The sequence below is a fragment of the Pezoporus occidentalis genome, unplaced genomic scaffold, assembly GCF_034315485.1.
Source record: "Pezoporus occidentalis ecotype Australia unplaced genomic scaffold, CSIRO_AGI_Poc_V1 ctg8, whole genome shotgun sequence".
In the NCBI taxonomy this organism is placed as follows: Eukaryota; Metazoa; Chordata; class Aves; order Psittaciformes; family Psittacidae; genus Pezoporus; species Pezoporus occidentalis.
The window spans coordinates 12,862,428-13,006,606 of record NW_026916158.1 but is presented as its reverse complement, the minus strand read 5'-3'; the positions used below and the strand labels follow the sequence as shown (position 1 = coordinate 13,006,606).

The window sequence follows — 144,179 nt, the reverse complement described above, 5'->3', positions numbered from 1 at the left end:
ACTTGTACCTGTGCTGAGTGGGTATAAAATGGTTCCAAATCAGAACAACACAGTTTTATGTACTGGCACCACTGTAAACAAATAGCAACCCAAGACATAAGGCAATAGAGAATCAGGCACCAAACACTCCCATGAGAAAGAGTCTCCAGAACATAGATGCTGCTAAAAGTTCCCTTTTTAACCAGGAAGAGTCTTCCCATACATCTCTGAGAGTGCTGAATGAGGCCAATGACAAGTATTTTTACATGGGATATGCAAGGGCAAAGAGTCCTAAAAGGTCTTGGTGAACAGTTGTTCAAAAGCACTGGTACAAACTGAGCCTTAGAATCACTTTGGTTGCAAGCCCAAGTGATTAAGATAAAGAATTTGCAAAAAAAATGTCTCTGCATTGCTTAGCAGACTCCCATAGGCCCTGCTGCCAGCATCTTCTCCCAGCCCTGTGCCACCTCTCTGCTGGGATGCCACAGCAGCAAACCAAATCAGTGGTGGATCTCCAATTAAAATATTTCTTACTCTATTTTTTATCAGAATTATTTTTAATCAGGCAAGATTTGTATTGAAATGTGCTGCCTTCTCCCCCAAAACACGCTCTAGTAAACTGACATGCTAATGTAATAGAGGGGTGAGCCTGTATCAGCAATAGATGTCCAAAAGTTTTGTGAGCATTGCTCCTGCAAAAAAGGGTATGTACACAAATACCTTTAATTACACAGAAGCTCTCACAGTGGGTGGAACCCAAAGTCCAGCTAACCTCATGTCTTGTCTAGAAGTTATGCTGATATTTTTTTTAAATATACACCTTATGCAATGCCAGCCACATTCTCTGATGCTTAAATTAGCATTCTACAATTATTTTCAGAGAAAATGCAACTTCTAAAGCCCAGTATTTGCTTCTGCGTACATCTGGGCTAATAAAATCCATCTACAAAGGTGCTTACAGGGACTGAAAACATAGTGGAAGACAAACAGATTTGGAAAACTGACTTGGAAATCCCACCCTGGGTCTACAAATCCAGTTTCCTGGTAGTATCACAAAATATATAAACAGGTCAAAATTAACGTTAAAATATGTATTAGCACACTTTCCCCATGGGGGAAAGTTGTTCTGATCATCAGAGAATTCTCATGTGAAACCTAACCAGTTATAGCCAATTCCTTATCATTCCTTATGTCAGTACTATTTCAGAACATCTCCATTTTGCTTATCTTTCAGATAAGACAGAAAATATTCCTTCTCAGGAGAGAAAAAAATTAATTAAAACAGAAGTTATAAAAGATTAGAGATTATTTTGGACCAGTACTAGGATTTTTATCAAACTATGCTAATAGAAAATATTTTGGAAACCAATATAGACTCCTATGCCAAGGATTTAATTCCATCTCATGCATATTTCCATCAGTTTTTGCGTGTGCATGGAAATAAAGAACTGGACTTAACTCTCCCATAGATTTTATTTGCTCTCCCCAGAGAAATAAGGGTCTGAAGGGTCCCTTTGTATCCCTAGTTAAAAGGAACGAAGCCAAGAGTTCTCAAACTGAAATACCATGGAAGAAATCTCTCTTAACAGGCAGTTCTATACATCATCTCAAAGCTAGCATTCCTAAGTTAAGATTTTTTTATATTAGGCAAAGAAAAGAAAAATCTCAGCTACCAGTGATGACTTCTTTTCATCACTACACTCATCAGTAACCATCTATCACTGACTGTTTCTACCTTTCAGTATATGAAGGCTTAAGTATATGAACTGAAGCTGTAAACTAGCCTCTACCTGTAACTAATCTGTTTATAAATCTTCCCTTGCTTCTTGCATCCTACTGACATGACAAATTTTCTTCTCGCTCTCACATGGATAAGCACAAATAAGTATTAAAAAAAAAGCAAAACATCATCAGTGCACATTCTCTTTTCTTGTCAGAATAGAATCAACAAAGGAATAATTCCTTGTTGAGAGTTTTCTCTTTTTCACTCACTTTTTTCCCCTGCTTAAAAGACTATGAACATCTGCTTCCCTTGTTTTCCTAAACAAGTCTTTAGAAAACACCAATTCATCCTGCAGGCTTTAGGAAGTTTACTGATCCTATCAGCTTAATAGCATACTGCTACACTCAAAAGAAGGCACTAGTGCTCTTGACTATTATGTCCTTTTTTAAAGCATGGCAAAGACATCAGGCGCTCTAGCACATCCTTAGTAGTGTATGACAAATTAAATAACAAGATAGTCAGGAATTACTGGGACAGCTAGTATTATTTTCACCCCCATGTTACATTTTTCTTGTTTACATCATTAGAAGAAAATTATTCTACAGCATCCAGCTGGGCCTTCAGTTGTGCTTTTCAAAGGGAAATCCTTTCAAATGGCAATACAGAGATCAAGGGTTAAGGTCCCAGTTCTGCTCCACTTGCAGATGCTGGAAATTGCTTATTTCAGGAGATTTGGTCCCTTAAAGAATAAGTGTATCATAACAATATCTATTGGTCTCCTAGGAACTGAAAGGCCTAGGACCTGCATTTTGGATTCACTATGAATAACGGAATTTGGGTTTCTCCCACAAAATGCTTTGTCTGTGCTTATTGAAGGAGGGAACAAAATTGCTAATACCAAAAGTACAATATTTGTGTCCCTCTTTCTCTCCAGAATTTTGGGGTGAATACTACTGGCTTTGCATCATGCCTTCGAGCCTAAATCCTCCCATACCATTAAGATGGGTTCTTACTGTGTGAGGCTACATGGGAGCTGCAGGAAGATAGGTACTGTATTTCAACCCTTCATATTTGCTATTGTGTATATGAAAATTGAAAAGATAATTGTTTCCAGTAAGAGTGGTTCAACAGGTTTGTCTCCTTTTACACTGAGCCTAATGTGTTCATTATCCATAAGTTCACAGCAAGACTCTAAGAAGCAGTTTTTTCAAACAAGACAAAATTCTTCACCTGCATCAGTGAGAGATGCTACTGGTTAGTCTAAAGGAGAAGATCCTGATTTTTTTATTTATCTCACAATCTTAAACAGATGGTGGTGTGAAATAACATCATCCAGCTGATTGATTAAACAGCCAACAGCTGATGGTAACTATCCCCCAACAAATATTCAGTCCAGATGGGCCAAATTCTGATTTCATCTGTATTGGAAGGCTCCAGTAAATTCAGTATTCTTATTGAGTTTATATAGCTATTGTTGTAAACGGACTCAGAGTCAGATCATACAGATGTAATAATGAAATGTCTAACATCAGTTTCTTACACATTTGAATGGATAGGTGTCCCTCAGCTTCTCAGGTTGGTTTTGATTTCAAGCTGTAGATTTTGATTCTGCTCTAGAATTAGGGAAAGTAAGAAACTTGGCTACCAATTTTATGTAGCAAAGTACAGAATATTTTACTAGAGGCCAACCACTTCGGTAGATCCTACTAGAGGATGATGGCTCCATCAAGTCCATACTAGTAAGCATGGAAAGAAGGACAAGTCTGAATAACTTCCTGAGTTAGGACTTATGTAGCTAACTAATAATTACATATGCTGTCCCTCAGAACAGTTTAAAATACCTGTTTAATTTTAAGTCTACAGCTGAGTAGAATTGACAGCCTGTGAAGAGACACTGATTCAATGGAACGCTGAGGTATGCTACAGAGACGTTCTCCTCAAATGGGACTGTAACACTAACAATTATCTTTATTTTGTATCAATGGGTATGATATTTGTTGTATGCATTGTTTTGGGGTGTGTATTACTTAGTGCTATTTCAATAAATGATTGATTAGCTGACAAAGTGAATGGGTGGGAAAGAGAAGAAACAAATGCTTCAAATTAAAATGTCCCCATTTTCCCAAAAAACCACAGCTATTTTACATCAAATTTAGTTCAATGTTAAAGAAAATGTCTCATGACATCAAATACAAAATTCAAAACTAAGACAAAACCCATTCAAACTGTTTAAATATAATATTGTGAAAATATTTTCAACCAAATTTTATTATTTTTTTCAATGCAAAGAGATGGGAAAATTCGATATAAGTCTGTAAATAATTTCAGTTAAATTAAATCAACTGGTATTAGCAAATACAACACATTTCATTCCACTCTTGAGTTTGTATATTTATGCATATTTTGAGATTTTCACAAAAGAATGCAGTTAGTAAGAGATCTTGAAAAGAGTTTGGAGTTTGTTTTTTTCTCCCAATCTCAGACACTGGTTGTAAGAGGCTTTTGCTGCCAGACATTACAGTATGTTTTCCCTGTACAATTACAGGTGATTGGATATACAAAGAGCATTAATACGGCCCTCTGATAGCAAAATCCAACGAGTCTATCTATCTCATTGCATAATCAGACACAATTATGACTGGCTGGATTTAGCCAAGTTATTTTGTTTGAAAGTGGTTGTTCACACTGCAGTCCATGGCATATTTGGGTCAGAATGCACTGTCTTTTGGGGGAATGGGGAAGATCAACTTTGCTTTTCATAGATGAGTATTATTATGAACCAAAAATCCACCAATTCATGCAAGTAAGGTCTCAGAATAGTTAAGTGCTTTCTAAATTGAAAGCCTTTACCAGTTGCCCCCAACACAGGTTGTATTTCTGAATAGCACTGTGGTATTGAAATAATATAAACAAACATCTTTAGAAAAGCATTTTAAAAACACATATATAGCATAGCACTGTGTACAATCCTTTTCATGACCTCTCTTTACACAATTTCAGTGATTTGAAAATTAAGTTTCTTGATGAGTCAAACTGAAGTGGATGCCAAAACTATTCAATATCAGAGAAATGCAGTTTAGAGTCAACATGATTGGCCATCTAATGCCGATTAAGTACGCTATAAACTTAAATCTTTGAACTACTTGTTGAGATTTATTCAGGCAGACAAACAAAGGTAACAAAAGTCTTTTGTGTGTTTGTCACTCATTTCCGTTGCTCTGTTGTTGCAGTGTCAAATAATGTCAGTTATTTAAGCACAATTAATGTAATTTTAAATTCTCAACAAATTAAATTATAAAGACAAGCAGTCCAAGGAGGACCCTACCCATTTTTATTGAACATTTTATTTTTTTCTCCTAGTTTTGTGGCAAATTTTAAATAATGAAAGGTTAGTTTCAACTTTGATTTTTAGAGATAGAGCCCATTTTGATACAAAATTAACTTTCATTAAGTTATTTCTCCCTGTTTTTGACAAGAACTACATCTTGAAGTAAAATTCAGGAAGATTTAATTATTTTCGAAAAATTCTGAAGAGCCAAATGGGAAAAGGCCATATATTCCCAATAACTCTCACTTATGCCAGAATTATTTGTTGTCATTTATGATTGTATGTGTTCTTTCAGTGAAGGGGTACCTACCTTCTTAAATCCTCTACTTGCACGGTTACTACTTTCATTTTAGCAGAATTGGAAGAAGCCTTTTTAAAACAATGACACAATATAAATGACCACTGAAGGAAAAACAGAGGCTTGATAAGAAAATATACAGTTGTTTTTCATCTATTTAATAAAAGGATGTTAAGTCCTTCATTTAGAAATCTTGAACATTAATTGAAGACAAAAAGATTGCCTATTTCTAGTATTGCTTAATTTGAATGGGATCAGGAAAGTTATTCTATGAAAGGAACTTAAAGCTGGTCATCTCAAAGAAGCAAAATTAGCACTCATTGCGCTTAAATCATGTTGACTATGTTGGATGTTATATAATTTAGGAGGAAGGGGGTGAAATATTTTACATTTTGTGAGATCATACCTCAAGATTTAGTACAGCATCTAGAATTTCTTTGCAAGTATAAAGACAATGATCCATTGTGTACTTCTATTACTAATTATTCTGTAAAGATTGTCTGTTCCAAAAGATAATTAGAAAGGGTGAAATTTAATTCCATTAAACAGAACTCATCTAGGACATAATGAAATTTTGTTGTGAAGTAGTAGACTCACTTTGAAGCCAAATAAAAAGCTTTTACGTCGACAGAATGAATAAGATTGTAAAAGCTCATAACTTTTTTCCTTTTTTTTCCCTGCACAGACAGCATTTAAAAATAATTAGACTAAGACTCAATTATACTTGCAACAAGTTTCAGTTCTCAGACATTTCATGAAAAAGGGGTGTCGTCTTCTGCTTTTTAGTATTTGTTTTGCAGAAGTCAACACATCAGGCATAGAATAGAAGAAAAAGTGATCTATACTTATATAGCACCGTAATTCCCTGATTCCAACTTGGCCTTCCAGCTGTTACAGGGAAAAAAAAAATAAACAAATAACCCCAGTGCTGTCTGAAGAAGCCCCATACAAGGCTCATCCCAAACCAGTTCTGGGTTTCAGGGGGGCATCAAGACGTCTTCAGGTCTTGATCAGTTTTCCAAAGTGTTTAACAATAAGATGCTTGTCCAAGTGATGATTTGGCTGTGTGGACCACTGTCACCCAAAACCAGTCCAAGATACTGTGTAGAGCTGGAGAACTTGGTTGCATTGCCCAGGGCCCCAGAGTAGCCAGCACAGCTGCATGAAAAGTTTGCTTGAACTAATGGGCAGTACCTGGGTTCAGGTCTTTATTGTCTCATTTAAAGGCCATAGGAACCTATTTAATGGCATAGGGTTTACTGTAATGGAAAGAATGATATGAATACAATACACAATACAGCAGTAGATAATACGCTTTGGAAAACTCTTTGAGAAAAAATGAAGCTGCTCGAAACCAGCTCACTTCAGTTCACTGGACCAAGTCCAAACATTACAGGCTTGACTTTGGGTGCTCAGAACTTAAAGCTGCTCCTGCAGTAGGATGAAAACTTTTCACACCTCAGTTGTCATGCTCTGTGACAGTCCTTTACAAGAGCCTGAGCCCTACACACCGATCCTGGGAAGAAGAGAGGCTGGGAAAGAAAAATAAATGAAGAACTGCCTGTCCAAGAGGAGCATAAAGATCACATATAGAGAGAATAAGTGACCTGCCCAAAGTCCCATCATTAAGACTATGCCTTTCTTGACTCCAGCTAAGTGTCCTGAGGAGAGGATATCTTTCCTCTCAAGGATTATACCTTCTCATGAGACAAATGCTAGTTTTGGAAAAAAACCTAGGCAGCTCTTTTCCTCCTGGTATGCTGAATGGATGTGAATTATTTTTTAAGACCAATTCCTACTTTAACAGAAAGTGCTATCGCTAAATTCTGAAACTGAAAAGATTTTCAACATACTGTGACCTAATGACAGTGGATGTTAAGAACACATGTGGCTTTTTTAAGCTTTGTAGAATATTCCCATGAAGAGATACTTAGCAAATGCAGCTTTGTGTACATTTCACAGAACTCTGCCAGCATTACTGACTTTTACCCAGGCCTGAGCCTTACTCAAGACTGAAGTCACAAAAGAGGGGATTAGTAGGGCTACACTGAGGCTGTCTGTCACATAAATAGTTAATTAACTCCCGATTGGATGCTGCTAAATCCCCATTTCCTTTGCATTTTATCAACCCTCCCTAGAAAAAAAAAAAAAAAATTCTTATATAGCAGAGAAATAAAAACCGAAAATAGTAATGAAATAAGCCTTTTTTGAATAAAAGTTGTTATACCATAAGAGATAACAACATGTTCATATGTTGCATCCTCTTGAAATCAGGTTAATCAGCATGCTGAAATCATCACTTCTAAATATGTCCCGAAAAAGTAAAATTACAACAACAGAAACCCAAGCTGGTCTTCAATACAGTCTTTCACTGAATTCTTTATAAAGTAAATTTGAAATCTATATGTTACCTGTTACCTCAGTTCAGCAGCGTCAGTGTAAATCTACAGCAAGCTGCAGCAGGACATTAGGTACAAACAGACTGGAGGTATGACAGAGAAAGAAATGGGTTTATTCAAATTTGAAATCATGTGTTTTGCATAAAACATATGTTTTCTACAAGATTCAAGGCAATCAGAACTAGCTTTTCCTTTCACAGAAGCAAATTTACACCTAAGATTCCTCTCCACAGGTAAAGCACCAATACAATAACCTTCCTTGGAGATGGTTCCAATAGCTGCCTTGTCTCAAGGCATGTAAACACTTGATACATGTCCTGAATTTAGCTCTTTTCCATTTCTGAAACATCAGCTTATTGATGTATTTGAAAAATTAATAGACTACATTTTCAAAATTAAAAAAAAATAGAAATTTTCATCCTTCCACATTTTTTGGAAATATCATTTTCTTGAAGTTCAAAATAGAAGAAAATTAAAGTTCGTGGCTATAAAAAATGAGAAGGAAAAATGTTTACTTTAACTGTCTATGCTGCTAAGCATTTTAATCAGAACTAGTAATTTTTTCTTTTAGAAATACTAAGCTATAAATTCATTTCCCAGCTGCAATGAGAAATTGCTGATACATGTGTCTGATTTTCCGAAGTACTGTGCAGCTACCTTGAGGTGCTGCACATCCTTCACCTCCTTTGTACATAAGACCAAGCCCTCTTCTATATGAACACACATCAAATGTTTACATCACCCACGTGAAAGAGGATTTAAGAAGTGAGAGTAAGAAGGTAACAGTTTTAAGGACACATCTCAAGTAGCAGTGTTAATCACTAATAAAAGCAAACTGCTGTTAGATAAAAGATTCTCCACAGAAGAGAATGTATCTCAAGGTCTAAATCAGAGCAGACTGTTTTCACCACATAGAGTCAAACTTTCTACAGAGCGTTTGGTTCTCCAGCCTGTTACTGAGCTTGGATAATATGTTACAGGAGGAAAGAGGTAGGCATTAAATATGAACATTAAGAACCATATTATAGAGAAACTCAAACTGAATGCCAAGGATGGAAACTAACCAAGTGTGAATTTCACTCCACTTTTTTTTTTTCATTATTTAGTTCCTCTCCTCTCTGCTAGATATCACAAATGGTCCTCAAAGTCAGAATTACAAAATTCATTCTTTACTACATGAGGAATATTTCTGTGTTAGTTGTGAAGTACATATGAAAGGTGCTTGCAAATGATGGCTCACGTGGCCTAGCCTGTTACCCTAAAGCTGGCAAGCATGCTAGTGGTGCCAGAGACACACCAAAAACTACACAACACCTTGGTAAGACAATTTCTGAACTGCCCCATATTAGATTTCCATTAATGCTGAATTCAAGTATGAGTGCCTGATATGCAGGTGGAGGAGGGAGAGAAGAGAGAGCAGTGAGGAAAGATCAGCTGCCTTCAGAAATTAGGGATTACATGAAATAAAAGAGCTCAAGACAGAAGGTCAGGTATCCTCTGTTATTAAGAACAAGCAGATTTAGTCATGGTTCCAAGCCACCCATTAAAGTGAAATACAATAGCCATTATTTTATTACCGACTCTAACCTTCCAATGGATACACAATCCAACCACCGTCAGCTTGTTGGAAGCAGTCAGAAGATGCCCACTGCAATCTGCAGAGACATAAAAGATGTCCTAGAGGGGAACACAAGAGCAGATTGCATTTTCTTTGAGTTTGTATATCTGTTATTTAACAATGGTGTTCAAAGAGTGAACAAGTAAAGCAAAACATTAGCGTTTAAATAACAAATATGTTCCAGTCAGTAAGACATCAAACATCTGTAAGTGCTGCATGTCTCAGGATTGTGCATAATGTTTATTTCCAAGGATCTTGGGAATTTTGGGGGTTTTTCTACAACCTTTTTCTTGTCACTTTTTTCCCCAGCTTCACTCCACCAGCACTACCTGTGTTGGAGGGAAACCTGAGGAACAGGTTGAAAGAAGCCAAGTTCCCTGTGTCCTGGGTTCAGCAGTAGCAGTCATTTTTCTCCTCCTTGGTAGCTGGTGCAGTGCAGTGTTTTGACTTTCAGCTTGGGAACAGAGCTGATAGTGATGTTTAGGTTTGGCCAAGGACTTTGTGAGCCTCATGCTCTGCCAGGGAGGAGGGGAAGCCAGGAGGAAGCTGACCCACACTGACCAAAGGGTATTCCATACCACAGCACGTCATGCCCAGGGTGACTGGGAGTTAGCCGGAAGGGCTGGGGGACTGCAGGGTTGGAAGGTATCGGTTGGAGGTCGGGCTGAAGATGATGTATTCTCTTCCCTTGTTATTTCCTTTATCATTATTATCATTGGTGGTAGCAGTAGTGATTTGTGTTATACCTTAGTTACTAAACTGTTCTTATCTCACATTCACGAGTTACCTGACTGGGTTTAAACCACGACACCCTGTTATTACTCATCCTCCTTCAGAAGCAGCAAAGGTGAAATTCTGGCTTTGTCGCAATAAATGGAACGCATGCCAAAATCTTGAAGGGCAGAATTTCACCCTGTCAGGCTGTTCTCGTACTGGTAATGCAGCTTCCCTATATACACACCTATCAGAGGACAGGGGTTTGCAGGTGAATGCACAAAAATGTAAAATGCAGGAAGGGAAAAGTTCTTCCAGTCATCTGTCCACAGGGAACAGGATTCCCTTCTACAGAGACCCCCTTCAACTCCAATTTCTCCTACTTTGTCCTAAAATTCCTTTCCTTACCTAAGGAGACGATCCTGCACAGTGAGAACCTCACAGACTTTTAGGATTTGTTTTGGGCTTCTAAGGTTTTTACCAGCCTCTCACGGCTGATGTTTCCAAAGAAAAGTACAAATTGACCCTAAAGAACAAACTGTAACGAGATGTGCATTTCTCTTAAGCTTTGAGCATGTTCTATAGTGTTCTAGTATACCCTAAAGAACAGAAAACCTACCTCTTGTAATGAGGGAAGGGAATCACTGCTAAAGTGGAAATTATAGCTGTTAGGCAACAGGAACTAAATCATTTTTTGGTGGCTGCTTTGTTGGTTTTTGTTTTGGTTGTTTTGGGGTTTGTTTTGGTTGGTTTTTTTTCATTCTCCATTATTTTTAAAGAGCCTTTCCTTATGCAAACAAGAGCACTCACTGATCATCACCAGTATCTCTTTGCTTGTGGTGTACATTAAGAAAATTAAATGGAATATTCTTAGAAAGACATCTGTGCCTGGGGTGACTCACATTTGATCAATCCCTATGAACTGTTCTTTTCAGAGGATGTGCAATTATTTGCTCAGTTAGGCTTAAACTTTTTATTTATCTAATCACCCTCCTGTAAAGCTTTGATCTGAGCTTCCAAAACCTATTTTTCTAACCTCTTTAGCTACATATTTTAAGTCTTTTTGTCTAATCAACTTCAGCCTATAAAACATGCAATGTCTTACTTAATGCATCTTATTAGGAAATAAAGCTGCCGCATGGATTTTTAGATCTCTCATTTTGCAACCCCGTGAGCCATTTGGAAGCATCATTAACGTCATTATTCCAGGGGAGAAAGAGAGAACTGGCAGCAGAGTGAGCCCTCTACATGGCTGTCAGCTTTACCCTGCTAACATTTGCAGAGTGACTCAGAGGTGAATCACAGGTTTCTGCAGGTGTACACCAGGGAGAGCTGGATGATTTCCATGTCACAGTGGTTGCAAATGTTTACTTCATTAGTTCATGGGGTTACTCAGCAGTTGTAGCCAACTCAATTTCTCAATCTTACTGTATGGCAGTTAAAATAAAAAAAAAAAAAAGGGAGAATCTAGCAGCTTTGAAATTAAAAACACAAAACCAACCTTCAATTTGTAATTAGAAAGTCTGAGCAATATTGGAAAGTGTATGGATACATGTCTGACTGGCATTAAATACACATTATGAAATATTTCAAAGTGTATCTAGTGTTAGGTCTATTATAAGTGTTAGGTCTATTATACTCTTTACCATAAGAGTAAAGGGTATGCTCACTATACCCTCTTCCACAGCAGTACACCATGCAGAAGGAAAGATCTCTGAACCTTGCATGTACGATTATCTCTACACACTGAAAATGCATCTGCCATAAGTAAACTTACAGTGACGTGCCTAGTTAGAAACAATTTCAACAGTTCCTTTGAAGTGTCCAGATATTTTACATTAAGACTTTGCATGTATAAGAATAGTCACTTGGGATTTACTAACAGCATCTCACACCCACTGCTGCTGTTATAGCTGTGAGAATTAAATTCCTTTAGTCATATCTTCTGTTTACATTTCAAATTTGCAGGTGCTGCCATAGGTAAAAGGAAATTCCTGTATGTAGGACACCAGGTAGCTGTGTGAGCCCTTCTACCTTAAATTTCTCTCAACTAGATTTCATAAGCTACTTAACCTATCCATTTTCCTAGTCTATTTATTTTGGATTTTACCATCTTTCGACCTCATGTTAACTTGCTCCCCACAAGATTATGTCATCAGCAAATTTATCACTTTACTACATGTTCCACCTAACTTATAAGGTGGAACAAAACCAGGCCTCCCAGGTTGATCCTTGACTTCTGCCATATTATAAATCACTTCCAGCCAGCATTAACTCCCAAATGTTCCCACTTACATGAGCTGTTTGTCTTACATGTAGAAACCTGTTTTTCCCAAGGCCAAGAGAAAGCCTCTCCTCACCTTTTTATCATTTTATCTTGTGGATTGTTTTGCATAGTTACCCTACCGAAAAGATACTGGATTTTCTCCCTGATACAAAACCAGTAATAGGTTACAAGCAAGTCAACTCACTTCTCTATTTAAAATTGATCAAGCTCTCTGATACTCAGTGGAAATAAAGACACTAAGACCTAATTTCAGACAAACAAGCCTGACCAGCTCTGGTGGAGTAAATTGCTGGCTAAAGACTGAAAGGCTATGAAGAGAAGATGGAGTTAAGAGACCCACAGAAGTTGAAAGCTCTGTTTATCCTAGATTTTCTCCACATTTTATGCAAAGAGCTGACGTCTTCTAAAGATCTCATTAGAAGCTACCCAAGCAGAGAATGGAGTACCATGCCAGATATGCACTCAGTGCATTATTATATCAATTACTTGCCTCCTTAAGGATACTCTTCTAACCTCTGAAGCACTTTTCTACCTAAACTATGAACTTTTGAAAATAATGGAAGATAAGAATGGAAGTTAGTGAGAAAACAGAGCCACTAAAAACATGTTTTAGGAGCATCCAAGTGACTCAATATGCCATTCTCCATGCTTACGTTGAAACAGCAAATGAAATCCAGGGAACCTGTAATCTCTGGGGAGTCAGAGTATTTCAAGACAAAAATGGCCATGTAGCATTTATTAATAAAACTAGCTGGGTTATAATGGCCAACAATCCTACCAGGTGCCATCTACACATGAAACAAACTCCACAGACACTTGCAGTTACACGAGAGCCGTCTTGGTAACCCTGACAGTCCTTTCCAATCCTGCACTCCCAAGAGAACAAGCTGTGCCCTAAAGCACTGAGTAACAAGCAAAAAACAGAGATGACAGTTGGCACAGACAGATAGAGGCTACCTGGTGGTAGCCTCCTCACAGCAGGAGGCTCAGCACCCCTCACCAGGCACCACCAGGCTCTGCAGCACCAGCCAGATTGTGCTCAGCATAGCGCAAAGTTTCCTCAACTAAAATAAGAGAGCAGTATTCAAGTTACCAAGGGAAAACACAGGGAAGGAAAGCTTCCCACTTTTCTGCTCATTAGAAAACAGCATTGTTACAGCTAATTCAAGTGTCTGTGAGCTCCTCTGCCCCAGCAGCAAGGAAAGCACAAGGATAGAGTGGCTCAAGGGATTCTGAATTACAGGTGCAGAGCGGTGTGAGGGCATCATGCAACACTGAAACCATACAGCTACGTTGTCTTTCTTTTTATGTATTATTTTAGCCACTGATGTTCAAGTCTGGACCCCATTAAAAAAAAAATTACAGTCAGGTGAGGCAGGTACTAAAAATTATGCAGGCTCATAGTCACGTTTATTTATTAACAGCTCTCCTTAAATATATCTTGGTTTTGACTTAGCAGATAAAACAGCATCTCACCAAGGCAATGACTGCATAAATACCCATTTTTCACTTAGCAGCAACTATCTCAAAGCACATTTGAACACATATTTTTAAATCCCACTAGAAAAGAATAGTCACTTAATCAAGTTATCATCCTAAAGCTGGTACCAAATTCTTCCCAGGTCTTAAATACAGATGACAATGGCAAGAGAGGAAAGAAACACATTTGAAAGCAGTCAAAGCATGAAGCTGAAATGTTGAGAACACTACACTGAGCTGCAAATCACTGGAACTGCAAACCGATCGTTTAGATGTGCTTTATTTAAAAACTATTCACGTTATGCTATACTTACTCAAGTAAACTATAAAAACTTTGTAGAAATGAGCATTAGCTATTATGAATCCATTTTTGCAATGAGCACACTGCCTCCAGGGTAAATGAGCACTAAAGCTTACTAGAGCTATAAATATCCTGGTTTTCACATGGTCAGATTAAAAACGATGTAGGTGTGCTTGGCATTTAACTTGGGGAAGTCATGTCAGCTCCCCTCCCTTCCTCCTCCCCATGGTAACAATGCTGTTTGGCAGCTTTTTCATTTTATCTCACCACAGATCTTTGCCAAAACTTGAATTTGTTCCTGACAGATTAACTGCCACCATAAAAGAAACTGGATGTTTTTGCTGGGTCTTTTTTCCCCTGCATATTCTGATTGAAAGGATAAGCTTGAATGACAATCTTCTCAAATGGCCTGGTCTTCTCACAGGCCTGGGGTTGGGAAATGAGGACCCATACACTTGGAGAGGGTTTAGTTAGTCAGTAACCACACTTTAAATTCAATTATTTGAACAGTACAACAGACTGTGAGACCAGATTCACAGCTGTTTTGTAACTTATGTTGTCACTTGCACCTGTGCAAAGTGGCTACAAAATACTTCTAATTTGGCAGTTGGGAATCAGACCCCATATTTACATTTGCTTCCTGATTCCTGACTTTATTCATTAGCCAGCATGTGGTACACAAGATGATGAATTATTGTTTAGCTTGTTTTGAAAACACATCACTTGCAAACATACTTAAAAAAGATCTGCAATAATTAGCTGCATTTTATTTTCTATGCTAGCTGCACCTTTTTGAGCCTTTTTATGTACACGTGCATACATGAGTACATTTATGTCAAGTTAAATTTAATCCCTTATGATTAATTTAGGGTCAAAATCAGGCCTGACTGAACACAACTGTAAAGGCAGAGATTTCAATAGAATTCAATATACTTATACCAGGCCTGAATTCTTCCTTTTTGCCTCAAGGCATATTTCAGAGTTCCAGCGTATACAGGACATACAAAATATTATTTTGCATTCTCAAAATACAAGCAAGATTGCAGCTAATTATTTTTGTGTCTTGACCAAGCAATGTTAAATTGTCTTGCATTTTCTACAGATCAAAGGGGATGCATACAGACAGTTATGTTGACATACAGGGACCTGACTGGGTACCTGAACCCTTAGCAGTATCCAATATTGAAGATCCAGCACAATAATGAGGGTCCTATCCCTACCTACACCTACACCAGGCATTGTGTCTCTGTCATAGAATATAAGGAAAATGATTCTTTATATATGGTATTTCAGTATTCACAGCAAAAGCCTAATTTTCTCTTAGTTTCTGAATAGAGAAAAATTATCTTTCCAGTAGTTATTTAGCTTGCTGCTTTAGTCTCTGTGCAGTTCATCACTCTCGTCCAGCATATTCCTACCCCCTTCCCACCCTCCCCAGCCCTCATTAAAAGAATTTCTATATGTTACCTCCAGGGGGTGGTGGAATGTTGCTGGCTGTCTCTGGGATGTGGCAGCAGTTTCTAGGGGATGTTTTTTGTCCCATTAGCTTCAGTGGAAGACTACTGAAAGTTGAAGTGTTTCCAAATGGCATGTCAGGGTGCTTGAGCCAGCCACAATTCCATCACCTTTGTGTGTCACTCTGCAACTTCCACTCTCCTGGGAGACCATCTCAGCAGCAGGACTGGTGCATGGCAGCCCACTCCAGCACCTGCCAGGACACACAGCACACCTTTACACTCTCCCAAAGGAGGGATCGACTGAGCTGACGCTACTTCTCACCCTTAAAAATTTCCTGTGTGCAGAGGAGTTCCCACTTAATATTCAGGCCAACACTCAGCTTAATGAACAAGGTGGAGGATCTGCCTCAAAATGAGCTTTATATAACCAGGTGTATCTCGGTGCTTTACCCACAGTCATGCTCATCTTTCCATAAACATCACCCCTCTCCTCACTTCAGGCTTTTGTCTGATACTGCTCCCACCCTCCATCAGCACCAACAGAGAGGCCCCTGAAGTTCAGGGAACTGTATTTTCTGTTAAGCCTCACAAACAGCAATAGAACTGTATAAATAATAAATAACAGCAACAATGATTCTATAGCAAGTAGGCATCAGTTTTAATAACTCATACCATAAGTGGTGTTGAGAGTCCACTGCAGAATCTTATCAACTCTTTTGATGCAGACAATAAAACTAACTTCAGGCTGGGGAAAGATTGATCAGAATCATTCATCGGGTTAATATCTGTAAAATGTGGGCAGATCATCATTGAAATATCAGTCACATCACCTGGCATACTGGTGCCAGAAATATACAAAACGGTAATGACACACAGGAAGTAAGAAATGTGTAAGGCTGCTTATATCCAAACCTCTTCTCTTGAAGTGATCTTCCACACGGGAATTGCTTAAGTGTTACACTAACATATAGAAAGCATTGTCTTACCTTAATTTACAAAACAACTAGCACTGAAATTTTAATTAGAATTTAATTAGGGAATTAAAGTAGCAAGTCTGAAATATTATAAGTGGGATGAGAACCTACAAGAACTCGTTTATCTTATAGCAATGACTTTTGGTATACAGTTAGTAAATTGTAAGCATCAAGACTGTGGTTCTCTATAGCAAGAGACAAGCCTTTTAGAGGTACACAAATGCGCTGTTCAACTAATACAGCGGTATAGCTCCTGTGCAATAAATATGAGTTATACCTATATAATGTTGCTCATATAATGTACTTTATTTCTGGTGGAAATAGGTTCCACCTTCACATGGGACTTGAAGGTCCCATGCCATATGGTATATACTGGTCCCAGAGATGCGCCAGTGGCGCTGCTTGTTGAGTGTTCCTAAGGTTGTCTCAGTATGACATGGGAACCAAGGCACTATCATTTGCTAGTTTTCTAACCTGACTGGGTGGACTGGGGGGAGATTATATTAGCATCTTAGGAGATGAGAGGCAACAGATACCCATATATCTGGGGAGAGATGGCTACCACATCAGAATTATGGGCAAAGATTTGCACTCGATTGTATAAATACTTGTTACATTGTTAAAGGTATTTATGTATATAAATGTATAGATATACACACACAGAGTTCAATGAAAATTTTATGCTGTCTCAGTCATATAGTGCCAAAATCTAGGGGGGGGGGGGAATAAAATCTTTTACCATCTTCCAAAATTTTAGCCATTCTTCAGGGAAAAAAAATCACTCCTGACATCATATAAACAGTGACATTATTGCAAAGCTAAGGACTACAGATGACACTTTTAAAAATACTTGAAGGAATTTTCTTGAAATACTTTCAAGCGCACTCTGGTTTTTGTTGGGTTGTTTGTTTTTTGTTTTTTGGTTGGTTGGTTGGTTGTTTTGATTTGTTTCTTTTTTGGTTTCGGTTTTGGGATTTTTTTAAGTTGGTATGGACAATTGACTATTGTGCAAATGTAGATTGCATCCACAACATGATATTTGTAAAACAATTTAAAGGTCACTTTAACAATTCCAGTAATAGTGACTGTTAGTGATTTTGCAAAGAAAGCAGACATTGCAAGATAAACCAAAGTGCTCCCAAAGTAACTGCTATTTTTTCTTCTCTGCGTTGCTGAACTACCCCTATCCTCATCATATCTGATCACCTTGCAGTAGCATAGTAAGAACATGACTAGCATGCATTGCATCTAAAACACTTGTTTCTTTATTTTCTCTCAAACTGCTATTATGTTATGATCTCACCCTGTCTAGAGTCAACAAAATCAAGCAGTTTCATGCAATTTAATATTCACTGCAGAAGGCTACCAATACAGGAAACCCCGAAACTACTTCAGATATTTAGTAGATGTTTTAAAAATGTGCCTGAATGAGTTAGACATTCTTGAAGAGCAGAGATTTTTGTGATTTATGGTGCAGGGTTTTTTTCCTTCAAACTGAAAAAAGCCTTGCTGTAGTTCTGTGAAAAGACATTGGAATGATATTATAGCCTTTGCTTTAATCCTACATAATAAAACAAATGTAACAAAGAATTGCTTACAGTCATCCTCTTAAATGCAGTTGGTACTTCTGACAATGATACCTAGACCGAAAGTTTCTGCAAGTATAGTTGCATAAACATATTTCTAATTACTCAGATATTTATCTTACATCTGGTTTCTAGCAAGAATTAGAAATGTGACATATGATCAGGACTGCAAGTATTTTTTCAGTTGGACTAATTAACATTATCTCAAAACCAGAAAGAACAAAGCTACCAGGTATGTGGAACATTAATCACATCACAAGTAATTAGTGCTAGAATACAGAAAGAGAAAGACAAAATGAGGTCATAAGAAATAAGTCTAATCCAACTACAATTTACCAGAAATACTGCTAAGAAATAGGTTTGAAACTAAACAATTACTTTTTTTAAGTAGATAGAAGGATGGGTAGGGCTGTCTGAGCTAGCTTAAGAAAGAGAACAATGACAGATGGCAAAACTGCATATGTGCGATTCAAAAATGTTATAACACCAATGCATAGGTGCATAAAGCGACAATATACATCCATGAAATATGTGGTAAATTTTAATCTAACTAATGCAGTCCATAGGTTATATGCCTTAGTAATAACAAGATCAATAAAAGAGCAAAGCACTGAACAGGCTCACAGGGAGTCAGGACAGGTATCAGTGAGATGGATGTCAAGCAATCAGTTTTGTGCTCAGAAGCTAAAGTCTGATCACCTGCAGATCATTTTGGAGGACCTCCCTCAGGTGCAAAGGTATTGCCTACTCCACTGATACTAAGCTATCTCACCAGCTCAGCATATAAGCAATGAATATGCTGCAGAATTTCTGTTCATGGCAAAGCCCAACTACATCACAGCAGGAAAATGCCAAGAAGACGACCACAGACTGTATGAAAACACATTTATGACTGCAACTATCCAACATGACACAAGAAATAAACAACACAAAGACTGCAAAGTAAGCATGGTGCACCAAACCATGACAGGTCTATCTTCTTTCTCCTGATGCTTTCTCCCACCTTTCTTAAACATGTTGCTGCACCTTGTCTCTTCTTCATTCTTTTAAGGTGACTGGTATTGCTGCTGACAAGTGGCAGAGGTGAGCATCCTAAAGAAACCTGAACTCTGAAAGATCTACAAGCAAATAATTTTATCCTGAAGAATTAGCTTATGCATTCTCATCCATTCTGATTTCTCACACCACTGCTTATTTTGATACATGCACTTTCCTGCCTGGTCAGGAGGTTCCCACTTTGAATTGCATATGGCAAGGTGATAATTAAGGCAGTGTTCAAAGCCAGGTTGGACAGAACCTTGGGTGACTTGATCTAGCATGAGGCATCTCTGCCCGTGGCAGAGGGGTTGGAACTAGATGATCTTCAGGGCCTTTTTAACCCTAACTATTCTATGATTCTATATGATTCTATGATAATTAGGGACCATGACAACAGAAGCAAGAATTCACTGCAACAGGTGAGTCCTTTTTGAATTTCTCATGAGACCATATACATCCTGAGTATTCCTGCACAATGCTCTTAACTTCAGCAAGTCTAATGATACTCAAATATGTGAACTGCGAACAGATTTTTCAAAGTACAAGAGAACCTTTCAGGATCTCTGCAAATGTATTCCTATGAATGACTTTTATCTGAATGCACATAAATAGGTTTCAACTTAAAGAGAGATTGTAAAGCTGTTTGCTATGCATTATTTGTCGTACTCCATTAGTCACCTAAGCCTTACACATCTGAGCATAGTTTACAGCTGCTACTGCCTCATACTATTTCCCGGAAAGCAGCAAGCATTCTCAACTGTATGCAGCAAGCAGACAGAGCTTAGGATGAGTAACTCACCGAGGTTACTCTCTGTAGGTCAGTGATATCGAAAGAGAAATAAAGCCAATTTCTTTTGCTAGTATGAGACCTCCCTGGAATGCAGAGTTTTAATTTCCAATGGGAGTCTGTCTTTTCATCGTTTAGACTCTGATTCAAAAAAGGCCCAAAGTTTACTGAGCAGCAGTGCAATGATATGCTTAAACATTTGAATCAGGGACTGCGTGATTATATTTTAACACAGTATTTTATCAGAGAACCTAGAAAAATATCCCTGCAAGTAAGAAAGATCTTTTCTTCATCTATGGCTTACTGGTTTTCAGTAGATAACCGCTTGGGTCCAATAATAATTTAAAAGAAAAAAGGCTAAGATACAATCAGTGTAAAGGCAATTAGACAAATTATTTAATGGTTTAATATAAATTACATTGTTTAATTATAAGATCAAATGAAATAATACTAGTTTCAATTAAAGCAATTCAAATCAGTGGTGAAGCAAGGAAACTGATTTTTTGAATGCTGCCTTCCAATTCTCTCAAAAAAGGTTACATTAACTACATGAAGACATTAAAATCCACGGTAATGACAAATCAATGTATGGATACTCTTGAATATAATTTTTCAGCTACTTAGCAATTTAGATTTTACTACAAAAACATGTAAAAATAACAAAGTGTAGAGAGAGAGACAGAGAAAGGTGTAATCACAGATCAGAATCAGATATTTTCTAGTTCCTACAAAAGACAAACCTCTTCATGTCTATGTTTATGTCAGCTTTAAAACTCTAGATTACTGTTGGATTTTTAACTAACCCACCTCACCAACCTTTTCTCCTGTGTTTTTTTCCCCATGCTGGTCTTCCTCTTGGTCCTTTTACAGAGCGTAACGGTGCTCATTTTCAATATCGTCCACAAAGTCTGATACCTCAATCTCTAACTCCTTGTCTTATCCATCCTTGTGGTTATTCTTCTCCAGTTTCTCTAGCAATTAATCTCAGCTCCTCACTGATCTGCTGTCATCTGCATTTATCTTTATTATTTAGTGTGGCTTTTTTGCATGAAAAATGTTACCAAGTAACATTTTGTATCAAGGCTATTCTTCATGAAAGAGAAACATCAAATTTCCTGCCCAGGAAACTAGCCCTGTCCAGCAAGAAGCCGCATGCCCCCTGGCTCACGTGCCCCACTGGCACACTAGTGCACCACTTCAGCAAGTAACATGGAAAACAGCAGGCTGTCACAATACCACCCCAGTATAACCAGTGTGAGGTCTCCCTCCAAATGCAGTGCTGGCTGTATTCACATGCCCTTCCCTGCTGCTGGTCTGTGCATTAGAACTCCTGCCTGAATATTACCATCACCAGCCACACACAAGCTGTATGCCACTCCAGCTTCTCTCCCAGACCACCCAGCATAGCTGCAGTGATAAGGAACAAGGCAGACAGCATGGGTTTGGAGCTCTCACCCCCACTCCCTTTTGCTGTTATTCTCACCAAAGACTGTCTCTGCCCTCTAAAAGTACTGTTAGAGCCATCTAGACCTGAGCTACAAGAAACCTCGTGATGAGCATGACTCTGCCTGCACCCCAGAACAAGGGATTCTGCACTTAGGCTGTGCAGAAAGAAGCACCTGACTGATTAATATTTTGTTTTCTGCTTTGAAGTACTCTGGAGAGCCCAGGTCCTTGGCCCAGCACAGCTTGCTTCCTACCCTTTCAACATTACCACACTGGTTGTTCCATTGCAACCTGTCCTCCCACCTATTAACTAGGGACGCAAAAGAAATCCCAGTGCAACCTAGACTAAAAACGAACGCAGTCATCATACGAAGCAGCTTAAATCACTACTTGCCTAATGCATTTGTAGAAAGGAACAGTTACAGGACCTGAGAAATAAATAGCATGTATAATGAACAGCATGACCTTCATTGTGGTCCTGCTTGCTGAAATTAAGGATACAGTCCCAGAAATCTCATGACACCTTCTGCCCCAACAAACTTCCAAAACAAGACACAAAATAAAACATGAGTAAGAAAGAAGCAGAGCAAAAAGCTGCTGTGGCCAAGCTGATGGAAGCCACAAGAGCTGGGTCCAGGACTCTGACAGCCAGCTTCCAACTGCTTGACATTGACATTGCAAAGCATACAGGTTTAAGAAATTGGATTTTCCTCTACAGATAACAAGCACCCAGATCAGAAAAAACCTGAACACTCTATCGAGGATTTTAATTCACCAAGGTGTATCAAAATGCTAAACAGCACATTTTCCTCCTGCTTTGCAATACATTTCAAGAACTATCATCCTGTAAAGCTACCATCTGTGTTAGAGGAGCTGATTGACTGCAGTGCCATTTTGCCAAGGGCTGGCACTGCAGCTCAGGTGACCACTGGATTCACTCCTCATTTTAAACACATTGACAATTTTTTAATGGGTCTCAGGCATTATCAGGGATAGTTCATCAGAATTTGCATTGTACAGGAAAGTTCTAGGCTTGTTCATGGGATAGATGTGAAATGAATTCAAAAGGTGCTTAAAATGCAAACGTATCATTTGATTACAAGAGTCAGTGGAGATATTTTTCCAGTTGGTTTGTGGCTTGAAAACTCCATATTAAGCTTGTTAAGAGTATCTAAAATGTAATCAGTTAAATACATGTAAAACAAACAACCTTCAAATCTAAATATTCATTTCCTCTTTATCCAGCACTGTCTCACTCATTATTTGGGCTTCTCTTTCACAGGTGGGATGGGAGAGGGGAAACCAAAAACAGAGCAAGTAGAACATCTCCAGCCTTTCTAAACCAACTGGAATTATGCTAACTTGCCCCTGCAAATCTGTAAGTTGCGTTGATTTTGTTCTACTGTTTGTATCCAAACCACCTAATAATGTTGCTTTACAGAAATCCCTGCACAGCTAGTGCCAGGAGAGTGTTGCTGGTTTCAGATGTTGAGCTCTGCACGTGGAAAAAATATCTCAAGCTTGAGCTCACTGCAGCTCTAATTAAAGTACAGATGACTCATTGCACTGCTTACTGTTAATGGTTAAGCTGCTGGAGGAAGCCCTACCAGAACTCCTCCTGACCGAAAAAAACTCATATGCTAGGTCTAGCAGAGAGTGCATTTTGTTGAGAGCAGGTGTACTGGTCACAGGTTAACAAGGACCATTTAGGGACCTAGAGGCAGGAAAAAAAATATTTGCAATATATTAATATTTTCCTTCCCCTCTACACTGGGGGAGGGAAGGGAGATATAAATATACACATACAGTGTAATTACAGACATTTTTTCTTGTATGGGAGGGTATTTTCATCCACTGATTCCAAGCCAAAGGTGAAGCGCCGTTTCTACTGCGAGGAAAATGAAAGCAACAGCAGTAGGGTTGCGCAGATGTCTGTTTTTCTGCTGTGTTCCATTAAAAAAAGAGCAGGACTTACTGCATCTGATATTCACTTTCACCATAACACTTTTATCTCTGCTGTTAAACTGGGAGGAAATTATCTTTGATGCAGGTCTATGTTCCGGATATTGTACCAGTATATCACTGTGGATCCTGCTTTTGCTGGTACTCCTTATTTCAGCTTCCTATCAAAAAGCTGAAAATTTTATGCCATTATCAAAACTATAAAAGCATTGGTTTCTATTATATCTACAGTGTAGAGTTATCTGAGCCAACAATGACTTAGCTCATGTATCAGAAACAAGACAACAGCATTAGTACAGACCTCCATGTATGCTAACCTACCTTTAAATTTACACTCTCCAGTAACTCAGGAATAGCCAGGAAAGGCAACTCAACAGGCAGCAGTTAAGCCTGCTCATTTACTCCTAGCCTTATCCTCCCTATGCCACACTACACTACCTGTAATACAGACCTTTATCATCACACACAAATACAACCTCATCTCATGTCTAGAATGAGCATAACTAAACTAGTGAAAAATGGGGTGCTCATTTTAAGGTCTCTTTCTGTCATAATGACATTGCTAAATGAGTTTACTCTGGTTTCTTCAGGCATTCATACCACTAGAATGACTTGGGCATTACACATCAAGCTTTCAGTCTTTATTTTAAAAAATCCAAAACCAATAATCCAGTACCTGACAGTTCATCACTGCCATACTTCAATGTTATGATCTACTACTAGAGAAAGCATATTATATTTTACATTCTATTTTTCTTAAGGGTTTCAGAGATAGTCTGGTAACACTGTCCCTTCATAGATGGTATTGGTTGAGAGAGAAAACATTTACAACATGATCAAGAGTTACAGAGCAGGCTAACTATAGCAGAACCTATTGTATTAACAAGACAAAATTTATTTTAAGTTCAATTGAGAAAAGATGTCTTTGAATTTGAAAAGTTAAAGGGTGTTGTATTACCTAGGCATAATAGGATATGTTAATGATGAAGTTTCAGTTTAACTTGGAAACTGCTGGTGTTTGCAGGCTTCAGACTGTGACTAATAGGTATATTTTAACAAGATACATGAGGATTTAGGGGAACTGCTACCATTATTGTTAATGGAATTCATACAGCTAAATCCCTCAGAAATGTTTCTTCTAATGTGCCTTTAATATAGCCTCTGTGTGCACACATACATGCATACGTGTGTACATGTTTAGTTAAAGGTTAAATGTACATTTAACCATTACATTACACTTCCAAGTGTTACTGTTTCATTCCATGATATACAACTAAAATGGAAGCAAAGTATGGGTCCCCTGAGTGACTTTTTTGACATCACTAGCTAAATCTGCTCTGAAGGTTTGGGAGGAATGGGGACATCACATCACACACCTGTGGACTCACAGGTGTGAGGTTTGCATCCCTTATGCTCTTTGCTGTGTCCTAAGGCAGGATGACATTTGTAGTCACTGCTCTACTTCCAACAGAATCCCTGGCAAAGGAGTGCTATTGAAAATCTGATCAACGGTACCTGGGAGCAATGCATATTGAACTGATGAGAAGACCTCCTAAATGGCTGCATGCCCTGCTGGTCTGGTGCTGAGCAGCTGTGGACTCCCTGGGTAGCAATCTGTGTGGAACTTGGATTGCTACTGGCCAGTACACTGGGGAGCTAGTATACATGCACACAGCTAGTACAGCAGCAGTAAATTAATTACAACAGCTCTGTAAAGAGTTTTCGGAATAAACAAGAGAGATTAATTTTAGAAACATGAAGTATTCTCATATTATTACCCACCAGGTGGTAGACGATACATGCAGGAAGCAGCTGACCTAAAAGAGACACCACAAGAAAAGAAGCATAATTATCTGAAGGGCCAAGCAGCACCTTGAAACAGAGCACAACAGACTGCATCAAAAGGAGTTACCAGGATTTTCAGAAGTTCTGGATTTTCAGAAGTAAAGCAGAGGGCATAGCAGAACTGAGACTTGAATCAGTACAGAGAGATGAACATTGAGGGATGAAAGAGAAAACAGAAAGTTAGAATCTCTTTTTGCCCTTACCATTTAATCAGTAAAGAAAAAATTAGGAGCAAGTCAAACTGAGGTGTCAAAAATAACATCTAAAACACTGGAAGATCAGATAGAGCTATTTGGTGAGAAGCACCAGCCCAAACAGAATAAGACTATGCAGAGGGGATGTGGCTTACCCATGAAAAAAGAGCACAAATTTTACACTCGGAGCTGAAAGCAGCGGGGTGCACATGCAATCATGCAGACCTATATGATGTCCTATATAGTGAGTGGTTGTGCTGGGTTTGGCTCAGGCAGAGTTAATTTTCTTCACAGTAGCTAGTATGGGGCTAATTTTTGGATTTGTGCTGGAAACAGGGTGAACAATTTCAGGATGTTTTAGTTACTGCTGAGCAGTGCTCACACAGAGTCAAGGCCTTTTCTGTTTCTTACCCCATCCCACCAGAAAGTAGAATGGGGGGCACAAGAAACTGGGAGGGGGGACAGCCAGGACAGCTGACCCTGACTGACCCAAGGGATATTCCACGCCATGTGATGTCATGCTGAGCATATAAAGCTGGGGTAAAAAAGAAGGAAGAGGGGTAATGGTTGGACTTGATGATCTTAAAGGCCTTTTCCAACCTAGCTGATTCTATGGTTCTATGTTTAGAGTTATGGCATTTGTCTTCCCAAGTAATCATTCCACGTGATGGAGCCCTGGTTTCCTGGACACGACTAAACACCTGCCTTTCCATGGGAAGTGTAAATTCATTCCTTGGTTTGCTCTGCTTGTGTGCATGGCTTTTGCTTTACCTATTAAACTGTCTATCTTAACCCATGAGTTTCCTCATTTTCACACTTCCCATTCTCTTTACCATCCCACTGGCGGTGAGTGAGCTAGCAACTGTGCGGAGCTTAGTAGTCAGCTGGGGTTAAACTAAACTGTCAGTGGTTTATGAGCAGCATATGTCTTCAGAGCTTACAAGAAAGACTTACAGAGGAAAGAAGTATTACCCTAGAGAAACATGCCTCCAGATGACAAGGACAGCTGAACAGGCCCCAGAAAAATGCAAAGCAGTAACAAGTACTAAAGTATAAGGAGGATGTAGTTTGTAGCAGAGATAAGGACCAAGAACTAGAGGGACCATGATGTAAGACAGAATATGGAAAGCAAAAGAAAGACAATGTCTGTCTATTGTGAATGTGGAAAACAGAACTCTGTCCCAGTGACAAAGGCACCCTAGGGAGAAAAAGTGTACACACACTGATTATAGTTACAGAGACATACAGTGAGAATTATGAGACCTACTGAGGTCTGTATCACATTTTTAAAAAATACTAGGGTTTTGATCTCAAGAAAAGGCTACTGGCCATGCTGCTGCCCTGTTTGGGACTATTACATAACCGGTGATTAACTTGCTTTCATCTATGTGAAGCCAGTGGTAATTTCAATCCTGAAGCACTGATAAGCTTCAGTCTTAAGACTAAACAATGGTGTCAACAGAAAAATATTCACCTGCATAGAGAAAGGCCAAAATAAAAAATTGTATCTCTGTTTTAGAGGGAATTCTGTCCCGTTTGTGAACATGGTTATATGAAACGATGCCCAGGTTAAAAACCATGAAAGATGTTTGGTTGTTTACAGATAAATCCATTTCTTTTAGGCCCTCTGCATGCCTCTCTGAAGCAGGTACCCTCTTCTACATCCACAGAATTTAAAATGTAAATTGAACTAGACTGACAGTTTTTATCACTATTCGTGCAACAACTAGTAGTGTCCCGAGAGATGCCTCTGTTGGTTGGTGTGATACAAATAAGCCAAGAATGAAATAATGTTTTAAAATAAAACAGGTACCTACTGCCCAAAAAGTCTGCCATTATCCCTCTAATCTCTCTGACTTCTAATGCTGAATGTGAGGAAAGAAAAGGCCATTCTTTGTGGCTCTAAACCAAGGAGAGATGAACTCAAGCCTAGGCCTGCCATAGCACCCAGGTAGGTGACCCACCTACTGGGGTATAATATTCTCCACACTCCACCGGTGCTGTACTATTCTGCATAATTTATTAAATACGAACTGAGTAAGGAAAGAATTTACTCCACAGCCCGAGATTTAGGGCACTGACACAAAAAGAGAAATGCACGTTAAATTCCTGACTTGAAACACAGCAATTTAACCTACAGCCCCCCACATGCTGGCTGGGTGTGCTAGCCACAAGCCTGTCCTGTGGGAGCAGGAGTTGCTATAGCACCTTGTTAACGTTACCTGCAATGATTTTAGCAATAATTACTGTGGTAGCAAGTGTTCTCCAGAAGCCTAAATTTACTGGGCAAATTCAGGCTCTTAGTACAAAGATTTACAAATTGAATTCAGACCTGTCTAAAACAATCACCAAAGTGAAGGTATTTTGATTACTCAAAGTAAAAAATATTCTCTGTTTTATTGGTTCCTTCTGCAAATTTCAATTTTTGAGTGCCATATTCTTTTTGATAACAGATCACTCGTCTTCTTTTATATCCTGCTGCCAAATGGGACTCACCTGTTACCTCTGATCGTAGGCAATTCAAACTTAAAGCAAGCCTGTCTATCAACTACTGTTTTAACAGCTGATTAATTAGGGCTACAGGGATCCTGTGGAAGGCTTTATCTGAAGAGCGGCTCAACCACTAGTAGAAGAAACTTCCTTGTACACTCCTAGCTCAGATAACAAAGTAAGATAATAGCTCACAATCCTCCTCCAGCTAATACAAATAGAGGCACTCCCTCTTATCCTAACACAAGTCAAACAAATCCCCATGATACAGTACCACAGTGCTGAATTTTCCAATGTTTCTGAAAATGTGTATCTGAAAATTGACACCTAAATGACACATTGTTAACCAAAAGTGTAGCTATAAATAATAAAATGCCTGCCCCTATTTTACCTTCTTTTTCTTCTCTCTTAAAAAGCAAGTAAAAAAATAAAAAAAAAAATAATCAAAAACTAAAAAGCCCTAACATTCAAAGTAGCCAGTCCCCAAAGAAAGATGAGAATGAACACTGTGGTCCTGTACCCATCCTGGGCTACCATGGCCAAATAATGAATTCAGGTTTTGCCTTGCAAATACTTTAAATCATTCCTTAATTTTTTTTTTAGATGGTGATTGGTGATCCTGACCGTGAGAAACTCACCATTATTTCAGTGTTTATTCATCTTGAACTAATCCCATCCACATTTCTGCATGTGGCCTGTGAACTGCCCTTACCTTTTCATATGATTTTGGAACCCATACAGACCTCTGTGAAGCAGGCTGTTATGTAAAATGCATCAATATGCAGGACTCAGCTGTGCAAGGCAGTGCTACAGTATGCTCTTGAAGCCAAAACATAAGTTGACTCCAACAGTGATTAAACAAATTAATGTGAAGAAAGGCCTATCAAGTATTAATGATGTGCTGGATCAGTAGCAACCTGCATCTCAGGAATTCTTTAAAGTCTTGGCTTCCAGCATGTGGCTTCCCTAAGAATCACACTATTGGCCATACTCACAGAAGGCAATACCAGAAAAAAATGGTCCTTTCCTCCAGATTTTGGGCTGGTTTTATATCAAGGGCCTGATCCAAAGTCCACTGACATTAACAGGAACTCTACTATTGATACTAAAAGGCTTGCAAACAGATTCATAGAGAGCACTAAGTACCCTGCTGCTCCCTATCCTGCTTTACTTCTAGACAAAAAACAAAACCAAAACAAAACAACAAAACCAACCCCCACCTCCTCCCTCCCACACCCCCGCCCCCCCCCCCAAAAAAAAAACAAAAAAAAACAGCCAAAATCTAAAAAGCAAAAACCTAAAAGGCTGTGAATTTACAGAAGTGGTGATTTTTTCTTCTAATAGAGAGCATGCATGAAGAACTCAGCATTTGCCCATTTCTGAAACTGCTGCCCATCAGAAACAAAAATAGCATTTCCAGCAAGCTCAACATAAAATTTCATTGGCTATGGCCACAAACTCATCTCTTTTTATCTCATTATCTGTTAAGATTTCAAGGTTTTCTATGTTACTTTTCAAAGTTCCATCTGGATTGGCTGGGTTTCGACTGGCTGAAACGACGTGATGTTTCTTTGGGAGGCATCCCTGCTCAGCTGAATCTACCTGATGCATTTGCAGATGTTACTCATTCTCTAGCTAGGTAAGTAGGTGTTTCAGTGGCATCTGGAGGTGAGAGAAGCTGCCAAAAGTTTTGAAAGGCACTTTCACCCAAAATCTTGAATACAGATTAACATATCATAGATCCTTATCAACAGAAAGTTACTGCTATACGTATTTCCTGCAGAAGTTAATTTTGTAGCAGAGAACTGAACAGAAAAGAAATAAATTCATATCGTCAATATGATATCTGCTTTTTTTTTTTTTTTTTTTTAAGTTCTAGGTACTGACTGCCGGGGTGTTTAATCTATTTCATGCATACTTCACCAATTAAATAAATTTTAAATCAACTTTATAATATCAGGTGTTTGAATGATTTCTCAAGAAGATCAGAGACTTTAACGCTTGCTTTACTTACATTACTGAAGGCTTTACCCTGGCAAGTTGGAGCAAGTGTAGAAATGCCAGCAAGGTTAAAGGAAGGCAGACCCCAGTCTCAGATGCCCAGTACACCACCACTGTGATTCACTTGTTACTTTCACAAGCACAGCTCTTTTCCCCCACATAGAACAATGATGAATGAAGCTCCAGCAGAGCCGCAGATCCAGAGAGCTTAATTTCTAAGATTCTGTACAGGTGTTTCCCACATCTAGACGTCCCTGGACTAGAGGTACTCAGTAGGGAATATTACACATGTAAGATAATGAATAGCATTTGTGTTACTTGCTTACACAGATCACATAGGGCCAAGTCCTGTCCTCTCCGGTCAACAGGAACTTAAGCTGGATCATTCTCCGAAAAGTGCATTGTGATTGAAATTATATTTTAAGTGATCTGTAACCATTATATACTTTAGTAAAAGATTAAGGTTCAGCTGGACGAAAATGTATTTCCTTTGTCTTTTTCAAGGGAAAGGCCTTGCATATATTACAGCACTTTGGAGAACTCCTTTTCCCAGAATCTGTGCCAGGAACTAATGACATATGGTATCTCTCCCAGATCTGCAAGTTGAAAAGAGAAGGAGAAGACCCCTTTCATTACAGCATAATAGCATGCTTGCAATAGTTCAATAGCTGTAACGAAACATGTCAGATCGGCTTCCAGTGATGTCTCTAGCTAATGTCTGAATCGCACACTTTTGAACATCTCAAATCACAATTAAATGCAAAATTCCTATACCTTTTGGGGGAGAGGGGTGCAGAACAATCTTAATTTTCATATTTTGCAGTGATCAGCCATTTTCAAATCACCAGTTTACAAAATTGTTGTAAATTGTTACTAGTTTTAAAAGAAATGTATTTTTTTCCTTATTGTCCTGGGATGCTTAAAAACATTTCACTGAGCCCTGGCCCGGTAATCAGTGCTGTGATCATTATATTTAAACAAAAAGCAAAACATACAGTAATAAATGAAGGGGGGGGGGGGGGGGGGGCAGAATAAAAAGATAAGAAAGAGCACTGTGCATTCATCTCCTATCCAACTTATTAGGAATTCTGAGTTCAGACCTGGCTGCTGAAGCCTGTGTGCTTCTTAGACATGTAAAATGCAAATATATATGGTACACTGCAGTTTAAAAGTATGTACATACATCAGTATGTACATGTATCAGATACAGAAATGCAAATCTAGATCTTGTTCTCAACAATTTAGATCCTATTCACCCACTGCCACAGGTACATGGATGTACAACACTCTATACCAAGGCTCTAGGTTACCAGTTTGTTTTGTACAGAACCAGTTGCCTTGATATTGAAATATCATGACCTAGGCTGATCAAAAGTTACAAAGTCTACAAAACTTTCTTACTACTCAAGATCTACAAAACAAGTAGTCCTGTGGCATGACTGATTCATTAAAAGTTAATGTCCACTTGGAAACTACAAAGGTGAAAAATTTACTACTTTCATTAACTATCATGTTAATGCATGACTCCAGAAGTTATGACTTGAAGAAAAACAATAAATTTTTCTATAAACACAGAGAGAAAAATACCCACAGCTGAATATATTGACTGTGCACCCACTGCAGGCTCCACACAGGTAAAAATCTGACTCAAGTCTCATGCAGATATAAGAGAGAAGTCCTGCAGAAACAGAGCAGCGTTGTATCTGATAAAAGATAAAGCAAACTCTTTCAGCTTAAAACACTGGGCTGATGCCCAGACTTTGATGCTTTTTGGTTAAGAAATGAAAATACTAAAAAACAAACAAACAAACAAAATCCCTATAGATTAGCAGGACTGCTGTGGGTTAACGCATTTCAAATTACTCACAGCAAGGTTCTTCCAAGTTCCAAGCAGTCTGTACGCACACAGGGGACGGTGTCCAAATTCAACTACTTGCCAGCCTTCATCTTCTCTGTTAACTTTATGGAAACAAAGGCCTCATCTAGTGTTTCTCAAAAGTTGATTTTTCTTTAAGCAAAATTCTCTTTGCCCTCATTTTTTCCTCTCTCCACTAAAACACTGAAACCTTCTTAATACTCCTGTGGCGGCACTAATAGGATTCCATTATCTGACACATAGTGAGTCATCACAAAGGAACAGAAAACCTTGCTTTCCTATGCAGGAGTCAAGTATCTGTTCCTTTGAAACGTCTCAGCAAAAACGTCTCTCTTCAATTTAATTCCTCTCTTTGCTGTCATGTTATAAAAATAGGGGTGCTTGAAAATAAGTAAATTAATCAAGGTTGCACAAAAAGTCCAGAAAATTCACATAAACAGAAAATATATACCTGGCTGCATTTTGCATTGCAAAGGAAACACCAGTTGGTCAAGGGTCCAAGGACTGTAGTACTTTTTTCAATCATATTAGCACATACTTTGATATTGTCCTAGGCCTGGATCTCTGATTTGAGTATAAAATGGAGAGTGGCTTGGGCAATTTTGGTTTGCACTTATACTTTAAATTGTATTTAAAGGTGAACATAAACAGTGAAATTAGACAAGAACTACTCAATTCAGGAATAACTTGCACAAAACTAATGAAATGCAAGCTCTGGAAAATACAACAAAATACATATAGTTTTAACCATTATTTTACTAATAGGATCTAATTCTAATTTCAGTGACCTGGGTCCATCTGCTTTGATCTCGCCAAGGTTTGCACACACCTACCTAAGTATGGTCTCAGTAATTATATGTTAGCTGTGAGCAAAATTATTCACAATAAAAACAAACACCTGTCCTGTTCTCAGTTGATGGCTCACACATTCAAATTTATTTTTCATCTTTTAGTTTTGATTCTAACCTTCCTGCAAATTTGGAGTGATACTGCTGAAGACAATGAGGATTTCTATTGTTGTAATGAAGGACAGAGCCTGTCTATAGAGATTTTTTTTTTTTAATAAAATCTTCAAACAATCATTTTAAGTGAATTTCACAATGTCTTTACTCAAAAATGAGCTGTTCACTAACTGAAAGTAACAACCAAAAAGAAAAGTTAAGGGATTTAAAAAAAAAAAAAAAAAAAGAAAGGTTAAAACTGTAGGCACTGGGATATTTAATCATTGATAACACTGACTGAATTGTAAAGAGGCTCAAAAGAAGGTGTATGTGAATGGAGATGTCAGATTAGCTTTCCTACTGGTTGGGATTTCAATAACCCACAGTAGATAAGATACAATTAGTATTCATATATTGAGGCCAGGGATTTGGAAGCAGTTTTCAAAGTATTGTCTAGCCTTGAAAAAGTTTGAGCTGCTTTATTAAATTTTTACAAAATATGATTTTAATAAAACACACTCTATTTCACAAGAAAAATGTTGGATGATTGTCCTGGTTCAACTACCAGAAAATCAGCTGAGAAGCAAATGATGCTTGAGAGTCCTGGAAACTGCATGATTGATCTATCAAGTCTTCCACTGTACTTGAAAGGTCCATGGGTCACAACTGCAGGAAGTTGCATTTTGAGACTTAGCTATGAAGCTACTCGAATGGCCTGAAGATATATCCCACATCAAATGGTTGACCCCCTGCACTTGCATACTGCAGGTCAGCTTACATTTTTTAGTCAAAGGGCCTTGGATTCCCTTTGGTAATACCCTGCAACAAAGAAACACACTCTCAGCTTCCTGGGAAGTCTTCCTGGGTTACCTAGAACTCAGCTTGGCAAGAACAGAGTGTAGCAGCTCTCTTACAAACAAGACCATCTCATTCAAATGAAGGCAATAGCACAGGGCATGCAAATGCTAACTTTTTCCCACCAAAGGTTTTAGAGCCTACTGAAAGCAATTTCTCCAAAGGGAGCTGCTGACCACCTTTAATAACTTCTATCCCAAACACTGTATTATAAAAGCACTTCAGACTATTTGGCTTTGTAGAGGTAAAATGATGACTTGCATAAAAATTTTCTAAAAAGTTACCAGGTCACCCTTAGGCCTCTGCTGTTAAAATGGACTTACCAGCAGAACCAGCAGTAACACAGCCTGTTTTCTGCAGATAAACAATCCAGTATGTAAAAATGATGATAAAACAAACAACTCTGTCACCATATGTTATACACCGCACACAGTTAATCAGTTAGTCATAATTATCTTTATTCAAATGTTAGAGCTTCATTTACTTTATATATTTCCTTGGTATCTCCAGAAATGTTCATTGCAGGGAAAACATTACTGAAAGTTTATGCAACACACAAAAACTATGGAGCCAATAACTGTCTCTTCCACTTGTGGAATATAGCACTGCTGTATGGCTTTAGCCAGCTCCATTGACATATGGGACTACATTCCCCAATCTTACACCAACATAATACTGAATACTTGCAGAACACTGGATTCTACAAAATGCAAAGTGGTTTAAAATATTCACTAATACTATTATTCAGTTACATTATTCATTAGAGGTTTCCTGGACTAATTTCAGTTTATGTTAAACAAAAGTAGAATAAATACTTTTTTTTTCCTTTTTTTTTTGGCACAAGGTGGTGTAATCTGTTACTAATGTATTAAACTGTGCAGCTCAGGATTCACATTTTAGGGCTGTCTCACCTCCTGCCTAAGTCAGGTTTAAAAAAAAACGTGAACAGTAAAAGTCAGAAATTTATCTACAGAGGCACTATCAACAAGGTCCACCACAGCACCTGTAAATGCTAAATCAGCATTCAGAAAAAGAATGTTTTACTGGGCATTAAAATATTGCCCCAGAAATACAAACAAAACCAATACATAAGAAACCATGGTTTTAATTTTCATGTCATCTAGTCCATATGAAAATTAGGTAAATTCCTGCAGAATCACAAAGAAACTACAGCATGAAGAAAACTTGGCTTTCCTCCATTTCATACAAATGAATGGATTTAAAGAGAAATTGCATTGTCTGTGAGTTCATTACATTTATTTTTCTCTTACACAGGACACATTTGTATCAAGCAGTTATGAACTGACTGTATCTCTCTCCTCTGGCTCTTAGTTAGGATAAATACAGAAAAAAACACCATTCCTGAAGCACACTGGTATACATAACGGGATTCTCAGTTATGAGAAGAATTCAACAGAAAGTTTTTTGCATTTTATACCACTGGAAACCAAAGTTTTAAGTTCACTTTTCAACCATATTTTTTTCAATTTGGGATTCGTGCTTTGTTTTCTCTTTGTCCAGATAAAGGTCAAAAAAGTCCCTCAAGTTCACTTTAGCAGACCTGGTGATCCAGCTCTCCTGGGCTGCTTCTGGCTTCAGGGACCCCAAAGCACCTTCAGAAAGGATATGTTACCTGACTTAAGAGACAACTTCATCCACCTCTGAAGCTCATTGTCTCAACAGTGTGAAAAAGCAACAACTTCTCTAAGAGCAAAATAAAGCACACCACAGAATCCTCAGAATCACAATAAGGAAACATACTTGTCAAATGGAGAGAAGTAGAAGTTAGAGAAACCCTGCAAGCTGAGTCCAAGGATTGCAAAATTTTTCCAATTCAAGTAGTTGATCCATTGCTATCATTTGCTTGGAAAGTGTTTAATTCCAAAAGTTGCTTGAAAATATTAGGGTTTCACCACCTAAGGCTGAAATCATAGCCAGAGGGGGAGGAAATACTTGAGGGAAAAAATCATAGAATCATAGAATAGTTAGGGTTGGAAAGGCCCTTAAGAACAAGTTCCAATCACACTGCCATGGGCAGGGACACCACACACTAAACCATGTCACCCAAGGCCTCGTCCAACCTGGTCTTGAACACTGCCAGGGATGGAGCATTCACAATTTTCTTGGGCAACCCATTCCAGTGCCTCAGCACCCTCTCAGTAAAGAACTTCCTCCTTATATCCAGTCTAAACTTCCCCTGTTTAAGTATACCCGGGGGAGGGACTCTTCATTAGGGACTGTAGTGACAGGACAAGGAGTAACGGATTAAAACTTAAACAGGGGAAGTTTAGACTGGATATAAGGAAGAAGTTCTTTACCGTGAGGGTGGTGAGGCACTGGAATGGGTTGCCCAAGGAAGCTGTGAATGCTCCATCCCTGGCAGTGTTCCAAGGTCAGGCTGGGCAGAGCCTTGGGTGACATGGTTTATTGTGAGGTGCTCCTGCCCATGGCAGGGGGGTTGGAACTGGATGATCTTAAGGTCCTTTCCAACCCTAACTATTCTATGATTCTATGATTCTAAGTATTAACCTGTTACCCCTTGTCCTGTCACTACAGTCCCTAATGAAGAGTCCCTCCCCAGCATCCCTATAGGATCCCTTCAGATACTGGAAGGCTGCTATGAGGTCTCCATGCAGCTTTCTCTTCTCCAGGCTGAACAGCCCCAACTTTCTCAGCTTGTCTTCATATGGGAGGTGCTCCAGTCCCCTGATCATCCTTGTGGCCCTCCTCTAAACGTGTTCCAACAGTTCCATGGTTTTTTTTACGCTGAGGACACCAGAACTGCACACAATACTCCAGATGAGGTCTCACAAGAGCAGAGTAGAGGGGCAGGATCACCTCCTTCAACCTGCTGGTGACGCTCCTTTTGATGCAGCCCAGGACACGGTTGGCTTTCTGAGCTGTGAGTGCGCACTGTCACCTCATGTTCAGTTTCTCACTGACCAGCACCCCCAAGTCCTTCTCAGCAGGGCTGCTCTGAATCTCTTCTCTGCCCAACCTGTAGCTGTGCCTGGGATTGCTCTGACCCAGGTGTAGGATCTTGCATTTGTCATGGTTAAACTTCATGAGATTGGCATCTGCCCACCACACAAGCTTGTCAAGGTCCCTCTGGATGGCATTCCTTCCCTCCAGCATATCAACTGAACCCCACAGCTTGGTGCCATTGGCAAACTTGCTGAGGGCACACTCAATCCCACTGTTCATGTCAGCGACTGGTCCCAATACCAATCCCTGAGGGACACCACTCGTTACTGGTCTTCAACTGGACATTGAGCCATTGACCACAACTCTTTGCATGCGGCCATCCAGCCAGTTCTTTATCCACCGAGTGGTTCATCCATCAAATTGATGTCTCTCCAATTTAGAGACAAGGATGTCGTGTGGGACAGTGTTGAACGCTTTGCACAAGTCCAGGTAGATGACATCAACTGCTCTACCCCTGGCCATCAGTTCCGTAGCCCCATCATAGAAGGCCACCAAATTGGTCAGGCAGGATTTCCCCTTAGTGAAGCCATGCTGGCTGTCACCAAGCACCTTGTTGTTTTTCATGTGCCTTAGCATGCCTTCCAGGAGAATCTGCTGCAAGATTTTGCCAGGCACAGAGGTGAGACTGACTGGTCTGTAATTCCCCGGGTTATCCATTTTCCCCTTCTTGAAAATGGGGTTATTTTTCCCCTTTTCCAGTCGTCGGGAACTTCACCTGACTGAACGTTTTTACAAATATGATGGACGGCGGCTTAGAATCTTCATTTGCCAGCTCCTTCAGGACCCATGGATGGATTTCATCAGGTCCCATGGTCTTATGCACATTCAGGTTCTTAAGATGGTCTCAGACTAGATCCTCTCCTACAGTGGGCCTAGGGTCTTCATTCTCACAGTCCCTGCACCTGTCTTCCAAGACTTGGTTGGTGTGGTCGGAGCATTTGCCAGTGAAGACTGAGGCAAAGATGTCATTAAGAACCTCAGCCTTCTCCAAATCCAGGGTAGCCAGTTCTGATAGCTTCCAGAGAGGGCCCACTTTGTTTCCAGCCTGTCTTTTATTCTCAATGTACCTACAGAATCCCTTCCTGTCATCTTTCACATCCCTAGCCCATTTTAATTCTAACTGGGCCTTAGCTTTCCTAACCTGGTCCCTAGCTTCCTGGAAAACATCCCGGCCAAATTCTACAAACGTGCAGGATTTGTGAAGATGATGTTGGTGGCACTACGTTGCTGCTCTTAACACCTTGTCTCTGACAAAAGACTGTACCAGTCAGCCCTGGCTGCTTGGCCCACAGTTTCACTCTGAGTGAAAGACATGCACTTCCTACTGCAGGGAGATCCCTGCAGCAAGCAACCAAGGAACCACACCACTGGATACTGCTTGCATGTATCAAAAATCTTGTTCTGGTTATTTCAAACTGGAGAGAAAAAAAAGAAATTATCAGCCTACATATACTCACACCTAGGAAAAATAAGAATTGAAAAGAAATCTCTGTATGCCTGTACACACATGTGTTAGCTATTAAAAATACAGGTGTGCTCTAGGCATTGAATAACCCACTTCCATTTGGAGTACTTTTTTAAATACAATTCCCAAAGCTTAGTCCACATCATTAATGCCATGCCGTGAAAAGCGAGGCTACTGTGCGGCTTCAAAACATAATCTTTTTGCAGAAGAGTAGACATCTGCCACACTCATTTTACAGCAGAGGGTTTTATAGAAAGAAATTAAACCAGAGAGAGGCATGTGGGGGTATGAGAGGGTTGGTTTGTTGGTTTTTTTTTTATAATGTACAGGAAGGAGTTCTACCCTCATGTTAATACTGCATCAATTAGTAAAAGAGCACTGGAATAAGCAAGCTGGGCTTTGCTCTGCACTTCAGTGGGTCAGATTACGTTATTCAGAGTGGTTGTGGTGCTGTGGCCAGCCTGCAGCCCTAGGAACCAGCACTCTGCTCCCCTCTCACAGTTCCTCTGTGCCTGACTTTGGTGAAAGATTCTGGTTTAGCGAAAGCTACTAACTAAAACATTTTTATTAACTAGTTTCATGCAGGCAGAAGTGGAACTGGAAGCAATCACACACACAGGGAGGCTGGTGATCTGAGCAGGAAACTACTCGGGCAGCTAAGGGGTTGCAAAGAGCAGTAACTTTTGTCTGCTTCTTCAATAATCAGGACATGGCACACTACTTGGTTCAGCATCACTCTTACCTTTATACTGTAGTCTGTCCTGTCCTCCTTAGGGTCTAAGTCCTTCACAGCAGGTTGTTCACCACACTGTGCTTGCACAGGGCCTGGAGAGTGCTCAACCAGAATGGCCCATTGTAGCTACAATACAGCAGCCCCACGATTATAACTGCAGTGCTAGGGCCCCATCCCTCTACTCCGCTGCCATTGAAATCACCTCCCGTTGATTTTAATGCTAAGGATTTTAATGCTAAGGATGTAGCTGTTACTTAGCCAAGGCAAAAATCTGCTTATCAAAATATCTGAGCTACTGTGCTTAGAGCCACTGACAGACTTCTATTGTTTTGCTGCTTACAAGCCAAAAAGCAGGAGGGAAGACACTGCAGTTGCCCATGCATAAAAGGTGATTTTCTCTACACCAACAGGACATTCTTCCTTTGCTTTTCCCCACATATCATTTGTCACTCTGTTCGATGATGCAACTCTGCAGTAGTAGCTGTGGTTTCCAAAAATAACATTCCACGAGACTGCATCACCCTGAACAAGAAAGCAAAACTGAGTGTATGGCTTTCCTTAGCCCTGAAATTCAATGCATGAACACAAGAAGGTGATGATTATTGATACCAGACTCCTAATATAATCAGAGATCTGGAAAACATGTGGGAAGGTAGAATTGTGGTTGCCTTTCAAGAGAGAACACAGATACAGAAGATGGCCTTCAAATGCATTTGAAGCTGCTGCAGACAAAAAGGACAGTCTGTTCTCTCTGCCAGGGCAGAAAGATTAGTCAGTAATTGCAGCAGCAGTAAAAAAAGAAACATGTTAAACCTTAGGGAACAAACCCTGCTGCTGAGACCAGGTAAGTATGGACCCAGATGACCTGAGTATTGTGGAGCCACCACTACCAAGGGCTTCAAGAAGAGTATGGATAAACTGTTGGAACTACTGCTAGGAATGATGTAAACACAGTTGCCTCCTTTGAGACCAATGGACAGACCATATGTCTTCATCATACTAATGCTACTAGACAAAACCATCACACCTTAGATTCACTTCCTTTTTTGCTTTCCACTCATTCACTTCTTTTGCTTATGCCAAGTGCATCTACTAACAAGTACCATACCCAAAACTCCCCAGGCTCACAAAGAAACCTGGGGAAATTTAACCTATTGCAACCACTTGGGCAACAGGAAAAGTAAGGTACAAAACTTTTAATTGCTTTGAGTGTTTTTATGCTAGCACAATACTTTTTAAAATAATTCATTCCAGGAGAAAGATATTTGCCAGTATGGTGTGACTGATTTCTATACAACAACCAATCCCTAGGATTACTTTACGCCCTTGAGAACAATTGCAGCTCAATCATTTACCAGACAATAGATGATGCAAATTTTATTTAATCAACAAGATGGTGAGATTCAGAGTCAGCTTCAATCTGATTGAAAGTGTTTTAGAGGTACAAATACTCCAAGTTCAGAAAGTTGAGGTAGAGACCAGTGAATGAATGAATGAATAAAAAATAAAATTCAAGCTGCACAAGAAGTTACTCCTTTACTCCTCTTAACAACACAACCACTGTTCCAGCCCTCATAAAGCAAAATGATGACCTCAAGTATACATGTATCAGGAAACTATTACCCCAAAGTTAAGAATATTTCTTGAATTAACCAATAGTGCCCTGAAAAAAAATACAGTATATAAAAAAAATATAGTATATATTTTTATACACATAAATATTGAATTTCTTTACCATCCTGCTGCTACAGTAAGGCTCAGGTTACCAGATCCTTTACTGTGACTCTTATAGACAGATTTTCAAAACAGCTGTGTGCTAGTTAAGTAGGATGAGGGATATTGAAAAGCTGATGCTTATTATGTGATATTTAAGTGACAAACTTGTGAATCAGAAAAAGGGGGTGTGCTCTTATATTAGAGCTCTCTCAGACAGATACAAGGGAGCATTAACATCCATTGCTCTGCTTCACTATCACTTTCTATATTAAAGTCTTTAGTGCCTGCTCTAGAATAAGATGCATCCCACATTTTTAGTCTTCAAGCATCATCACTCTAATTTTCATTTTAATCTTTTTCAGCAAAACAAAAACTGCATCTTATTGTAAGTAATATAATTTATTTATACTTGATATAATTTGAAAAAGTGATGACACACCAACAGCTCAAGCATGAAGCATTTTTAATTCTTCAAAGTGACAGATGATTATCAAATAACATTTACTTGATATTTAAATATAAAAAACCCTGTTCCTTTTAAAATTCATAAGTAAGAAAAAAATATTCACTCTCTCTCTTTTCTGTGGTCTTTCTGGGTTTGGATGATACCTGGGGTGACAGGTCACATAGTCATAGAAACTTGAGCAACCAGTCCATCCCACTGTGTGAAACATTTTCTGCAATGTATTGCTTGTTTCTTGCCAAGCCTCTTACCAGTCACTGTTTTCATCACTTGCCTTCTGTTTATCCATCTCTTAACTCATTACTCTCCCCAACAAGCCCTTTCTTGCCCAATAATTTGCCTTTTTCCCCACCTGGTACCATCTACAAGTGATAACAATTTTCTAAACGTCCAATAAGTTGGGCTTTAATTACTCAATCTGCTTTTTAAACATCTGCAGTTTGCTCAGGTGTGCTGACATTAAAAAAAAAAAAAAATCAAACATCTAGTACAGTAATTATGAGATTAGGCATCACAACTCAAATGGGACCACAGAACTTACAAATGAGGTCACCCACAGGATGAAAATGTAATTGGAAAAGAAAGAATTAAAAATTAGGGTAAAAGTGTAAAATGGCATCAAAAGAAGGAAAGTCTGAAAACTGCCTGTGAACCATAATCCTCATTGTCAAACATAATCAACATGGCCAAAACACCCATATCCTCATTTTCAAGTTGTGTGTTGTGTTGGGTTTTTTTAATCCTAGAGTCTGACATAAGTCTGAGAAAATGAAACATTTTTACCAGGAAAGTCCTAATTTCATGATGGTAGAATCCAAACAGTTCATTCAAACCATTCATAGAATCACAGAATGGTTAGGGTTGGAAAGGACTTTAAGGTCCTCTAGTTCCAGATCTCTCATGTGTCCACAGATTTTTTAATTTCACTTGTTAGATACTGAATTTAGCAATCATGCTGCTTCTCCAGTAGCATCACAGAAGGAACAGATTGAGGGGGGGTTGTTTTTGCAGAGAAGGACTGGGTGGGAAATAGATTTTTGTTAAGAGAAGGTTTTGGCTGGGAGCCTTTTGTTTTGGCTTTTCTTTTTTTTTTTTCAGCAGAAAAATGACATTTGGCATTTGAGAATAGAGTTTCTCTTTACCAATTTGGCTCCTCCCATAAGTAACTATAAACCATAATTGTTTTACTTCCAAGTAAGTTCCAAGGAATTTTTCTTTTCCACCAATGAGCTGGAGATGACAGAATGTGTGTCCAATTTGTAGTTGAATATTGAGTTAATATGTGGGTACTAAAATAATTTTTATGCAAATATCCATCATCTGAGAAAAAGGATATACTTAATACACTTTTTATGTGGTAGAATTGATGAGATTTTGGCTACAGAACAATTCAACTTCTGAAGTGCCAGAGATTCCAGAAATGTCTATCTTGGTAATGTCAAAGACACAGGACAGTGCAACCTTACCTTTACATCAGTCCATGTAGCTAGAATAATTCACAGGACAACAGAATTCTAATAAATATTTATTTTAATACCTTCTATTATTAAAATCACTCCCTTTTAAAATAAAAATACAACTTAATTTCCAATTTAAGTAGACACTTGTTTTGATCTCCACACATACAGTGTCTGTTGTCTGGTCTGAAAGACAATATTATCTAAGTACAAGAGTAATACTTTTAACTTGCCTTTTGTAATATAAAACATAGTTGGATGGGACTTTTTTCTTCAGTGCAGTAAAAATCCACTGAATAAGTGTCATTGTTTTCCTGTAACCCTTTACAGATATAGTGATCTATAAAAAGCCTGGAAACCTATGAAACAAACTCAAAAGTAATTCTCCCCTCTCACCCAAAATCCATGAAAAAAATTGGGGTAAAAAAAAAAATAAAAATAAAAATTAAACACTTTAGTGAAAGATTTTCTCTCAGAATGAATAGGGAAAAAAATACCAATATCTGAAGAGAGCCTACAATGCTGCTGGAGAGGGACACCTTTTCAGGGACTGTAATGATAGGACAAAGGGAATGGATTCAAACTTAAAAAGGGAAGATTTAGGTAGATACAAAGAAGAAAATCTTTACTGTGAGAGTGGTGAGGTATTTTTAACAAACTGCTCAAGAAAATGGTAAATGCTCCATCCCTGGCAGTGTTCAAGGCCAGGCTGGATGGGTCTTTGAGCAATATTGTCAAAAGTGGGAGGTGTCCCTGACCATGGCAGGGGGACTGGAACTAGATGATCTTATTGTCCTTTCCAAGCCAAACCATTCTATGATTCTATGAATGCTTAGAGAAATATTCAAAATTATATTACTTCTTCTACACTTCACCTTTAAAATGCTCTCTGTGACTAAGTTCTTTTGACAGAAATGCTTATTTCAACACTTAGTGTATAAGACAAGAGAAATTCCTACAGATGGTGAAACCATCCTTTATAACAAATTTTGTAGTGGACCTTTAATACTGTGGCACTACTAAAAACATAGTGAATGAGCATTAAAAGGTCACATTCATTTTCTAAGCTTTCCCTGTAGAAAACATGCATTTCTACTGTATCTGCACTGTAAATTTAGAGCTGCGGACACTACAATTTTCTGAGCTGTGTGGAGATAATCTTCCTTTTTGTTTACTTGTCAACAGTATTAATGCTTTCTATTTAGGGCACTTTACTTTCTTCCAACTCTGAAGATATGTCAACATGCAAAAAAAGTACACTTGGTACTTTAATATGTAATACAGCTTCATCTTTAACTCCAGACATACCTGTCATAATTCAGAGGTTAAGAATTTATACTTCTTTCAAAAATATACCATCAGTGTTTTCTGTATGCTAACTAAGTTATCCAGGTCCATTTCTCACTTTGAAGTAGAAAATTAAATTTTGCATCAATAAGTGTATGGGAATTACAAATATTTTCCAGCTATTTGATTCATTCCCCATATTTTTTCCATGCCTTAAAGGACCCCAACTTTTGGTACTGTTATACCAGGTAATCCCAGAAATGCTGAAAGACAACTCTGACGAAGAATAGCTATTGTAGGGTATAAAGAATACTGAAGTCCATTAATGGGATACTTAATTGTATCATGCTCTCTATAAGCCTGAAAATATTTCGCACAAGTTAAAAGTTTTCATTAATCACTGTCAGCAACAGAGGCCAATTATCATAACACACCATTAATTTATATGATGTGCCCTACTTTGTTCAGGAATGTGGCATTTCATTACCTTAGACAGAAAAAAATGATTAATTCAAGCTCTGAGATTTTTGCTGTACTCCTTTACAATGTCACTATTTCACCACTGGCAATAATGCAGAAATGCCAACAGTCTTTTGTTTGGCAAGGTCCTCATCTTTACTAGACCTTTATAGAACAGTATTACAACAAACTGAACTCCTGGAAACATCTTTTGGAACTCTTGGGAATTCTGGCACTTCCCAATCAAAGGGTCCAGATAACTGACATACCATAATGCTTCAGGGCTATTTCTTGAACTGTGATACCTCACAGAACATGATACTGGCATCTGGTCACAATGTCTTTTTTGATATTTATGATTGACACTTGCTGCAATTACCCTTTCCACAAGATTCTGCTCTAGAGATGCGCAGCCTCTCAAATTACTGACAGCCCTGCCACAAACCTGACTTTGTTCTCTTAACCAACTACTCCCCATGGCATTTCATTAAAGGGATATTTTGACTGAAAGCAGTCCTGCCAAATACCTTTCGATTCATAAATTGGTTTGTCATTCCAATTCTGGCTTTGCTGAATGACATGCAGATTTGGACGTAATCCAATTAACAAGTGGAGCAATTAATATAACAAGCTATCTTCATGCTAACTTGCTGAAACAAAGGGTTAAACATTTCCCAGTGACATGAGATCTAAGCAGCATATTTATAATTCTCACATTCATGCAACATTTTCCACCACCAGCTCTTTTCCAACATCTTAAAAGCTGTCAGCTGTAGCCAGTCACTATTTCACATGGAATCCCTCTGGGAACAAAACAGGATTTTTTTACATCTATATTCAGGTCAAAATATATTTGTATGGAAGACAGAGGCACTATCCTCATCTGCCTTAGGATGTAGCACCAGTATAACAACCAGTTTAAGTCAATGAAACTGATTTTTTTGTTGTTCTTTCTGTCGGCATGGTCAGTTCTGAAATACCAGTTTGCGTAAACTTCTGTTGCTGTTCAAAATATTACTACTTCATCTTTTGAGAAGAGCTGAGTGTATCATGCAGACATCTTGCATGAGTTTGTTGTCAGTCCAGGGTGTTTAATTCTTCTAGATTCTGAGAGAATGGTCCAAACTACAAAGTTCCCTCCCACTGACTTTTCTGGAAGCTAAAGTCAAGCAAAATATTATTTGTGATAATTTTACAAAAGAAAGGGTTTTGATTATTGAAATGTCTTCCCATGGCAATTTTGTGCTTGTCTTGCTGCTATGATAAGCATCAGGGGAGAAAAAAATCAGTTCCTTACAGAGGAGAAACTGTGTCATACCCACCCTTTAAAAGTGAGTCTTCTAGGATGAAAGGAGAACCCAGTAAAAGCTTTAGAAACACTGTTCTGTTTTACATCAGGGCTGAATTTAGCTCCAGATCTTTGGCTGAGACTTTCAAAGGTAGCAAAAGAGACTGAAAAACAAGGACAACACAAGGTCACTATGATGGAATGAAAATAACTTGTAAAGGCTTGCTTTTTTGTTTTTCCCCCCAGGATGTTCCAAAGTTTTTGTTTAATTAGTCAAAACATTAATTTTAAATATATGGAAAGAAGCAAGTATAATAAGACAGTGGCTCAACAGAGCTGTGCGTTTGAGCAGATACTGAAGCCAAACTCTCAAGAAAATCAGCAACAAACAAAAAGGAATCAAAACAGTTGACAGTCCTAACTGTGGCACTTCTGGTTGGGTTATTTTCCTAATTTGTTGCAGCTGACATTCAACATCTGTGGATGGTAATTTTTTGGCATATATATGAAAGATGCTTTGGGGGACTGCTTATTTCTATCACAAATTACAACCTAGATAGTATCAGCACCACACAAAAAAATTATTACATTTCAGGATATGGACTTATGCTTGACCGCTTGGTGCCAGTCAACACACTTGTTAAAAGTACCCAGTACGTATCCAATGACCTACTGTATGTCCTGAAAGGCATTCCTGCTGACAATCATAGAATAGTTAGGGTTGGAAAGGCCCTTAAGATCATCAAGTTCCAATCCCCCTGCCATGGGTAGGAACACCTCACACTAAACCATGTCACCCAAGGCTCTGTCCAACCCAGCTTTGAACACTGACAGGGATGGAGCATCCGCAACTTCCTTGGGCAACCCATTCCAGTGCCTCACCACCCTCTCAGTAAAGAACTTCTTCCTTATATCCAATCTAAACTTCCCCTGTTTAAGTTTTAACCCGTTACCCCTTGTCCTATCACTACAGTCCCTAATGAAGAGTCCCCCTCCCAGCATCCCTATAGCTCCCCTTCAGATACTGGAAGGCTGCTATGGGGTCTCCACGCAGCCTTCTCTTCTCCACGCTGATCAGCCCCAACTTTCTCAGCCTGTCTTCATACAGGAGGTGCTCCAGTCCCCTGACCTTCCTCGTGGCCCTTCTCTGGACTTGTTCCAACAGTTCCATGTCTTTTTATGTTGAGGACACCAGAACTGCACACAATACTCCAGGTGAGGTCTCGCAAGAGCAGATTAGAGGGGCAGGATCACCTCCTTCGACCTGCTGGTCACGCTCCTTTTGATGCAGCCCAGGATACGGTTGGGTTTCTGGGCTGCAAGCGCACACTGCCGGCTCATGTTCAGTTTCTCATTGACCAACATCCCCAAGTCCTTTTCTATAGGGCCTCTCTGAATAATCAGTCTGCATTTCATCCCATTGTCAAAAGGGATGGGCAAAATATGGTTTATTTACTGTTGAGATGTTCACTCCCTTTCATATGTTACTAGAAGAAATAGAACATCTCTACTTCTTAACATTAAATATTTGGACTTTACTAGTTCCTTTCATTCCACTTGAATTTCCATACAGGTGTGGAAATGACAAATCCCAGCTTGGTCTCTTGGACAGTTGTGAGTAACACTGCTTGCAATCTCACAAAGGGAAAGAAAGGGGAAAAAAAGGGAAAATTCTGGGATTCACATTCAAAAATTTCATACCAAAGAAACTTGGAAAAGCTCCAAATCAGCTGAGAAAAATACCACAACTCCCCATCAAAACCTAATGACACATCCCTCTTACTGAAAGTCCTGCTTATAGAGCTGAAAAGAAGCCTTGAGCTGGTTGTGGACATTTCCTTGCACTATCTTTCCTCTGCAAAAACCTCAAGCTTTCTTATAAGCTTTTGAACACTGACAAGAACATTATGAAAAACAAAGATGGGGAAGAACTGTTGTCCTTGGAGATATATATATATACTAGTCATTCTGCAACTGTTCCCTACAACATGCTATATATAGTCAAGATTACATTCATCTGTCCAGACTATTCTTATAGGTCCCTGCTAATGCCATATAGCTCATTTTGAGATGTGGTTGAAGTGAAAGAGTTATACTCATCCTAAAACATCTAGAAGTCCCTAATCTTTTTTAAGCTATCATATTCCTTCTACTGGAAAATGAGGTCTAAAAGGCATATAGTATTCTTCTTCAGCCACAGATTCTATAAACTGCAAAAGTACTTGAAAGCTGTTTCCAAGACTCTTGTGTGTCTTCATCACACCTGTAGTGCCTTCACCATTGCAAAGCGTTATAGGTCTCCTGTAACATGGCAAGTGGGGATACCAGGGTCTAGGTAGAGGCATTTATCTGCCTTTGGCCATATCACAACTTTCCTTTATATTTAAAGAAAAAGTCTCTGTGTGTTCTAGATCTAACTGCATATGGCTGTTTGCCTACTGAATTGACTTTGTGGCAATACATTTTATGTGTTATGCCTCCTGTGTAAAGTCAAAATCAAAATGTAGAACACTCCTAATCTGAAGCAACAGTACAGAAATCAGACAAATACACCTTGAGCTGCAGAACACACAGTACCAATATATGTAATAGAAAAATGAACTCCAGTTCACTTGCAGACAAATCCTACTGCCTTGGCACAGTTAGTCTGACAGTTAGAGCAGTACTGTGACAGAGCATAAATCAGATCTTAATCATTTCATCCCCTTTTTTCGGAGGAGCACGGCTGGTAGGATCAGAGCACACCAACTGGGACCCACCATTTGATCACTTGTATTTCCTAAAGCTTGAGGTTTAAAGGGAACCTTAGACCATTGGCTATGTCAGAGTTAGTAAATTCTTTAACACTGAGGCCAACTGAGAAAAAGCAGCCCACATCTTACCCTCTGAAACAGGAGGGCCATGTCCAAACTGCTTAATCAAAAGTTTGCCAGCCTGGGCAACTTCCAGACCTGCTGGATGAGCACTATTTGGCATGAGCCAGAGGCACTTTATTTTAACACAATATAGAAGATCACATACCAGTACTCAAATAATTACATGGGAATAGCCACTAAGAATAGCTTCCCAATTACCACATGCTGTTACATTTCATACAGTTACCACAGAACTGGACATGTCAACCAGAAATAAAACAGAATTATTTTTTAAAATCTAATTTCTTTTCCTTTTATTTTACTGATTGAGGTCTTTAAGGTAGTCACAGAACAGCATTTTATTTAGCCCTAAATACCATGGATTCTTTATCTAATTTTCAATATCTCTTGGGGATGCAGAATCCTGAACTGTAAGTACCAGTCTATCATTAACCCAACCAATATTCAATACCTACAGCAAAATCAACTTCTATTCATTACATGCTTTTTTACAAATTACATTCCCCTTTCTACCACACTTGCACTGGAACATATATTTAATTGTTATTGCTGTCTGATAGCAGTGTAGGATTCACAGCTAGAATGGAATAGAACTGTTTTAATGATGAAGAAACATCAGAATTGATACCTAATTCTTTTTGTTCTGTTTTCAGAAAGAAATAGACCTATACAACCTTTCATTATATCACCTATCTTCCATTATTTTGCCTGGGATAGATAACAGATGTATCAGTTTGGGTTTACTGCTCTATTCCTGAGCACTGGCCAAACATTAAAACTCTCCCTGACTTCTAGAAGTCCACCAGTATTCCAGTATATAAGCACATCCGTTTTTGGCTGGGGCTATTTTCTGCTGAACAAAGAACACAAATTCATTGCTTCTGTGTGTACCAAACAAGATGTTTTTCTCATCTCTGTCCAGTGACAGAAATACGCTACTGTATTTTTAGTTTGAAGAGCAACACATTTGAAACTTTCTTATTGTCCTTTCACATGGCTTTATCCTGGATGCTTTAGTGGTTGTTATCAACATTCTACACTTCATAACTTCTGAACTGTATCAATTGCTGTTAGTGTTCTTTTTCTAATTCATTATAAATTGCTTTTTTATTTCTAAGCTCTGTTTTCACTTCCACGCTAAGCCAGAAAAGGCTTTTAGGCTTTTTCTTGGTTGTAGAGTCCTGGATTTTGGACTATCTCATGTACCTTTATTTTATAAGAACCCTCAATTTTCAGCCACACTTCTCATGCTTTTCTGTCTCTGTGGTAATATCACATTCTTCCACTTTTTGCTCTATATAAATTTTACTCCAGGTTTTAGTGGTTTTACTTACAGAATCCTTTCTTTTGGATAAATAGTTTCAGCCTTGGAGTTATTGCTCTGGAGATACTTTTTTATATCCTCAGAATAACCCAATGAATAACATTAGTTTTTGTTACGTATCCCCAGTGCTAGCAGGGTAACCAGCTGAGTGTCTGCATCACCCTTCCACCACCTCATCTACTATCTGATTTACTGCCAAGCTGTCACAAAACCCTTTTGATTACTGAAGATCAGACTCATGTAGAACTGTTTGTAAGCACACCTGTATGTGGCAACATCCTGGCAATGTCCCATGTTTAAAATAAAACTAAGTCATGTTAATGCCAAGCCTGAATAACTGGCAAAGAGTACACTCTTTCTGCACCTTTAGAATTTATGAGATACCCAGCAACAGTATCTCTAAATTCAAGCTGGAGAAAAGTCCAAAGGGAGACTGGGTTCTCTGGAGCTCCAGGTGGGTTATGTTTCCAAACACTACCTTTCTCTGTGAGAAGGCAGACTCTGGTTTTGAGCACTTCTGAGCAGCAGTGTTGATGGGGAGCACACTGAAATCCAGATCTTAATTTTGAATCCTAAGACCTTCAATTTTTCAAGTCACTTAGAAGAAAATGGACAATTATTGATTTTATGAGGCCCTTGGGAAAAGTTCAGAAAGTGTGAGGTTATATTTGAAAATTGTTTGCAAACAGAAAAGGTGCCTTAAATTGCCTCTTCAGTTCACAGAAATAATAGGTTTCAGCAGAGTTAAGATGGTAGGAGTTTTCAAAGTGTCACTGGAAAAAAAAAATAATGGAAAGTGCTCAAAATGTTGGTACATCCTTGTAGCTCAGAGTGCAGCATATGCCTATTGTCACTTCTATGCACTAATTACAGTGAATAGAAAAGGGCAACAATAAATAAAAAACAGATGGGGAAATGTCATCCAGTTAATCCAACTCTGTTTCCTTCTAATTCACAGGAAACATTTTATTTCTGGGTCACAATAGCTAGTGCTACAGCACATTTTATATGCTGGGAGTTTTTACAGTAGAGGGAGTTCTTACATTACATCTTTTCCTGACATTTTCTGACACCAATTTTTTTCTCCTATAGAAGAGTATGTGTAGCATACACACATGCACAAGCCTAGAAAAGCACGCTAACATTATTGACTTTTAAACTTAGAAAGCACCAAGTTTACAGGTGCCAGTTCATGACTCACATTGCTCTTACCACATCCATCATGAGTACCCAATGAGGGAGAGGAACAACAAATTTAGTACAGAATCAAATCATTGAAGTCTGCTCAAAATTCACAAGGGGACCAATTTAAAAAGTGCTTAGCAGCCAAGTATCCTGCACTGCACCTTCTGACTATTTGACTTAACAACCTAAATAAATTCATCTTCTTATCTTGTTTTAGATGACCTCAGCTCACAGTTTTGTAAATTAAAGACATTTAAAAATACCAAGCATCCCCTACTGTGTATAACACACCCAAACACGTCACCTTTAATTAAACTCCAAGTCTCACAGCTGGTCAACAGCACTAAAAGCTGTTGTGGCACTGGGTGGGATGATAATGCAGCAGCACAACCACCTCTCCACCATGTAACACAGAGTATCAGTCTCCTCAGGTTTCTTCCACCTTCTCTTCCACCAATAAATCTGCCTTGGTTTACCCCCATTTCAACAAGGCTATCCACCAAAAAGGCACAGGAAAGATGAAGAGTCCAGCCGAGGTTTCATCCCACACAGAGCTACTACTGACCTCTGTGATGGACCAGCAGACCACTCCAACAATGTGCCAAGTGTCAGATACAATGGGAAAGGGGAATCAAGTTTCAGCCTTTCCCCCACGGCTCTCACAGACCCCTGTAGACCTTGCACTGCTCTAGGACTGATGGCAATGACCATTGACATTAATTTATGCATTGCTCCGGCAGGCTGCTAAGAGCTTCCAGAAAGAACAAGCCAGAAAAGGTAAGCAGGGATTTTCAGAATTCAGGAGCTCAGCCTGAACTCAGCATTTCACAGATCAAGTAAAAGGCTCTAGTTTAGCTTAACAACTTTATCCCTGATGAATCTCAAACATCTGTTGCAAAAAATGGAGACACTTAAGTTGGGGATTTTTTTTTTTTATCCCAAGGTGCCCATATCACGCATGCATAAACATTTTAACACAGTAAAAGGTATGTTGAAATGTAGACACTGAGTTCCATGCAGTTCAGAAGATGCATCTGGTTGCCAATAGATAGTTTACTCAATATTAGAATTTCAATTTAGCAATAGTAGTAGGAGTGATAAGAATCTGTTGGCTGTCAGAAACTTTGGTTTACATGTATATACAAGGAAAACTGTACAAAAAAGCACATAAATCAACATCATTCTTATCATAATACTGACAAGTAATTTTAAGAACTATTCCAGAATTTGAGAACTCACAGTCTGTTTACAAACATTAAGGAGTGGAGGGGAATAAGACACCTGCTAAAGTTGAGGGAGAGGATATGCACCTTGACCAGGACAAGGAGAGAATAGCTCTGTGGAAGCAGCAGAAGCACATCACTTTTCAATCAAAATCTTATACTCTAAACATACAACCCACCTTATTTTAAAAACTGCACTAATGGGAGGTTCTCGAAGATTCTGCTAGACTACATGCGCCTAATACTACTTTTTTTTTCTTTTTCCCCCCTACCTTTGGAAAAATAGAGAACAAAACATATTTTGGAAGCTTTGTAGGGTATTTTTGATTTCATACCTTCCTTAGAAATAATTAAGATTTATGCGATAAGGATTAAGGAGACGAGTTTAATAAACTCCAGGCCAGAACTCCTGTTAAAAAAGACATATGAATAGAAACATATTTGAAATTATTTTGACCACAATAGCTTTTCTATTTCATTTCTCCAAAGCACCTTAATTCTTCTGTCCTCAAGCCTCAAATTCTGATCTTGGATCAAGCTGATCTGCAGATCTCCTAGCTTATGATTCAATAAAAGAATCAACTCCCAAGATCCCTCCAAAGTGACTTGCTCACTCTGAAAATTCCCTTTTCAATGGCAATAGTAGGTTATATTTGCTCACGTTCCATTAAAAATTGCCTGTCTTTAAACAAGGTGCTGATTTTTATTCTGTCTTCAGTTATATAAGACTTCACTGCTGTCTTCACTATGATAACACTCCAACAGTCTAAAAAAATACATTTCAGGTGTTCAACATGAAGGAGGTTGTGTGAGTTTAACCTTCCTTGGGATCCTTGTGAGCTTTTTGTATTTAATACTTGTTTTATCTGAAGCCTGTGGAGGTTCTAAAATATTAGAAGACACACTTTCTGAGAACTACCTTTCTAGTAGCCTGAAGATACAGCCTTGATGTTGGGCAACAAAGTTATTCTCTGTAATCCCCTTGATGTTGTAAATGAAAAAGAGGATGGAGCTAACATCATCTGAACTTTGGCAAACCATTTGCTCAAAAGCACCATCAAAGAACCAAGACCTGCCAAAAAAGGAAAAAAAAAAAAAAACAGAAAAAAAAAAACACGACACAGAAAACACACTAAAAACAATAACTCCCAAAGCACAGACAAAATTAAATTGGTGCAAATTAACTTCATTGTATTTGGAGACCCATACAAAACAAAACCCACCACAGTCTATAAAGGAAAGTCAGAAAAGACAAGGATTGAAGTTGTAGCTTCACAGTAGCCATCTTTTAACAGCTTTCCTTTTTCCACACTTAAAAAAAAAAAAAAAACTTCCCATTGTTATGCCCCTATTCAACCTCTATTCGAAGTCATTCACTATGCATTAATTACCACTTTCTTCAATGCACCGGGAAGCTCCCAAACATGCTCCTGTTTTCAAAGAGGCACACTTCCATGTCTCAGCTTTTTATATGCAGAGCCTGCTGAATTTTTTTTCCTCTGAATACTTTGAGATTCCCCTAAATTTTGCATACTGTAGCTGTTCAGAAAGGGAGGGGTGAAAAGACAAAAGGCTGATTTCATGCTTCCAGAACAGTTGTTTGCATCTCTTTCATTTTTCTTTCCAGCTGTGTGAGGCAGCAGAAGGTTCTTTAGCAGGTGTCCTGCCTGCCCTATGGTAATTTTTAACTTTCCTTCACTTTCTTTTATGTCTGTTGCATTTGTAGAAACATTTTCTCTCTGAGCACTTTATTGCTGGTTTTCCTTTTTTTTTTTTTTTTTTAATTTTAAACAAAATATCTGCATTTCCCCTATTATGTCATTTTGTTCAGCTGTGAACTCAGATTATAAAAGTGAGCAAGGGAGAAATGTTCAGAAGTCCCAAAATATAAATTAAATCTCATATGTTTCCTATTCATTCCACAGATTTTCATCATTGCTAAACTGCAAAAGTGCCACACAGACACAACTGACAACATGACAAAGCCATCCCTGATATCTAAACACAGCATCTGTACCCTAACCTTAAATCATATAACCTCTCTCCTCCTAATCATCATCCCAGTCTCTACAAGAGTAACTGTAAGGACTTCCATGGGCTGAATTTGTGAATGAAATTAAGCACTCGTGTAAGTCTTTGCAAGATTACACAAAAAGAAGCAGTTATGATTTAAATGAACAAAAGTAAACTTCTCTTCAAAGAAAAAGAAATATTTTCAAAAGTAAAACTGATTTCGATTCCTTGTACCAATTTTAGTTTTATTTGCAAAGCCTCCATACATAAGAAAACATTGTGAAAACAAAAGATAAAGGAAATGGGAGAAAATGAAGTGAAACACAGAGAACGACGAACCTTTTCAAGAAACTCACCTCCATTAGAGGGAGTTGGTTTGAGATTTTAGAGAAGACACTTACTACAAAGCACAAACCTGTATCTTTTCAGTTTAATATGCTCCATTCTTAGGATGCAGACATAGATAATGTTAAATCAACACTCAAAATGCATTTTGATAAAACTACAGAATTTTTGTAGACTTATTCTGCACATTTCATTCTAGCACACATAAACCATACAACAGATGATTTGAAGCTAAGAAGGACTGTTATTGATTTTATCAGGGTTAGATGGTCACTGCTATCTCCATAGAGTTATGGTCATGGTAGCTTGAGTCATCACATCACAGTGTAAATGCTCCTGTCCTCATCCCTTAAAAAGGCCTCATTCAATGAAAATCATGCAGGTGACTTTAAATAGATACTGATGCACTTTAATAATTTTCAGCATCGTACTACAGCCAGTAAGTATTGTAAGAATGCTATAACTTCTACTTAAATGGTTTCAAGGTGAGTGATACTAAAGATTTTCTTACTTGCTTACTTTTCCCTTACTCAATATGCTCAATAAGCATCTAATACGGTATAGTTTCTCCACAGCAGAAACAGTTTATTTTAAGGAGTAACATTCATAATAACTGCCCTGCACTTAAAGGCTAAAATTAAAAAAATAATAATGAATTTTTTTTAAGAAGAAGGAAATAAAATGGTCAATCTTTCTAATAGCATAACTTTGGGGTTATTAGTACAAAAAACACATAAAGTTTCTGATTTATTTTTGTGACATTTTACAATGGCAACCTGCTGCTTAAAAAAAATACCTTTTTTCTGCAGTGAAAGTTGCATCCAGGAAAGAGTAAATCAGGAAGCAGGTGGCAAGAGGTCTTTTAAGAGAAAAGTATGAAAAAAAAAACAACCAAAAAAAAAGAATTCTAGTTCAATCAACACAGTTCAAGTGCAAGGAAGCATCCATGTATTCCATTTATTACAGGAATATCTCCAACTATTTCTAATTATTGCTGTTTATCCCAGCAGAAATGGAGAGGGGGGGGGGGGGGCAAAATTATTAATTGTTTCACAGATTATTTTTATAGTAGTTCAATAGATGCATTTCTAAAATTATTTTTTTGTTAATTTTCATAAATAATTTAAGTGCATTTTGAAATATAAACTCTAGCCCTTCTACAGAAAAATACTGGAGAATGCCTTCTCCTTATTAGCATTTTCAAGTATGCCTAAAAGTTTTTATGTGAATTGGCTTCCTGTGCTACAAACATGTACTGGGTTTAGATTTAGAATTAGCAAAGCCAAAAGGACATATTGCCAGGGGTCCTCATGCCCTTCCTGCAGGATCAGACCACTGGATGAACCCACATCCCTTCTGCACATGAATCCGCGGACATCATTTCTCCTGAGTACAACCATCTGCAAGTAACTGTGAAAACTGCAGGGCTAATCCCTTGAAGATAGCTAAACATACAGGTCATGGCTTGCAAAACCACGATCTAGTTCTATATCTGCTTCTATCAGACTATGCAAATTACATTTCATGGTGAGCTCAACAGATTTAAAATAACAATGAGGCAGCCTCTTTGTTTCGTGATTACACAGTACTCAGCATAATAGCATTCTGGTTCACAACTAGGATTTCTAGGTGCTACAGTAACAAACAATTTGTATTATTTCCTAATTCTAGGATGTCTTCCATATCTGAGGAAATCCTTTGACTGCTGATTGACACACAGCGGGACACAGTACTAGGGCAGGATCCTCTATATGATCCGATTTCTCACATCTGGTCTGTTAGCATTATGAGGTGACAAGATGTAGCAACTTAGATGTATCTTTGGTTTGATACAGCATGACAATGCTGTTCACAGATTGTATCTTACAATATTTTATAGCCTGAAGAACAGCACTGTCATTGGGTGAATAAGAGCTATCACCATGGGAGAAAAGAAAGCCATGCAATTATACCATGGGAGATTTTATCTCATTTATTATAATATTTCCCCATAATAGCTCAACCCCAAATAAAAGTTTATTTACAGGAATCTTTGATCTAAGGAGCTGAGTTTCAGGAAGCCATTCAGTTTTACTGCAGTTTCTGAATGGATGACAATCTCCTACAGCTAGCTATCAAGTTTTCCAGGAAAAGCTCAAAAAGCCAAATGATCCCACAGACTATAGTCAGAGTAGAAAGGACAAGGTGCTAAACTTTAACTATTTTAAACCATCGTAGAGATCGAGAGTTCCACTGAATGGTATTTTAGCACTTGGGCTTGGCAGTCCTGAAGGCAGCCAGGAGGCATGACCAGGATGACCAATGACTGCAGGGCAGGCACACACAGCAGTCAACTACTGTCCCTAAACCATGTGCTGAAGGAAATCTCTACTGATGTGCTATAGTCACAGCGCTCCAACAGACTTCTGCATAGGCAAAGCCGAGTGCACAAACTGGAAGGATCAGGACTGACTGTTTAAAGGGATAACAGAGAACGTGTATATTAAAAAAAAAAATCAATATTGTAAGTTACCTGAAAGCCCAAACTCCTCTTCCACACCCACTTTAACATCAGTGTTTTCCTGACAGTGTGTAGTAGGTCCTGAAGCACTGAGTCAAGCAAACATCTGTAACCAGAAACAATGTATACTATTTAATTTCTTAAACCAAACAAAACAAGAATGCATTCCCATTATAAATACAAAGAGTGCATTCAAAAAATTAGTGTGGGAGGAATCCTTCTTATGAGAAACAAGGCAATACATACAGACAAAAGGTCTTCTGGCAGCTTTTCACTATGATTTTCCACTAATGTATACTTTTGCAAATTATAGACCTCCGCAGAACACACTCGAGGCTACACGATGCAAGCGCCTTTCATGAAGAGGTATCAAAAGACCTATTAAAACTGAACATTTAACTAGTTTGAAAAATAGATCTACATTTGGTTTATGTTTTGGTATGGAAGGTAAAACAGCTTCTGCTGTTTTCATTACACTGTTGACTTTAAAGAGGGACTAATTAGGGAATGTTATGAATCTGCTTGTGCATTTGTTTACAAATAAATTAAAAATATTAAAAGTAAATGGAAGAATCCTCTACCTTATGCAGAGCTCATGTACTGCAGCTGTTATGGAGAACTATGCCTATCAATCCTCACCCAACAGCAATGCTGTTGATGATAGCGTATAACCAAAATATCCAATAACCCAATTAGGATAGCAGCAGTTTCTGAGTAATGACAGCAGGATAATTTGGATTAGAGTTCTTCAGTGTGCACAAAGACAAACTGATATAAAAAACTGCAGTCTATTCATCAATGTTTAAAGAGCCATTTTTCCCTTCCAGGTGCATTGTGACCATTCCCTTTCTCTGCATACATACTTCAACCCTTTTAAACCAGCCATTTCTGGCAGACACAAGGTCAGATTTTCTGCCGAAGTGAACTTCCAGGTTCTTGCCTGTGTTTTAAGGAAAAGGCCATCTTTGCAGAATTGAGAAAAAGTCCCTTTTTAAAAATTATCAAGCAGAATTTTTACACAGGAAGATCAAGAAAATCTTGAAATGCCCTCTTCAGATAGCAAAATTTGCAGCTTCCACCTGAACCTCAGCAGTCGCTGGTCACCTCTGAACACTGCACAAGAAGGAGTTGGCTTCTGACCCCTGGGCCTCCCATGCAGCACTTAAACTAACAGCATTACACTTGGCAATTCTTAGAGGTAGAGGTTGTTTCTACTTCCCCTCTGAATTGCTTATGTTTGCTTTGTTGAACCTTGTTTTTAATGCTGTTGTAGTGCATGCAGATGGTGATGTAGGTGCTTACACACACACAAAGTGACAAGATTCAAAATATATACATTACCCGTTAATGATCATGCCAAGTATTAAAAGCACTGCTGCACACCACCTGTATGCATACATTTACAGATATTAAATAAAAAGACAGGGTCTAAGAAAGTAAGCATAGAGCACAAAGTCAGAAACACAAGTAAATCTGTTCACTGCAGTGTTATAGCCAGTTCACAAGACTAGAAGCTGAGGGACTTGATCATATAGCTCTGCTGCTGAACTTTTATTCATGTTTCATTTAAACCCACCAGCACTGACCTGAACTAAAAGTACCAAAGCTGCAGGGAAGGTAATCTTCAAGGATAGGACTTGTAAATCCTGACACTGTTCCATTAAATCAGCCTCTACAGCCTCTCCAATTTAAACTGGAAGGTCTTTGGGGCAGGCACTCTCTAGCTACTTCGTTCGTGTCAGGCACAAAGTGCTCTGCTATTTCTTAGGCACTTCTGGGTGCTATTCTAACATAATTAAATATTCTGTTCTCAGTATTTATATTGGAAAAAAGCTTGACAAGAGTACCTTGACTGTAAGTGTACTGTCACTTAAATACTTTTTATGCAGCGTCTACATTACCATTTAAGGTTTCATGTGCCTTGAAGCAAAACTCCTAATGTCTTCATTTGCCATGCTTTAGTTTCCAACACATTGATCTTGGAGCACACAAACTGGATTTCATTCCCATGAAACTGAATCAGAAGAGGTGTTTTGAACTAATACCTCCCAAATTACACAGTGTGGGTATCAGGCACCCAGCACCAACCACCGTCATATTGCTATGGTAGATACAACCTACAGTATCTAGATATCACAATCTCAAAAGTGCTTCCTGAGCTCTACAGAATTCCCTTAGAAACAATAAGCTACTACTGCCCCTTAACATATAGAGAGAAAAGAAGGTAAACATGCTGAAGGCTTGCTTGATGTTATGAAGGAAACCCCAAATTTTTAACTTCTTTTTAATCTTCTTTCAAAATTCTCTCTTTACAATTGCAAGTACAAAACATTAGCTTTCTTTTAAGCAGTTAACTCAAAAAATATTGCCAGTAAGCCACATTTAAACAGGGGTAGGAGGGAGTTTGAATGCCAGATCTATATCTTTAATCCATTTTTTCATATTATACTACCTATCTTCAGTACTGCTGTGGCCCCATTAACACAGAGTTTCAACTTTCTTCTGTATTTAGTACACATCTCTTTTGATGTAAAATAGCATAGTACCTTAGTAGCCCCTACTTGTTTGGGGTTGTTTTTTTTTTGTTTGTTTTTTTTGTTTTGGGGTTTTTTTGGTTTGTTGTGGTTGGTTTTCTTTTACAGAAAGGAAACAGACAAATTTATCCAACCAAAGTTCATACATTTGTTGACAAAGCAGGAATTTGGTCCAAATACCTGCAATTAACAACCATTCTATTCTACATAATAGTTTTCAGATTTAATTTCTGCCACAACCTTTAGCTATTTCATTCTCAAGCTGTTTACACACCAAATGCATTGATTTTCAAATGCCTATTTCCTTCCCATACTGAAGTTATTGCATTTTATTTCATGCTCTCTTATTTGAAATATCTGCACAACACACAGAATGTTTTCTAAGTCTTGACACACTTCTAGATAGCAAAAAAACCCCAGCACATACATAGATGTAAATTTGTTATCCTGGTCAATTACACCAGCAGTAAGAGAATTGAGAGTAAACACTAATCTAGTGTTAATTGCAAGTGATTAAGGAGTAGCAAGCACCAACAAAACCCATGAGTCTGACTGCCTTAATTTGAGCTTATTTTCACCTGTAACCCATTACTACTTTTCCCATCATTAAAGAAGAAAACTCCCTAAATAAATAAAAACAATTTCTATGCACTGAATTAGATGAAAACGAGAAGGTGCCACAAGCATAGCCTAAAAAGGCTTTAAAAGAGTGTTATGGGAAAATGCACCATGAAGTAATGACCACAGAGGGAGGCAACACAGACTGATCAAAGTGACATGTAACCATTGTCTTCTCAAAAATCTGGACCACTTAACTCAGGATTATTAATAGTTAATAGACTTTCTGTTCTAGCTCAAAAAGGCATGTAAAGCCTCTTGCTTTTAGAGCAAAAGGATCTAAAAATTGCTCCGAAAAAATCTATGCCAAAAAGGAAGACGTACGTACTTGTATGAGCTGGTGGTACTTTTGTTACAACTGAGACTATGGATCAGAGTTATATATATGATCTGAAGGACAAAATGCTGCCTAAGCTACCAATAAAACTAACCTGTTGAGAGAAGAGCCAGACAGACCAGTTCTTCCTACAGCTGGTTTTATAACTGGATCTTGTTGTTACAGCTAGGACAATTGACAACAATATAGACCATGTATATGCTACCTTAGTTTTTAAGTCCAGTTTTGAGAAGAATCAAATCTCTGAAGGCCAAAGGATAGCATTTTGTGGGATAAAGTCTGTATAATACAGACTATAAAATTTTATGCAGTTAATCCTCTACTGAGGCAAACAAATATTTGGATCACACATCTTCCCCAGAAAATCCAGAATTTCTCTTGGGCTCTTATGTCAATAGCTAGCTGTCTATGCCAGAAACATCGTTTCTGATATATATTTTTCCCATTACCACTTTTCTCTGTTAATTCTCGTAATAGCCTTCCTTACTAAATAGTCCAACCCTGAAGCATTCCCAGAACATTAACTACTACCTGGAACACAAACAAGAGATGTCTGCAAATCACAACCAAAAAACATGGCATCCTTCATCAAAGTGCGTAAAGAAAAGGACCAATCAACTCAGTGATGCATTTGGAGACCCAAAGACTCACACAAATGGCACCTCAACAATTCTCCAAGGACATACTCCTGTGCTAACACATTGGTATTTTGTCCTGGAGGGCTGTATTCTAATTCATGACAAAATCCAGCAGCTGCAAAAAAACATTAAACAGAAAAGGATGAAAAAATACCAGTATCATCAGGTCTGACAAGCATGGAACTCCATTCATACCACTGCTGGTCAAGGCCATGCCCTTTTTTCAACAGCTCACATAAAGTTGCCAAAGTACATGCTAGATACTTTTTGTTAAAGTTGGATGTAAAGGCCAGAATTGAAAAAAAAAAAAAAATCCAACTTTAAAAAAAAAGAAAAAAAAAGTCATTAAAAAATGCTGCTTCCCTTTTTTTTTTTTTCTATTCAGTTCCTCAGTTCTCCCACAAATACACCCCTAGCACTTTTCAGCCAAGGCAATCATTTTAACAGGTCCGTAATATAACCCACCAACACCACTTCTTGCATCCTTGCAGTAGCCACCAAGGTGCTTGAGAACCAACAGAAACTATGGCTACCTAAAAATCCCTTCATCTTCACTATAATTCAGGGTACCTGCTGCCAGGTTAGCCCAGCAGAGCCTGCTGCCTGTCAACAACTCAATAAGCAGCCTAAGTAGGGCTGGACCTTTTCCATCATAAACTGAACTGTGCTATTGAATGGAATGTTTTAAATAAACTGTTTCTAAATATGCAAAGTAGCTCATTACATGATTTACATAAGGGCCTAATACACAAATTTCCTGGTCATCCTGATTGCCTATGAGACATTATATCTCTCAAATTGTAGTTCTGCAAAAAATGGAGGAAAAGAATAGAAATATGCAGGTCCAAAACTGTAGGTTTTCATGCTGAGCCTTACCTCCCTTCTTCTGTCTTCTCCCAAGCCAGCTTCCAGGGAAATTCCATGAGAGACCATATGGTAAAGACCATCCCACGGATGTGGGGCCAGCAATGCCAGATGTAAATGGCTGCTTGCTTTGCTAATGCGTATTTTCTATCCAGGTGTTACTGAGGTTTCTGCAAAAAGGTCACCCCTCTCGGAAAATACCATCAAAGAATAACTACAAAAGACTGGTGTAGCAGTAAATGTTATAATGGGGTGAGAAGTACTCAAAACATGAATTGGATTCAGAGGCTTAAAGGCTGTTTCCCCATAGCAATGAAAATATTTAAATCTCCTTAGAGCTAAAGGCTGAAAGCCGCTGTCTATAAACAAATATGCATGTGTATGTGCACGCACATACACACACATTAATTTTCACGAGTCGTGAGTATTAAAGAAGCACTCTCAGCTCTCTCAGCTTTGCATAACTCCAGCTGTTGAGAGGCTGTAGTAAATGCATTTTATCACAGGTCTTTTATGCAATATGACAATTAGTGTTCCCTCATAGCAGGTTGTTTTGTTTTTCGGCTTGATACTGTGTATAAGCACAGATCTAAAAAAATACAAATGGACTTAAAAGTCTAAATGTATGTAAAATTGATGCACTGCTATGAAATGGGGCTAAACTTTCAAATTTATTACTTGGACATGGGCTAGATTCATTTAGAAAAATAATGAAAAAGCAGTTGAGTTTTCTAGTGAATTCTAGATGGGTCAGTGCTCTGCCCAGGTTGCTGCATTCAACCCCTCTTAACACAGCCTTGAAGCCCATAAGCTCTTGCCAGTTGGTGCAACCCTGGACTGCATGGGAAGGATGCTGACCTCAGTCAGCATCAGCAGGGTTTAGTGACCAAAGAAAATTTCAACTTAGTCCTCTCCTGAGTCCTCTCCTGGTAGAGATTCCCGTCACTTAAGTCTTCTAGGTAGGAATCTCTGCTATGAATAATAATACCTACTTAAGTTGATTTGTTCATTAGCATTTCACATCTTTAGCTAGGAGGCAAAGAGGAGGGAAAAGTGGGTGGCTGAGAGAATAACATTAACTATTTCCCTTCCCCCAACCCTAATACTTATTTCCACCCCAGCAATGCCAGAGAGAAGCACACATATACTAGGGCTCACACAAATGAACACAATGCCAAGGAACCTTGAAAAACGTCCCTTTCTGAACAGCAACATCTCTGCACAAGCAGTCAAGCTCCACTTCTCCTGTTGGAAAAAGCAGATATTCCCCTCACACAGAACTCATGCGAAACAAGTCAATTATTTGTGTGAGCCCCACAGAATCATCTCCATAACCCTCTCCAGGACCCTCAGGCCAACCCTTGACACATGAGTCTAATCATACAGCACCAGAATCAATTACACTTTTGGAGAGAGGGGTGGAAAAAATGACTTTGCAGGCCCACCACAAATTACTAAGGCTGTCCTCTGGCTCTTGCACGGCTTGAAACCAGGAAGTGCCTCTCAGCTCAATTTTCAATTATGTTCTCATCACAATTTACAACAGACAGTGTGTAATTTATGGCAATTACCTCTTCTGACATCCCCCTTTAAAAATTTCCGATAAAGAGACAGACAAAACCTGAAAGTGAGCCAAGCTCACCTGGCCTGCCTGCTGTACTAAGTTGACATTATGGCGAGAAAAAGGTATGCCTGACAAGGCTGTGAAGGAGATACTTTACAGTGTCATGAATGCATGCTGACAACTAAATCAAGCAGAAGAGGAACATAATTGTTGTGGATGCATTCCTTTATTTGTTAATGCATATATACAATATCATAACAACTGAATATTGTGTAAAGGGGTAATAGGAAACACAGACTGTCATTCTGGGTAAACGACCTAAGAAAAAAACGACTTTACTATTAAGTCACCCAAGCTCATTTGTTTTATACATAACTATCCACTGTAAACAAAATCTGGGGCTGCTTCCTCTCTGCCCCAAGATCAGCATATCACAATGAAAACAAAAAACACAAAACCCCCCCAAAAAAGCAAAACCAAACTAAACCACCCTAAAATAGTGTAGGGATTTTTGTAAGGAAAACTGTATATTTTAAAGAACAGCATGTAATCTTTTCACCTACAATATTTGAATATTTTGCAGGTATCATTCAGGTATCTTTACTTCAACAAAGACAAATTGTGGTATTTTTCATTTTCCAAGATCTGAAAGTAAAACTGAAAAACCTTGTGAAGCAAAACTACTGTAATTTCAGAAATGAATAGAATAAAATAGAACAGAATAGGCTAGAATAGAATAGTTAGGGTTGGAAAATACCTTAAGATCATCTAGTTCCAACCCCCCTGCCGTGGGTAGGGACACCTCATGTTAAACCATGTCACTCAAGGCTCTGTCCAACCTGGCCTTGAATACCACCAGGAGCAGGTGATCAAGTTCTTAGAGAAAATGCATATGGTACTGTAAAGCTGATGTTTAATAAGAGACTTTTCCTCCTGCAAATTGCATAAATCTAAGCACAGGTCACAGAAGATGGGGACACACACACACACACAAAAAAAACCATGATGCACAAAGTTATAGGTACTTGTTTAGCATTCAACATCAGGTCAGCAGTCCAGCTGAGAACAAAATCTGGATCTCCTAGCTGAGTATCCACTTTCTTGGCAGATAGTTACAGAATGTATCATCTTAATTATGACAATGCAGGTACTTACTAGCAGAAAAGAACATGACTGATGGGATTTTGCGAACTGGAGAAACTCCAGCAAACAGATTGCAAGTGGAACTAACTAGCTTTAGCTCCAAGATAACATATTCATAGCAGTATATGTTGAAAAGAATAATACGGCCATGCATGCTCCCCTAAGACCTCTCCACAGCTCCTCTCTGGCAAACAATACTATTAAACAGTTAATTAGCCAAGTTTCTTGCTAAAATGGTGATTTGTTCCTAGTTACATCTCCTGGTAGCCAGCAGTATGTCTGCCCCAGAATCCATGTTCAGGAAACACCACAAATAGAGCAAAGGTGAGAAACACTGTGCATACGACATTTTCCAGTAGTTTTCCTCCTACATAAGGATTTTGCATCCACTGATAGTGAGTAGTGGATATATTCCTTTCAGTATGCAAGACCGTGCAACTGAACTTCTTGCCTTAATAAATTTCAGTGTAAGCTAAGTTCTGCATGACCAAACATGACTAAAGCCATGTTCCTCAGTCCATAGTCAAACCAAACACTTCCGAATCTCTTCTCCTCTCCTTCCATCTGCATGATTAGCAGTGAAAAACTTATTCTTAAAAGCTCATGACTCTTCAAGTTATCAATTTATAATCTGAAGAAATCAGGTCACTTCTTCTAAAAGATGCAAGGAAGACAATGGACCACAGGAACCTTTTAATACACCCCATTGGAAAATGGTCAAGTAAAACCAAAAGTTTTTTACAGAAACCTCAGTGATCAGGGCAAATACAAATGCAATTTCACATTAATTGCATTCCCCTTTGAAAAGCAAGGGAAGCCTGACTACACTGCAACAGAAGGTTTAGGAGTATGTGCCTGTAAATGTAAAGTACTTTCTTAAGCTTACGAAATAAAAACCACAACTTTATCTAATTTTGGTTTACTTGCAACAGCAGCCATGATTGTAACAGACCACAGCAGCCAAAAACACAAGCAGGCCACTCCCATGTGTCATCATGTGAATCAAATGAATGTTTCTAGAAAAGGACTGATTTATGAAACAGCTATTCGCTTTGGATTGAAAGAGCTTTAAGGGCAGCACTACCTGCATGCTTCAGTAATGCTCTAGCACAACAGGATTCAGAGATGCTGACTTGTGCCTTAAGCCATAACAGCATAAATAATCAATGATAACAAAATATTTTGGATACAGACACATGGGACCCAAGCCACAGCTCACCAAAGTCAATGGAAAGATCCCCATTGTCTTGGTAATTTATGGGAAGCAGAGATAAGTATCAGCCCTTGAGTGAGCTCTGCCTCACCACTTGTTATCTACTATACAACACATTTTCCATGTCTTTTCACCATTAAATATTAAGAATGTATACTCCAGTATACTCTCTGTGAAGTGCAGGCTGCCAAAATTAACATCTACAAGATTTTTTTTTAATCAATAAAGACAATGTTCAATTTAAATATTATTTTAGCACTAAAATTGCATATGAACAGCAAAGGGTGTAGGTTTAATTAATATGAAGCAGAAGTCTCTTTTCCAAGATGGCTAGCAAGAACTTCCTAATGATTAGTGGAGGAGATTGCAAAAAAGAAGCTAGACCAAAAGAAGCTCCCAAAAAAATATCACAACTTCAAGCAGAATCATCAGACCAACAGAAATTAATTCTCTCCCTTTTTAATAATACAGTTTGAATTTGTATTGTTAGTTGGCAGGAAATTATCAGCTGCAAAGTCAAATGACAATTAAAAAAAATTAGCAATTGCTGATGTAGACATATTTTAATCTAATACACATGTGTGAAATTCCAGGTCAACAGAAAGAAATGTTCTTCACAGAGACAATTCTAATCTAGATTCCTCAGGTTCTGTTGCATGTAAGTGAAATCCTGACATCAATGGCAAAAAGCTTAATAAAGCGAGGATGTAGTACAACAAAACAGAATCTCAGGTCTGTGATTACAGCTGCAATAAAGAATAGTTTACATCTGTAATTAGGTTTTACTATTCCTTCCATCTTTTCTTTCATTATTAGTTAGTTTGCGTTTCACTTACAACAGAAGAGGAAAAGGAACCAGATGCAAAATGGGAACTTTGAAACCTATCATTTCACAAACCCATTGGAAATTTGGTAGATATTTGTAGTTCAATTACTAGTAAGAAGGGAAAAAAGAAAATGTTACAATTCAAAATTTTAATTGTCCGGGGGCTGGGAGAGGAAGTGAAAAGGAAAAACAAATGTACTAGTTCTTTACCTCAGAAGCTCACAGGCCGGGCTGTAGCTAACTCAATAATTACATTGTAGCGCCAGCAACAATTCAATTTTTTTTTCTCGCCTGAGGGTTTCAGCACATTTGCACCATAGGGAAGCTTTTTCTCTTTACATCTCAAAACTCTACCACAAACTCTTCCTTTATTCATAACAGCCAGATCCCCAGCTGAGATAGGCACTTTCGTATTGCTCTAGATGACAGTTTTCTGTGTTCTTTCCAAGCTCAGGGGGTTTAATAAACATATCTGGCAATCTTTCGATAGCTGGAGGGCCTGGGATGACACTGTGTGCAAACAATATGCTCTCACTGCTAGGGAAACAAGTTGATTCAATTCAATTAATAGATTACAGTCAAGATACTTGTTATCCTGCAATGAAAAATAGGAAAAAAACTCCGAGAATTAAGGTAGGTCACAGGATTAGCACCTGGCAACACAGCAAGACAGGCAAGTAAGACAAAACATCCACTCGCTGTTAGAGCACTACCAATAAGCAGTGGCACAGTCTGGAGATCTCAGCTGACTTTTAACTCACTTAAAACTGAATTTAGTCCTCTGAACCTGCAGAATCTTACAAGCAATGTTTTTAAAACGTATCTGTTTCCTCCTACAAAATTGGGATGTTCCTTTTTATTTACCTGGATACAAGGGGTGTCTTCATTAGAGAGGAGCAATAGCTCTTCCTTGGTGAAACTCCACTGTTTTCAAGCCAACGACAGCTGCCAGGATTCCACATTTTTTAAAGTTGAAGTAAAATTCTATTTTTAAATTAAACTCTATTCAAACCAAAGCATTTTCTTAAAACACACCATTCACAGGATGCAGAATTTGCTTCTATAATATATATTTCCACAGTGCAATCACACTGCTTTAAATAAGGGAAACACTCATGCTATTTTGGTGAAGTATACTCCAGGAGCTGGTGGTCCTGTGTAGCCCCTACTTTAAGTACAGATCTGCAACAACTTGTCCTTTCTGAAATGTGCTCAGAACAAGTATAAACTTGCAGAAGTTACCACAGGAGAAAATTTCATTTAACTACCAGAGTGACAGGTAAATTTGCCTGAAGGATGATTTGTGGTTAGGGCACATATAAGGAACACAAGAGGTACGAACTTTCATACTTGCATAAGTAACCCAATCTCTGAGCTCTTCAATTCCTGTATATAAAACAGGGATGAAAAACATTCTTCTGTCTGGTTTGCCTATTCTCTTTGGCAACAGGGGCTATATCTGACTGTATGTCTCCTCTGTGCAATGGCTGCCCATGTGGGTTCCTCAGCTACCAGTCGAACACCAGCTCAGTTCAAGAGCACAAATAATAACCACTATTTAAGTAATACTACTCCTACTTCAGTAAACAGATGCATCACTGATTTCTCAGAGCCTAATATGACAGTATTTAAAAATAAAAAATCTTTAAATAAATGAAAACCAACATACTGGAACACATATAAAACTAGCATCGGTGCTGGCATTCCCACGACCTTAATAATATGGCACGATGGACAAGAAGATAGACATGTTATGGGAAAAGAAATTGTGCTTGGAGATGAGAAGAGTGTCCTAAAAGACTGGCCAGGTTTCCTAGTGATATTCTTGTGAACATGATATTTGAGAAAAAAGCCTTTGGGACCTCACTAAGGCTACCCATCAACCTCTCCAACATCTGTATCCCAAGAAGGGGCTAACTCTGAAATCAGATGTGCCTTGTTGCTGCTACTCAAGCCAAGGAAAGAGGGGAGAGTTTGAAAGTGCTGCAGCAGTAAATAATTTTCCCATTAAACCACTTTTGCTCTGCAGCAGCTCTGTGCCCATGAAGTCACAGAGCCAGTGGATACACTGCATGCTACTCCAGCCCATCATTGCTCCTAACAATTCATCCATACAGCCCTGAAACAAAATGTTTCAATGACTCATGGCAGAAGCAAAGCTAGTGCAAGTCCTCTGCTTACTGTCACACTTCACAACCCGGAGTACACAGTAGTTGCTTTCTTAATCACACATGCTCAGCGACTCTCAAGAGGTCAGTCAACAGCCTGTTTCTCTCTAACTCACAAAGTTTTTCACTGGGATCTCTGACTGATTAAGAACTGGGTCACAGTAATTAGTACAGTTGAGTGAATAATCAAAAATTAATTATTTATTTACCTAACTTAGCTGCTCCTTTGTTCTTAGATTAGCTCACAATGAATTTTCTTGGACTTCATGCATACTCAGCAAATGTCTTTTTATATGTTTATATTGTAGCCTGCTCAAGAATTTTCAAGTTTTCATCTGAGCTTCAGAGTGTGCACCATGGTCTCATGATATCATTGCTCACCTACAACTGAAAATACTAGCGTGCAGCTACAATCATGTAAATTTTAAACTCAATTTTTAAAAACTTCCATGTCAAAATTATTTTGCCGCATACAGTCCAACTGCTTGAGGATTGAAAAAAGAAAAGCACACACCAGTGGAAAATTGACTGCTAAATTCTGAATAAAATACAGCACTTTTATATTACTGATTTAGCTGTAATAATTATTGCATTGTACACGGTAGGAACTGGCCTGAACCAAGAGCAGTGACATTCCTCCCCAGTTTTCAGTTCTTTTCAGTAATGGAGAAAAGGCCTATGGAATTAACAGAGATGTGAAATCAGTCAGGATGAAACTTTTCGGTTTTCCGTCAGACTCCAGCATAGATTACTCTGAAAATACACAGAATCTGGTAGGCAGTTGCATCTTTCCACTAAATTTTTACTCATTGGTTTACTAGTTTTACAGAAAATACAGAGCAGTGAAGAAAAAAAAAAAAAAAAGACGGTGGGGAGGGGAAAAGTATCATCAGCACTATCCTGGACATCACTGGTTTTGTTCCAACTGTCTTAGTAGGAATCTGATCCTGAAGTAAAATACAGAACTAAAAATGCTATCAACCAGGGCTCTTCTCTGATGCTTTAAGTATATGCTTACATTTTATACACTAGATTCTGCTGACTTCGCTAGGGAAAGTTAGGACATTCTTCCAAGATCAGAATTTATTTCTCACAAGGGTAAGGAAACGGCACTTAGTCATTTGCTGCATGGAATATGAAATACAGCAAATAATAACAAGTGAATCTGTATTCCTTAATTCCTGGATAAAACTCAAATCCTGTTTCCACTTCAGGGAGTAATAAACACTAATTAACTTTTAGCAGTCAGGATCAGTATTTAAATGTTATAACCCATGCTACAACAGAAGAAAGCTGAAAAATATTATAGAGTAGAGAGCAGGAAATCTAGGCAGAGAAATAGCATAAATACAATTCATATTCTGATTTCCCCTTTACTTCCCAATGGACATTTGTCTGCTTCATAAGAATTTGCTGGCTATAAAAAAAGTTCTACTGAAAATCTTGATATTCTGATATGTTAAGGAAAAGAAAACCCTATTTCTTACAAAAATAGGAATAATCTGTGTATATCAAATAATCTTACTGTTCTTCAGAAAAAATGTCATACTTAAATCTTAGTTTTAAGGACTACTAAACAGTATGTTGCTTGAATGAATGAGCCAAATCTATACCACTTACCTACTTGGGGAGGGGTGTCTGTTCACAGAACACTTTCTGAACTCAGTACACTGTGCTTGAGGAGCCATTCAGCAACTTGAAATTGTATATTTTAAAATAGTTTGTATTTGTAACTGCTATTAAATAAAAAGCAGAACATCGGTGGTTTAGCAGCTGCTAAGATTTTATAATCACACAATAGAAAGGATTAAATAGATGTGAAGAGTGCATTAGATTAAATTCTGTGCTCAGCTGCAATCATACAACCTTAGGAAATCAATAGGGTTGATTGATTGACCAAAACTCAAGAAAGTTCAATTTTAGAGAAAATGATTGTGTTTCTCCCTCTACTTTTCCATGTTTCATAGCTAACATCTGGTGAAAATTAAGAAGCAGTTTTTCTCCCTTCCCCCTCAATCAAACAAAACAAAACAAAAAAAAAAAAACAAACCAAAAACCCACAATACAAACCCCTCATATATATCTGATGTATTTTATGCATATTCATCCTCATAACTTGACAGATGGGAGGAATCTTGCAGTCATTTCTGAAAGCAGACAAAAGGCCGTTGGTTCTGCTCCACATGATGATTTGTGAAGACAGAATATCACCCGCTTCCGTTGATGATTATATAGTTCTATCCATCTGTCTGCCACTGGAGGTTGTGAGAGTGAGATACAGCTCACACCGTCTTCATAAACAAAAGTAGACTGTGCTGTCAGTAGTCAGACACGCCAACTAATTGGAGCTGTCGACAGACACAATATTCTGTGTCAACAGCTCTGGTAACAGTTTGAAACAGCAATGATATGTTGGGTGATGGTGAGGATGACACATATGTCTCTAATAGCATGCTAGAAATCTGACATAACTAGAAAAGAATTACTGAAATGTAATTCCCAGCCTCTAGTTCTGCTGTTAAGACTTACCAGTCAGCACAGAGAGGAAAGAGATGTATGTGTGTGTTCATGTGAGTGCGCTTGTACTTGTACACATCTTCCTCTGTATCACTTCACATGCTGACAGCTTAATTTGATATTCATAATGCCTAACTCAAAAACTAAGCTTTCCACTGTATTTCAATGAATTCACCAAAATTCTTACACAAATTTAAAACTTTTCTTTTTCTTACTTTTTCCACCACTTTCTTATTCATTGGGAACAAGCTAAAGCAGGTCAAACAGCAGCCATGTTAAAAGGACAGCTCTTACTGCATCTGTGCAGAAGAGTGCTCTTACTGCAAAGTGATTTGGTGGACTCATCTAAAAGAGAAATTGCCTGATCCTGCCAAAATTAATGAACATTCTAAATTTGAAGGGTAAGCCCAGAAATAAATATTTGCAGGATTAGGGCTACAGTTTCTCGATAGCAGCAGTTAAGAAAATCCTTCTTGATCATCATTCCGTTTGGATGTGAAAGCAGAAAGAAATCAGTGTAAAAGGTTGATAAATAAAGTACTGAGGGACATTTGCTTTGTTCTACTCATACATCTATCTCCTCAGCTTACACATTTATCTAGCTTCTCTCTTGCCAAGTGTAATGCAACGTTGGGCAGACTAGGTTAAATAACACATAATATGCTAGCTTACAAAGATACAGCATTTTTTCCTCCAAAGAATTAAAGACATGCTGTGATAGCAAAATGCAGCCATCCCTAGAGTATTAAGGCCACTAAGTCCTTACATAGGAACCTTGTAACAGCAGGTCTGGCATCTCATCTCAAGGTCCAGAGCACAGTTAACACCAGTGCACGCTCTGCATGGCCAAAGCACCAAGCTGGCACACTGAGAGATTTGAATACTACCCTTGACATCTCATAATGCCAAACAAGTGCAATTGTGAAGCCATCCCTCCTTTCTCAGGATACAGCAAAACACACAGGCTGATTCCTTGATGCTCTGCAATCTTACATTAATTAAGGCAAGTTAACTGCAGGTCAGGTGCCAAACCTGCTCAGCCAGCTATGACAGCATTGAGCTCTGAAGCAAGTTATCAACCTTCTTCTTTTTCTGCTACACCCAGAACCCTGAGACCTGATGGTCACCATAATACAAATAATAAAACACAGTGACAGCCCTTTTGCTGATGCACATGACCACACTGTAGCCAGGATTTGAACAAGGCCTGTAAGACTTTTCATCCCAGAGAAAGAGAAAGCATGCTGGAAAAGCTGCACCAGGGCTAGAATGAAGTTCTTCACCTGGGAATGAAGCAGGTTACAAGTCAGCTACTGAGCAGACTGCAGTGGAGGGATAAACTGGATACCAAAACCTCCTTTCTCAGATCTTCACAATCAACCACAAAGATGCAGTTCTGCTCTGAAGGGAGGATGTCAGCACCCGCGTGGAGGCATGATCTCATTAACCCACAGCCTAATACTCAGGCGGACCAGTCCATCCCATTAACAGCCCTAGCAGCTTCCTGCCAAATTTAGAGGGCCAGAGCCGAAGGAAGCAGGATGGAAAAGAGGTGCCCAGAGGGCAGGAAGCCTGTAGCATTACTAAGGAACATGCAGTGACAATAGCTGAGGTTACAGAGGAAGAGCCTAGTCTTGTTTGCTGCATAAATCCCTACATTATCTCTTGCTACTTGACCTGCTAGCGGAGCCAGCGGCACAAGCAGCATGGCGTGCCGGCCTGAGCCGGCTACTTCCAGCCAGGAGAGGGCACACAAGTCGATTCACTGCACGACTGTCTGCTTTGCAGCCACTTACTCTTCCCATCTTCATGGCTTTTTCTTTGCTGCTGATGTCCCTTGTTAACCGTCCAGACTTAATGTGTTCAAAATCATAATGAAAAAAGCCTAACTAAAGAGATAAGCCAACATCAGCTGTTGCCAAAGGCACAAAGCTAGTAAAATCTGTCAAAATATTTTAAGAAGAATTAAAATAAATAAATAAATAAATAAGAGTGTGAAAAATAAAGTCAAGCAAAATTTTCTCCACATAACCAAGGAGCAAGTTGCACCAAAAAAATGGTGTGTATAAATAGTGTGTTAGCCATTTACTGTGAGTGTGACTAGCAGCTGGGCTGTTTGCACGAGATGCAAATTTGGAGCCATTCAGGGAAGGAAGAATGAAAGCTTTGGCATTTGTCGGGCAAACACTAACAGGTTCAGGAAAAAGGCCAGCAAAAGACAAACCACACAAAATAGTGGGTGGTCAGGCTTAAAACAAGGACAAAACACCTCAAATGATCCAGCTCAAGGCAAATACCGGACACTTCAAAAGTCTTACTTTTCAATTCCAAAACATAAGCAAAAGACCCTGCAATCACTATGCTAACTGGAGACACAGCAGCATTCACAGCCCACAAACACTTACTGACTTTGTCTTGCACCACACTTATCCATGCCTACTGTGTCTGGCTCTGAGTCATCACTAGTCACAAGGACAACTCTATTAGCTGCCATGTTCAAGAGTTAGTGAAAAAATACCCATAAAGCTTCTGCCCCAGAGAACAGTTGAAGGAGCTTGGAAAAGGTCAGGCTGATTATCAATTTAATCTAAACAAATAGGTGTGCTGTAACACTGAAATGGTGCTTACAACAGACCCAGCAGCTTATAAGTAAAGTATAAGGGTATTTCAGGACTCTCTTGCTACTTCTCTGAGACACCAAGATTTTTATGGAGTCTGTTTTCTGCCTATAGATATCCATGGTAGAATTACAGCAGGTCTGGTTTGTGGGTTTTGTTTTTTTTTCCTCAATGAAGTGAATCTAGGCACAGCGTAGGCAATCTCTGTATTAAATTACATGCATTTATTTCACCAGAACAAGCAAGGACCTAATGCATTTGAAGATAAGTTCATTATTCAATCTTCTGATGTCTTTTCATGTTGCTTAGACTTGCTGCTTCATACCACATTGGTATTTAATAATTATTCTAGCTGTCTCCAAAGCCCTTTCACCACACCTTGTGTGGCACATTACAGACAGCTTGGATTTTTCAGGTACAAATTGCTAAACAATTACTGATGAGAGAAAGGTCATAATAATAGGTTACAGAAGCCTTTGCAGCCTGACTTTACTTCATGGCCATTTATAAAGAACCATTTCATCCCATTGTTATAATGATGAGAAGGAAGTAGTTTAAGGTAGTTATAGACAAGCAAACAAAAGGCAGGAGAGCAGTGCTGTATAACTTCTACTTTCACTTCCTGCCTACTCCATTACTTCTGGCATTATGGGAGAAATAACATGATTGGAATGACCTAAAGGTTATAACGGGTGGGCAAGGTTTGCCTTGTCGAAAGCAGTGAGAGCACTGCTGGCTAAACCTTTTTGAAAGCTGAAAGTGGTGCCGTTTAACAAAAATACTAAGCTGTCATTGAAAAAAGTACATTACTTAGAAATAGTATTTCTTCAATGGGCTTTCTTATCTCTATTTTCCCCACTTAAATGTTTTTGGGGTTTTGGTATTTTGTAGATTTTTTTATTTGTGGGAAAAAACAAACAAAAAAAAAACAAACAAACAAAACAAAACAAAACAAAAAAAAACAACCACCACCCAAAGGAAAAAATAAAACAACAAAGATAAAATCTCTTCGAAAAGTTGAAAGTAGAGGACACATTTGTGACTCCATTAACTTCATATGAATACCGCTGGCTTTAAAATGGCAAAATCACATTCCAAGTGGTCCTAGCTACAGCATTATGAATCAGGCAGGCCAGCTTCTTTGGGTTCCTAGGAACAGCATGGATATAGTCATTTTTATCACCCCTGATTTTTGCAAGAAGTGCCTCTGATATCTGGCTTCCTCACTATTTGAGGTACAAGATTTGATCCCAACAAATCAAGGAATTTCAAGTTCAGTCACAGTTCACGGAAATATACAAGTTATTAAATAAAAATCTGCCTTTGGGAAGAGAAAATGCAGGGGAAAGTGACCTCAAGCACAGCCAACACTACAAGACAGTAGTTTTGCACTTTCAACAAAAGGGTGAGGCTCCCTCAGCCTTGCTTAAAAATTTGTAAAAATTACACAAATTACAAAAGAACACAGTACTGACATCAGTGAACCAGTAATATTTCCCAACATTTCCACCTATGCTCAAACATTAAGAGACCTTCCTTCAACAGCAGCCCAGTAAACAGGAGGTAGGTCCACTTGAACGATAAGTGATACCATAAGTCATGCACAAGGCAAGACCTGGATCTGCATCAGGAAATGTTCATAGCCTTCCTCCTTTCAGAAAAACTTCATGTTTCACCCTAAGAAACTGCTGCACGCACATCCCCGAAAAACCATCTTCTGCTTATTTCATGGTGATTTTCATGACATTAGGCCTTAGTTTCTCTAAGCTTCATTTTCCCTTTCTGCAAAATGAAGGTTAGGACACAGGTTTACCAACTGGACCCTTGGACCTCCACCATACTCATGCTCTTCCTATAATCACATGTCCAAACCAACCCTAGGTGCAAAATGGAAAAAGTGGCCAGCGGGGCAGATTCCTGTATTACTTATCCCAAAATATCTTGAGTCTGCATCACATATTAATCATGAAACAAGACTGTCCAAATTCTTTTACTGAAAAGTAAAGACACACTTACTGCAAGAGACATACATCCAGACTGCAGTCCATGTGGCTGAAACCTGCACATGGTTACATGTCACCTTGCTTTCAGCTCCAGACCACAAAGAGCCAGACCTGTGCCTCCCCAAAAAGCCTATGAGAGAAAATTTTGCTATTTCTGCACTTCTAGCTTTAGAATGAGAAGAACTATATTCCTCGCTTCATCAGTCTGAGCACAGGGAAAATGATTTCATCATAGATCATTTTTATATTGACAAGTGTAGAAGACAAGCAAGCCCTGACTTTTAGCAGATTTCCTCTTATAGCTGTCCACAATTTAATCAGCTAAATTGATAATCAACCATTAGTTTATTTTCAGTCAAAGGTTACTTGAAGAGTAAAAGCAAACAAGTCTGTAAAATAATTTAAATGCATCAAAGTTTATATCCCACATTATGTAGTAAATCCTGCTCTCCTTCAGGAATACAGCCAGCCAAACTTCTGTTCAATTGGCCAGTTGCTGGAATAATAGCCTCTTCCTTTGTTTCATCGTGACTTGGTTACTATAATTGTTTGCTTGCTAGACTTCCAGCTACTGCTCTGATTGAGAGGAGTACAGAATACAACGGCTAGACTACATGCTGCATCTAAGTCTTTCCATCACATTACCCCTATATCCCCATATTAAGAGAGCTCCATTGCTTCCAAATGCAGCAGCGGCCTGATTTTTTAGATCTTCCTACTAATTTACAAGGCTTTACATTGGAAGCCTCAGATAAATCTTTTGCTGCTCCATGTCTGAAGAGTCTTAGGGCTGTACTTGTATATGCTTTTGTCTCCCACATAGTGTTTTAGACCCTGAACTTGTTTAGCCTTACTCACATGAGCAGGTTTACAGACTTCAATGGACTACTTACATGAGTAAGAAGTACTCAAATGAGTAGATATTTGCAGGCTCAGACCCTAAGTGACTTGGAGAGCTTTACTATTATTCACTTCTTGAAAGGCACTTGCAAAGAAACAAGAGAGGACTTACCATATTTATTCAGAGTTATTATATATTCACTATGTATTCTTCTTAAGCCCTCTTTGTTCTTGAGTACATGTACTCTATCTACAGTAGCAATACATAATATTTCTCTCAGGGGATTTTCACATGCAAAAATAGTGAGGGTTTGACATGTTGGACTGTTGGGGTTTTTGTGTTGTTTTGTTTTGTTTCTCCCTGTGAGAATTTTTAGATACCAACATGAGACAAAGAGGATTTTGTTATTACTTCTATTGCAGCAGCATTAACAGGCTTGTGCCAGGGAGTAGGGCTCCACTGCATAAAAGCATTTTTCACACACCTCACAAGTCATCTCCTGACCCTAAAGAATTAAAATGGCAATTTCTCTACAGATTAAATTGAACACCGTCATTTTCCCCTTAAACACTTGTTTCCTTCATGCATTTTCAGCTATGAGGGCAATCAATTTTGTCATCAGATTCACAGCACCCAGGTCTAGAATGGCTCATTTTTGCTGAAGTTCATATTTCCCACCTATATGATACATACAACCAGACACACATTTTTTATATAATGAGAGATGCTTTCCCCTCTGGAAGACTTGTATTTCTTGGGAGAAAGGGGCAAAGAAAAAAAGGTGTATTGTTCTGTAAACTGCCATGCTAAGAAGCTGCCCTTCCTGGGAATGCTATGTCACAAGAAATGTGCAAACTGAGTTTGCTGAACACCCCAGATCTTTCAAAATAAATTAAATGTCTTTTCCAGCAGAACACAATGGAAAGGTACAGATAGATCATTAAAAACTAGAGGCTTTCAGAGACTCTCAGTGGTGATATTTTATTTCTGAAAACACCAGAAGAGATGACAGACTGGATCCTCTGCAGTGCACAGTGCTCCTAAGCACCCTCTATAACTGCAGATGGCACGGAGAAAGTGGGGGCATTCAGTAATATGAGGACTGTTTGTCACCTTGCAACGTTGTAAGCGGCTAGAAAAGTCTTGCATTCCACACATGGCAAAATCCACCCCTCAGTTCAGTGTGCCCAACTGCCTCCACGATAGAGACCTGTGAACTTATTTCTACTGGAAAGTTCTGTACTTTGCTAGCAACACCAGTTCTAGCAAACCTTTAGTATGGATTTGCATGGCAGCTTAGTGACAAAAGCACAACCCATGTTGTCTTCCATCCAGAACAAGCTGCACCCTAGCCAGCATAAAGTCTCAACAGCACATCTAGTTTGAGGGTCGTCCCTAATGTCTTTGCAGTAACGTATACAAGAAACAGTGAAGAAAAGGTGAAAGCCCCAAAAGGGGAGAGGGGATGTATGGGTGTGGTAGAAAACCGTTGCTGTATTCTTCCATCTGTCCTTATTTTCCACCTGCCAGGTTAGAGATTCTTTTCCCAAAAAAAGACATAAGAGAAGTAAAGAAAGCCTGATATGGGGAGGGCACAGTGCAAGGCAATGAACTGGAACTGGCATGGGGGAGAAGCAGGGGGGTGAGGCTGTTTCATTTCAAACAGCTCCAGTCGTGGGCTGGTCTGCATGCTCTCACCTATGCACTTAAACATTAGTAGCTAAAAAACAAGCCCAACTCCACAATACCATCAACTTGTCATCATACTGCTTGCTTGTTTTACTTTGAGTAGGTAAGCCTAAGAAAGGGACTACAACAGGCAGGGAAAAAGCACAGATAATATAAATGCAACATATTTCTACTGGCCAGAACATGAAGTAGCCCAATACAGGGCAATGAATGCCTTAGGTCCAGCCACCTTTAGGTGCATTCTGCACTGCACAGATCTTTCTTCACTTTAAATTAGATCACAAACCTGGGAAGCTTTCTCCTGCTGATTGAAAGGGAGAAATAAAGTTTGCTTCCATGGCTTTTTTCAGTTGTCAAAGCTCTAGTAATAAACTTATTTTCCTGTAAGAAATGCTGGCATACCACTGTCTAGTGTCAATTTTCATGGGTCAGCATGAAAACAAGATGGGTGAAACAAAATTAAAAGAGTTTCTGTAAGATCACAGCCTTTGAAATCCTTTAGGTCTGAGAGATGGCAACCTTCACTTCTCCAACTCATACTTCTGAGCCACTATATATCACTGCACTGATAACACTCCCTTCACCCTGCCATTCCCAAAGGAGAGACAAAGCTTTCTAAACCAACTCACTTGGTGACTGGATTTTGGCAAGCATAATATACAAAGAAGCAAAATTAAAACTTAATAAAAAAACTTTAATAGCTTTAATCAAAGTAGTTACTATTTAAGATTCTTATAGTGCAATTCAAATTAGGTATCATACTGCTATTAAGCTTAAATAGGAAAGGTAAATGGAGATACCAGTACAGTAGAAACAAATAAATAAGAAATGGTTTCTTTTAAAAATTCTCATTGTGATAATTAAAGCTTTAATCAAACACTTTCTAATACCAATACTCACAGTTTATATTCTCTGCTCATATTTAATATTCCAGTAACAAAACTTATATTAACAAGAAAATACTAATGATATGGTTAGCAATCTGAGGAAATGAAATGCAATCTACTGTGATAATACCTAATAATATCTTAGATACGATAAATCAGCCTGAGAATAATATCAAACAGCAGCATATGAATTGCAAAATTACTACCTCAAAGTCTCTCAGAGGTCTGATTTTTTTCCCAATGTCTAACACAGGAGCAATTAAGTTCCTCTGTGTACCCTAACTTTTAAATCTGTACTAGTATTTATTAAAGCACATTTTTACCCTTTATTATTTAGTATCTTTTAATATTCAGAAACTCTATTTCTTACTCTTTTTTTTTTTAATAAGAGGTGCCTCAAATCTGGGGTCCTTTATTTTAGATCCTTTAATTCTCTGGAATCACACAGCACTGCAAATGCAGAATATGTCATTAAATATGAGACCTGGCATGGCACAGACTGACCATACAACAATTAAGCTCATGAAACAAGAACAATGGCAATGCTTTTGGAGAACTAATACTGGAGAATCAGACTTTCTAGTGGAAATGAGGGCATGTTTGGTGCAATAACTCTAGCCACCTGAACATATTTTTCTACTGCTTGAAATCCTTAAATTTTAGCCAAAACACCTCAAAGGAAAGGACTTAATCTTACTAAAAGTGACCATAATGGCTACACATGTCAGTGTGAACTACACTGAATTCAGTGATGGATAATCAAAACAAAACTGAGAAATTGTCTCCCATGATAATTTTCTAATTAGAAGTGCTGTGCTTGCACAACTGAAAAATTCTGTGGGAAACATTCACATTACCGGGGGGGGGGGGAGGGAAATATATATTTTCCTAGATACAATGCTTCTGTTAATATCCCTCCTTATTAAAACAACAGACATACAGACATCTTCCAAAGGAGAGAAGAAACGGGAAGACGCAAGGGGCAGAGCACTATGCTAGTCACATGTTCCCTGGGTTTCCAGTGCCCTTTATTTTTCTGCTTCCTTACTTCTCTCCCCTCTCTCCAGCTTTGCAAAATTCAAAACAGGACAGGAAAAAACAACTGGCTTTCAAGAAAGCCAGAAAAGATGCAAAAAAAAAAAAAAAGCTCTTTCATTTGCTTTCCTAAAACTGGATTCTCCAAGAAACTCCCAGCCACCCACACACATACACAAGTACACATGTAAAGGTAAGGTGCTCCCCCCCCAGCTTTTCATTCTGATTCATGTAAGCTATTTTAAAACCTTGACTACTTTTCCATAGGAAAAGATGTCTAATTCACAGCCAGTTCAAAGTAGAAAGCTGCCAGCTCTTCTGAAGTTGAATACCAGATTTAGGAAATGCAGGCAGTGTGTGAAATTCACCCCAGTGCTGGAGGCATTTCAGAGAACCATTCAGCATCTCCTGCTCTGTAAAACAGTGGAATACCCACATCACCACAGCTCCCTGAATCCCCTTTGCTCCCCAGCTCCTCAGCAGCTGGCATTAGACTGTGCATCACAGAGCAAACAAGCAGGGTGGGAGTGAGGAGCTGGCCAAGGAAGAGCTGGTAGGATCTGATAACCATAAAATGAAACAATTAACTTTCACTGAGTAAAGTTAGCTTGTGCATCAGCGCATCCCAGTGGGCCTCGATGAAGAATACAGAGCCACCAAACTCCATACGCATCTAAAAGAGCTCTGTGTCTTGCACAAGGCTTGGCCTATTTGTAAATGCACTTCAAATTTTTTATTTGTCGCTGACACACAAATAAAAGATAGGTATGATGCAGCACATTCTTCTTTATAATTACTTGGAAATCAAAACTTTGGGCTACAACTAAGCTGTCCTCTAAACACATCCAAGTATTGGATTAGTTGGTAAAATGAGAATCACACTTTCAATAACTATGGAGCATGTGTGAACAAGCAGATACATTCCCATGGCTTTGAGTGATGGAGGTTTTACCACTTCCTTTTACTCTGTAATTTCATATTTTAAACGTGAGAAAAATAAACCTGAAATACAAAGCATTTGCTTTTAAGCAAATCCTGCCTTTTTTTAATAGCTTATGGTCAGCATTATCACATAGCATACTGCCATTTATGGTGGGAGGCTGAGAACAACCTGCCCTACAAGTCCAGTAAGCACACAAGTTATCAGTGGTTATTTTGCTATTTAACATCATTTACATTACTGACCAACTCCTCAATGGCAGAAATAATTAGTTTCAAGAATCAGACACAGTTTGCTGCCATTAAGCTACTTGTAAATCTTTGTGGTATTACATGGAATGAAAGAGACCATATAAATGTAAAATGTCATTATTTATCACAAGTTTGGTATCTTACACGCATTACCTTACTACTACTATTCACAGGAATACACTTGTCTTCATAAGATCTAAAGGACCAGTTCTTTGCTTGTTTATTCCAATTATACACCCATATACCTCCACTGAAAGCAACTGAATTACAGCAAAGTAATAATGAAGTTTCAAAAAGAAAACATGTTGAGAATGGGAATTTGAGAACATCAAGCAAACTGCAAATCTACTCCTGCATAGTATATATTGGTCTAACTCCACTGTGATTAGTGTAGACAATTTACATCAGCTGCCAATCTGCTCCTTGAAAATTAAGGACAGAAACCTAAACATATTCTGCAAATCTTGGCATTGTCAGCTAAATATGTACACATGCCTGATTCTTTTCTCTTGTCCAATAGAGGATGCAGCTTGTTAAGACTTTTTCCAGCAAAATATATATGTTTAAATTATGTGATTAATTTCTCTGTTAATGAAGGTTGAAGGCCCGAGAAGGCTGAATGCATCTATTTATCCAGGGGCCAGATAAAAATTGCTGCTCAACTAGCCAGCCCGACCCTAATATGGAAAGTCCCAGCCTTATTCAGGGTGAGAGGACAATTAAATTTTTATGCTCATTTAATCCTGTGCCCTTTCAAAGCAAAGGCTGACAATTGTGCCCAATTTTTCCAAATGTTTGCTATTACATAACCTTGACAAACCCACCAAACTCAATTTGTGCAGGGCCTGTTGACAAAAATCCAATTGCGACAATATTCTGAAGCTCTCTGGTTAAATACTGGATTTAGAGGTTACAAGAAAAGAAAATCCCAGCACTCTGAACTAGCACTTTATTAGTTCCTACCTGCAGCAACTAAATTCACATTACTGTGTATATCTAGTCAACAAATTGCTTCTATATGAAAGGAAATGCTTTAAAAAGCCTTTCTGCTTCTGAAGAACTGTCTGTAAGGCTGGTAATGTTTTGCTTTGATACACAGAAAAATTGATTCTTTCAACAAGTTAAAATAATTCTAATTTTTTTTCCCTTTTCATGCTTCAGTCTGTCACGTGGTCACTTCCTCTATAAGAGATTCATTTAGGGGGGTTGTATTGTATTATTATCTGTGCTTCTGTGGTTTAGTGCTGAGTCAGTTTATCTTATTACTGTTATATTCTTCAAGAGAGATTCATTTAAGTGTGACCTAGCCTGTTATTCTATGTGCCTCTTGCACCTCTATTGGGCATTTAAGAGTTGTAGAACTCTCTAATTTATTTAAGCAGGGCACTTTAAGCAGTATCTCAGTAATTTTTATTGAGTTTAAGGAGCCCTTCTGTGTTTTCAAAATGCTTGAAGTTTTTCTGCTCTTCTAAGGACTGCAAATATTTGAACAAGAAAAATGTTTAAGAAAGTTCAAGACAGACATGGAGGCAGTGAGAGGCACAGTGAGAGAAAGGATTGCACGTGGATTTTTTTCTACATGGAAAACTCTACCAAGAAAACCACACCAACATTTTGGTCAGAAAAGTGAAAACTGGTCATTCCCCCAAAATACTAGTTTGTAATCTATTTCTCTTAAATCTAGGATTTTCAAGTTGCCCTCACATATTCTTTGTAATACGTCAGAACAAATAAATTAGCACAAGGAAATACTTGCAAGTAACTTTTACGAACACTGCAACAAATCTTTTCTCTATGAAATACCACTAGGGAAGTTACCAGCTAGGATGAAGACTCAGAAGAGGCAGAAGTCACGATTCTGTACAAGGAATCCTGGAAAAATAAGACATGTGAGTTTGATCAAAAGTATGCTAATGTCAGGGCTAACCAGGCTTAGTGTGAACGCTGTGGTTCTGCAGTTCTTTCTTAAGCAAACCTCTTCTTCCATGGCTTTCTATATAGGAAAACATGGGGCTTTGACAGCCAAACCTAGAAAGATATTTAATCAAGATAAAAAAAGAAATGAGCAAATACAGACCAGATTCTTAAAGTAAATAAATAGGTAAATGAATAGCATTAACAGAAAAGCCTATGGAGAATAAGCGACACAGCCTGGGGGAGTGAACCAGGAAAGCCAGTTAACAAACAGTGCCCTCCCACTGGCAGGGGAGGGAAAGTAAGTCCACGTTACATGAGGCAGTACAGATGAAGTTCAGTTCAGATCCTTACACTCTTCTCTTCAGGAAGAGTTAGCTGGAGTGCCAAGCCAGCTTCCACTGTGCATAGCTTTAATATCTGTGCTTGATACTGCTGCATGTCATACAGCTTGACCTTCGGCTGATACACTACTCCTGACTGGTTGTTGTGAACCTCTCATTGAAGGCACTAAGAACTGACTGTGCAAACTAAGGACAGGGCCCTAAGTTATTTAGGGTAACAAACCTAATGAAGATTACCCTACCACTTTCTTTACTTTCCCATATTGCCAAGAATGTACTTAGCCAGTGGGCATTTGTCAACTTTAAACTGATTTTTTTTGCAGGATTTGGCTTTGCTTTTTTCTCAGCTTCTTGTAATTTATTATACATGATGAAACACAAACAAATATATAGTTTGATTTTACTTTTGGAACGGGAATCCTAAGAGTGACAGCTCCCAGGACACCAAACACACCAGCTGTTCTTTTATTTACCAGTTCTTCACAGTGATGACAGTCTCATCTTTTGGTGCCAAGCCTCTTTGGAAAACATTTTAAAAATAAATGTAGCACAAATGAAAACACGTCAAAACAGCCTTCTTCTCAACAAAGATTCTCCAAGAACAGAAGATGCAAGGGTTGGTAGGTAGTTGGGCTTCATTCCTGCAAACCAGAAAATTTACTAAAAATTACAGTGTTTGGCAATCCAGTAAAAAATTATTTCCCCCTTCTCCCCCAACTAATAGCTTCTGATTAAACCCCTGGAAGTCAAAACCAAACACATCTGAATTTAGTTTAATGATACCAGTTTTAGCCATGGAAGATTATTGATTATTAACCATGATCAGAGTACCCAACCACAAGAGCTATTCAAGAAGATTAAACACGTCAGCATGGGAAGCGTTAGATTCATCTGATTTTACAGGTCAAAACATCATGCACAATGTTTTGACTAAAACAGAAATTATTGGTCCTAAATCAGATCTTTTGCAAGCATTTATAAAGGATATTAAACTAGGTGAACTCTTGATCTTTCTTTGAAAGACACTTTGCTGAACATCAGTGAATGAAAGACTTTGGAAAACAGATTTTAGCGTTCTCCTTTCCGGTCAGTTCCAGTGAATTTACCCACAGTAGACAATCTATTATATTCACAGTTTAAATGTTCAAGTGCTTAAAAGTCCTTTTTGGTCAAATTTCACCTACTAGGGTTTTTTGAGTACTTTCCTCAAAACCAAACCCCTTCAGATCCTGGCCAACTCTCGAGGCACTGCTCCAATTTTGCTTACATATTTTGCCATCCTCCTGGATAGTTTTCTGCTTTTTCAGAACAGAATAAACCAGGCAAGCTCTCTGCAGCTGTCTTGAAGAAAGCAGTATTTCTGCCTACTGATAATTCAACAGACACTTCCACTCATCATTTAGCAAGTTTAAATCTGTCTCTCTTACCTAGTATTATCTTTATGTAGGTATTCCAAACCGCATATATAACTAGCAAATGTTTTTCCCCACAGGTCTTCTGTATTTTCAAAAGTTTCTTCTCATTTTACTGCTTTGCCTACAGTTGACATAATCACAAACACCTGTAAATAGTAAAAGAAAGGTGCTGGTTGCTCTATTTGCTAGTTCGCAACACTGTGAACTGATGTGAGAATGCAAAGCCTCAAAGCTCTCTTGGCAGGTAAACTAAGGAGGACGCTATCTTAGGAATTTTCAATAGCATTGGAAAAGCCATGGCTTGGCCTAGGTATAGCATTGTAATTGGTCTCAGAAGACATGAATGGGTTAAGTTTATAAAGCACTTCATTTTCTAGCCACAGCTATGGTACCTTGGGTAATTACTGCAGCTTAAGTTAGACCACACCTTAGATAAACCTGTAATGCTGGCGTTTTCTGCAAACATTTTCTTTACTGCAAGCTGTGGCTTGCCTCTCACATATATTTGCTCTCCATTTCCAACTTGGTTTTTCCTTAGCTAGTTTGTACTCAGTTGAACCAACAAATCAGAAGTTGTTGATTTAGTTCCATATCTCTTGAGTCTTTACGTGACACCACCATACGAGTTATGCGGTAACTAGTGCTGTGGGAGCCTGATGATTCACTTTTTGTGCTACATGGAAAAGACTGGGGATGAAAGAGGAGGAAGAAATAGTTCCATAGAGGAATGTTTTTTTCTTAAAGGTGAAAGAGGCCAACTTGATTATAGCTAATGCTACGAAGGTGAATTTAGTTTTGGTGATAAACAAACATATTCCTATCTCTCCAGTGAACATTTTCAGTAAAGTTCAAAAATGCTGATGTTAATTTTTCATCAGACTTCATGGAAAGAAGACGTCTCTGGGTACAAGCAGGTGAGTGCTCCGCAAACAGCACTAACTATGGAGAAGATTTTCAGTGACCAGTTTGCTTCCAGGCCTTTGTCATCACCCCTGCTAGGGCTGCCATCCCTGCAGACTAACCAGCGCTGCAGCACTTCCACCCAGGGCAATCTTCAGGCAAGCAGAGATCTGCTGAACCTGTCTCCACCAACAAACACAACATGCTCTGGAGGAAATGTTTCAGGGATGATGTACAGAATCACCCCACGACTTCAGCCAGAGGGAGGAGCAGTTGCAGATGAAAAGCTCTTTCCTCACAGGGCCAGACCTGGAAAAGGATCTGTCCACAGCATCGGGCTTTCCACAGCCTGATGATAGATGCACTACACAATATTAATTGCAGCAACAACCACTAATCTGATAACTCTAGCTTTCTGAGTACATTCCAGCAAAGCAAAACAAGGTAATCCTCATGTTACCTGACATTTGCCCCCAGAATGGAGGGAATAGGAGGGAATGGGAGCCAGAAGCATATACCAAAAGCTAAGGAAAGTACAAGATTAAAGGATAAGATTTAAAACCTAATTTAAAACCTAATATTGGCCTAATATTTCACTCAAAGAAAGCAATAATTGACTTCAATATGAACAGAATTTGGCTAAAGCTAACCACACTGGAGCATCTCAGCTTGGGCATAGATGACTGAAAAAAAACAATTTATTTTTTTTTTTTTTACAATCATATGACTTAAAATTAGTAAAGTTCACATTTGAAAACAAAATAAGTAGCTTAACTTTATCTGTCACTTTTAAAATTTTACACTGAATAAGTCTTCATTCAGCAAAGAAATAGATTTCTAAATAAAGAGAAAATAAGATCACTATAGTTAAGATCTAAATATTCATGTGTGAGAAGATTCATGACTTTAGTCTTTGAGCTTGAGTTTGGACACCTGGACCTGAGAAGCCATATAAGACTAATACTCAAAATTTTGAACTTAAAAAGTTTGACCAACTGCCTCTATGTCAATGTGCTAAAGGGAGAATACTGATCATATGTTTGTGGATAAGAGTCTGAACTCATGGAGACTTCGTGCTTATGTTGCCCAAAATACAAACATCTTCCTAGGTGATTTGTATGCAGTGACTTGGCATTTGATTTTAAGATGTGCACTGTTTAATAAATGGCATTAAGTGCAATTACCATAACAAGAAGAATAAGCTTGATACCTGGAATCAACTATATACTAGCACAGAATTACTATATTATTGTACAATACCACCTGAGATATTGTAAATATTTAGTGCAAATAAGATAATACATGTCAATTAAACTGCAGTTGCATATGACACTTTGTGGAACCATTATGATTCATCTTTGACTGCCTCACCTGCCTTCTGTTCACCTATTTATGTTCCCTTAAGACATTATTATGTCAAGTTCCTCAACATCTTCCGCAACAGAGCATTGCTAAAAAGCAAAAAAGTACTGCTTAGAAGTGGTGATAGTAGGGGAGATAAGGGCTCCTTCCAAGCATCATGTTTCCTACAAGAAAATTACATCTACATTTTCTACAAGAATTAAACTTGCCTATAGCACATTTACTGGCAACCCTTTAGAGAAATATCACTCTAAAGGGCAAGAAATTGGAACAATATACTACCAGGCTTGGCTTCTAGACCCGCAGATTGTCGGATGCTAAGATTTAAAGCTATTTTCACCTCTGCAATAGCTATTCTAAGCTGCTTACAGACAGTTTAAACAAACAAACCCTGAGATTTCCTCACTTAGGCTACAGCAAGCAAGGCACATGACTCTGCAGGTGGAGGAATTTGAAAAGAATACTAATATTTTTTCAATGTTCTCAAACATTCTGAAGACACATATGTCAACATGCAGAAAGCAATATAGGCTGTTACATTACAAAAGGTTTTTCAGAGCAGATTTAAGATGAAGATCATCACAAAGCCAGTTAGTGGCTCCTAACTAACACAATACCTTAGAAGGTATTCGCAGTCACTTATTTCTAAGTGCACAAGTCTGCATATTCTCAAAGGCACATTCATAAATGTGAACAATACTGCATCACTACATTCTTTAAATTATTTCCAGTTTAACTGGCCTTCCATAGTGCTTCAAATTAAGGCCAGTTATCTTATTAAATGATCATAATGTCAGATTATCCATATGAAGGATAAATCTGAACTCCAGCAGTTTCATATATAACAGATACACATGAGTTCTTGATTGAAAGAATGTTTACATGGCCTAAATTTCAGTGGACATAAAAACAGATAACCCAGAAGCTTTGTGCTGATTATATAACTAAGTAATTTCACCTGAGTCCTATTAAAGGTTCTCTTATTATTAATTGCTAACCAAAGCAGTTACTTTAAGTTACAAATAACGTGAACTCATCAAGAAGCTCAAGATCTACTTTATGCTGACAGCCGAAAGTCCATGGAGAGTCCTCTGAAAACCTTTTGTTTTCATCACTTCCATAAGATACTAACTGGACAATAGAAGATAACTGCAAAAACGTACTCGGAAGTACTGGAAACATGCTCCATTTCCATCTTTACTCCAGGTACCAAAGATGAGCAATAAAGAAGTATTGACTGGATTAATATGTTCTTAAATATAATTTTTCATATATTTATTTACAGACACAGCAAAATGCATTCCTTTCCCACTGCAGATAGGTAGTTATAAGGGAGGTATACAAGTAACTAATCTGTCCTTTAGGTTGAGACAGCTTGAGATAGGTTGAGATCCTCTGTCCAACAACTAAACAACACTGTTTAAAGAGATTTCATAAGCAATAAGAGGCACAAGAAAGGAGTCTTTCTGGGGCTAAACTCAAACAGTTGTAATTCACTGATAGCAAGGGAAAGTAATTTTATAGTAGAATGAATATAGCAACATGGGGTGCTAAATTGCATTTTGAGTTTCATCAGTGGCAACAGTAGCAAAGTTTGATCTTATTGATAAAATAATTCCTTTTACCAGCAACTGAATTCCATCACACAATTAACTCATACTTACCCAGCTGTAGATGTTTTCTGGATACATGCTATTCTAATACATAAAAACATCCACAGATTCTTATGGTTGTACTCAAACCAGCAATCAGAAAGGAGCCAACTTCATTTACTGAATCTCAGACACACCTAAATTAAAACCTAACACAAATTTTAACAGGAACTCATATATTTTCCTCCATGAGTTTTGTGCCTTTCAGAACTAAAGTGTACACAGATAAATCTGCATGACAACCAAATGCACGTATTCGTTACTGTGAAACTTTAGCATGCACTGAAAGATTAACCTTCACTATGTTGTGCAAAAATATGATATCTTAACTAGGCAGGTACAGACATGATCAACTTATCAAAAAAAAAAAAAAAAAACAAAAAAAAAAAAAAAAAGAAAAAAACTTTTGTTGGGGCAAGTCCAGAGAAGACCACAAAGATGCTCAAGTGATGAAGCACCTCTCCTATGAAGACAGGCTGAGAGAGCTCGGGTTGTTCAGCCTGGAGTAGAGAAAGCTCCGGGGAGACCTCATAGCAGCCTTCCAGTACCTAAAGGGAGCTAAAAGAAACCTGGAGAGGGATTTTTTACAATATAATTATAGGACAAGGAGGAATGGCTTTAAGATGAAAGAGGATAAATTTAGGTTAGATATTAGGAAGAAGTTCTTTACTGTGAGGGTGACGAAGTACTGGAACAGGTTGTCCAGGGAAACTGTGGCTGCCCCACCCCTGGAAGTGTTCAAGACCAGGTTGGATGGGGCTTTGGGCAACCTTGGTCTAGTGGCAGGGGGGTTGGAAGGAGGTGATCTTTACAGCCCTTTCCAGCCCAAGCCATTCTAAGATTCTATGAAACCACACTTAAACCTGATGTTTTCTTACCTTATGCCCCTAGCACAGGTTTATTTTCTTAAAGTTTATAAAGACTATTAGAGGAAGTGAATTAATACCTTTAAATGTCCACTAGCTCTATCTACTATCTACTATGTAGGTTTTTTCCTACAGTACAAGCTAACTTGACCCAGCCAACAATAGCACAAAAGCAATGGGAAGAAGAACTGGAAGTTATAGATGTTTTTTATATACAGTACAGCAGTCTCACAACAGAAAGTGTTCATGACAATCTGGCTGTATATTTATTCCCAAATACAAACTTCAGCATTTAATGTCCTCAGTTGCCTGAAGGTTTCACAATATAGTAGAGCACCACTTCAACTATGGATGCTTGTTTTACAATAAATATATATTCACCAGATTTAGTCTCCTGCTAGTGGTTTACCACAAGGTTTACATGCTCCTGCAGAGCCAACAATTTGTTTTGTAGCAGATATACCATGAAGAAACCTTTCTCTTCACAAAAAAAAAAAATTGTAAAAAGCACTATTTTATCAAGAGGAAGCATGTGCAGCAACATTACCCCTTCCTCCCCTGATGGTGCCCATGCAATTCCACCTTGATGCAGAAATGCCACCTCTGAAAACTGCATGGTGCACTCAGTAGCCCTTTCTCCAAAACCTAAAGAAAGCCAGCTATTTTGAGTTCTTGCTGAAATTTTAGTTGAGAAATTCTTTTTCCCTGGATCAGCAGTGCTAAATCTGAAGCCCAGACAGGAGGCACTGGCCAGCTCAAATTCAAAGCAAAGTAATCCAAAGACTCAAAGGACCCCATGGATCCCGTGTGATTTCCCAGGACTTCCTACTGAAGAACTGAAGCTCTCCAAAAGCCTTTCTACTCAAATAGTTAATCTGCTCTTTACTGAAAATAAAGCTTACAGGGAATAGTTGTTCATCTCCAAAGCCTCTCAGAACTTCAACCGAATAGACCAGCACTTTGCAGGGAAGTGAGACAGGAAAAATCATCATCTTTAAGATCTTCATAGATATTCTAATCTTCATGTTGGCCTTTAGCTGGATGCTTTCCTTAGAAGCCTCCAAAATATACACCACTTATGCAAAGCCTGTAAGCGCCCCAACAAGAAACTCCAGACACACTGTTATGTTTGAAATTGCTTGAGCTCCACATTTCTGTAATCCTCAGATAAAAATTCTCTGGTTAAAACTGTGACTAGTCACTGCGAGGAACATCAGCTTTTTTCAAAAGCATGCAGCACACTGGACTCTGGTCACATTCCCAATGCAGTCTGAGGGTATTAGCTTCATCAGTCTGCTCCTGCTGATGCCTTTGCATTCTCTGACGCTGGAGATGCAGTCATTGTTGATGAATCAAGGAGCTTGCTTTGAATTTCCACATGCTAAAAGGAGGAAAATCAATCTCAAATTCAATGCTCTCTCTCCCCCGCCTCCTTCCAAATGGAAAAAAACTGCTCCCGAAGGTCACAACAACACTACCCTTGGAATCTTACAAGAAAGACATTAGAGCAGAACATGATCCTGCACTCTGTCATTACTGGAGGATATTGGAAAGAGGACAAAGGAACATGCACACATGAGTGGGGAGTGGGCTCTTGTATTGGCCACATTCAACTTGTTTGTTCAAGAAAAAAAAAAAAAAGAAGAAAGAAAGAGTGGAAAAAGACATGCATGCTTGATGCTGTTAGTGCTTAATACGCTGGAAAAATTGTTTAGGAACAGTTCATCCTTAAAATTACTCTGCAAAACCATCAGTCATTGAGATCGTCCATTATCTGTTGCATGTATGTTTCTTGTAGTCTATCATGTTTAAATACACTTATTTTTCTTGCGGTTTTAGCTTGACTTCCATGCTTTTGATCTGGATGGCTCTGCAAAGTTTTTCTCCCTTTACTGGCATTGCCGAGCCAGTGATATTGCATATATCTAGCATTACTGTTATCTTTAGAGTATCAACTCTGTGAGAGACTTTTTCATGAGGAACAGAGGTCAGCTTATGGCCCAGTCATGTTCACCAATAAGTATCCTAACCACTTAACATCTCAGCTCTCAAAAGAGCACTGAACTGAAGAGGGCAGCAGCATTAGAAGCAGTTTGTGCAATGACAGCATGCCACAGATACTTTGCTAGATATGGCATGGGCACTGAATGAATTCATGCATTATGTATTCTTTCAGCTGTAAGGGTAGAAAAAAATTGCACTCTAATTAGTAAATGTATCACATGGTCTTTCAGCTGGATGGCTGTACTGGGGAATACCCCAATTCCTCCATTCATTCTCATTTTTCCCTTTTTTGGGGGGGGGGGGGGGATCAGAAATCAAATACTTCATTGATTTCTACTTTATTTATGCACTGTGATGATTCCAGAATAATAGTAGTACATGAGGAAGGAAAAAAAAAAAAATCTGGTCTTGATATTGCTTTAAATAACCCAGCCTTCTGTACCAAGGACCATTAGCCTGCAGTAGAATTGGTTCATGAGCTCCAGTTTAGTATCGGCAGCTGCAGTCCAATGCCATCGCAGGAGCAACATCATATATTTCTCACTTTTATAGTAACAAATCTTCTAATTTCCAGTCTAAATTTATTCATGGGCAGTGTTTCAAAAAGCAATTCAATATTGTACTGTGACTTACACCTTTTGTGTAACTTAGATTATAGAAACAATGAAAGATGTCATAAATGTCATCCAGATTTTAGTGTGCTGCTGAACTACATTCAATGGTTGACTCGTCTAATTTAAGTTTGAAGCGTCTGTTAATTCATGTCTAGATTGCAGCTGAACAGGAGCCAAAGTTCATTCTGCTTTGGTGTTCTGCAAAATTTAAATCAAGCAAAATGCTTAGCACTTTCTATTATTGTCATTCTGTAAGCAACTTAGTACCAGAGCCGAGAAGTCTGTATCAGCACATGTGGGCTTGTGTATAAAAACCCAGGAAGCTCAGAAAGCTCTAGGCTGACAGTGGTCAAACTTCATATGTGTGTAAGGTAAATTCAGCTTCAAGATGCTTCTTACTACTTTGCAAATCTGATCCCTCTCAAACAGGAGAGGCCTACAGTGCTAGGGAAACTGCACAGGGACTTCTGATGCAAGAAATAAAGAAGAAATTACATAGTTTTTAGCAAAGCCAGTATACAGCTTCTGAATGGTTTCAAACAGACAAAACCCTCACTGCAAGAAATGGGAGGGAATTACCTTAAGGCAGGAAAATCCTTGCTCCGTAAGTCACAGCCACTGCAGGTTTTGCAGCTGCTCTGAACCAACCTGTATTCAAATTGGCATAATGTACCAACCTATGAGCTCTCTTCAGCAGCCTAAGCACCTTGTGCAGCTTGGAGGTTACGTGCACTGGAGCTGGCCAGGTTTGCATCAAGAAAGACAGCAACCACCTTCACAGCCACCATATACAATACGCTCAATACAAATGCTGAGGTAATGGGGCTGGCAGGGGTTGCACCGGCTCTAGCAGACAAAAAACTCCAGAAAAATACATATTTGTCTTGGGTATATCACCATATCTTGCAATACAGGACACGAGTTAAAAGGTGATTCATTTAAAGCAATACTGGCATAATGTTGTCCACTTCAACAGTGACATGCACATAAACATACACCATAACAAACTGTTATGATGAAGAAAAAAAGGGAAGGCAGCAATAGTATAGCACTTTAACTCTCCCTAGTTGAAAAAAATATGCCTTAAACCAGGCACAGATAAAGTTCTGCAGGGCAGAAGTAGCATTAGGAAACATCAGTGAATACAGAATACATTGAGAGTGGCAAATTACTCCTGTAGCAATGTGACAAGCAAAACCCAACACAAGTCTTTTCATTGACTTCTGATTTTACAGTTTCACAATACCCAAGTTTTATCATGCATTGAGACTGATCTCTTGGAAATTTAAATCAAAACATGTTTCCAAATCCCAGGTAAGCCTCAGTTCTGATCAGAGTGCTCAACTTCTGATGTAAACTATCTTATTTTCCTTGTGAACCAAGACAAATTTGCTCAATAAATTCTGAAATTTCACTTCAGTCTCCTATCTAAAGTACATCGTGAAGACTTTGATTGTCAGAAGAGTCCTCCTAGCTCCAACCTGTCTTTGAGAGCCTTCAGAGAACATACTTGAAATTATGTGTCTCTTTCATTCTTTATACTGTCATTTATTGTGATGTTTATGAAAGGGAGATTGCCAACAGGACTCGAGCATCTGTCTGTTCTCACCAATGAGAAAGGTAAAACCTCCAGGAGCAGTTATGTTATCACTAGGCATGTTCAGAAATCATTTGTGCAGTATACAGTATAATGAAACCTCAGCTTGGCCAGGCAGAGCAGTAATTACTGTAGTGTGAACAATACATTTCCAGCTATAGGGGCTCCAGTCATAATCTCAAGTGAATTTAAATAGTCTAGGATTTAGTGCCTTTTCTGAAAAACAAACCTTCTGCATTGCCAGACACTGAACTTGTATCAGGTCATCTACGTGACAACTTCATGTATAGCCCTTACCCCCAGAGAACTGTGGTCCCTTGTCATACACCAATTAAGCTACAGCAGAATTTAGTCATGGCTCCAAATGATGTATCCTTTCAGTACACCTACATGGTGTAGATGTATGTGAGGATGGTGTAAAGGACGTAATGCCATGCTTCCCCAAAATTGCATCTGCCTTAACTCAGGAATATAAAATTTAACAAACTCGCACAAAAGAGAAAATTCCCTGAAAATACAGGAAAGAAGCTATCAGTTGTGTCTGATACCCTACTTCTCCTTGCCCCCCATACTCCTCAAAGAAGATAAGAAACTTGACTGTGTAAGAAAACTAATTTTTCCCATGAGCTGTCCTACAGTTTCTTGGCAGCTAATTATTTTGTCTTACTCTGCCTGAGCATGCTCAGAACTGTACCCAAAGCCAGCATAGAGAAGCTGCAAAAAGAACTTTTTTCTGTGCTCCCAGGTATAGGACTCTTGTCATTTGTTACCCTCTAAATTATCTGCAATTATTTTGTTTAGAAGGCTAATATGGGAACTCTGTTTAATATGACAGAAAGAACAATCTAACTGAGTTGTGCTTTGTATCACACGTTAATAATCAGCACGTTAATAAGTCTAGAAGATTGATATCAGTTTGAAAGGCAAAACCTACACAAAACAATTAATTAAGAAAGTTAAAACAAATGAACTGCTCAGGATGGAATCGAATCCATGAGACGAGATGGTAAAAGCCCAGAAGGAAATACTCTAATTGAAAACGGCAATAGAAGGCACACAGTACAGTTAAACATTATCTTATCAGAAAATTAGCAGAATGTAATTTTTTTTATTGGATTTTTACATATGTTATTTTTAACCACATCAAAAAAACCCACCTCATGGCTATTGGCACAAATTCTCATAATTACTATAATTTGATGTCTGAGCTGTGGAGTGACTGCTCAGATAACTATCTCGTCCTCCTTATGCTGTATTAGGAAAGCAGATGGGAGACATATCTTCTCATATTTTTTTGTACTAGGTTTGGACTTCATTTGTGTCTATTATTGATTCTTATTCTTGAGAATACTAAAGAATAAATTCTTTTCCCCTACCTGAAACACTAGAGAAAATCAGGAGGTTAACATTAAGAGAGGTAAAGTCAACTTTAATTAACATACCAATTATAACTCATTTGCAAGCAAATTGTTTTATTTCCTTCCAATATGCTCCCTGGGGAAGTCTATTTATATACATATATATATGTGTGTATACACACACACACATAGTCATTGACTTTGGAAAGAAAAATCAAGCTCTGTGCTCCCAAACAGAGAACTAGAAGAAAAATAGTTACCATTGTAGACCATGTCTCAAGAGCCACATGCTGTGGGGTTAGTAACACTTTCTAGCCTTGCAGATTGGTGTGAAAGTGCTTTACAGTTTGTGAATTGCACAGTAGTGGGAAATTCACTATTTTGATTGAACTTTCCAATACCTCAAGTCTCTAACGCATACACATGTTAAAGACTGTTTCCTTCCTTAAAAGGAATACCTGGGGAATATAAAACACGGAAAAGTAACCGCTAACTGAAAAGAAAAGAAAAAATTACAGAGAAATAAAAGACAAGGAAAAGACAGAGGAAAGAAAGAAAGAAAGAAAGGGGAAAAAATAACCACACAGGAAAATTATTTATTGTGCAACATAACTGTATAACATTTTGATAATATGCATCTAAAACATACTTTGGACTGTGGTCCCACTAGCTCCCATGAAAGCTAAGCAAGGTTAGAAGTTATCAAAATTTTGACGAAGGACTTTCCAAGGAAAATCTTAAGTGCTTTCAGAAATGGTGCTATTAAATCAGTAAGTTACCTTCTTCCTTTAAGTCAGGAACTGGGCAACCTCTCGCCCACAGTGTTGCAGTGCCATCCTTATAAACAAATTTAAAAAAAAAGAGGTCCTAGGTCTTACACACTTGCTGACCTCTACAAGTTCCTATAGTACCCTCCTTTCTGGTCATTTGAGAATCAAAAACAGGCATCAAGGTGAGTGACACGGTTATACCTACAAGGTAACATGCAGGAAGAGGAGGAGTTGTTAGCTCGGGCTGATGAAGAAAAAGGCTGCAGTGAAACTGCTGCAAGTCAACATCATCATCCCCTGCAGCCAGCGCAAGTTTCACCCTGTGTAATTTCATTCATCTGTAATTTCAGCTACATACATCACTCCTGTTTCCCTTCTGTCTTAAATTTTTGGTCAAAGCATGATAGTGTAGGAACTCCTCCTCTCCATTTTTTGCTTTTGAATTACTGTTAGTCCTATTCTTACCACCAATGTCACCAACTTTTCCAAAACAGTGTGGAAGAATGGAAATATGTTCTCTAACTTAACAAGACAAGGCAAGAGAACACAAAAGTGCTGTAACTGCAAATCAGTCAGGAACTGTAGTACAACCAACAGATACGCTACTTGGGAGAATAGCTAAGAAGCAGATAAAAACATGAGAGCAGGAAAATACAATTTAGAAAGCTAAAAAAAAAAAAAAAAGGATGGCTAAAATATGCCTTTATTTAAAGCTTGGTTCCATTGCATGAAGCCAGGCCACAGCATGTAGCCTGAGATGCCATGTGCTATCTCCAGCCTGGCCTCTACCCACTCCAGAAAAACAAAAGTCTCTGCAATGCCCTCCATGAGCCCTGCTGGCCCTTACGTACAGCCTCTCAGCAGCACCTGAGCTTCACAGAAAAATCAGCAAGTAGATAAGCATTGTCACTACTTTCTTTACAACTCTTAGTCATAGAATACATAATATCCTAGACCTCCCTGTAGAAATAAGTGAACCCCAGGAAATGGAATACTTTGGTTATTCCTGAAGCTTAAAGTATGAATAAAGAAAAATACAAACTTGTAAATCACAAGGGACACACCGGTCCTGATTCCTAACACAAGCAAAAGCATGCAGAAGATGAAACCAGGAATGCAACACATTGCCCATCACAACTACCCAGGTGTAATTCTGTAACTTTACCATACTGCAAAAGCAATATGGGTCATACATTCAGTAGATCTAACATCCAGGAGGTCTTGTCAACATCCCACAGGTGTGCACAGGAATAGAATATGTGAAAGCAAAGCAATTATGTGGGCGGCTACACATACAAAACTGTGTTTCTAAGTCCTGGATGAATTCATTCCACACAACTGTAGCCATTTCACATTGAGGAAATAGATGGGGGGGGGGGGGGGGGGGGAAACAACACAAAAATAAAAAACACCCAAAAAAAGCCTACAAAATTCTTTTAAAGATACCTGAGCATTTATGCTGACCCTTGTCTCTGTCCTCAAGCAATTCACCTCTCCCAGAAACCTACTTCACCAGACCACTCTAGAAACCATCACTGACAGATCCAACTCAGCCATCCTGTGGTCCATACACAAGTTTCTATTGCCTTCAACCCCATCTTCTATGCAGAATGTGGTTCTAGACTGGAGGGAGTAAGCGGCAAGTAGGAGCAAACGGAGAGAGCCCTGCCGCCACCCCACACCCCTTCCAGTTTAATTGACAGGAGGGATTTCCTTGGGGATTTTAACTTGAAAACCAAACAATAAGCTACAATCCAGCCATTGTTCTGGTCACTTTACTCACATGTTACAAGCCTTTATTTTATTCTGTGTCTGGTTTTGTCTTCTCAGTTTACACTTGTAGAGGTAGGGACATGAGTATGCATCTCCTGTGTTTCTGGAGTGTTATCACAATGCAAAGGAGAGGTTACACTACAAGTGGACTAAGTGTGACAAAGTGACATTATACCATGCCAGCAAGGAGGGAAATAAAAACTGAAGCAGGAACTCTTGGGTCTCAGCAAACACAAACTGTAGAGTCAGTTTGACTTTGTGTGTGGAGAAGAAGGGGAGGAACAGAATTCATACCTACCGTCTGTAAAATACACACTTAGAGATGCATAAATATCAAGCAAACACAGGTGATTGTTGGATTAAAGTATCTCACACCTGATGGACTGGGAATGCAAATTACAATCTCCTCTTAAGTGCAGAAAAATTAGTGCCGAGAAATTGGATTAACCTCTTTTGTGAAGGAATACTTTAATCTTTTCTGTACCTCTCCAATTTCGTATTCTTTTTTAAGGTGCACTTTGCTTAGTGTAAGCGCCCTTCCCTGTTTGCAAATAAAGGGCTATATCCTGTAGTCTTTTTCCTGAATAATAGAATTCGGATCTTAAGTTGCAACATATTATTTCTACAATAAATTTTCTGCTATAAGAAAGCTTAACCTTCAGTGATTTTAGTGAAACATTAGACTTACTTGCTGCTAATATTAAAGACACTGATGTGATATTAGAGACTAGATTAATATTTTTTTCTGAATCTCAACATCTGGAGTCTTGTGATTATACAGAAAGTTACAGAAATTAAAAAACAAACTTGTAACTCTCAAGATTTCAGAACAGTCCCAAGTGGAAGATAAAGCCTAAGTGGAACTTAAAAACTCATAAAACAAAGCAATATTTACTCAGCAGATCAAAGGCATTTAGTTCACATGGGATACATCACCTCTACATTTTTCTACTGCCCTCTCTCCCTGCCCAAATAACCCCATTTCTTCTTCAGCGACACCTCCCTTTTCACCCTGTTACAATTTCCCAAATCTGTCTCATGTCCCCCACCTACTGTAATCCTCTCTTCTGTACACCCAACTGTCCTCTAGCATTTCCCTCTGCATTTGATCTGCACAATGCTCTAGATCCCCAAAGCAATCTCTCAGTAGATCCATTTCCCTTTGTTCCCAAGACTGTCAAATACCCTAAGTACCTGCAGAGCTCCAGTGTACCATGCAAAGTCCAGAACTCTATTATGCCTTCAGCTACTGAGCCTCCACAGATGCTGAGAAAGACAAAGTATAAAATGAGCTTCATTTTTGCTTCAAGCCTAAAATTCTTAAAGTGGGCAGGATTTTCCATTGACTTACAAAGTCCTTGGAAAATTACTTTCCAAAATAGGTATTTACATAAATACACACAGACATATATTAATACAAACAAATTCCCAGCCATGCTCAAAAAGTCCACTCTCATGGGCTGCCAAAAAAAAATGCAAGAGCAACTGACTTTACAAGCCCTAAATAACTCAAGTCACCTGGGAGAAAGAAACCACAACATTTAACTTTCTTTCTGTTTTGCACCTCATTTAGCCCTTTCTGACTGTGCCTGCACCAGCCCATGGTGCTCCACTATCCCCAGGATTAGCAGAGATCTCTGCCAATTGCTCACACCTGCAATTCAGACGAACCCCGTTCCACTTTGTGCAATCAGCCATATCTCTGAAAGGCCATCAGCTCCCAAGCTGACAGGCAAAGAGAGACCCACCTGATGGGTCAGACCAGACACCTGCAAAGGGGCTGGAGCAGCAAGGAGAGGGGAGAGGGAGGAAGGGAAGAGGGAATTATACAATTAAAAGACTAGACTGATGTTTTGAAGAGGAGGGGTATTACCCATAGGTACATTACAAACACCTGACTGTGAAACCAGCACTCCTATAAAACTCCCAGTGAAGTTGTTTAATACCCAGGAAAGTGAGTCCCATTGGTGGAAATCAATCTACTGATTTCAAAAGAAGAGGTCACAACTCCTAATAGCCACTGCTTAGGGAATCTAATACTAATTTACCACCAAATCTCCATTACCAATGTATATGACTGTGGTATTTCACCAGTCTTTCTACTTTTTTATAGATGCACCCTGAATAAATTAAGATAACTGATGTTCCTTTGTTTCAATTATATCTGTGAACTGAGAACATGAAACACTGTCCTTATACTATGGCTGGATTATGCCTCTGCCAGAAAACTGCCTATTACTGAACATGGTGAGCATCCTAATACATCCATAACTAAACATAATCAGTATGGTGTATTTATGCTTCAGTAATTACTATTAACAGAAGAGCACACAAAACCCAAATTCTACATGACTATTGCTGTCTCTAGCTATATACATGTGTTCTTGAGAGAGTATTCACAACTCTTAAAACAGGTGTCACTGCACAGGGCCCATCACTGATTCGTCATTCAAGAAAAAAGAACAAAACCACATAAAGCACACAACACAAGACAATGTCTGTCAGAAGCAGCTGTTCACCCTGCATATTTTCTGTCTTAAAATTCATTTCAGATTAATTTGTTGTAAGAAGAGGGTCTGATCTCATTATTATTTTAAATCTTGTTCTGGAAACTGACAAAGCCCAGGCCTCAGCTGGTATTATTCAGTTCTGGGCCATCCACTCATCAAAGCTAAAGATATGACTTCAAACCAGTTTTAGCTCTAACTTACCAACTGAGATTCAAAAGCAGCACTTACAGAGGGGATGGCAGTAACCTGTACCTCTTCTGGCATCATTTAGCCTGAGATCAATTTTTCTCTAACATCACTCCTTGTTTCTAACTACTGCAGTAAGTGTAGAAATCTAATTTTGATACAAGGAAGAGAAGGTATCATCTCCTTGCTTTCTAAAGCAGCACGCCACAAAGAACAGTGACCTTGTGGGGTATATCACAGGCATATTCCTTTGTGGAGCTCCGAACTTCATTACTAAATAGCCTTATTTTCTGCCAAGCGTAGTATTTACCCTTGTAGCAACATCAACAGGGCCAGAGCACCTGAAATCTTTGCTAGAACCAACTGAACGTTTATCTACCAGAAAGGCAGACAGGGTTTGTAGACGTGAGGATGCATATAGTGGGAATGAAGAGGCAACAGGCCAGGTCTATACGTATTCAGTTACCACCAAGACCTCCCACAGTTTGGGTAAGGTACCCATGTGACGTACAACAGCAATAACTGAGGAAGTTAAAGATAATTGAACACTATTGTTCCCCTAGACAGACTTCATCACACAACCATCACACTGCCAGTGATTCTGGATTGGCATGGCTCTCATACAAGTACAGACTTGTTGGCACTTTGATGCCTTTGAGCAGGGAGAAAGTTCCTCCTGACTTTTCTTGTGCTTAGCAACTTTGCTTTCTATAATGGCCGAGGAGCAGAAATCATCAAACTGCTTGGAGGTAGCTGGTTCACAATCACATTTATGACTATCTTAATATCCAACAGCATATTGATACGTGTTGCTGCAGCTAAAATTAAAGAAACAATTAGCATCATACCTCTTTTTAACAAAGTATTTTATCAGTCAAGTAGAATACAGAGCACAATTATATGGCTATATCCAGAGATTACACACTGCGTCAAACGTCAAATCATGTCATGTTAACCACCAAGTTATCCTGAAATTGTTCAGCGATAAGTGAGAAAGAATTTGGTGTCTCTCTGTGTGGTCTCTTGTGCTGGGTGCATATTTTCCCGCTGTTATCCCCCTGACCTGCATACCTGCCATGGACTCCTTCAAGCTTATCAATCAAACTAGAGAACAGAAAGCCTAGTCTGACATCTGACTTTAGCTAACAGGAAGCAAGCAGTAGTCCTCTGCTATCTAGTCCCTTTTTTCTTATCCCCAAGATATAGGAAATGAACCAGCACCTTGCTGAAGAATAATGAATGGAGCTGATATATCAAACAGGCCTGACAGGTTCTAAAAAAAAAAAAAGAGTTAAAGAAAAAAGAAAAGAAGAGGAAAAAGTGCCAGCAAAAATTCGTTTACTCTTAAAGCAAGTCACTCCAATATTCACTTACAAATGATTAATATAGAATGTTTTCTAGCTTGAGAACCAGGAATAAATATTGAACTCCATGAAGTCTTTCATTAGAGAACAAGAGAAGATCAGATCAGCTGCTTGTGTCTTTGAAAGATCATTTCTACTGGGCACAAAGCCTCTGTTGGCCAGCATTGACTTTTCAGTAGTGAGCATAATATTTTAAAGGAAAAAAGGACCAAAAGCAATAGGTTTCCATGCTCTTCTGCCGAACAACAATTAAGACCGTTTGCATAAGTGGAAAACTGACATAAAATGTTGTTAGGTGACTGGAAGGACAGGTAAGGGCATTGAGGTCAGGCCCATGGTAATTGCAATAACCATGCATACAATATTTAATCCAAAACCCCTGCAGAAGCACCAGTCCATACACCTTCATATGATCTCTCTCTGAAGACTCAGGAATTTTGTTTGGTTTTCAACTTATAATCATTTGATTAAATTTTCTTTTGTGAAATGCCAAATAGCTGTAAGCAGCCCCAGACAGCATTTTAGTCTATTTAATACTGCCAAATTTTGAGAGTGTTCATTTCTGATCTATTGGCATTTTTAGGTTTTCCAAATCAATGGAATACAAAATATCATGAGTCTTTCATGATTCCCAGTCTTTGAAGTGACCTAAAGGTATTATACACAAGACAGACATCACCTTCAATCAAGAATACCCTGAGTAGTAACAATGGAAATCAAAGAAGCTAACTCTCTTTTAATCCAATAAGAAGGTAATGTTGAATTAGGAAGGGAATTCAGGACTGGGTATGTTTTAAAACCATTATATCCAACTGTATTTGTATCCCTCAACAACAACAACAAAAATAAAATCCTGCACCAAGCGTGGAGCTTGTATTTTTATTTAACCTATATCCTCCCTGTTAGTGCAGCTGCTTGCTATCATCTCTCTGAATCTGAGGACAATACATGCGTTATAGGAATGCTTTGTCCAGTTCTAATAGAAATTTACAATAACCAACAGATATTTATTTAAAAAAAGGGAAAAAAAAAGAGAGAAGGAAAAAGATTAAAAGGCTTAATTACACCACAACTATGCAACATGATGTGCTTAAGCAGTGACAGCAGAGATTCCTTTTCTCAGAAAAGATCAGATATGAGAAAGTACTGAAGCATTAGCAGAGCCCACCTGTGCATTAGACCACACTAATGTAAGTTTGGAGGGTTGGTTTATCTATTTATTTATTTATTTTGCACAGGGTAGGGAATGGTGAGAATTTAAAGGATAGCTCTAGCCACCTCATGATACCTTTCTAGTATAAAAATTCATTAGCATTCCACAAATAACAAACCTTTTAAGTCAAACTGAATGCACTGGTTGAGTTTGACTTTCTGAGATTTCTGACTCCTCCTCTTCTCATCCAGCACTTCAAAGGAATGCCTCTCTCTTCTATTAAAAGTCTGCATCTTGTAAAAATTCACCACACCCTAGGAATTCCCCTCTTGGAATACACTATTCAGGCATCTTATTTTTAGAGAAAACATTTCCAAAACAACCACAGCTGGAACATGATTGATCAGAGAAGAGGAGAGTGTGTGTTGGTAATCGTATTTTATTCTACTCCATAAGACACAAAAATTTACACAAAATAATTTTTCCACAATCCAGAGAGAGAAGCCACCTAGAAGTCTGGTAACTCTTTTCTAGCCCAGCATGATACAGCTCTAGAGTGAAGAAACACACAAGTAAACAGACCAGAATTGGCATCAGAACACTGTTGTGTAATGCAAGGCAAACAGGGTGGTTATGCATTCAAAGGTCATTATTTGACAAGTTTTGGGACAGTCTTCCAGTAGAAACAGCAGAAGGCAAACCCCAACCTGACTGAAATGTGGAATCAGATAGACTTACAAATTGGTTTTATATCCAAATACTGCTTGAGACAGCAACTACAGACTTGATGATCCAGTGAAATGCTAAAGCAAACGGTGCTGCTATTACAGAGCTTCTTCACACTGAGGGCATAAAGAAAACCATTGCCATGTTTTGCCCATGCAAATAAAACTCAAACAGGGATCTGGGGTAAATCAATTCCAAATTCCCTTATATCTGGTAAGTTACAGAGTCTAGGCCAAAATAAGGAAGGCAGCATCTTGAGCAGTTTTCCAAATTAACTTTCTTATTTCATTTCCACGAAGGTTAATTCTCTTGAATCACTGTTAAGGAAACACGAAAGGATAACAAATATATAAATGTTGCTTCCTTTCTTCTTTCTAAGCAGGAAAATTTGAGATTTTTTTTTCAGCCAAGTTTTAAAAGTATCAATAAGATACAGTTACATATTAAAAAAAAAAAAAAAAATGGAGTAGTGCCAGCTTTTACTTCTTCTCTTATTGTGGTTTCACAGAGCAAACAGAATGGAGAGATATGGAACATGAAGTCATCACAAGTAGGCTCTTTTTGTTCCCACTGTTCTATACAAGTGGCTTATAGTCCAGAGTTATAGTATCAGAGTTCTGCAGTCATTTCAACTGGTACATGTACTGACATGTGGATTAAGCTGAGCAGGCTATGTCCTTGAGGCTCACAGACACTGCAGTAGTCAACAATGCACCTGACAGAATTAGAAAGTACCAAAGCAACTGCAATTAATAAATAAGTAAGGACTCAGAGATTTTGAAGTAGGAATGGATATTAAGCATGACTTTCTGTTCAGTGCAAGACACGAGTAGTACTCCTGTGCAAAGTAGTACCTTCTGCAAACTGTAGTCCTTAACTGGGCAACACTAAGTGGTATAAATACGACATATTTCCCATCCAGGGCCAGAGATGACAGAATAACAAAACTCTGATGTCAAGGCCATCCTTCCAGATCATATTCAAATGTATAGTCACCACCAATTTTTAGTGACCTATTAAGCCACTATAACAGAATGTAGGCTTTAATTTAGCAATTTCCACCCAAAGCTCTCAGTTTTTGCAGAAACAGGAATACATTTAAATAAAATATTCCTTGGTAGGAGGAGGGGAGAGGAAGAAGGGGAGGGGGAAGCAGAATGTGGACGCAACATTTAAGTAGAAAAAATAGAGCCTGGAAGTTGAATTTACCTCTCTTTACGGCCACTACCATTAAATCTACTGGAGTACACTTTTTCTCGTTAATAGACAAATAATGCATATACAAGCTTATACATCAAAGTGAATGTAAGTGCATCAGACATGCTGGAACCTACTGAACATGAGCTTAAATATTAGCAAATTAATAGGTTCACCACATAATATATGAGCATTATTCAACAGATGCCAGTATGGACTGAGCAGTGAGGATAGTTGATGCTGTATGTGATCTCACTCCAATTCCTACTCTGCTGTTAGAATCAGAAGTGCCATACAATGAAATCTAAATTAACTTCTCACTGGCTTTTCCTCTCAGGCATTTTAGGAGACAGTTGAGTGTTAAAGACACCTGATGGCCTCAGGTCTACTGATAAAAATGACAATGAGAATTTACAGTATCATTAGGTATGAAATGAGCAACCAGGTAATCAATGCTCTGTAAGGACACAGAGTAATATCTGCTGCCTTCCAAATGCTGTACCTTCACCTTCAGAGCAAAAAGAGCCCCATCCAGCTCAATTCTGCAGCTATTCAGATTTATTTTTTTTTTTCCCTGAAATCCCTGGATTCATAAAAAGGAAAGAGCAAGGTAGTGTCCCTATCCAGCCTCTTCCTGACTAGAGATATGAAAAGAACAGAAAACTACCTAGCACAATCACATTCTTTTATGACTTTTGTTGAAGCCTTAGATTCCAGCTCTCCTCAGCCCAAACTGCCATACATCTATGAAAGCATCTGGCCAAGACATATACACAACAACTAAGGATATCCTCTACCAGGCCAGGTACCACACAGGCTTTGCAACATGCATCTCTATGTGCCTATACCATGTCCATCGTTATGATATCTGAACATCTGTACTTACTGAAATGCTGCTTATTCATCAATCAAGAGTGTATTCATCGCTATGACTGCATAACCATAGCACACATCAAGCCCTTGTATACAGTAGATACTCTGTTCACTTGTCTCCTTTCACACAAACAAAAAAACAAAGCAAAACGAAACAAAAAACCCCACAACACACACACAAAAAAAAAAAAAAACAAAAAACAAAAAACAGAGACCAAGATGCCAGTTGTTAGTCACCTGCATCACAAAAAGTCTCAATATTAGGCTTAACTCCATTGCACTGATTCACAGCATAAAGGTATTTGCAGAGCCTCCTCATGCTGTTTCCTCAGATAAAAGGAAAAGGCTTCCATCTACAGTTCATTAAACACAATTTTATCTCTGTATCTTCCACATTAGAAATAAACAGCAGCTTGGATTATCATGTTTATTTATTTTTAAAGGATCACATTTTTGTCATCATTGACAGATAAAGCCTCCAAATGAAGAATGCCCCAATTTTTTTTAAATATGCTTGCCTCTGAGTAACTCTGCATAAGAGGGAGATAACACCCTGTGCGCACACACATATGGGGGAGATGGGGGGGAAGACATCCTTTGTCTTCCAATGCAAACTGCACACAGTGCTAAGAGCATTTCAGTAAAAAACATTGTTTGCATTGCTGCCATTTGAGTTCAGACTCACTCTAACTTTCAATCACATCACCTGCACTTTTCCAAAGCAGATTCAAAGGTCTAAAAGAGCAGCTAGAAAACAGAGAGGGACATTCATTTACTTATTTATTTATTAAAAGGGCATTTTTCCCAGATTTCAACTAAACCTCATCCACTCTTGTCACTCTGGGCAGACAGTTGAAAGCAATATTAGAGGAGGTAATTGCATAGATCACTCAACAGCTTTTGTCCCCTTGCCACTGAAACTTACAGTAAAATGGGCACAAGAAAACATTGTACTGGATTAAAGACAGGTCTTTTTCTCCAGTTGCTTGCTGCTTACCAGCTGTTGTGTTCAATGGCAAGGACAGAAGCTCTAGTGGTATCTTTAGGGGAAATCTAGCCTCACACACTGTCGCCTTTTTTTTTATCCCTTCTCTCCAGGCTTAAAACAGATTGCTCTTTGTTTCTAAAGTAAAACTTTGCTAAAAAGTATTCTATCTTGTCATCTACCATTAAGTCATTAATCACGTGTGCAGAGTACTTTACTAGCTATGAATTTTTAGGATTTTGAATTTACAAGAACACCATCGCTAACTTCTCAGATTGAGAAACATTTTTCTCAACCCTTTGATCTTATTCAGAGTAACTCATGAAAAGACTCAGAGTAGCTGCTTAAACAAACACAGTACAGGGAACAGACAAATTTTATTAACATTTCATTGTAAATCACGGGCAGCAGCCCACACACTGATAAAAACAGATACTGCACTGTCAAATTAAAACTGTACCTGTTATGAGTATGTCAGAACAGTTGCAAGAAAGCTCCAAGTGTACCATGTGACAGAATTACAGCTGCCAAAGTACAGTGAGATTGAGCACATATTGAAGGGCACTGAACAGAAATGCAACAATAGAATTAAAGAGTCAAAAAGAGAAACTGTTTGGTGTCAGAACATATATCATCAACACCATCTTTAAGACGGGAGTCATCACTCAGGTTTTGGCAGCAACAAGCTGGAAATGGATTCTGTTTCCACAATAGTACGTTTTATCTTCACTTTCTGACCTAATTCAGAAGCATTATAAAGCCCAGTGTTGAGACTGGTGCTGGAATTTTTAAGCCAAGTCTTGTTGTTTTAATCATGCAGTGGTTTAATAGGACCATTACAAAGAGCAGAACAACATCAGCTCCGTTGCAGTCTTTGCAACACATTAATGCATGAGAAAAAATTCAAAGCCAGCTCTTTTACAGGTGTATGTTTAAATACCTTTTCCACCTGAAATTTACACAGAAGATCATATTTCTGGAGAGTTCAAACAACTAAAATTCTGTGATCAATGAACATATTACAAGTTGCTGCTCACCTAAGAAACTATAGGCTTAACTTTTCAGGAGGAAAAAGAGTCATTTTGAAATAATTACTCTACCATTGTTAGATAATTCTATTTGTCTGCTTTTTAAGGAGAGAGTACTTTAAATTCCAGCTGAAAACTGGAGAACAGGCTATTAAAATTATCATCTCAATTTTTAAAACTATAGTTTAAAAATGCCCAGACTTGAGGTTCATATTTTTACTGAAGTTTCTGAAGATACTAATCAAAGGCATATAAGAAGTTATATGGCCCTTTTTTTAGTAAATAAATTGCTACCTGCACTGGATCAAGGCAGAACCTAAAGTGAATATATAAAATGTTTATTAATTTTGTAGACATTTTAATACAAGTTTCTGATCCACACTTTGTGGTTAGGTACATATCTCATTAACTGAATAAAATCTTAATCCCAAAGAACTGTGAAATTCTGAAACCACTTACAACAAAATTTGGGTGTGAACTGCCCTAGAGACAACCAACTTCTTTGTTTTCCTTTCACTCTCATTTTTATGTGAAACTAATTTTCACTCTTTTAGACTTGAACAGATACCTGAATTCCAAACTTTTCTAAGCAGGTGGCTCCGAGTCAGCTTCTTGTGTGTAAACATGTGGCCACAACCCCAAAAACTTTAAGAAAGCAAACTCCCTCCCCTCTATTTCCCCACCCATTCTCACTCCCACCGCTGTACTACAGGTTGCCATGCTGTTTGCTGTGTTACACAGCAACATAGTGGGTGGAAATTTAATCTGGCTTCCCCACCAAAACCTGTATCATGTGCCTGTGAGCTACACACCTCCTCTTCCCAAAGCAACACCCCACTGGGGCCTCTGGGAAAATACTAGAATTCCTGAGCATTTGCCTTTGTTTAGAGTGGAAACAAGTGATTAACTCTCTTACTGCTAATGGAAGTTAAGAGCAGTGGTGACACCACTTTCAGCAAGGTTTAGCACACCTGAGAACACCTCCTTTTACAGAAGAAAACATGCAAATTTTAAAGAAGCCTTCTTTAAGCTTAATGGCACTGAAGCCTGTGAGGCAAGGCTGAATTCACAGAACAGTGAAGGGACCTTACTCATCTAGTTTTTATGTTAGGAGGTTCCCTGCAAAATTCAGGTCCTAGAAGCCCACAACACTGGCATATAAAAATACATGCTTATCATCCAGGCTACCATTGAGTAGATATCCTCACATTAGCTTTATAAAAGGTCGCTGGAAATATATAGCTGCATTAACTCATTGAGAGACATATTTATATTACCTCGTAGTCCCACCCTCAATTCATGACAGGCCAATATTGCGATTACAGACAGGCATAAACACTTCACATCCCAATGGATGAAGGCTTAATCTAGGAGAGGCTGCACATGCCTTTTTTTATTCCCTTTTTTGGCTGTTAGTAGTGGCTATGTCAGGGCACCCAATAAGTGGCTTACACGCCTCACATGAAATTGCAGTTAAGATCTGATATTTCAGACGAAGACATTGAATGTTAAGCCTGAAGCTTGTTCTGCTAACAACTAAAGATAAACAGTACAAGACAACATTCAACTGCGAGAGCTGCTCTTACTTCAGATACCACCACATCTCTGCTTAGAGATGGGTGAACTAGCTCCACGACACCAACCTGAGAAGCAAAACAAAGAATAGGATTCCCAGAAGTCTGCAGCTGCAAAAAAGTAGGTTAGAGTTGCATGGCCAATTTGCATACCAAGTTACCACAACTGTACATGGTGAAACCAAACAGTCTGTCAGCTGTGGATTTGCATATGTAATTAGCAAGGTTAAATAGAAAGACACATGTAAGTTTTACCCATAAGAGGTTTTGCATGTGTACACATACACAGTGCAGAAAATTTGGTCTTGAAAGTGTCCTGGTAGAATAACACATAAACTAAGAGCTCCAGGATACCGAGAGTGTGGGCAAAAGGCCAGAACCTCCTGAGTTGTAATCTCATCTGTGCAACTGAATCACTGTGGTTTTAGGCAAGTAATTAAACTTTCCACTTAGTTTTCTTCTTGTGTTACATACAGCCCAGTATTTTCCCCTGTAGGTATAAGAACGGTAAATAAAACACGTGTAAGAGCTAATACTTTACTGCCTGACCTTTGCATTTTAAAGCGTCAAGAACAATAATTTCATTACATTACTCAATTGTAGATTTCTTCTATCCTCCCACAGACATACAGTGACAACTGGAGAGGATACTGTGGATTTATGAAACCTATGGTACAAGGCACTATACAAAAACAATGGAAATCAGTGATTTCAGTGATTTAAAGATCATGCTTCATACTAAAAATTAGTGCCTCAGGACAGTTTTGCTGTTACATTAGTTTGATACAATAGAGATTCTGCTACCTCCAGTAGCAGCACATATTTTGTAAACATCTAGTAACACCCAAGAAAGGGACTGTAATCTACTGCTTACCCAGTGAGATGAATTATCATTTTACATCATTTTTCCTAAAACATGAACATATGCATCAAATAAAGCAGCTGTTATAAGTGCTTTTATTATTAACACACACACACACACACACACACACACACACACCCCAAATAACCTTAAAATAAGCTGTAAAACTACCATAAACAGAAACCCGGTTTCAGAGAATGGAAGTCTCTCAGATACAGTGTGCTTTCTTGGCCCTTACAAAACAAAGTCCCATAGTTAAGCTTAACCCTTCTTGAACTATGTCAGTTAAAAACAATTGGCGTAAAAAGGAAAAACAGACTTTCTACAGCAAGTAGAACAACTTAACTTGTATCCTATTTTACAGTGACTTATACACAATCATTAGTATGCAATTTACAGCTCTCAATACAACTCTTACCTTTTTTTTTTTTTACCCGTATTTGCTCTGCACACTGCACAGAAGTCACCAAGTTCAACCTTTTCAAGGGTAGTCTTATCTGAAAGACTGGGTGAGATGGCTACGGCTGAAAGCTCACAAGAAGTGAGAACTCATGCAAGTTAGTGTAAGTCCTTTCCTTGTCACAGAACTGTAAACCGTAATGCCTCATAACAATCCCTTCCTTTCACCTGTGAACCAACATGAAACCTCTGTCCTTGAATCTGACCCAAATAAAAATCTCCTCCACTCAGGAAGTGAGAAATATGATGTGAATTACCACTGTACACCAAAGGGAAATGTTCCTATTTAAAGTTTATTGTGTCCATTACTTCTATAGAGCATGAATGTTTCCAGCAAATACCTGTAAGAATGCCAGCACTTTTGTATTGCCTGCAATTAGCTTATCTCCAATTATATAAACAGGTACATGATGACAGTCTTCGGTAATAGAGGTATTATGGGGAAAATAAGGGTTGCTTTACTTTGAGTATAGGTCTTAGTAGAAAACAGATTAAAGCTTATGTGGATATACAAAATAATAGATAGGCTAATTCTATTGTCTGCCTCTCCTAAATTATTTTATTATATGGAACATATTAATTATAATGAAAAAGAACCCCTGACTCTGTTGGCTTCTAATGAAAATTCCTTTGTATGATCACGGCAGGATTTCCCACCATTTTCTCTTTCTGATGAAATTAACTCCCTATGGTTGGTCACTAGGATAAGCTCATTTTAGCCAATCAGCTTGGGAGCTGCCATTTACCTCACAAAGGGAGAAAAAGGTATCTGCTGTCATAGCAACGAGTGGCTTTGCTCTGATCATCTTTGGATCCTTTAGCATAATGAAAAACACTGGCTTGCTTTTTAGATGATTAATCTTTTCCCCTGTGAACCTACTTGAATACATTAGCAAAACAAGTATGAAAAATTTGTTTATCCCAAGACAATCATTAGAAAATTACCTGCAAGAGTAATTCTCATTAGGGCAGAGTCTGTGAATAGCAGACCATATGGTGAATGAAAGAGTCAAGAAGCAATAAAATCTCAAAGCTGCAACAGGTTGCAAACTTTATTAGGTTTCAAACTGAAAGTTTAAATCAGTTAAACAACAAAAGTTGTGAATAAACTGTTTTCTTACTAAAATTCCAGATAGGTTATGACAGGAAGATTCAACAGATTATACAAGCAGGCCTGCAAATCCTTACCTGCTCAAAAAGTCCCTTTGCATATGGCCAGTCACAATAATTCTAGAGGGAATGATCCCAACCATATCCAGTCACTCTGGCAAACCTTATCAACTTTGATGGTGCTAAGCTTACAGCTGAAATGATAGAACTGGATTCTTATCTTACACTAGCATGAATTCAGGTATTACTACTTTGATATTTAAATTGAATTATATATAAAATTAAAATTACAATTTTTTAAAACTTTTGAGAACCAAAGCCAGAAGAAAATGTAAGAGCAACTTAAAAATTCATATTACACTGACTGAGTTTCTTGGTATTCAGAAATTTCTTATTTTAGCTATGTAAATGATGAGTAGAAAAGTGAGATCATTGGAAGTATTGAACTAGTTTAATTATCTTATACCCACCACAAGTCCTGGTAGAACCTACTTGGAATTCATACTATGTAGAGCTAAAATGACTCTTCCAATTTCAAGAAACCATTAGAAAAAGAAGGAGAAAGAAATAAAAATTTCTACAAGATATCTTCAGCTTGGTTTTGAGAGCAAAAACTGACATGATTCTGTGGAGCCTGCAACAGTACGCTGCAGCAGGGCCTTTGTACCAAAGGTCATGGCTCTAAACGTTCCTGTGTAAGCACATGGATTTCTCACCTTAGCAAAAACTTCTCTTCCAAAGAAGAACTGGATTCTGTTTGGCTATCTCTGTAGTCACAAATCTAAAAAAGCCAATGGTCTTCCTCTTACATTTAGAAATAGAGAATTCCCTGTTAAGAGCGGTCAATCAGTAGTCTCCTCTGTTATCGCAGAGTCTTTATCACAGAGAACTAAAATGCTTTTATTCTCACTCTTTTTAAAGTACCTGTAATGTTGTAGCATTCTGAAATAGAAGAGTACTAAGTCCAATTGCAGGTAAGCCAGTCCAACCATTTAACATCACTCCCATCATTCATTGTCTTCCAGGCCCAAGGTTACATGATAACAACAGAAGTGTAAGAGGCTATCCCCCTCTGTAGCACATTCATTTGAACCTAACAAAACCAGATTGATTTCAAATTGATGCTTCATAACTAGCCAGTTGTATCAAGCACTATGAAGTTCTACCAGTAGTTATTAATGGTTTGCTAGTTAGAGTTTCCATCCTGACTACCATCAGTGGTCCAACTTGGCCTCCAATCGGGAGACTTGGAGACACACCATACATAATGCCATTGTCTCCTCTGAGAACACACGCAGAACTAGTCTCGCGCCCCGCCTATACCACCCAAGGAGACTTTTTGTTGTGCTTTTTGCAACCAGATTTGCCTATCCCACATTGGCCTTTTTAGTCATCAGCGCGTTTGTAGTAAGTGTGGGTAAAGCCCTTCTCAAATCTTCGTTCATGAAGTCAAGCCATGATGATGATGATAAGTTGAGTTTCAGAGACATATGATATTGGGTTTGGGATTTTTTTATTTTTGCCTTCACTGGTGAACACTTACCCTATTAAGACTATGTCTCCTCCCTCAGATGGATTTCTAAGAGCTATCAGAGACACTACCTAGGTAAGAAAGCACAGACTATTGGTGTTCTAGAAAGGTTCACCTTCTTGGAAGATGGTGATGATTCCTGGCTCTAAAGACTGAATTTGCACTTCTAGGATCAAGTATATATTTACTGTTCTAATAAGAAACACTTAATTTTCTCTCTGCCAGAGCACAGGAGTTTCTGCAACACTGGTTCCTGATGAGAAACACTTCCCTATAGCTACAGACATATCAGCAGGTTCCTAGTGGAGAAAATTAAATGGATCTAATTTTAAAAGGCTGTGATGACAATGTGCAATTTCTAAACTTTAATTCCCCACCCCCAAGTTGCTTTTTTACCCTTGCATGAACTCAGATCAAGTTCATCAGTTTTTCAAATGCCTTCTTCTCAACAGAAAGCTGTCCCTTTCAAATAAAACTTATTGGATTTCCCAGGTTCTGGTTTTCCTCTATTTATTTATACCCTCAAATAGAAGCTGGAACAAGGATGAGATTTCCCACTGTGAGTGAATCTAGGAAAAAAAAGAAAACTCCCTAGCTATCTAGAGCATTGGTTGTTACAGACTTAGATTTTGATTTTAAGAAAGTCTTACAAAGTCCACTCATTTTCATCTCTCTTCAGGCTATTCTATGGAAGTACCCTCAGATTAATCAGAAAAATAAGTGTCCAAATATTGAGGAAAAACAGCAGAAGAACATTTGCTGCATTTCCAAATTCTTGGGGGGTATTTGTTTCTGCTGAGATTTGAGCTTCACTTTGTAACTACCTTCTTCTATGGATGACCTTAAATCTTTTACCATTTCGTATGAAGTTTTAGTTGAAAGTTTACAGGGAACAGCATCCAAACTGAACCTCCTTGATCTAAGATCTAGTTGGTAAGCAGGCCAAATCTTCTTCCAGGTACATCAAGATCAAAATAAACATGATTAGCATATCCCAAAATCCATTTTATTAAGGCAAGCCTTAAGTATTTAGCATGTAAATTTTTCCAGGGCCCTTGATGGAACATTACCATCAACACCAACCACTGAAAGCAAAGCAATAACAGATGCAGTAGCATCTCCAAGGTGACTTCAGGTTTCCATTTCTATAAGGTAATTAATCCTCACTTTGTGTGTGTGTTCTATTATCTTTCCTCCTTTACTACCTACAGTTACATGGTAAAACAACTGGGAGTTTTAGCCCTCTCATATTATTAACAGTAGAGGAATGCACAAATTTAAAAGCACACATCCTTTAAAACGTTTATTCATGGTCATTTCTTACATTCCTACTGTGTTAATTTAGCACTGAGAAGCAAATTCAGTGGGTTTGATTAAGAGCTTTTTCTACACCTTTAATCTACTTAATACCAATCAGGAGATGTGAAAAATGTTCTTTAAAAATTAAAACTCCTTAGATCCATGTTGTGGATGGTAACTATGTAATTAAAAGGAACAAATTTAAAATCTGACAACAATTGGTGCATCTCCAGCATTTAAAATGATTCAATTATTAATAATTCATGCTCAAAACCCCATATGTGGGCAATGAAGCAGGAGAGATGAAAACGAAGTCTGATCCATGACTAACCTTACATCTGTACAGAGCCTGACTAAACAGAGTTACAGCAGCATGTTTTCTACAACATTTACCCAAATACAGTAAGAAACTGTCACGCGATATGTATTTGCAGTGACACTCAACAGTTAGCATTTCTAATATACAAGAATCCAGATATGCATATAGTTCCATATGAAGTCAAATTGAATCAGAGTACGGAGTGGGCTAGATGCTTCAAAGATTTTAATTACATATGAGTTAAAGCCAAATTTGCTTTAAAAATATCAGAGTATCCAGTCCAACCATTATGATTTTGGGGCTGGTTCAAGCAAAAAGTCAGGAAGGTTCTCTCTAGTATTGTATGGTCAAACTTTTAATGACAGTCATTCTTCTGAGATGCTAGGCTACATTTAGAATACTAATTAGATGACTCATGTTGTCTTTTAGCTCACTTAGCCCATCCAGCAATGTATTCTGAATGTTATTAGATCTGCTCCCATGAATTTAGTCTGAACTAGAAATTTACACAAGCAACTCACCACACCATACATGTCTCTGTATCAATTCAGCCCAAAATTCAAACCTCGTGAGAGTTCATCTGTTAACATACAACAATTACTTAATCCTAGATCTAGGTTTTTACTTCTTCCTCCCCCCCTTTTTTGTTTTTTTTTTTATTACCTTTTTTCTTCTTTTAATGTCAGCTTTCCTTTCATAGCTGGCATATTTGCTACTGCAATAAGCTGCATACAAAAACAACGGCAATGACATGTCTGAGTTAGCTGCAAAGCCATTTTTCAAGCCCAAGCCAATGAAGTTGCACATCATTTGCTAATGTCCTCAAGACAAGAAGCTCCAAGAGAAGACTGAGGGACACAGAAGAGGTAGAATTGCTAACTCATAATAACAACTATAATGATTTGTAATACTACCATATTACTGCAGGTACCTGTCAGAAGAGAAGGTGTAGTCTAGGAGACCTCCCAGTATAGAAATAAGCACACAATATTCTTAGAAATACAACATCCTAAAAGGCATACGGAAGGGTAAGGCTAGAGCATACCCATAATTTTACCACTAAAACACAGAATCATAGAATAGTTAGGGTTGGAAAGCACTTCAAGATCATCTAGTTCCAATGTGCATTAAAAGATATTACGTTAGTGTTTTAAACATGCTCAACAATTTAAAAAAAGAGTGTCATAAATAGTTTTGTTTACTCCTACAACCTTTTTGATGTCCTGGTTCCAATCACTGTTCCATATGTGGAGGGATGAGAGAAGAGACATGTTTATTCTGTGGCTGATTTATTACAAAATCAAGACCATTCAGCACCTAATTCCACCCCTCCTTAAATACATTGTTGCTGTTCTCTCTTGCACAATTTACCACCACATGTAAAGGTCATGTCCACTGGTAAAGTAATTCATATGGTTATCCAAATCCTATCCAAGCTATAAATTAATGTGACATAAACTGCCTGCAGCATTTCTTCTATTTCTAGTGTTATACACAGGCAAGTCTAGCCTGGTGTAGTGATAATTAAAGTAAAAACTGCATACATCTCCCCCAAGAACACACGCCAAACAGGAAACCAATTAGTTCCAGGATGATACCTGCTGAGGGAGACACAGCAATGATCTCTAGCAAATGCTGACTTTGGGCTTTCAATGTAAAATGTAAGTACACTTTACTTCACGATTGCCCCCTGTATCACAATCACAGAGAGAGAAGTGCCAAAGGAGGGAAAAAAATATACAAAATTTCATCAGAATCCTGATGTTCCTGATTTTACATAAAGCAACCAGAAAAGCTGCAGGCTGGTCTCCTAATGCTCTGAAAATTAAGATTTGCATAAAACACAGGCAAACATACTGTTTTCCAGAACATGCTGTTTTCTTAAACATCTGTTAAATTTCTTAAAAAGCCTGTGGTGGAACATGATGCATGCTCTGCAAATGGGCTTTACTTTTTGCAGCCAGAATGAGCTTATTTATTTTGAAACCACAGACTGATCAATGTTGTCCTCAAGAATAGTCGAAGGAGATTAAACCTTATTGGATATTTTTCTTTTGTGATATAGCTTTGATTAGTAAACTAATACCATAAATGAACTGGAACAATTCACCCTGCAGACTGCACTGGAAATGTGTTAATACACACTTGCTGAAGATTCAACCCACAGCAAAGTAGTCTCCTCAGAAACTGCTCCAGATGGTCTGAAATACAATGGAAACAGTCACTGAGAAAACCTAGCTTCATAGAGGTGCTGGGAAAGGTGGTGAAAGATGAGGACTTTGCCCCAAAAATTAACTGTCTGAAGAGGGACTGCTCAAGTGTGTTACACTGTACAAGTAGTTTCAGGAGCCCAAGGTAGACCTGGAAAGAAGAATCTATACTAAAGAAGCTAAAAGAAATTTCAGAGCCTGAGATTTGTCATCTATCCCCAAATTATTATTTCCTTCACTGGGACTCTGCAGATTAAATAGCATCCTCAGTGCAATTTAACATGTGAGAACATAGTTTACCCAATGTGGCTCAAACTCTGCTCTAAGCCTGAACATTTACAACACCTGCTAACAGTCGCCTGTTCTCACACACTTTTAGAACATCTTTCATTTTTGATTTGCATTACAAACAGCTACTTTCTGCTGTCCTCTCTCTCCTCCAAAGTCTTTCATAAAACCTGTCGACTGATTTATTCAAGCACTTATCTTTTAACTTGCTGTCACTAGACAGGTGCACACTTGCAACAGCTCTTGTAGCTGAGCCCATTTAACAGCTCTTGTAGGGGCCCATCCTTGCAAGACATTGAGCTGTACAGAAGTTAGTGCCCTAAATACACATTGAAAGCAATGATTTAGGGCTCTCTGTCTCACAGGCAGCACTCAGTGCCTTAGGCATCAGTTTCTTCCCTGTTAAGAAGATTGTAAAAGGACCATCCCATCTAACTATTTAATGTTATTTTAATAGGCTACATTACATGAACTTGATACAGTAGTGGTTATCCAAGTCTAAAGCTCCATTTGCTCCAAAGACTTCAATCACAGAAGTAGGTAAAATTAAATCCATATAACCCAACAGGTAAGAGAGTTGGACACCGTCAGTGTCCAGGCCAGGGTGATCTTGTTTGCATATTCCAAATTCACTTGACCACACCTGCACTCAGATTTTTTTTTATTGACATTTTACTGTCAAGAGACTGGAGATGAAGGGAGAATAAAAATGAAGAGCAAATTCAGAGGGAAATTTATTTATTTATTTCAAGTCACCAAGACAGTAAAGAAAATCCTACAGTTAATTCACATAAAGGAAGAAGGTTGCAGAACAGTTCTCTGGCTGCCACTCTACACTACTCTATCACAGGCTGGCCTTTTATAGGAGATGAATTTTGACACTCTGGGGTAGCAGGTAGGACAATAGCCATAGATTACGCAGCCACATACAAACTTCATTACTTAGGATATAGCAGAAGCTAATAAAGATGTGTTCACAGAGATCAGTCCAGCCGCAGGTGAATCATAGAAGATCTCAGATATATCTACACACAGTCCCTCTTCTGTGCAAAAACCAAGTGCATTGCAAAGAAGAAAACACCTTAATAGAATATGGAAGGAAAGTTTAAGCAGTTTCAGTCCATCTCCAGGGTGCCTTCAGATAGTTCTCCTACTGAAAATTATCCAGATCTCTGCATGTGAACTCTGTGCTAATGCTTTTTGGGAGATGACAGAAGTCTTTATGAGAAGGAAACTGAATGCAGTCTCAATAGTTTCAAAGACAGAAGATTATGTTGTGAGCTTTATAATGCTTCCTTCAAATTCCAGCCCAATATCATACAGCTGAATGTATGTCCTACATGTACAGCCCAACAACTTGGTTAAAATATCCAGGCTAAATTAAAAATCTTTATGTAGTGAAACATTTACTATAATTTTCAGGAGAAGTTACAAGATCACACCCAAACATACACAATGCACACAGCATAACCAACATTATGGGTAAAATTAACCATTAGCTCCTGTAATGTAAATTCTGTTGAATTCAAACAGCAAGACTGTCTGCATAAAACCTGAAATCCTGAAGTATTATGAAACCTCAATAAAGCTTGTGAGTATAATTTTTTAAACCTAAAACATTAAGTCTAATCACATCAAAACAAAACAAAACAAAGGATTCAAGTAACTTGAGTGGGAAGAAATTCAAACCAGCAATAAGTTCTTTTTTTTTTTTCATTCATGTGGAATCACAACTACCTTCTCACTTTTTTATTTCTTGACTGATATATCAGAAAAACATCTGCTCATCTAGTTAGGCTGCTATTAAACATCTAATGCCCTCTATAATGTGTGTTGAAATGCCTTGTTTTCAAGCATTCTCATAACTTAGAGCATATTAGATGCTTCACTTTTGGGTCTTATTCAGCAGGATGTAGTCATACCTCAAGCAAGGATACTTTTTTTAAAAGAAAACCATAAGCAACCAATTCTACCTCTTGCTATGAGCCACGAAGCCGTCAGCAGATGATTCTGAGTTAGAACTAACAGACAACCCTCTCTGTGGAAGACCATCAGGTAGTTCTGTGGCTGAGTGCGTTTATGTTTTACGCATGGTGTATGTGTTTGAACCTGCTAGCAGGCCAGACAAGGGGCAGCTCTGGGCTTATTATCCAGCTGCTTTTCAAGGCCTCAGGTTCAGAATGTGCCATCAAGCTTTGGTCAAATCAGACTGTACTGGCACACACCACGGTCAGCTTTGGGAAACAGCTGAGTACCCAGGGTAAGGTAATTTTTCAGGCGTCCTAAGGACTAGCACTTTTGAATGGAGGGGACCATGAGGTTTGACGTCTTTGTTGCTTGCTTCAGGGCTGAAAGGAGGTTCCCAACCCCGTCATTTCATTTATGGATAATGACACCCAGCATTTAGGACCAGATGTTTTTAAACATATCCTATGCTGAAAAGATGAAGGCTATTAATTTAATGAGACTCAAACCTCACATAAATCCTGCAACGACAAGCATGATGGAAACTAGCTTCTTATAAGTGACCAGATATATCAGTGCCATGCCACAGGAGGTTAGCTATATCAAAGGCCGAAACACACAGGAATAACAACTACCTGGACTAGCCGCAAAGAAATCCACAGCAGATTGTGCCGTGTGATGATTTCATTCCATCATTCTGAGGATTAAGTGAGGACAGGCCTCTGAACCAGACCTGAGGCCCCAGTCATGGCCTGCAGGGAGGGTGGCCTGGCTACCAGTGGGGTTTCCCTTCCTCCAGGGAGCATGTATGCCCTGGTCCCAAGGAAGCTTTTTCACAACAGATGCCTTACTGCAAAACTATATAGGATTCATCCAAAATCTGGAAATTCCCTGTCAGAGGGAGGGGCTGCTTTAGGCCAGAGCAAGAAGCTGGGGGCTGCTTCTACGTCAGGGCCAAGCCACAGCAGTGCCCACAGATGCCCATTCCTGCCCCACAAGTGCCTTCCATCCCCTTCCTTTCCTCCTCACAGCATTGCCACAAAACTGGATTTATTTCAGCTTGCTATTTAAGGAACAGAGTTTCAAGAAGAGGGGCTCTTGTTCAGTCATTTCCTCAGAGCAGGGCTTCCTCTCTTCCTAGCCTTGATTGACATTGGATCTGTTTCAGACCATACAGAGTGAAACCTATGAGCCTCCAGCCTCAGGGCCAGATTTATAGGCAGAAAGAGAATTCTGTGATCTTTTTCCATGTATTTGTTGTTACAGTTGAAATAGGCCTCTTATTCTCAATCTGGAGACACTTTTATTGTTCACCTTTTCTCGTATGTCCTTAGGCACAAGGAGTCACAGCAGAGTAAGCCAGGCCCAGGACTCAGTGCAAAGTATCACTCACACTGTGAAAGCTTTCTCTTCTCTGGATTCCCACAGTAAGGACAGACAGAAGTATCTTCATTGGTATAAATCAGTCAGGCACCAACAGCTAAAGAGTTGTATCAGCTTTTTTTATAACCCAGTTTTAGTAAGTGTTTCAGAAAAAAAAAAAAAACACAGTTTTAAAAATTTCCCACATCAAACAAAAGATAAAACACAGGTAGACAATAAATCTTCTAGAAAAAGTCACAAATTCACCAGCACATAACTCCTACCCGTTACAGTGATTTCCTTTATTTTAAATGGATTTCAAATTCAACAAGACACACAGTAAAGCTGTCCTTGCTCTTTGGTAAGATACTTTCCATTTGGTTAATTACCTTTACTGCTCCTGAATATGGGGAGATTTTGTTGTTCTGTATTACTTCAAGAAGTTGGATCTCACTCTGGCCAGCTACCATGCAAGACACTTTTTCATCTTGAAAACACAAGTGAACATTTACTAGCCAAAAAGCTATGACAGTCACAATTTACTAACAGTAACTAGGCTGAAATAACAATGATGCAAACAAATCCTTTTTACTCTGCACTGGAAAGGGTTAAGGATGCTCAAATCATAGAATCATAGAATAGTTAGGGTTGGAAAGGACCTTAAGATCATCTAGTTCCAATCCCCCTGCCATGGGCAGGAACACCTCACACTAAACCATGTCACCCAAAGCTCTGTCCAACCTGGCCTTGAACACTGCCAGGGATGGAGCATTCACAACATCCTCGGGCAACCCATTGCACTGCCTCACCACCCTTACAGTAATGAATTTCTTCCTCATATCCAATCTAAACTTCCCCTGTTTAAGTTTTAACCTGTTACCCCTTGTCCTATCACTACAGCCCCTAAAGGATAGTCCCTCCCCAGAATCCTTATAGGCCCCCTTCAGATACTGGAAGGCTGCTATGAGGTCTCCACGCAGCCTTCTCTTCTCCAGGCTCAACAGCCCCAACTTCCTCAGCCTGTCTTCATATGGGAGGTGCTCCAGTCCCCTGATCATCCTCGTGGCCCTCCTCTGGAATTGGTCCAACAGCTCCATGTCCTTTTTATGTTGAGGACACCAGAACTGCACACAATACTCCAAGTGAGGTCTCACAAGAGCAGAGTAGAGGGGCAGGATCACCTCCTTCAACCTGCTGGTCACACTCGTTTTGAGGCAGCCCAGGATACAGTTGGCTTTCTGGGCTGCGAGTGCACGCTGCCGGCTCATGCTAAGTTTCTCATTGACCAACACCCCCAAGTCCTTCTCCACAGGGCTCCTCTGAATCTCTTCTTTGCCCAACCTGTAGCTGTGCCTGGGATTGCTCTGACCCAGGTGTAGGACCTTGCACTTGGCATGGTTAAACTTCATAAGGTTGGCATCTGCCCACCTCACAAGCACATCGAGGTCCCTCTGGATGGCATTCCTTCCCTCCAGCGTATCAACCGAACCACACAGCTTGGTGTCATCGGCAAACTTGCTGAGGACACACTCAATCCCACTGTCCATGTCAGTGACAAAGATGTTGAACAAGACTGGTCCCAACGCTGATCCCTGATGGACACCACTTATTACCGGTCTCCAGCTGCACATTGAGCCACTGACCACAACTCTTTGCGTGCGGTCAGTCAGCCAGTTCTTTATCCACCAAGTGGTCCACCTATCAGATTGATGTCTCTCCAATTTAGAGACAAGGATGTAATAGAAAGTTACAGCTCTGCTGAGGGGTACTAGCTGCTTAAACTGTGATGGCAGATAGCTGTTTCACAACTGAATATTTACTATATCTAAATTTTCCCTTTGAAGATACTTTTGTGATTAATTTGCTTTTTATCCAACTGTTAAACAAATTAACATTATTATGAGGTACGGAAGAACAAGGTTCATTATATTTCAAGCCTTCTGAAAACAAGTATCAGAAGGGTAAAGATGTGGGAGTGAGTTTCCTTGACTATTTAGTGTTCTTTTAACCTTAGCTCTATTACGTCAGATCAGAAAAAGAATTAATTACTTTCACAACAAGACTATTTATTGTTTGCAAGACACAAATTTAGAACTGTGGGAGATTTTAAAACTAGAGTTGTATTGAAGGGAAAAATCAAAACAAAAATATTATCTTCAGAAAGGGGGCAGAAAGAAATAAATTGAGACAGTTTCATGAAAAGAGAATGGCAGAGTGAAGTAACCCCTCTATGAATCTTCCCCACTCTCAAGAGCTAGTTCTGTTCCAAGTGAAACCTCTAGGTGTGACAATATTGCTTCCATTGAAATAAAAGGAAAAATTCCAAATGCCACCACCTGGGATGGAACTTGGTCCTGAGAAAATTCTTTAGCCTCAGCTAAATAAGTACGGTCTAGATCCTACTCAGCCAATAGCACTTTGCCCTTCAGTTCCTACGCACCTCAGAACAGGTTCCTGCTTTAGATTCTTTCACTGCCATTTTCCCTGCTCTGGCCTCCTGAGAATTTTTCATTTTGAGACCATTAAGAGCACGAATACGTTCGAAGATTTTTTTTTTTTTTTTAAGAGGCAAAGTAGTCTTTTCAAAACAGGGAGGAAAAAAAAACAGGTGGAGAGAGGACAATAAAAAAAAGTCCTTCCTTTTTTTAAAGAATGTATCCCTGCTCTGCGTGGTAAAGGAGAGAGCTAAGCTGGCTTTACTAATTTGTCCAAAGTGCTTGAAGATCCTCCAATGGGTTTTTACAAGAAACCAAGTGATACTACTGCATTATTTTGCTCTGCTTCACTTAGCAGACTTTATGACAAGATTCTCAGGGAGCTCTTGCGGAGTGCAAAAAGGTAACTTTAACTGAGCTGTCTGAGAGCCTGACATTAACTTTTCCAAACAGGCTTTGCTTTATGTTCAGGGCAGGGGTTTATTAATTGGTTGAATGAATCAGCCAGCACACTGAGGTATTACAAATACAATCACTTATCTCTTTACATTCAGTCTGGACATCTAAGTGCCTTAACTTCCATGCTTTTACCTCCAGCAGCTTAAAAGGGGACTAGCCTGCATTGCTGAGCTTGTTTTTCTCCCTGAAGCCTGCAAGCCACATCATGCCAGAATGTGGAACTCCTCTTAGATATCAAAACTTTCAGACAGCTAAGTTCCTAAAGCAAACACTACCAAAGAATATGATGGCCCACACACCTTTAGGGCACTTATATTACAGACATCAGTACTTGTCAGAAAGGTTTAAGATGGGATAAAATAAACAGGTATAGAGTTATTGTCCGTAATTATCCTATGTATTTTCCCCTTTTCCATCCCCTGTGGCTTTTTTTTTTTTTTTTTAACACAGAACCAGAAAAACATGAACTATCAGTAAGTCTAAGATCACAGTTGGACAAAATCATCACAGCAAGCCTCACATCAGAGCCAACTGGGGCTTGCATGGAGACCACCCACCACAAAAACCTGCAGACCTCACCAGTGCAAACTAGACCAGTCCCTGGTTTCCTGGAAAGTTCATGAACGGAAATAGTTTCAAAGCCTAACTTAGGCAGACTACCTTGTACAGACACTGGTATCACCTCCCTACATTAGCCATTATGGAGTTATGACCCAGCCATCCCTGAATGGCACATACTACAGTACAATCTCCACAGAAGGTCCTGTGGAGCCTGAATACTGCCCACAGTGATTCTGAGAGTATCAGACAGGTCTCCCAACACACAGACAGAAAATCAGATATTTCTACTCCTAGGCAATGGGAACATTTAATTTCAACAAATTTCATCATTCTGCACAGTAAGTACCAGAACCCTCTTTTTCTTTTTGGATTTCTCAAGGAAGACAGCTATAAATATTGGATACAATCACTATCTTGTCACCTCCTTATCTTTTTTCTCATCAGTTCCATTCCATTACTTCATTTCAATGCCTAATATAGAATATAAGGAGAACGTAATGACAAGAAATACCATATATATTAACAGATAAATAAGCCTCACAAAGCCAGTCTCCTATGAACACTGTTGCAAATGCTAGCTACACAAACAAGTTGGACAGCTGTACCTGAAACCCTAATAAATCCATTTAAAATAATGTAATGTTTGGATCATTTTTTTCAAGCAGAGTCCTTAATCACTGTACAACTTTATTATTCATTAATGTGCGCCGGGTATGTGCAAAATAATTATTCTTCAGGTCTTGGATTTATGCACTGGATACAATAAGTAAAAAAAAAGAAAAAAGAAAACATACAAGTGTGAATTGTTCCACTGCTCAATTCAAATTCCTGGAAATATTGAGTGAGAATGATTTTGTAATTTGGGATTACTTTCTGATGAGTCCCACAGTGACTTTGCCTGATTGTAGCACACTCCAAACCAATGCAAATAGAAAAGAGTATCGGAACACTTTTATATAATATAGTATTTTTGTTGTAAAATAGAATCCTGGTGAATTTTACATCTCTATTGTTCTTACACATGCTCCAATATATATACATCATACACTCAGAATATGTAAGATACACTGACATTGTGTCTTAGTGAAAGCCATTTACTGGATGCAGCAAAGGACCAGAAAGAAGAACCAACCGATCAAGTGTTTGTCATGATAGACAGTCAAAGAATTTGTGTATCAGATATTTTTCTGCTAACAGCACAGCAAGTCATCTGGATATATGATATATTAGATGAAACAGTACAAAAGTGCTCCAAGTTACTGATTGTGTTTGCCTTATCAGCATGGCCTTAAATACTCTCTGAAGTAATCATAAACTGTCCTTTCAATAGACACAAACGTTCCTTGGAACTGGGAGTAACTCACTCTCCAGTTAATTGATATGAATGTATGGATAGTTCATTTCAAGAATATGAACTTTTTGGCTGTAAATGTTTTTTTCTCAAAGGAAAGTTGACAACAAAAGTATTAATGTAAAGATTTATTCAATAATTCAAGATTTATTTAATTAATTCAATAATTCTTCTACCTATTAAAAAGGAAGCTTCTATACTTAAGGATTTGCATCAAATTCTTCTTGTGAGTGCACAGCTATGTTATCAAGCACCCCTGGTACAGATTCTTTATCATGCAGCTATACCAAAACAATCAATAAAACTCCAGAGGCTCCCACACCGTACTTCAACAATGTCAAGGTTTCATCCCAGATAACCATTCCTAAGCTCTCACTAGTGTAACTGAAATACTTGTGCTATCTGTCATCTTTTTTGCTACATGAAAATATATGATAACAACTAAACAGTTCTTCTCAGGAAGAGCAGAGATTTTAGCTTTCAGTCTACAGCTGTTGTCCAAAGAATAATATTATCATAAATGTTTACAGCCTGAAACCTGACATTAGAGTGGTAATGCTGAAGATTTGTTTTGGTGAGTTAACTGTGACACTGGCACGGAAGGTAAGGGTATAGATTTCCTTACAATGTTTTAACAGCAACTGATGCAATCAAGTAAATAATGTTGAGATTTTCTTTGGGAAAGGAAAATTCAAACAGCAGGAAGTATGAGGCACACCACTACAGGCAGGAGATTATAGTGGAAGATTCCACTTAAACAAATCAAACAAGAGAGCATCAAGTTCAAGAACAAGAAAAGTACTGCCTAAAAAAAAAAAAAAAAAAAAAAAACCACCACACACAAAAAAGTTTTCTCTCGATTTCATCATGACTGAAGTTTCAGGCTGCTGTTTAATTTTCTGCATTTGAAAACAAAGCAACATTTCAAGAAATATTGGCATCTGTTTCTGGAATAATTCATGCAGAGATTTCTTTGAAATTTAAGTGGAGTTTCCTAAAACATGTACAGGTGTGAGGAGCCCAGTCACTTCAGGATTAGCTGTTCCTCAGAAACCTTAGCAATGATATGAAATTTGAAGCTGCTCTTGAACTTTTCTACTAATTCAGTAATTACTGCTGTGCCTGAAATTGGCCTCTTTCCTGTAATTACTCAGCATGTATTTTCAATCAAAGAGGTTAACACCTGAATTTAGACTCCAGTTAACACCCAAGGTGGACTTTTTGTTTAAAGCTTAATAAATTAGGGACTTTTCCCAGCATAGTATTTCACTAACCCACACAGACAAACACACAAGTACACACTCCAGATGTCTGAAGATCTGGAACAGAGCATGGTCAAGCTATGATCAACTCACCAGATTTGTGCAATATAGGGATTACACATATCACCTGGGGTCAAGAAGCTTGCATGTGAACACACAGGAACATCTCTTGCTTTCTCTCCAACTACTATGAAGGCTTTACTATGATGCAATTTAAGAGAGGTGGCACTTTGCTCAGTTTCAGCCCTAAGAAATACATATTTGAAAAAAATTTACACATTTGCACAACTGGAAACCACACTTTTTAAAAGTCTGTCTTCAAACTTACATGAAGGTGTGCAGTCCTCCTTAAAAAAAAAAAAAAAAAGAAACAAACAAAACCAACCAACCAACCAAAACCCAGACAAGAAGCACATTGTTTTAACCACCTGTCTTAAAATGAGGGTCCTGATAGAGATGGACAGGGGCAGGGGCAAAGAGCAGGAGAAGTGAACAAGGTTGTGCTAGATCTGTGCTAGTAAAAAAAAAAAAAAAAAAAAAAAACAACAAACAAATTATTAGCTCTTAGGATAAAGGAGTGTAATAATATACAGAGGATTGTGCTCTTCCAACTGTCATTCTCAGCAAAACCCTGTGACCCCAGTTCTTTCCCTAAAGCATCTCCGTAATGAATTCTAGACAGCTAATCTTGAAACGTTTAAGGAAGTAAAACTAGCAGGCCTTTTGCTTGAGAAATGACTGAATTAACAACTAACGATGGTCAAATTGCCTGTGTGTTCTCTGCTGAATTATACTGTTGCAAAAACTTGATTGCAAAGACATGTCATTGTGAAGTACAAGGCTCTTCACAGCAGCAATAAAAAAATAAAATAAAATAAAAAATGATGTTGCTTGTAAGGCTGCCACCTTTGGCTCAGGAAATCTTTGAGTCCAAAACTGCTAGAGCTGAAAGAATTTCTGGAGCAGCATTGCCATATGCTTGAATTGTTCTGATGCACCTTCCCAAGCACCTTCCATTGACCACTGTTAGATGCAGAACACATATCTTGATAGACCTTTGCTCTAACCTGCTATGGCCGTTTTCATGTTCTCATATGTCCTCTGTTGAGTTTTTTTATTATTTTCCTTTAAAAGTATGTCAGTTTCCATGGAAATAATTATGCCATTGACATGTATGAGTTATACTCACTATGTTTACCAGCTCACATTTAGACACAAAGAAAAAAAATAATCTTATCACAGTATAAAAATATTTTCACTTTTAACCCAGTAATCAAGATAGTCCTTTTCAGATAAACAGGAGCCTTGAGAGCCAGACTGTGAATGCTTCTTTCTTACATGAAACAAAAAAGGATGCAGGAAGAGTTATTCCTTTTATAGCCCACATTGTAGCTACAAGACCATCTGTGTATGCTGGGTGGTGGATGTGCACAGTTCACACAACTGCAAAAAACAGTGATGATGCAATGGGGTCGTGGCTCTGCAGAGCACTAGATGGACAGCAGAAGCACAAGGCCATGTCAAGCTTCACTCAGGGTAGGCGTGAGCTGCACTGCCCCCTGATCTGGGCTGCACCTTAATGCAGCTGAAGCATAAGGTGAAGGGTGGCTTCAAAGGCTTATGACACTGCTAAGCTGATATCCTGATCTCAGTGCACAGGGTCCAGCATTCAGTTAGCCTGTCTCTTCTGTAGTCCACTACAGCTCTACAAAGAGGATGTGCAACCAAATCCACCTGTGAAAGGAAACCGGTTGATAGCTCCTTGGCTTGTAGAGCCCTAGAGGTCAGAATTTTTAGCAGCATTTTGAAAAAGTATAGAGAGAATTAGTGTGGAAAACCAAGGTAGCAAACTGTTCCAAGACAGCTGATGCAGTGGCAGTAGGAGATCCAATCTAAAAATTGCTTTAGTATTAACTGTCTGTACTGGGTTCAGGAAGTCCGACGTATACCTCTTTGGCTAGCCTGGGTCAGGCATCCTGTCTCTGCTTCCTCACAGCTTCCCCTCCTCCCTGGCAGAGCATGAGCCTCACAAAGTCCTTGGTCAGGGTAAACATCACTTAGCAACAACCGAAAATATCGGTATCACCAGCACTGTTCCCAGGCGCGAAGTCAAAACACAGCACTGCACCAGCTACCAAGAAGGAGAAAAATGACTGCTACTGCTGAACCCAGGACATTATCAGAAAAGGATGAGATCGGTTTATGAACTAGGAGCACAGCGCAGTCAAAAGTTACAAGCCTGAGTTGTTGCCACAGAGTAGCTGAAAGGCTTTTCTTTTGAAAAGATTAAACTTCAAAGAATTGCAGAATAAGATACACAAGAAGTGTCATGTGCTTTGGCTTGATAATGTTTGATTTTCACCCACCCCCTTCCCAGCTCCATCACACTGTAAATTCTTAACACTGAAGTTGCAACTAAGTAGCTGTTTTATAAGATAAATTCCTTGGAGTATGAAAGACTTTGACCAAAAATATAGGGCTGCATAAAATAGATTGAAAGAAGTGTGAATAGCAGAAAACATTAACCAGCATAGAAGACCACGGTTTTGCATACTTCTTGACCAAAAGAAGAGAATACAAAGTAAGAGATCCGTGTGTGTCCGTCTGTGATGACATCTGCCTCGCAGAAAATACATGATACAACATCCAAGTCAGACTATGGTGCTGTGCAGGACCACTGCTTCTGTGGTAGTAAGGGTCTTAATTCTCAATGAAACCAAAATGAGATTGGGTCATGTTTCGTAACTGGGGCTTACGTTCTTAAGGATAAGTAAAAGCCTGTGCATGCTGTTCCCTAACGCAAGAAAGGGAAACTGAGGTTTAGCTACTGGGGCCCGAACTGCAAGAGAGAAGGTAAGGCACAAGAGGCCTTGTTAGGACTTGTTTTTGTTTAAACACATTTCTTTGGCAATAAGAGCAATTCTCTGCCCAACTCAGTGGGCTGTGGGGCCAAAGAAAACCAAAGTAAAGAAAACTACACAAGGACTTCAGTCTGTTTGGAAACTGGGGCAGGCCTTTCCCAAGACATGGTTAGTTTAAAAGCTGAAAGTGTATTTCCCCTTTTGTTTGTCCATATCTAATGAACTAAAGGATTTCTGTGACTTAACTCTGTACAGAGACAGAGCTTCAAAATAAGAGCTGGAAATAGGACAGCTAAAAAAGAAATTATATCTCCTTTTAAGATAACTGCCACTAATAGTCTTACCATGATCAAGCCATATATTCATGTGATAGAAGTTGCAGTATATTTACAATATCAGGGAGCTTTAAAAGAGTTGCATTTGGGTTTGGATCCATCCTGTTCCCCCTCCCCGCCCCACACCCCCCCCACACACACACCCCCCCTTCACTCTGAATGGTGCTAAGATTTCTGGTTTAGGAAGATTATTTTTTTTCCTCTATGGATCAAGAGGCAGCAATATTCCCAAATACAGCAAATGAGACCCAAATCCTGAAAATATTTAAATAGTGCAGAACATTGACTGGGGCTGTAAAAAGCAACATCCTTGTACTTGTCACTAAGATCAAGCATCCATATGCAAGTCAACAGTGCTGCAACTCTAAAATCTCTCATGGACCAAGACTGTGCAAGCTGAGCAACCCTTTCTCTCTTAAGTTCCTTGGGAACAATGAAATTCCCACAACAGCCAAGGAGTAACCACACAACAGGTAGTTTGGCAACTGACACATAGCAAGGAACATCGCTCCTGAAGTCACTCTTAAGTCTGTTGCAAAATTCCTCTGAATGCTTAGCTTTTCCCTGAGCAACAAGTACACTAATTTAAAAATTAATAGCAACAATTTGCTCTGTAACTTTGGGACAGGGAGGGAGCTACCTATACAGCAAGAATGAGCTTCTTATTTTACTTTTTGCGAAGGATTCATCTGCCACAATCCATGAGTGTATGGCATAAAGCCCTGAGTAAGCAAACGACTTCAAATTATCCGGTGGCAATTATGAACGAGAGAATGCACGCTGGAGGTGGAATGAAAGAAAATTAAGAGAGATTAATGTGAACTATAAGGTTATAATTAGACATGGGTATCTGTTTTCTACCTGCTTTTGCCCATGGGGAATTTGGAAAAATAAATACTCTTATTTAATAAAATTCTCAACGCCAACAGAAAAGCAGGGCAACTTTTTAAAAGCGATGACAACATACGCCAGGCCAGACAGGCTGTGTTGCAATGGGTTTACATTTCAACATGGAATGGGTTATAAGAGAACATAGCCTGCTATAGCATGTTTTGGCAAAATCAGAATCAAGAAACCTTTAAAAAAAAAAAAAAACATACCAAGGGGAAACAAAATAAACAATGCAATGCGCCTGTAGTAGAACAATCTGCAAAAGCTCCCATGCGTGAAGGAATGACAGTTCCTAAGAGATGATCAAAATATTTTAAGATGAGGGGGAAAAAATCATCTGGAAGATGGGAAGCAAACAAGTCGGGCATCCCTGAAGGCAGGTCTAAATGCCAGAACAGAACAACTCATTCTGGTAGACAAGACTGAACACTGATTTTTCTAAATGGTCCTGTTATCCTCTCACTTTGTTTGCAGTACTACCAACTACATCAGGTGAGGCAACCTCTAGGCACTCCTGACAGATGCAATACAGTTTTAAGCATTCTTCTCAATTAAAGCTATACCTCACTCCCCTGAAAATTCCAATCCCTACTCTCTATAACATATTTTTCTACCTTAAATATACTTTTTGTGCAGCTCTGAAGAACTTGGTGGAATTTCTTTTAGAGTAAGAACTCTATTTTTTTTTAATTCAGATATATGTATAACCTTCTCTACTCAAACAGTTCCCAGGAGCATCACTCAGCTCTGAGATGTTTTCAGGTTCAAGAGATCTCAAGAAACTCTAAAGCAAATTCCCTTCATTAATATTCCAGAAACCTAGGCTGAGACTCTGCCGAGCAAACTCTCCAAGAGTAAAACATCAGTTAACATAAGCCAAATCAAGATTTGATACTGGACCACCAAATGCAACAGGGGCTTTGGAATTTATATCTGTAACTACAGTATAAAATTAATTTCTTGGTCCTAGCTGGAGTAACACAAACCTGCTAGAACTGGGCATTCACTGGGCTTTGTATTTCAGTCCCATTTGATGTGGACCTTGATGTGCTTTACATTTCTTTTTATTCTAGTAGGTTGTGGCACTTCATGGTCCCAGCAAAATATCTTGGGTGTAGATGGCTTGTTGCCTCTTTGAAAGAATAGAAGTTTACTGCCTACCTGCAAAGGCTTCTCTTTCTACCCCTAAGCATCAGCACCCTAAGGCTCGGGCATCCATTCTCCCCCAAAAAAGAATACTCTTTATTCATCTGTTTAAGAATACTCTTTATTCATCTGTTTAAGAATACAACACAGTGAAGTCACACATAGATATCAGCTCTGTAAAACAGCATGTCTATGACATCTGCGTAGCCTACTTTTGTGCACTGGGCCTGTCACTTCAAAAGCATTTTCTACAACTAGATCAAAGCCCCTGGGAAATTTCTGTTCCTTATGCACCGTTCCTATTTCTTCTACCAATCCAGAGATTCATCACTTCTCCACACACACGTTCACTTCTTTGCTCCTCCTCTTCTGCCTGCCTTTTTCTCCCTGAATAATTTTTTTTTTTTAGTTTTTTCCAACTTAGCTGGCCTAGCAGTTGGAAACAACATTATATGCTACAAGTGTCCAAGATTGAACATCTAAGGAAGACATTCATCCCCCTACAACAAAAAAAGCCAGCTTGAGAGGTTTCAGCTCCCACCTATTCCTTTCTGCCCTTTCCACCACCTACACCAACAGAAATATCTGTGGGGCTGCAGTGTCTGCATCTGTAGCACAGCCCTGAGCAGTTGTGATGTGCTGACTTTTAGGCATTGATGAGCAGGCAGAAGCAGTGGGGTTCAGAACTCCCTGAGCAAACATTGCTACCAAAGGCAACATGATGTAAAACTGTGGACTAACTGCCTGCCAGCAGACCTTTCACTGAGTTGAGTAAGAATGTCAGGATCTGGCCAGATGTCAGGGCTCTAAGTATAAAGAGGTTTTCTTTGATGGTGCTGTTTCTGACAAATAAACAAACAACTGTCTGTCACTTATTACTGCACACAGGTCCCGCATCTCTCTGAAATGCTGAAAAACAGCATCTTACAAACAAGGAAAATAAGTTATTAAGCAATTGGAAAATGATTATACAATTATGTTCTGTTCGGGTACCATTAGTCACAAGGAAGATGGAATATATCCAAGCTTTAAAAGTGAATTACTCATAGAAAATTATGTCTGCTGAGAGTCACTTCTCCTTTAGGGTTCAATATCTATAGTGCAAGATTTTCAGAGGAGGAGATGAAGAAGGGTATTATGCTAAGACATAAGTACAGGAGCCAGGTTTGGGTTCTGTTCCAGCCAGCAGTGGTGAGCAAGTTGCAACTGGCATTAAGTCTGAACTGGTATAGACAGTCACAAACTCATTGATGCTAGCAAAGCTAAGTAGATCTGCAGCAATGCGGAAAACAGTTCCTGCCTCCTGTTAGAGTAGGTGTGCAGGAACTAAAGTCAGTCATACAGCTTACATGTTCCAAGTCCAGTAGTCCTACCATAGTAATAGTCTGTCACACAAACGGGATATGTTCATTTTAAACTAAACCCAAGCTCTCTTCTGCCAGGACTACTCATGATGGACTATTTCCATGCCAAGCTCTGTAACGTCCATACGCTCCATGTCCTTAGTAAGATGAGAGTGGTTTTGAATTCACTTTTAGGTCTCTGTGGGCTGCTTTTGGACTCTATATTATAGCAGATTTTTTATATTATTTCTGATGCAGCCTAAATTCCAGTTGAATTTCTCTGGTTATCTTTGCTGCTCGTACGCTCCAAACACGCTTCAAGTTCATTCTTGTGTCAGCATTAAACATTTCACACAGGTGTGGCCTCAGCAGAGCCGATAATAATTACGCACTTTCCCTGACCTTTTGCCCAACCTTCCTGTAAACTGGCACAATTATCTCCCTCTTCCCCCGCCCCACCCCCTCCCAAAAAAGATTCATTTTGTAATATAATACACAGCCTTAAACTGTGTCGGGGCTGCTGCGCTCCACTGTGTCTCTTGGAATGCTTTTTACTGCTACTTTAATGTCGTCAATGAAAGGGTGTAATACAGGACAGGTAATAGACAAGATTACAGATTGTGTCTTCTTGTCATTAGCTGAAACTAAGTGCTATAACAACAAACACCATCTCTCCCAAAAAAAAAAGGATATTAGGACATTTCCATTGTAGGTCGCAGAGGAATGGACAGGGTTAGTAAACAAAACTAAAACCTACAGTTGATTCAGTACAAGTTTAATCATTGTACCCATCCAGAGCTTACTCTGATTTCATTCTTTCACTTCCTCATCAAGCAAGCATCAACTTACACCAGGTACCTTCTTTTCTCAGCTACTGTCTCCTCACTTTGTTTCACTGAACACTTCAGGACATGAATTCCATCTTCAGAACTATCTTGTGCTTGTAATACTGTGCAACTACATCATTTCTAGTTACAAAGGAATCTAGGTTTAAACCTTGAGTCTAAGTTCCCCTGGCTAGTGAAGAAAGACAAGATCTGGATCTGTCATAGTATTTTGCAACGCTGATCACTGAAAGTACACTGAGAAGGGCTCCAGCTCAGACTCTGAGTCACGGGCTGTACCTGGGGTGGAAATCCGTCTCCTTGCCTGGACAAACTGCTGTTTGAACAGACTCAGCCAAAGCCCCAGGCACATCCCTTTAGCTTGCTAAGCCAGTCACTCCCTGCCTCTGGTGCCAGTGCAGTTGCATGGATGGGTGCAGCCAGTGCACCTCATCTACCACTCCCACTGCAGATTTCCAGCAGAAGGGGTAGCACTAACTGAGCTTGCTCTGACTTGTCCTTGAGAAGGACAGAAATGAAACCTGTAGCCAGTAGCTTAATAATGGCAGCAAACTTAAAAAAGCAGCTTCTTTCTCCTTGCCAACTTACTGATACATCCTCACAGAAACACACTAGCATTTCTTAAATAATATTCCCTGTATACAATATACTGTATTGTATATACAATATACTGTATTGTATATACTATATTGTATATATATTGTATATATATTTAATTGTATTTGTACAGTTAAAGTATTTAAGTTCAGGGCTTCCTTTTATAATCTGCAGGCTCTGGGCCAGTACAAATCCACAGAGCTCCATCAGTTTCATTGAGTCAACATCTGCCCAGCACATCAATCCTTGTCCAATATCAATCCACAGAAAAGTGCCATGAACTTCCATGGCTTTCTGCCAAATCCCATCAGCTGAGAAACAGTCCTCCTGATGAGCACAGTGTTCTCAGTGATGATTCACCCTTCTCAATATCACCATTCATCAGAATATTTTCCAACTTTCAATTTTTCAAGAACAAACTTTAACATGGTTTAGGAGCTCTTTAGCAAACATGCATTTAAATAACTTGTTTTGGGGCAGGGGGATAAATTAAAGAGGCCCACTGCAAGTGAGAACTGAAGTGTGTCAAAACAATTCTGCGATTTTTTTTTATGCCTTATATAATCTCTGCCCACAGAACGTCAGAGGTTCACATTAAATACCATAAATCAGACCACCTGGGGCTCCCCTATGATTATTGCAGCTGCACACTGAAATCTCCAGTAGAAGAAACATTCCCTTTATTGTAAGAAAGTAATAGGGCATAGCCCAAGTCTGACAGAAAAATGCACAAATCAAAAGCAGGCCATGCACAAAATCAGCTTCTGATGTGTTCATTTTCTCTGGATGTATGTGGCAAGCTGACAGCCAGAATCACTTTGTCCTCATTGATCACTGATGCTTTTGCCAGCAAGGTGAGGAGTATGTGGAACAGCCAATTCTAAAGAAACATCAGTTCAATGGAAAATAAAACTGAGACATTTTATTTTTGTATCTTCTCTTTAGTGAATTTCAGCAATTGGGAAAGGCACTGGACTCTCAGCGCTGAAAACCGAAGCTCTCACGCAAGACCATGCACAGTTCAGAAAGTGGTCCTACAGCCACCACAGTTGTGTCTGCTCTTGCAAGGAGTCTCCATGGGTCAGCAGCAAGTCACCCAGAGGCCCAGGCAATCAGTGGCTTCTGCCTTGTTCCTAAGCTCTGTTTTCATTACCAAAGATGTTTTGCACATTTGTGTTTATCATCTCCGGCAGTCAGCAGCTGACCTCAGAATATTTGCCCAAGAAAAGCAATGGAAAATAAAAAAAGTAGCAAACTTTTCCCAGTAATATAATGGCAACCTGCCTTAGTCCTGAACCTAACTGTCATTATTGATGGGGGGAGAAATCTGTCTTGTGAGACTTGTGAGAATTTCTCGTAGTAGAGATGTTACGGACAGCTTACCTCAAACATCTCCTTTGACACCTGCATTGCACAGAAAGTCAGAGGTGAGTGTAGGCTTGACATGTCCTTACAAAATCTTTGGCATTCTAAGTTATTTTCTGGTTATTTGGTTTGGTTATTTCACTTTAAGATAATTATTTTTTAATTTAGTCTTTTCCTAAGAAGCTGACAGCTTGGTGGGGGAAGTCATATTTGATAGCCAGGAAAAATTAAACAGGCAGGAGTCTCCCTCTATTGTGGCTCATTTATAGTAGTCAGGTAGCAGCAAAGTCGAAACAAACCTGCAGAAGAAAACCTAAGTCAATGGATATTTTTCAGGCAGCACTAAAGCTGTCAAAGAAGCCTTTTGCTCCACCTGACAGATAGGAAGTATAACCTGGAAGCCTACCAAAGGAGAAAAGGTTATGGTTTAAGCACCCTGTGCTCTGTTATTCTCACAGCAAAGAATAGATGTCTGGGACTATCACAGTTAAGTAAAGCATAAATCAGCTAAGTAAATCAGCTGTAAGGCCATTTTTTTCTTATTTACAGCAGAAGCCAGGTAGGCTTTTTGCAGAGGTTACTACACTGGAACCCAAAAGGTGATCTCAAGCTACCTGCAGACACATTTTCCTATTCTCTGGCTTAGAACAGCACAGTCAGGGCAGAAAGTCCAATCTTGACCACGCTTCATTAGGAAGACTACAGGAATTGCTGTTATCCCAGAATGGGAGAAGCAGGACTTGCAAATCACCTCAGCACTCAAGCTATCTTATGTGTGTGTGTGTGTGTATTTTATATATATATAAAATAATAATAATAAAAAAACACACACATACAAAACAAAAAACAAGCCAAACAAACAGGAAAAAAAAATAAAAAACAAAACCATAAAACACACCACCACATTTTCTACCCAAGCAAATCAGTTACCAGAATAAACAACCTGCCTTCCAGCCTACCACCCAGTTTGACAGCATCTGTCAAAGATAAAAATCTTTCAATGAATTCAGGGAGGGAAAAGGCCAATCCCTTCTAGTTACAGCGCTGCGATTTACATTAGTATAATTGTATCTTCATTACTGTGGTAGACTGACTAGACCTCCAGGGAAATGCCACTAGTACATAAGAACTTTTATTCTTAATTGCAGTAGAACTACTACTGTATATCTAGAGCTATTAAAGCAAACCAAGATTAATAGAAATATAGTGCTAGACTATAGTCCAGATCTGTTAAAATGTTAAGCTAATTGCATTGTGTTCTTTCCAGTCTTTAAATGGTAGTACACTGAAATTGGGTCACGATATTATATTTCAAGGGCAATGTATACATCATGCTTTTTTACTATCAGTACTCTTTCCCAGATCAATCTTCTCTCAATACAAATTCTTAATGCTTAGCCATTACAATACTTGCCTATAATTCTGATACTAATATCAGTTTAACCTGGAATTTGCTGCAATCACTTTCCCTCTGAAAAGTGCCCTCATTTAATGAAAACCACCATTCTGAAAGCATTATCTTCAAACAGTGAAATCAATCCCCCTCCTCACTAGCAGGCTCTTTAGTTGGAAGAACACCCAGCACTTGAAGAAACTGGTATAAAGATGCAGAACACGTGCTGCCCACTTCACATACACACTCAAGTCACCTCAAGTCTAACACCCAGCAGTAGTAACACATTTTACTTTGCAACCAGATGATACAAGTAAGCACCTGCAAAGAGCCTCACACTAATTGTGGCCTAAACAGTTTGTCTCAGAGCTGTTAGGGTTGGCTCTTGCCCCTCCAAAAGAGAGCTTGAATCATCAGTTTCCCCTACACTTGACCCTTGCAGGACTATGCACATCCTTAAATCTGGGAGTGGCTTTGTTTCCCTTACACTTTATAAGGGCTAGTGTGCATGTATGCGTGTGTGTTTGGGAGGGTTTAGCTTTCTTTTTAACTTTTCCAAGGTTTCCAGGCCCTCCCCAAACCTCCCCCTCCTCCTACTCCCAGCCTGGTGGACATGAAGAAACAGTTTTCATCTGGAACAATACTCACATTCAGTGTTTTATATGACATTATACCCTACACAAATAATCATGAACAAACATGAAAAATAGAGGAAAGCAAGTGAAAATTTAAACTGGTGAAATAAAAAGCCTATGTTAACACACTGTTTGTGGTATGTTCCAGAGCTTGGAGATAAATGCTAAATTTCCCCCCATCTTTTCGGTCTCTCACTGACCAAGTTGGAATAAGCAGCATGATCCTTACAACACATTTCCACTTGCTTCAGTTGGATTAGAAGTTTATATATGTATTTCTAATATTAGATCCTCAATGGGCATATTTTTTTGGAAAAACATGATTTACTATGCATATCTGAGTATGTATTAAGCCCTAACTAACTTTCTGTAAAATACCTCTTAGAAACATCTTACACCCTTACAATGTAGTGTTTTACAGTTTCCATTCCACCAAAAGATGAGACACACAGAGAAAATTAGGCTTAAAATATAATGCAGAAGACAAAAATCAAGTCTCTTCTATATTAAAATTTGTACACCATTGGTTTAGCTGCAGTTCATACAGACACCACAACACAGGTCTTGCATTTCACCTGTACCTAAAGGACCTATTCATTTCAGTGGCATATCAAGGGACCATTCATTTCAGACCTTCTTTTAGGTGCAAACCATCCACATCATTTCTTAGGACAGTATTTTGCATAGCAGGCAGAAAGGATGGCTCCTCATGTATGCAAATTCATCCATATCTTTGGGGCTCCTCTAATACTCACCCATTCACAACAAGTAAATCACAGAGAGAGAAGCAGGATTTAACTCTGAATAGCTTTGCTTTTGCTGATATAACTTCGACCCTTGATGATAGTTAATGTCAGGGTTTTTTTGCATTCAATTAATTTAACGGTCCAGATTTTTAATTTGCATTTCATTTAACATTTCAGATTTTTAATTTGCCAGATATTGTTTATCAAGTATTCATTTCAGCGCCTTTCACTGTATATACAGTGCACACTCCTCAGTAATTAGTGTGCAGTAAATTAATTCTCTCCTTGTTCCTTCATCAGATATTGCATTAAGAAACTTCCACTGTACCAACATAGCTAGATTAGGAATTTCCCATTCATAATACCTTTGTTTAATATTTGTTTTATAAATGTTATGCTGCCTTAACACTTTACACGATAAGAAATGTTACAGTTAGAAGCAGAAACCTCCAATTAATTTGAGTCACATATTTTTTGAAATTATTAGACTAATATTAAGTATGCTCATATAATTCTAAAGTCTTTACTCCTTTAAGCAGCCCTACATTTTACTTAGAAAAATAATGGCTATTCTATTTATATAAAGGCCATGTAAAATACCTGATGATTTTTCATCAACTGCCATGAGTGTTAAATCAGATCCAAAGTAAACACCTTGGTATAGATAGGTCTTCTGCATTATGTCAATATGGGCCAATGACCAGCAATGGTGTCCTTTTACAAATCCAGGGAAAGTAACACACAAACTCAATAGAAGGGCACTGCCACCACAGTCCACTGAAATTATGCATGTTTCGCAAACATTTCACAGTTCATTTCACCTTTTCCACATCCACTAAGATGCACAGCATACAGACACAATTGTTCTCTAGATCAGTCCAGACTCAGTGAACTTCTTTGCTTAGTGATTAAGGCTCTTCTTTGCAAACTATATTCATCTTTATCTGAAATAACCCTGCAAAACTAGCCCACCTGCACAGTTCTGACGTGCTGTCCAACTATCCAAAGCATTAATACATATCTCATGAGGGATATTTTTGCCTATACAGATGAAGTTTTAATAAGTTGCGTCTGTTTGGAGGGTTTTAAGCTTTAAGAGTCTACAAGTTTATGGATACAATGTTTTCCTTCAGTGACAGAAACAGGTAACGCAGGTGGTGTGTGACAGGTAGAAGGAAACATTGGTTCCTCCTGAAGTTGTGCCAAAAATGTCTTAGTTCACGTCAAGCAGCAGGGCAGGCACACAGACTGTTTGAGTTCTAGTTTGGACAAGCCCCAGTGTTAGCTACAGGGAATAGAGAAGAGATGGAGAGAGGACTTGGGGTAGAAGAGGTCTGGGGGGATGTTTTTGAACCAACTCACTGCTGAGGAGTATGAACCAGAGGCCACTTAGCACCGGAATTACCTACAGCCATGTGGGGACCTCACAAATTTCCACCTTGCTTTTCTATTTGAACCAGCAAGACATAAAGGGTTACACCCAGAAAACAGTAGCAGAGGATGGTTGCTACTTTTTCTTCCCCACTGACATTCAAACACAGGACACAGAGTTGTACTGAAGAGTTTGCAACAAGGCACAGGAGAATGATCACTAAAAATTTAGGGAAAACTAATAATGGAGACAGGAATTTGCCTTTCTTCCCACCCAAAGCAATAAGAACTTTCATTCCACAATTACCACATTTTTATTTAAAGACTACAAAATTGCCAATACACATGCGTGACAGTAGGCAAGACTCAAGGTTATAGTGGAGCTGGTGCTCAATCAACCAGAGCAATGTCCTCCCACTTTCCATTCCCTTCCATAAAGGTGTATAGTAGCTACAAGGAACAAAAATGAGCCTGAAGAGCAGGTCACACATTCCCAGAGGTTACTGTAACCTCAGCTGGGTTTTATAAGAACTTATTTTTTACACCAAATAATTCTAACCACTCTAGGTTTGTCCCCATTATTTCTAGGAGAAGGCTGTCTTACAAACTCCTCGTTAAGTTTGCTTTCAGCCACATAGCCTCATTGGGTTTTATCAGCTTTTCATTTATTTAGGATGTGGTGCTGCCCAGTCTGGTACATAAGCATTTTATTCCCTTTAGTACAGGCAGTACAGTAATGACCCAAAATAGAAGTTCATCAGAACAACTTTCCTGCTTCCTCTGGATCTATCAGACAGTGAAAATCAACTTTAGAACAGATTGTTATTCACATTAGCTAAGGCTTGTCTACTGGCAGACTTGCCTAAGAATTGAAAGAGCTTGATTTAACTCTTTGCACACCTTCCATGAGTTGCTAAGCCTTTCTATAACCCAGTTTTCAGAGGGGAATGAGGAAGATAGCATCCGATATCTGAAATGGTTTGTACATAGGTGAAAATATTACAGCTGACAAGAGTATGGGATACTGGGGGGGGGGGGGGGGCTATGTCTTTCTACTGACATTTAAGGTGTAAGAACAGCACTGCCGCTTTCAAGTGTGATAACAGACACAGATGTCTCCATGTTCCCCTACTATTTCTGCATTACCAAACACAGTCAACAGCATCCTCCATTGCATGGAAGCATAGGGCAGAGCAGCTGTCTCTAGTGGGTAGGAGAAACTTTCTAAGACAACCTGTATTATGCAAATCAAATCAAGGCTTGACCCTAGCATGCTGACAGGGAGAACTGCAGCATGCCTTACTCTTGCTGTCATGAGTGCACTTACTTCATCTTTCTGATACACAGGAACAGTGTTCAGCACACTGTTTAAGCAGCTATTGCAAACACATCCTTAATTCTTCAGCAGCTGAACTACTGGGACATCTTGGGAGAAGCATTCACGCCTGAGGGTTAACATAACTTATGGAAACAAAGATTACCCAAAAGCATCAGAAACATTCTGATACTGTTTTCTAGCCTCTACCTGCCACCACTTAATGTACTAAAACTAATCTCTCCTCATAGCAAACTCTCGTGAGCATACTAGGCCTGGGAAGCTGAAGAAGACGCATAGAAAATGAACATGAGCACCCCGAATTCTACAGCAAAGTTCCCTTTGACTCCCATGGCATGAAAACAAGGACGACCTGACACAAACTGATCTGGGTTTTAAAGAAAGAAGGCAAGAGAAAAAAATTACAAGCAGATTCTGAAGAGCAAGGCAAGTGCTGTGTTTGTAACAGCTTGACAGATCTCTAAGGCTGTCACAAGTTGATAGCAGTATTTCTTTTCCTACTTGGGGCCATCAGTTCAAACAAACACACGAAACCCAATAATCCTACAAAAGTGCAAAGTGACGCAAAGACCTTATATGTCATATTTCTCCTCTGGCTGCAACATGTTTTGTCTTATTATAAGAGGTAATTGTTTGGTTTATTTTTTAGAAAGTTTAGGCTTTTTTTTTTTTTTTAATCTAAACTGTTTAGTTTATTCTTTAAATAGCCTATCAGGATAAAGGGTCACTGAGTATGCCAAAGGAAAGTATATCTTTTGAATTAAAGGATCGAAAACTCAGTCAAGCAGAATACTGGTTGCTCTTGAGAACATTATGGGAACTAATGAAAGAACCCCATTTCCTGCCTTATACAATTAAGTAATCAGCTGCCTTTGGTTACCCCTAACAACTTACACAGACAAGAGGATTACTAAGCAAACAGACTGCAGCATTTCAGAATACACAGTCAACGGGAATGCTGAAATGACATGCATTCCCAGGGGAGTCACTACCTTTTCAATTTTAAGAGAAGGAAGTGGGATTATTGAAAATTTAGAACTTGGCAAACCTTAATAGAAGTGCTTTGTCTGATGTAATGGGCACTATCAAAACTAAGTACAAAAATAACCTTTGCCATCTGAAGAATATTTCCCTTACTACCGATCCTCTAAGACAGAGAATTCCTGATCTGGTTCAAATGAAGAGATGCTTAAATACAATATAAACCTATTGTGTTGTGGCATACTGCAGTGAAAATGAATAATGTTAAACAAACACTCTAGCTTCAAATGTAACTTTTATTCTGAATAGTAGGGATTTTTTTTTTAATTGTTCAGTGACTTAGTTTGCACAAGTACAAAATAAGTGCTGAACATTCTCCCTGACTCCTTCCATAGGCACCTGTTGGGGACAGGGTTTTCAAGGTTTCTCAGTGGTCACTAGAACTTTATTAGATATTTATCACTTGGCAGAAGTGGTGCTAAGAAGTTTTGGGAACCCACTCCTAAACCAACACCGTGATGAGTGGGGAAATAAATACAGCTTAGTTTTCTCACAGCCAGGAAGTAGTATTTGGGGTTTCTTTATGTTAATAGAGGTTTCAATTCTCTTTTCAGCTAATTGGTACCGGGAGTACAATGGGTACAGGGCTGGGAGTGGTGTAACAACACCAGGGGTACTTCCCTGAGCACTCTGCAGCCTTCTGGGGAGGGTGAGAGGAACTGCCATTTTCCATGAGGTCACTTGGACTTGTCAAAAATTTGAAAGTGTGTCAGTGAAAAGATGTAATGCAGATATTTACAATTTTGTGAGAAAGAAAAGATAATGGGAGAAAGAACATGAGCAATAGTCTTGTTCTAGAGTGACTGAATGCCCAAAGTAAAGAAAAATTAAAATGCTACACTGCTCATTCAAAACCTCCAGAGTGCTGGAAGTGCTGAATGGAATAGTGCTTCAGAAATAAGGTAAACGTTCACTCTGACTTACTATTATCTGCTGAGACAATAGATGCATATTAAGTAAACAGCTATGCAATGTTGAAAATACTTCAAAAGAGGAAACTATCAGAAGAAAGATAACACAGAAGGGGGGGGGGGGGCAGAAATCTTGTAATTA

General features: G+C 38.7%; 1 long non-coding RNA gene across 1 annotated transcript; it reads right to left on the bottom strand.

Annotated features, from left to right (window-relative positions):
* Nucleotides 1-32,745: 32,745 nt before the first annotated feature.
* LOC134155784 (uncharacterized) lies at nt 32,746-120,661 on the bottom strand. The gene is made up of 3 exons (XR_009961724.1): nt 120,427-120,661; nt 117,439-117,529; nt 32,746-33,542 (listed from the first exon to the last, which is right to left on the bottom strand). It is a non-coding gene; the product is annotated as an uncharacterized LOC134155784 (long non-coding RNA).
* Nucleotides 120,662-144,179: the final 23,518 nt, after the last annotated feature.